We start from the raw sequence: 144,179 nt of genomic DNA on the forward strand, positions 1-144,179 counted from the left end.
GGCTTTCCTTTGTGTTTTGCCTGTATTCTAGTCAATAAAGATAACTGCATTTGGGTCCTCAACCTTCGTCTGCCTTCGCTGCCTCATTCGTAACAAGAATGGACTGGAGTATGTATATGCTGAGCATTATCTCCTCCCTTATAAGGTCCGTCTCTGACTGACTTAAAGGATTTTTTATGCATGCCAGTACATAGAAAAATGCATTCCAACATTCTATCAGCCTGACTGTAGAATGGACTGGAGAATGTATATGCTGAGCATTATCTCCTCCCTTACAAGGTCCGTCTCTGACTGACTTAAAGGATTTTTTATGCATATCAGCACATAGAAAACTCAGTACATAAGATATGTGCTTGTGTTTGTACTATGAGCACCCCACCATGGACCACCTTGGAAGGGCGCTCTATACTATCCCATTATGTAGCTCGCCGTTGGCCGGCTCGTGGAATAATCACTTTGCTTTAAGGCTCAGGCATCTGCCTCTGGCTTTATAGAGCGAAGTCAGCACGCACGGCGTTTTACATGGTGTTCCCATAGCGTAAGCTACTTACGCAATAGGAGAGACCTCTCGATAGGGAAAGACTCGGTTACTAACGTAACCTCGGTTCCCTGAGAGGAGGGAACGAGTATTGCGTAAGCTGCCGTGCTTGTGCTTGGTCAGTTCGCTTCAGTCGATTGAACCTAAAGGAACTCGTATGACGGGGTGCCCATTATATAGCCTGGCTATGCTAATTTCGGCGGGCTCTGAGCGCGCGAACGCGAGGCGCGCGCCCATTGGTCGCGCGTTCAGAGTCACCCCGTCATTGGTTCGAGCAGTTGCCGCAGCACAGCCAATGCCCATTATATAGCCTGGCTATGCTAATTTCGGTGGGCTCTGAGCGCGCGAACGCGAGGCGTGCGCCCATTGGTCGCGCGTTCAGAGTCGCCCCGTCATTGGTTCGAGCAGTTGCCGCAGCACAGCCAATGACCGAGCTGCCTCGCTCATTACTGTCTGCTGTGCAGCTGCAATGCGTTTTACATAAAGACTTCTTTAAAAATATTTCTCGAGAAACGGAGTTTTCCCATAGCGTAAGCTACTTACGCAATACTCGTTCCCTCCTCTCAGGGAACCGAGGTTACGTTAGTAACCGAGTCGTTTTCAGTCTTTATTTCATCTCTCTGGTCAGCTGTATGTATATGTTTGTTTGTTTTTGTCTACTGTCATCATAATTTCACTGCTAATTCTGATAAATAAAATCATTTAATTAATTAAAAATAAATATTTATGTCACAAACTAATTTGGTTACTCTGTGTAAAATCCTAATGAAATTTCTTTAAACATTTTAATTCCACTTTTATAATTTTGTCATTACCTTTCCAAAATCACGGACATCGGAAAGCTCAAAGGCTTCAAACAATTCACTCTTCTTCATCCCAAATGCATCACAGCAAGCAGACAGGAATGTATGGATATTCTTCAAGCAGAGGAACTAAAAGAGCAAATAATGAGATTTTTTTAAGATGGTTGATGATGGATGATCAAGAAAGATTTGTTCCTTACCTATTTTTTATTTATATGTCCTTTAGTTGCCATCATTTTTTTTATTTGATTCTTTGGACTCAAAATATCTAAATGTTTATTTATGTTACACTTGTTTGTATTCACATACTGTTTCTCTGTGTGTGTGTTCCAATTATTACACATTAGTGGACAGAAGCAGTGTTCGAATTGAGGGGGGATTGGGGAGTACAAACCCCCCATAAGCGTAAAGGGACACTAAGGCCAAAATAATGTTACTGGGGGGTCCGCTGGTGTTTTATCAAAACTAAAGAAACGTCCATTTTTCAGGACATTGTATTTTAAAGATAATTTTGTAAAACTCAAAATAACTTTAAAGATCTTTATTGTAAAGGGTTTAAACAATGTTTCCCATGCTTGTTCAATGAACCATAAACAATTAATTGCACCTGTGGAAAGGTCGTTAAGACACTAACAGCTTACAGACGGTAGGCAATTAAGGTCACAGTTATAAAAACTTAGGACACTAAAGAGACATTTTTACTGACTCTGAAAAATACCTGCTCATCTGTGGGAACGTGCCTTAGGTATACTGCATGGAGGCATGAGGACTGCAGATGTCCGTACTGTGAGACGCCTAAGACAGTGCTACAGGGAGACAGAAAGGACAGCTGATTGTCCCCGCAGTGGCAGACCACATGTAACAACACCTGCACAAGATGGGTACATTCGAATATCACACCTGCGGGACAGGTACAGGATGGCCAATACAGCTGCCCGAGTTACACCAGGAATGTACGATCCCTCCATCAGTGCTCAGACTGAACTGAGGGCTTATAGGCCTGTTGTAAGGCAGGTCCTAACCAGACATCACCAGCAACAATGTCGCCAATGGCACAACAAACCCACCTTCGCTGGACCAGACAGGACTGGCAAAAAGTGCTCTTCACTGACGAGTCACGCAATTGTCTCACCAGGGGTGATGGTCGGACTTGCGTTTATCGTCGAAGGAATGAGCGTTACACTGAGGCCTGTACTCTGGAGCGAGATTGATTTGGAGGTGGAGAGTCCATCATGGTCTGGGTTGGTGTGTCACAGCATCATCGGAATGAGCTTGTTGTCATTGCAGGCAATCTCAATGCTGTGCGTTACAGGGAAGACATCCTCCTCCCTCATGTGGAACCCTTCTCGCAGGCTCATCCTGAGTCAGGATTCCTAACATGATCCTCCAGCATGACAATGCCATCAGCCATACTGCTCGTTCTTTGCATGATTTCCTGCAAGACAGGAATGTCAGTTTTGTCAGTGCCATGCTCAACGAAGAGCCCGGATCTCAATCCCATTGAGCAAGTCTGAGACCTGTTGGCTGGGAGGGTGAGGGCTAGGGCCATTCCCCCCAGAAATGTCCGGGAACTTGCAAGTGCCTTGGTGGAAGTGTGGGGAATCATCTCACAGCAAGAACTGGCAAATCTGGTGAAGTCCATGAGGAGGAGATGCACTGCAGTATTTAATGCAGCTTGTGGCCACACCAGATACTGACTGTTACTTTTGATTGTATTTCTGTTAGTCACATGTCAGTGAAACTTGTTCAGTTTATGTCTTAGTTGTTGAATCTTTTTATGTTCATACAAATATTTACACATTAAGTTTGTTGAAAATAAAAGCAGTTGAATGAGAGTTTAGAATACTAGACTAAAATGTTTGCGGTGACACAACGTGAAAGTATATGTCCATTATCTGTCCCAGTTTTCATAAATAATCAAAACCAGTTTTGTACATCACATTCAGGCCTGGGCAGACTGCCTGAGACTTCTCAGTCCTAAACACTTACTTAAACAGCACCAAATCAGACAGGGTATTCATCTGGATGACTTTTGGGTCCCTACCAAGAAATAATGTAGGCCTACATTTCAAAATGTATGTTTCATTAGCTTAGTGTTTACTCAGTTTGTTTTCCTTAACAATGTGGAATGACTGAGTGATGCTGTATACAAAGAGTGCTGTATTTCTACCATTGTGCCCTTTGTAATGAGAAGTCTGTGCTGGCACTGGCACTGAGGTCACATGTACCACTACGGCACTGGCTAGTACTAAGAAACCATAAACCGAATTCAGCATTTCAGAAACTTGATCAGTGAGAGGTGTATCATATGCATAAAATGAAGACTAAAATAAAATGCACTGAAAAGGATTCGGTTCATATAGGCTACAGTACAAGAAATACACGGACAAATCAATGATCTCTTATGAATGTTTTACTAAAATACCAGTAAGTTTTTTTCTACTATCTATAAAGGTTGAATTGTCTTAAAAGAACAGTAAACATGTCTATTGAAGACGCGTTTACCTGTGGTCTGAGATTGATGTCTCTCAGGTTAATGGTGTCGGGTCTCTGATTATTCAGCAGCTGGCACAATAGAACCCCATCTCGAAGTGTTTGCGCTAAATCAAAAACCTGCGCCGATTCCGCCGTGACCCGATGATTGTGGCGCCAAACTTTACAACTGATCGGCCACAAACTGCCTCCAGTACTCCATAGTGTGCGCCTATACAATTTAAATCACCAAATTGTGAAATTATCCTGACACGAAAAATGAACGAACAAAGTAAGAACATCCGAAACAAAGCGCAGACCTTTTAATTAAACTTGGGCAACAGTCTTTATTTCTTCCTCTTCTTTTATTTTAAGTCTGTGTTCTTGGTTGACAAAACTGATTTGTGCGCACTAATTTGGGTTTATCCGGTGGTTTGCTGGAACTATGAAATCCCGTCAACGAAATTACGAATCCTATACTATGCGGCAAATCTTAATCTCATGTATATCAATAAAGTCATGAGGCGTTGCTTTATAATGCGTCTAATGGAGAAGACTTGTCTTATTAATATAAATTAGATATTGATGACGGTACGTTCCGATCTTCCAATGGCTAAGGCCCGTCTCATGAATATTATGCGTCCTTCGCTATAATACATTTGCCCCTCTTTTAGGCTTCCTTTCCCTTTAGTTTGTCACTATCTGATAGGCTCTCATCGCAACTGCAAAAACTCTCATACTGTACATTTTATACCTCATGCCGATTTTCTCTCCTAAATATGTCCCACATTTCCTGACTTTAAAGGCAGTATATATCTATTGTAACAACTGTAAAAAAAATTAAAAAAAGAGAAAGAATTAATAAGAATAATTCTCGAAATGTAATACAAACTACACATAATATAATAATAATAATAATAATTGTATTATTATTATTATTATTATTATTATTATTATTATAAAGGGTAATGAGTGCAAAGCAGTTTCTTAATCTTAGTTTTTAAAGGTGGAAGTGGCTCAAAGAGGACATTCTAGATGGATTAAACAGTTTTTAAAATCGCTCATTCACTAACAAAGATGGATAGACGAGGATTTAGGATCAAATTAATGCAAAATAGTAATAACTGTAAAGGCTCTCTTATCCTTAGCAATGGTGTATATTTTATTTTCATATTAATAACTAACTAAATTGCATCAATATATAAAACAAATTTCTTTAAAACTTAAAACGTATCATGTGTAGTTCGATGAATGAATGAATGAATGAATGAATTAATGAATGAATGAATTAATTAATGAAAGATCCAGTAAGCAAATGAGAAATGTTCAGCTGACTAACGTTACGTAAAGCCAAAACAGCAAGACATTTACCTGGTCCTTTTGTTCAGTTTGTGAAAGACAGTGAATGAAATATAAATATGTAAATACGTAGAGAGAGAGATTATTATTTTGATCATTCCTACAATTCAGTGACTTTTATGTCCCCAGTACAAATTATGAAATTTTTATTGTTTGATTTCACCTGATTACATTTTTAATAGGCTTGATAAAAAATAACAAAGACAAGACTTTTAATAACACTACACATTACTGTGGGCCTAAAAGTAAAATTAAAAATATTTTAAATAATTTTAATTTGTTGCTCTAATGTCATTTCCTCATGTACCAGAGTTTGTGTGTGTGTGTGTGTGTGTGTGTGTGTGTGTGTGTGTGTGTGTGTGTGTGTGTGTGTGTGTGTGTGTGTGTGTGTGTGTGTGTGTGTGTGTGTGTGTGTGTGTGTGCGAAGACCGAGCAGCCTGTGGCAACAGCCGCGGGATATCTCTCCTCTCCATCGCAGGGAAAGTCCTGGCCAAGATCATGCTCAGCAGACTAGTTGAGCACATCTCGGAAGCTGTGCTTCCGGAAACGCAGTGTGGCTTCCGGAAGACCAGATCCATGACAGACATGGCTTTTGTCTTGAGGCAGCTGATAGAGAAGAGCCGAGAACACCACAAAGACCTTTACGTACCGCCAGCACATCATCAACCTTGAGGCCTTCCATATCCGCTGCTTACAGAAGATCCTCAGTTTGTCCTGGGAAGATCGAATTCCCCATACAGTCATCCTCAGCAACACTGACTCAATCTGTATGGAAGCAGCTGTGGCCAAAAAACATCTGCGCTGGATAGGGCACACCATACGCTTGCCTGAACACCGCCTGCCCCGCCAAGTCCTCTACAGTCAACTAATGGGCGCAAAACGGTCCGCTGGAGGGCAAAAGCGGCGCTTTAAGGACTACACCAGAGACATCCTAAAGCGAGCGAACATCCCCCTCACACAGCTTGAATCACTGGCACTCGACAGATCTGCCTGGCAGGTCACCTGTGCCACTGCAGTCTCTCAAATACACCAAACCAACCAAGACCGACGATCCGAGAGGCGCATCAAGAGACACCAGTGGGCGGCTGGTACCCCCCTGGCATCTGGTTTCCCCTGCTCCATCTGCGGACGAGTGTGCGGCTCAAGGATCGGACTCCACGCCCACGAGAAGTGGCACCAGCGACAAGGTCTTTGAACCCACTCCCCTCCCACCCCTACCCCTGGAGCAAGTGTCATCATCGTACACGATGGACAGCTAAGAGTGTGTGTGTGTGTGTATGTGTGTGTGTGTGTGTGTGTGTGTGTGTGTGTGTGCTATGAAATGACATACATACACAGGAGGTAACATCAGCCATTCAGCAAAATCATTTTGAGTTATTCATATGTGGTCAAGCATTTCCACTCCGTTATGGGAACGTATATGGAAAATTCATGTAATTTAAACATTTCTAAATATTTGTTTACAGAAATAAAATCATCAATATAAGTTTACATTTATGCTTGCAAGATATCATTCACAGACATGTAGTGGCAAATTTATCCATTCAATGTCCCCGTCATTTTTTACCCTGACCCTGCTCATTTCACTGGTTGAACATCTTGAGTTTTCAAAGTCATTTAGCTTGACTGGTATGTTATACATTTTTTTAAAATGTTCCTTTAATAATGAAACATACAGATATTTATAAAAATTAGTGTTTAACTTTCCAAAAGTTTCAAGGCCAAAATGTCACCGAATTGTAGTATTTATGCAAATTACAGACCACTGCAAAATTATTTCTCCAGATTTAATATTTATAGTTATGTGTTTGAGTAAAATGAACACTTTTGTTTTATTCTAAAAAGTACTGACAACATTTATCTCAAATTCCTAATAAAAAAAATGTTATTTAAAACATTTATTTGCTGAAAATGACAACTTAACAAATAGTCAAAATCCTGGCACACAAATTCAAGCAGCTCGGCTTTGTTTGATGGCTTGTGGCCATCCATCTTCCTCTTGATCACATTCCAGAAGTTTTCAATGGGGTTGTTCAGGTCTGGATATTGGGCTGGCCATGAAAGTGTCTTGATCCGGTGGTCCTCCATCCACACATTGATTAACCTGGCAGTATGGCATGGAGCATTGTGCTGCTGGAAAAAACAATCCTTAGAGTTGGGGAAAATTCCCAGAGCATAGGAAGCAAGTTTTCTTCCAGGATAATCTTGAATGTGGCCTGATTCATGCATCCTTCACAAAGATGAATCTTTCTGAAGCACCCCCAGATCATCACTGATCCTCCACCAAATTCCACAGTGAATGTGAGACACTGTGGCTTCAAGGCCTCTCCATGTCTCCGTCTAACCAATAGACAACCAGGTTGAGGATCGGTGATGATCTGGTGATTACAATATTTTAATCTGGAATTTGGAAGAAATGTTGTCATTAATTTATAGAATGGATAGAATGGAATATATATACAATATATACAATAAATTATATATAATTTATTTTTGTATTTATTTTTTCATTTTACTCAAACACATAGGCCTACCTATAAATAGTAAATCCAGAAAAAAACGATAATTTTGCAGTGGTGGCTTAATTTAACATTAAATTATATGATATTATAAATTTAAATTATAAATGTTATAATTAACATTTAACATTATGTGCGCATTATTTTAAAAAAATATGACGGTACATGCGCAGTGTCGCGTCATATTGTCACGTGTTTACTTTTGTCCAATCAGCAGCGAGAAAAATCAAGTTCATAACACAAGCGCTTCCACGTAACCTGTCATTGAGTAACTTTGTAAGCTAGACTCTGCTTGAAGAAAATTGGCATTTAAGGTGAGAAAACACTTTCGTTTTTATCAATATAAACTATTAGTTAAAGTTTCAGCTTGGCACGGCGTTGAAAATTACAAATTACACCGCATTGTTTATATTATCTAAGCTAAGAGGTGCACATGCAGTTGTTGTTGTTAGATTTTATATTTATTTTGCGTTGAAGACATGTTGTTATCTTACTCTCACAGATGGCCCTTGCCCTGCCCGACAGGGCTATTGGAGCAATCATTGGCTCAGCTGTTGCCGATGCTGCAGGTTTGTATTAGTTACAACTAGAATAGGAAACAAACGATATGATTCTGAGCTTCTCACAATTTATTATTGATCTCACAGTACATTGCAGAGTCAAAAATTAATGTTACTGTGTATTTACATACGGACTGAGAAATATGAATGAACATGTATAATATGTATAACGTATAATTATTTTGTGGAGATGAATAGTCACACATTGGTAGTGTCATTACTGTTATAACTAATAAAAATAAAACGTATGGTCATTATATAATGTATATATATTTCTTCATGTGTTTTCTTTAATGCAGCGCAACCACTCCACTGGGTCTATGACCTGCAGAAACTGAGTGTGTTACTCTCTGAATCTCCTCAGCCAGAATTCCGTCCAGAGTCTGCCAACCCATTCTACAGGAGGAACACTGGACATCAGAGCTGCTATGGAGATCAAGCATTTGTTCTTCTGGAGTCCCTGTCTGAATGTGGAGGTAGGCAAATTTCTGTAATGTTAGTGAAATTAGTAATTTGGACTGAATGTGAGGATGTCTCATGCTTACATTATTTCACCATAGTGTATTTAAAGGAATAGATCACCCAAAAATGAAAATTCTCTCATCACTTATTCACCCTCATGCCATTGCAGATGTGTATGAGTTTCTTTATTCTGCTTATCACAAACAAAGATTTTTAGAAGAATATCTCCACTCTGTTGATCCTCACAATGCAAGTGAATGGGTATCAAAATTTTGAAGCTCCAAACAAACAAAACAAACAACCGCCATTCGCCACTAAGTGGCGGTGACGTCACCACGACGCTTGTGCCAGGCTATGTGCACGTTTAGGCCACGTGAAGTGTCGAATGCCCGCTGGCAGGAGGTCACGGGACAAATCCAACCGGTGACACGGGTCGAATGACTGAGATGACTGGCTGATGCACCACCTGTGCCCCCTACTGTGCCAACTTGTAGTGCTTTAGCCACCCTGCGCTCTGCTCGTTGTTGTGAGCGTCGCTCCTCTGCCCTCCGTTGTTGTTGGAGGGCGACTGCCTCCAACTGGCCAGCAGCATCCTTCACAAGCCTCCTCCAAAGAGGCTGATCTTGAAACTGCTTGTACCAGTCATCGGCAAGTCCACTCAGCTCCACATCCCCCTGTACCACATCACTCCATCTCTTCTCCAGCCCGTGCTGCGCCCACTTGGCCCCCTCTATCCGGCCGAACAAAAACTGTTTAGGCATGCGGTGGCCGGGCATGCGGGCTACATGACCGAGCCAATGCAACCTTGCCTGCCGGAGGAGCTCACCGATGGGACTTTGTCCACATCTTTCAAAGACTTGTGAGCTCCTCACACAATCCAGCCTGGTTAAACCCAGGATGGATTTTAGGCAGGCCAGCCTAAATGTTTCGAGCCGACGATGATGTTCCATTAGGGGGGTCCACGTTTCGCAAGCATAGAGAAGGGAGGGAATGACCGTGGCCGAGAATACTTGAAGCTTTGTGTGGAGCGACAAACCGGGTAGCTTCCACACAGCGTTACGCAACCGATGATAAAATAATGCTGCTCGACTGATTCGGAGTGAGACCTCTGCTGTCAAACCGGAGCTGGTCATAAGCACACTTCCCAGGTATGGAAAACACTCCACTCTCTCCACAACTGCCCCATCACCAATTGGGAGCTGTGGGGGTGTAGTGTCCGGTGGTACATAATACCCAGGAAGGTGCTAAGTTTTGGTTGGGCTGATGGTAAGGCCCCATCTCTTAGTGGCAAGCTCCAGGTTCATCAGCAGCGCCTCCAACTCCTCCTCTGAGTGAGCAGCAATCACCAGATCATCAGCATACAAAATGTGAAGCTCCAAAAAGCACATAAACACAGCATAAAAGTAATTCATAAGACTCCTGTATTTAAATCAATGTCTTCAGAAGTGATGTGATCAGAAACAATGTATGTGTGGTGAGAAACAGATCTATATTTAGGCCTAAGTCCTTTTTTTTTTTTTTTACTATAAATTCTCCTTCCTGCCCATTAGAGGGCGATATGCATGAAAAATGTGAATCGCGAACAACAAAAGAAGAATAATGTAAAAGTGAAAGTTTTTGATGGTAAAAAAAGGACTTAACTATTGATATCACTCACACTTATTTTACAGTTTCGGGAGATATGGCTTTAACCACTGGAGTCATGTATCTTTATGTGCTTTTTGGAGCTTAAAATTTTGGTACCCATTCACTTGCATTATAAGGACCAACAGAGTCTAGATATTCTTCTAAAAATCTTTGTGTTCTGCAGAAGAAAAAAGTTATACACATCTGGGATGGCTTGAGGGTGAGTAAATGATGAGAGAATTTTCATTTTTGGGTGAAATATCCTTTTAAAGCACTGGAGCAGTGATCATTCAGTTGTTTGTTTGAACAGGTCTAAATGTTGAAGATTTGAAGCAGCGCACCTACAAGTTTTTTGGACCTGGATCTGAGTATGACACACCAGTCAATGATCCTTACAGGGACAAAAGAGGTAGACTAAATGCATTAGAGCAAGAAGTTTAAATTTTTGTTTACATTCCCTGCAAAAAAAAAAAAAAAAAACATAGCTCACACCAACCTGACCAAGATATTAGACCAGAAAATCAGTTCAAACAGTAAAAAAAATTATCATCTTTTCTGCAGGGTTTTCATTATTTACACTTCACAGTATACTGTATATTTCAAGACATGAAATGAAGACAACCTTTACAAATAAAATGTTGATAATAATAATAATTAATAAAGTATAACAATAATAATTAAATGGACATTTAAACCAAACCTGCACATATATCTGTCACTTTGCCTGTCAGCAGATGGTGGGGGTTTGCTTTGTTTTATCTTCCAATGTGTTTTTTCTGAATTATTCATGACAATTTTTTTTCCCAAGCTCCCAGGCCTCAACTTCCCATTGAGGGGCCCTGGAGACATGCAAGCCTTAAGAACTTTATTAAAAATGTGGATGCTGGCAAGGCAGAGACAGGTACTGTCCTTTGAGACATGGTCACTTCTATTGCAGACAAAGACTAAGTGAGATTACTCTCTCCTAAACCATCCTTCCAGTCTTAACCATTATGTGTATCCATTTTTGTCACATGGCCATTTGTTAATGAGTGCTAATTGAATATGTTTTGAGATTTGACCATAGCATTTTTTATTTTTTTTTTACATTTTATGTAATTTAGAGGGGATCAGCAATAATCAAGTATTGTGCTTCTATCCAGGTTGTGAAACTGATAATCAAATTGATGGCGTTGCAAAGCTGGCTCCCATTGTAGCATGTTATGCTGGAAAGCCAGAGATGTTGGAGAGGGTTGAGGAGGCCATCCGTGTCACTCAGAACAACGATATGTGTGTGGCTGTAACTCTTGCTGCTGCTAGGTAAGCGGTGTCTGATTAACAACAAGAAATATGTATATTCATATTCTGTACATATGCAGCTCGACAGCTTCTCAGCATATTGTTTACTTCTGAAACTAAGCCATTTTATTTGGTTTTCAATATTATACATGTTGGTGGCAATTTGAAATGTGTGTGTGAATAAATGGTGGTTGGACTGCAATCTGCTTATCAGAATATGTTGCTCTCTAAGGGAAATTCAGCTACTAAAAGTTGCTCTTTCTTTAGGTTCTTGGAGCATTTCATCCTGAATGGTCCTGATCCTAAAGCAACGGATGCAGTGCTAAAACAGCTCAGTGACCCGAATAGAAAAAACCCTCAGGAACTGGACAAGGCTGTAGTTGGTATAAGCTACTTGAAATTGTCGTTAATATTATGAGTAATGAGAATTTATCACCCCTGGCTCTAGTTCTGGATAATCTTTGTCTGGTATTCATGTCGAACTGTGCATAAATCACAATGTCAGGAAAAATAAGGACATTATATTATTTTTGTACTATGCATTTTCTAATCTAGGGCACATTCACGAAGTAAAGGAAAATCTGAGCAAGAAACCCAAAGAGCTCATTCCTTCTGTGCTCCCAAACACCTGAGGTTAGTGCTTAAGCTAATGTCTTCAGTGAGTGTTGTTCCCTATTCTTTTAGCTCTTTGATCTGACCCACAGATTATAGGCTCATGTCTGTTTTGCTGATGTGAAACATTGTTGCAGTGCTGTTATTATTTTTGAGATCTGTTGTTGTCAACTGGTACCTCAGCAGTTATATTATGTCGATTAGGTTTGCCTGGTGCAATCCAGGCAGCGTGGCATGGGGTTCTGACAGCTAGTGGCTATGAGCAGGCTATCCGGGACACCATGAGCTGTGGGGGATGCACCAGTAGTAGGAGCTCCTTCATTGGGGCCTGCATTGGGGCTCAGGTACTGCATTACCAAAATTACCAAATCTGTTCTATACATACTTCAAAGTTGTCTGTGTGTAGATCAGTGTCAAACTATTTTTGTTTATGCTGTTATCTCATAACACTTATATTTCTCCATGTAATCCATTCCAGTCATTCATCAGACAGGCATGACATACATGGTGGAATGACTGTGCATAATTCCTAATGGTTCACAATATCTAATAATGTGACTATTATTTTCTCAGATTGGACTTGAAGACATCCCAAGTTCATGGAAGAGCAAGACTCTGCGATACACCATTTTGCTCGATCTTGCAAAGAAATTAGTTAGCATCCAGCATGCATAAACTTTGCAAAGCAAACACGTGGATGAATATGAATATGAAATCATACATATTCTCTTGATTTTTGCCTACAGATCATCTTCCATGGCTGTTGTGATTTGATAAGACAATTCATGAAAGTTTTAGCACAAAACAATGTAAGGTTAGAACTTGAAACCCTTCTTCTGTTAAATCATAGCACAGCATGCTGAAAATGACATACATTTTGGCATTAAACAACTGTTTAACTGAGTAAACAAGTTTTTCCACCCTTTTCTGTTGTTGTTGTTGTTGTTGTTGTTGTTATTGTATTAAGTGGTACAGTAAGCTCAACTACTCCACTAGACTACTACCAGACAATTACTAGAGTACCTGTTGTGACTGATGGTGCCATCTAGTGAACATTATAAAAACTGACCTTATTACACCAAACATGCAACTGTTTATCTTATTTGTAAAGTAGGAAACACAAATGGATACAATACCTTTAACATAAAAAAAAAAAAGATTTAATCACAGATGCAATTTCAAATAGGGGATAATATCTATAGGTCAAAAAGACAGCCTACAAGAAATAGTTCACACGAAAATGAATATTCTCTCATCATTTACTCACCGTCCTGCCATCCCAGATGTGTATGCCTTTCTTACTTCTGCTAAACCCCACTGAAGATTTGTAGAAGAATATCTTAGCTCTATAGGTCCCCATACAATGCAAGTGAATTGGTACCAAAATTGTGAAGCTTCAAAAATCACATAAAGCCAGCATAAAAGTAATCCATACATCTCCGGTGGTTTAATCCATTTCTTCAGAAGTGATCAGAAACTACTACAACTATTATAATAAATCTCCACCTTTAAACCAGCCCCAACCAGTAGGCTCACGAAGAATGCAAGTTGGCAAAATCAAAAGAAGATGAATGTGAAAGTGGAGATTAATAGTAAAAAAGGGTTTAAAGATTGATCTGTTTCTCACCCACACCTGTCATAATACTTTGAAGACATAGTTACCTGTTAACCACTAGAGTCATTGCATTGTGAGAACCAACAGAGCTGAAATATTCAGCAAATATAATGTAGAGAATTTACATTTTTGGGATAAAATATTCCTTTAATTTCTTTCTTTAAAATGACAACATTTCAGTTTATTTTACTTATTCACATAATTTCTTACTGCTCTCAATTTAATATTTATAATTTTTTATTATTTTATCAAATATGTTTTATTTAATATTGTAATACATATTGTATTATATTTGTGTTTACTTTGTTAGTTTGTCAGACTAAAATGTGTCTCACTCTGGTCTCACTGTAGTTTTACTTATTTATTTGCTTTCATCCTCTCATAGCAGACTCTTTGCTTTGGCCCAAAATATCAAACCCAAAACCTAATTCTATGATGCACAAAAATGTTGTCCAAAATTTAGAAGTGCATTCCAAACATGCCTATGATGCCCAAAACTGATGTCTTTTTAGTCAGTTGACAAGGAGATTGGCTCACAGCCGCTGACCGTTCTTCACGCTCCCAACAACAGCTGCTGATCAGCGTTAGCAGCTACACTGCTGAAAGATACACCACAACACCTACAGCAGATTGCAAAAACGACAACTTTAGATTTATTTGCCGTTCATTATCATCACAGTCTCGACTTTTACATGGACAACACGCTTATCACGGAAAAGCGAGCTTTATTGTTAAGTGTTTTGGTCGGGAGGACAGAAGCTATAGCAGGCTAATCTGCCTTTGCTAACTGTAGTGGCTTTTAAACATCGGTGTTTTCATAAACGGAGACATGGAGTTTAACGTTAGACGACTGGCAGCAGATGCAGGCACTTTCCTCAGCCGAGCTGTACAGGTATGCCTTTAAATGTATCTAAAGCGCAAAAGACAGGTCGTTTAATCGACCTTGTTTTTGTGAAGTTCGTATTTGTTGACATGGTGAAGTTGTTTGAAGTGTGTAGTGAACACTATTATGAGTGCCGTATGCTAAATATGTCGAATACTTTGCTGTTTATAGCACATTTTATGATAGTACAGTTTACAGATAACATGAGACTTGTAACTAAGTCAAGTGTTAACTATAAATTCAAATTTAGGGAGCATTTGAGTGTAAAATGCTGTATGAGTAGGAAGCTTAGCCGGTTTTGAATCACTAAACTGCAACAAGTCAAATATAAAGTGTCATTGTTGGGGTTGTCACCAAATGTTGCTCAATAACTGTTTGGACTATGTGTTGTAGTTTACAGAGGAGAAATTTGGGCAGGCAGAGAGGACTGAGCTAGATGCCCATCTGGAAACTCTCTTGGGCCGGGCAGAATCCACCAAACAATGGACAGAGAGGATCATGAAACAGACAGAAGTTGTGCTGCAGCCAAACCCTAGTAAGAAGAAATACAGGTGTTCAAACAGAACTGCTTGTCAACCATACAGCTTGTCACTGTAAAATAAATCAATAAAAAACATATTTATTGTTTTGTCAGTACAGAGGAAGTGAACTCAGCAAGTCAGAATGACAGTTTGGTTAGTCAGTGCTGCTACTGCAGTAAACCAGACCTAATGCACAAGAAGAGTGTTAGTTTCCCATCTGTTACATGTAATGGTTGGCAACCTGTCAGGGATTAGTGTCCCAGCCTTAATAATGAGTATTTTTACCTCTGTAGCAAGTAAACCTTGTATTTGTGATCTTGTTTTCTAAAAATAACAAAGGTGTAGAGTTTAGCCCCTATGGCTTTGTCAATTTCTAGACAAATATCACACTGTAATGGCTGTATTCGATGACAACATAATGGGAAAGGCTAATGACAATCACAAGTATCCAAAGTAAATCTTGGTAAGATATGTTTGATATTGCTGCAATAATGTGTGCGTGTGGATGATAGTCCTTGCTTAACTCTTTCCCCGCCTAACACGGAATTTTCCGGGTATCCGTGTTTTAGGTGGTATACGGTAAGGAAGACCCGCACGCATGTTTTGAAAGAGTACGCAACTCTTTGATCAAAGAAACAGACTGTGATCGTCTCAAACGTGAAGTGGAACACCATACTAATACTAAAGCACTTGTTTGATAAAAATGCCTTTTTCTCAGCTTTTTGTCCAAAATGTTGTTTTTGACAAAACCTACCTCTGTTCAAGTGGCAATAAAAAAAGAACAAATGAAGATAAAATAAAATCGTTTTTTTTTTTTGCCTAAAAGCAGAGGCTTTTTTTTTATATATAGCATCTTCATATATTCATGGAAGAAAATATTCTGCGGGCCATAAAGTTTAGCGAAAATCGTCAAAAACCCTGGCGGTGGCTGGCAACTTTTTTTAAATACGCTGGCGGGGAAAGAGTTAATAGGATGCATGTGTTCTCATCTGACTCTCAATGGTCTTAATTTAATTTGTGTGATGTGGTACTGGGTAGATGTCAGGATGGAGGAGTTCCTTTACGAGATGCTGGACAAAAAAGTCCCAACACGTGCTAACAACCACGAGTTGCTGGGGGAGTGCATGATCGACTCAGGGCACGAGTTTGGACCTGGAACAGCATACGGTAGGTTTATTACATATTTTGTGTTGTCCAAATCACAGTTGACCCAGTTTCAATGGCATTATCAGTTGTGTTTATTTTGTGTGAAAACAAACTCAAAGGCATACGCATACACAAAACTGTCTGTTCTGTCATCATGTAGTCACCCTCATGTTGTTCCAAACCCATATGCCTTACTCTTTTCTGTGGGACACAAAAACAGGCAGGATGTAAGCCTCAGGCACCATTCACTGTCATTGTATAAAAAAAAGATGCAATGAAAGTGAATGGTGTCTGAGGTTAACATTCTGATTAACATCTCCTTTTGTGTCTCACAGAAGATAGAAAGTCATACGGGTTTGGTACATCCTGAGGGCGAGGGAATTTTAAATTTTGGGCAAAATTCTTGTTGCAGGGAGTGCTCTCATTAAATGTGGGGAAACTGAGAAGCTGTTAGGCAGTGCAGAGAAAGAATTCATCCAGAGCTCGGCTATCAATTTTCTCACTCCCTTTAGGAACTTCATCGAGGGTGATTTTAAAACCATAGCGGTAAGCATCGCCGTGCTAATGCACATTTCATACTTTTATAAATCAAGTAGCAGTATTGTACCTTTACTGCCCATAGCTGACATCAAAAATCTGGCATTTCTTTACAGAAAGAGCGAAAACTGCTTCAGAATAAGCGCCTGGATCTGGATTCTGCCAAAAACAGGCTGAAGAAAGCTAGAGTGGCTGATGCTCGCTCTGCAGTTAGTATCTCTCTCTCTCTCTCTCTCTCTCTCTCTCTCTCTCACACACACACACACACACTCAGAAGAATTTAATGATTATCAGTTTTTTTTTTCTTCTGTGGAATTTCCAGTTTAACTATACATTAAAATATATATAAGAGAAACTGAAATTATATAAGATGTCCAGTCATCTTTTCCCAAGCAGGCTGCTGGCCACCTTATGCTCATAGCACAGTGTAATTAATACAGGTGATGCTCATGATTCTTTCATTGCAACTGGTCTCTTTGCTAACTACTGTACATTCCTTATGCTTTTGTGTCTCACTGTCTATCTCTCTCTGTCTGCTTGCCTGCCTCAATCTGAAGGAGCTGAATTCAACCCCTCCACTGGGAGAGGAGTATACGGCTCACTTTTCTTACATGCTCAGCTTCTTGCATGTCGGGTGGCTAAAGGTTTGTCTGCTGTGTCTAATGAAGCATCTGCCCTCTCTTGCCCATAACAAATCTGCTATCTTTGTAGAGATTCTGAAAATCATTCACTGGATAGATCATAGTTGTATTGTATTTCTGGCCAAAGTAACAGAGCATAAACAGCTGTTTATTCCACATGTTTTTTGTGTTCATTCACACCCTCAAAAAGTTTATAGTTCAGAAATATTTTAATTTGTGACATATTCTTGACACTATGTAATTTAATTTCTATAACTTTATTGGGGCAGCAGAATGCAGTTCTTGAGTTTGGTGTCTATTTATTTATTTATTATTATTATTATTTTTTTTTTTTATATCTTGCAGAATATGAATTACTATTGGTTGCACTTTATTTTACAATACGTTTACTTTCAGTGTACTTACCCAAGAAAGTACTGAGTAATATTAGGCAATTGTATGTACTTAATATGGGTTAGATTTAGGTTTAGTACCTACAGTAGTTATTACTTTAGTTGTTGTAATTATATAGTAATTAAATGTAAAAAGGTACTGTAAAATAAAGTGCTTCCTCACTATCTGTCTATGTAGTCTCTTATGTGATGTCATGGCATGGTACATTAAATTCACAGTATGGTTTTAAATAAAATATATAGAAAGTAGTAATTAATAAAGAAAATAGATAATATAGACAGTACATTTATATAAATCATCAACAATCATTTCCATCCGCAGAACTGCCGATCTCTGGATGTTTTTGTTTTTGGCACCATTCTGAGTAAATTCTAGAGACTGTTGTGCTTGAAAATCCCAGGAGATCAACAGTTACAGAAATACTCAAACCAGCCCATCTGGCACCAACAATCATGCCACAGTCTAAATCACTGAGATCACAATTTTTCCTATTCTGATGGTTGAAGTGAACTTTAACTGAAGCTCATGACCCGTATCTGAATGATTGTATGCACTGCTGCCACACGATTGGCTGATCAGATAATCGCATGGATTATTGTTGGTGCCAGATGGGCTGGTTTGAGTATTTCTGTGACTGCGGATCTTCTGGGATTTTCACACACAACAGTCTCTAGAATTACTCAGAATGGTGCCAAAAACAAAAAATATCCAGTGAGCGGCAGTTCTGTGAATGGAAATGCCTTGTTGTTGATTAGAGGTCAACAGAGAATGGCCAGACTGATTCGAACTGACAAAGTCTATGTTAACTCAGATAACCACTCTGTACAATCGTGGTGAGAAGTATATCATCTTAGAATGCTATTCTGAGATGCACTGTTTTGGCAGCATGTGGGGGACCTACACAATATTAGGCTGGTAGTTTTAATGTTGTGGCTGATTGGTGTATACACACTGTATATAATCACTCTGATTGGCAATTTTATTATTTAAAAAGTGCATGAAAATGCATTTAAGGACTAGTATAGAATAATGTACAATGCAAAATGATATACCCATGTAAATGTGGTAATTCCAAACTTTTCTGATTAGACAGTTTAGCTCATATTTCAGTGTTTTGCATTATTTTATCTCTTGCTATGACAGTGGATGTTTCAGTCATTTTTTGTGTGCTTCATATGTGTTATTTGTTAGAACTTTACAATAATATTATATTTGTTAACATTAGTTAATGCATCTGTTGACATGAACTAACAGTGAACTATTTTTGATAGTTAAGTCATGAATAAGGTTAATTTAAACATGTATTATTGTTCATAATGCATTATGTAATGTTTATAACTTATACAGCTTTTGATTTAAAAAAAAAAATTACTAAGTTAATTCATGTTAACTATTGTGTTACCATAATTTATTTTAGAAAGTAAACCGCTGCCTCTTTTATACTACTACAGTGAATGTGTTTGTTCATAAGTTGTGACATCATTACCCTCTTATACTGATCCAGACAGTTATGAAAGTTTAGAATTTTTTGTGAGTAGTTATCAGTTTGTTTGATATGGGTGTAGTCTTTGTCCTTTACCTGATGAGTTTGTCATTGTCTCTGAATGCTTGCTAGCTGTGGGCTGAGGAAGTCAAGCAGGTATGTTTTTCCTCCCTCAACTGACCATGTAGAGGAAAACACACCTTTATAAAGCTACCTTGATAATTTTGAACACCCTGCAAGATGTATTGAGAAACAAGGAAGCACTTTATAACATGCAGATCTTACATAAGTCCACCATGGTGAGCTGTAGAGCTGTTTACATTCCCATCTGCACCTACTGTTGCATTTACTTTGTTGCACAGACAGCAGCTCAGGAAATGTGACTGTATAAATGTAGTGATAGGCGTGCATCTCAGTCATATAGTAATTTCCTGAAGAGTGAGAAACCATTGTTTTACCTACAGATTAATGTTGTGACCACCGGAGGGAGCTACAATGTTGTTATTGTTTCCACCTGTCAATGTCACATTTACTGTTGCACAGGAAGTAGATCAGGCAATTCATCCATATTATTCTGAGGCTATGATGGTGATAGGTGTGCATGTCAGTCATAGTAATTTTTATGATTGTGTTTTTCCCTAGGCAGAGACAGAACTGAGGATAGCACAGAGTGAGTTTGACCGGCAAGCTGAGATCACCAAGCTTCTGCTGGAGGGCATCAGCAGCACTCATGTATGTTTCCGTGTGTGTGTGTGTGTGTGTGTATGTATATATGTATGTATATATATATATATTTATACACACACACCATACAGAACCCCCCATAAAATCCATGAAAATTATGCATATTGACTCCGATATGACTGATTGTAAATTATCCCACAAATTACACGGCTACTTGCCAAATAAATAAATGGACATAAAATGTTCATTTGATTTGAAATTATGTCAGAAGCAAAAATATGTAGGCAATTACAGGTACACAGTTTAATGCTCATTTGACTCCAGAATGACCAATCTTATTCAAGGATTATGAAATATAATTGTGTGTAATGTATGTATGTGTTATGATGCCTGTGCTCTTCGTTGTCTAATTAGGCTCATCACCTGCGATGTCTGAACGATTTTGTGGATGCTCAAGCAACTTATTATGCACAGTGTTATCAGTACATGGTCAATCTGCAGAAACAGATGGGAAGGTTGGCTTTGACTTTTGTATATGTTTATGCTGATATTTGTAACATCAATTTGCAATTTTACACTAATTCCTAAATGTTTCGAAATGCATCCACAATGGAAACACATCTGTTCTCCCAGTCAAATTGCAATGTAAGATATTTTTTCCCTCCTTACCGAGTAGGATATTTAAATTTGGTTGTTATATTTAACCCCACCTGTGTAGAAGACTGTTAGTAACCAATCCCTCATTTCCACCAGCTTCCCTTCCACATTCAGCTCTAATAACAATCAGCCGGCCGGGAGCTCCTCTGCCAGTATCTCAGTTCCCACTGTACCTGTGGCCACCTCATTGCCCATTCCTCCCCCCAGTGAGGCCTCACCCACACTCAACGAGCTCCGCAGCACTTCTGGCACACGCGAGGCCCGTGTGCTGTATGACTATGACGCCGCCAGCAGCAGTGAGCTCTCTTTACTTGCTGATGAGGTGAGCTTTAATCATGCCTTTTAAGATTGTCATGAAACAGAGACCTGTGTTCACTCAATGAAAACACATCAAATGAGAATGGTTGGTCATGTATTATTGGTCTTAATGTGTATATCTTTCATTGTCAGGTGATCACAGTGAGCAGTGTGCCAGGCATGGATTCTGATTGGCTGATGGGGCAGAGGGGGAATCATAAAGGCAAAGTGCCGATTACCTACCTGGAGCTGCTCAATTAACATCAGTGAGTTTCAGCTGAATTGTAAAAAAAACACTAGATATCAGTTTGACTACAGTAACACTCCAGATGTGATCAGAGGGTGTTATGCATTTAATGTAGTACAAAGCAATAAAAAGTCTTCTACACTGCCACGTCTTATTGTGTTAAAGCCTCCTCTGCCACTCAAGGGGTTTCATAGTAGCCTTATATAAACTAAAAGCAGTCTGAGATTGCCAACTACTCCGATTTATGTGCCAATGAATTTTTTTTTACTGCTAAACTAATTGATTTTGCTATAATGTTCTATGGTGCTTAAATAAATATTCAAACAAGCAAGTTGCTGGTCAGTTTCATTTTTTTATCCTTTTTTTTGTTGTTGTTATGATTATGTATTTGTTGTTTCATCTCTCGCTCTCTTCATCAAAGACACTTGACATTTAAACACTTGATGAACTTCATTTGCTGACATGAATCTGAACCACTGGGTGGCAGTATTTGCATCCTGTGAAGCTGAAACGTAAACAAACATTGGCTACTACTGTATGCTGTGACCCCAAATGGAATAGTGAAAAATAATGGCCATTATCAAACCGCTTTTTTTCTTTTTTTTTTTTTTTTAAACAGTCCTCTATCTTGGAAAATCAACCTAAAATGACTTTTAGTCATCTCTGCACATAAAAATTGGGATAGGAAATATGTTAACATCAAATAACATTCAGTATTACTATAACATTCAGTATAATACCAGTATTATAACACTTACAAATGCTTTTTATTAACAATTTGTTCTGTGGTCAAAGATAATCATACATATTTGACACAAATGCCAACCATAATCTTTAAATGTAATTACCTATCAGAATGACAGAATATTGAGAATTTTATTTGGGTTGAAAATGTCCTAGTCAAGTTTCACATCAAATTCATGCAACCCTCATCACAATATCTGGGTTACGTTTCGAATGGCACTTCAAAGAGAAGTTCATCACACAGGAGATAATAGGCAGCAGAAACAAATGAGCACATACATGAAACACTCATTTGAAACGGTGAGTACCAGTGGGACTTTGTGTGAGTGTAATTTAGAGAGGCTTTATGAGGAGAAAGTTCAGATAAGTTGCATACACAGACCGACATAGCAACGGACAGCCTTGAAGTTAATACAATAATAAATCTCAACACAGTCTACTTATATATTGTGCGGAACCCTCTTTAACTTTAAACATCATCATGGGCCACACAAAAGTATCAAATTACATACAAAAGCTAGTAGTTGGGCACTGTGGATAGCTGGCTTACACTGAAAATCTGAAAATAAATTAACCAACATATAAGAAGTCCTCTGTTCAAGCAGGGCTCTTTCAGTGAAGCCATTGTAGCATGTCCATATGATGTAGCAGTAGTTGTGATAGTGCTGAAAGAGGAGTTGCAGCTGGAGCTGTTGAGCAAATCATTTATCATTTGTAAATAACATAGCAGGAATGCCCTCCCACAGTGTTCAAAAATGTTTGAGAGTGATGCTGTGATTGTAGCCAACCCATAAAGTGCTTTCGCAATTGGACAAAAATAAAAGTGTTACACTGGGATAGGAACATAAGTTCAGGCACAACCTCAAGTTTATTGGGTCCCTTATTTTTTGAATGGTGTCAAGCGTCCGATGTTGTGCCAGAAATTGGAGGTCTTGCGTTTGGGTTCAGCCAACATGATTACCTGCTGCTGGGGCAGGGAGGTGGGAAGTGTGGGGTGCTTCTGACGCAGCAGGAAGTCATAGTAGGGCCTGGTCACAGCTGCAGGGTGGAAGAGATAAACAAGAGGTCAAGACCCAAAAAACAGGCTACTGTTTTTCTTTTAACATTCTATCTCTTATCGTCTCCTACTAATTTTTTTTTAGAGATATTTCACTGATTAGATAACAAGGTGTAGAATAGATATAAAGACATACAGTAACATTGGGGTTGTATGAAGTCAGTTATCTTCAAGTTCACACAGGTGTCCTTGCGAAGTAACCACAGGTGCAATTCATCACATTATCACTGGACATGTTGCACAGTGTTTGACAAACCGAAACGATCCAAATAATAAGAGTTCATTTTGAACAATATATTGTTTTATATACCAAACAAACTTCTTAGTGTTAAATATTTTAAAAAGTGTATTTATTTCAAATGCAACATGGTTTGATTTATTGCTATATGATGCAAAGACATTCATACATTTTTTAAAGTGTGGCTTAAGTGTCCACAAACTTTTTGGCTAAAGCCAAATTATAAGCTATTTTGATGTTTCAGTTGGTCAGAATTGAGCTGGGATGGTTCTGAGTTTGGCGATGTTATAGAATATTATGCTGAATTGTAATGTTATAATGTGATTAAAAGCATGTTTAGTTGTCTATTATAAGGACAATATGGAGTGCCAGTGAATTATGTACTAATTCTATGTACTAGAACAATCAAGTTAGCTGTAGAAGAGGATAAATCACACTAACACACTCTGGAATTACCCTGGACTACTCAATCGATTCTCTACTCTGAGAGGACACCCGGGATATTGCCCTGCATATGACCCCAGGGGGCACCCTAACCTACCGCCCATGCTTCTGTTTTGGAGCTTCAGGGAGGAGAGGTGAAGTTAAGGTAGCCCTGAGAGCCAGAGGTCCTCGAGGTTCGTAAAAACGTAGGCACTTTGATGTTTCAAAAAATCTACGCAATAAGAAGTGTTTTGAAGGACATTTTTGTCTTCATACACCTAAAGCACATGTTTTCATTCTGAAACAACATTGAAGTTTGTTCAGCTGGATACTAATCATTTATTTTTTGCATTTATATTGACAAACAGTTTTTCTTAGTTGTGAAGGTTAAAATAAGCTTAAAATATTGATGTTAAGTTACATTTACAATTTTAATTCAGATTCATGAACAGATTCATTCGGACTCGACTCGGACTCAGGCTGTTATGGACTCGGTCTCGAGTCCGACTCAGCCCCTTTTGGACACGGACTCGATTGTTTCAAGACGCGGACTTGACTCGACTAAGGTGGACTCGAACCCAAAACTACTATTATCTACAAAGTGTGTCTGTTTTTTTCCTAAGCATATAATAGTATAGAATTTCATTGATAATGAGAAATACAAATGTGTCAAACTCAGCTGAAAGTCACCTTTGGGCTTCCCTGTTGGGTGACTTTTAGATGCATTCAACATGGCCTGCTTCTTTTGGACCTCTGTGATCATAAAACCTGGTTTGAAGAAGAAACCAACATTTATACGCACCTATCATTCTTTATGAATTAAAAAAAATGGCTGACACTTTATAATAACTTCCATATACTAATAGAAATCTATTACTAATTCTGAATATGCAGTATATACAATATATATATATGTATATGTATACGAATCAAAGTTTCATGACATTTCAAACTGTTGGAATATACATTAGCTAATCTTTTATCCAAGTAATAGGTAAAGGATAATGGACAGTCAATCAATCAGTATCACAAAATAAACCCAGACAGGGAGATTAGGATCTCGTATCACCCTGGAAAAGCTTATTGTGGAATAATTACTGGCTGACTTATCCCATTTATTACATGGCTCCCTACCAAATAAAATATTTTATAGATTTTATTAGCATGCAGAATAGCATTAAGCTTCTGCTATGAAACTTGCACAGCTACTGTATGTACAGGTACTACAGATAATTGTTGCCTGGGACAACAGTCAATTATAAAGTTTAACGGTCATTATACAAAAATATTGTGAATGACCAATCAGAGTCAAATATTCCAGAAAGTTGTGAATTATTATTTGTTAATGTCTTTAATTAGAATTAATATAAAATGTTCCCAAAACTTGTGAAAGTAAACCAAACAATTAAAAGATTGATGGGAGGAAATAATGCTATTCCAAAAGTCTAACTAGAGTAGAATGATAATTACCTGTTTCGAGGTCATGCTGAACCTGTTCCCGTTCATCTGCAAAGGCTCGCAGCCAGCGCTGCTTCTGCTCAGGTTTCTTGGCACATATAAGATGGACCTCCTCTCCACCAGCAGAACACAGTTTCAAGGAATTCTTCACACTCACATTAAAGTCTTTATCCTTCCCATCCTCTACATCCACCACTTGCATCTGATCCATGTCTAACCGTCCCTTGTAGTACAGGATATCCCTCCGAAGCAGATCCTGTGGTGCCAGACAGCAAAACAACATATATGAACATCTTAAGTATAAATAAGGTGTAAAATACTGTATAATTAGTAATTCATATTAATATTTGCTGCACAATTACATGGTCACAAAACCAGCTGCCAGATATAATAGAAAAAAAGCTCTCCAAGTAACACTGATATGCCAAAATCAAGTTTAAAGTGATGGATTGACTGACACTGACCTTTTTACAGAAAACCAACTGGTGGTCAAAGAGGAAGAACATTCGCTGCTGGCCTTTGGCTTGTGGCTGGGAGATCTTGGTCAGGTCTCCAGAGAAAATCAGGTCGGAGCTCCTGCTCAAGATGTCTTCACCCTAAAGAGAGGAAATATATAAGCCGGATGTATTCAGTGTAAACTCTATCCATAATGGGGCCTGTACATTACCTCCCAGTCCTCTATGGAGCTCTGCCAATGAGCAATTTTGTCAATGTTCTCAAGACGCCTCTTTCGCTCATTGATCAATCTGGCCACATTCTTCATCGCATTTAAGGCAGCCTCCACATCCTTAAAATCTCTGAAAAGCAAACCATATGAAATTTGATATGTCAGAGAATGGTCCACATTGAGCACGGACCTTCATGGATAACTGCATTGCATCTGGACAAGCTGTTGTAGATCTACTGGATATTGAAGTCTCGTTTACATCGGCTATAAACATCCTATTGTGAACAGGGTCCAAACGTTTATTGATCAGAGGCAGTAACAAATGCATGTGATCACATTCCATTTTTAAACACAAATCCATCCCAGACAACAGAAAAAGATAGTCACAATTGGCCAGAAAAGACATATTGAGACGCATGTTACCATTAGGTGTGAAAGCTATCTGACTTGCCAGACCATTTATGATCGAATCATTGCGATGGATGTTAATACCAGGTGTAAACAGTAAACAGGGCCTAAAAACAAAAATAGTCAGTACCTGTGCTGTGGGTTGGTATACTTCAGCAGTTCAGCTAGCTGTAGAGGGTACTTGCAGATCTTCTGAACAGGAGTAAGCAGGAATCCATCTAGCGAAATGTCAATCATCTTCTGGAGCAAGCGACAGGCCTCAAAGAAGAACACATACTTCTTGATCTTCATCAGTTTGGAAAGCTGCACGCAGGCATTTGGGTGGTTGTTGCAATACTCTGAGTATATCTGGAAGTTTGTTTGCTGGATGGGAAAAGTGGGAGATGAATTTAACAGAGTAAGAATCCTCAGCATATTACAAACCAGGAAGATTGATGCTTTAAAGTCAGCTTACATGCTCTAAGAAGCATGAGCCAATCTCGCTGAGGTGAGGATGGTCTTTGTTAAATTTCTTCTCCAATGCTTTCAGGAACTTCTTTTGGAATCGGTAGAGCTCATCAATGTTTCCAAATATTGTACGCAGTTGCTCCTCGGTAAACATGTCTGTCCGTTTCCGACACTGTTTTATGTAGCCCTGGATGTCATGAAAAATATGTCAAACCCAGCATGCTACAAGCACTGAAAGACTAGACTAGACTAAGATGCATTTTGGTGGTGTGATAAGAACAGAGTCAGTTTAAAAATCAAGTGAATGATCATATCTTGTCTGTCTGAAGCTCTCGTTGGTCAAAGGATGTCTACATGAGTACAGTATAGTACGTGAAATATTCAAAAATTTTGGTTGCATGGTAGAGCATCACCTTAGCAAACCCTTGCTTTTTTCCATACACCTTTGTGACACGCCATCCCCATTGAAATCAATTCAATTCAAAGAATTCAGATGCAAATCAATAGATCCGTTTTTAAGAAACGCTCATTATTTTGATGTAGCCCTTGTGCTGTGAATCAGGTCATTCTCTCAGCTTGTAAACAGAGTGGTGAGTGATTCTATAGACACTTTAATATGATGTAACATGATCAACATACTGAGGTAGAACTAATCGATGTAATTTGGTAAACTGAGAGAGGAACTGACCTCACAGATGTCCTTCAGGTGTTTGATGTAATCCCTCTCTGTACTCATGATCTCATTGATGACGTTGGCCCTCATCTGCTCCTTGCAAGGCAGACCAGGTCCTAGGGGGGTACCCATGCTGGCACCACCCCCCTCTGAGTCCCCATCCAGATGGGCTAAGTACTCCTCCATGGGCTCATCCTGGTTCACCCGTAACTACCAATAGCAGGGATATTAGTTTAGTGCAGTACATCAAAATGTATCATATTTAACTTTAAAACTGAGCAGGACATAAAAAAGAAGTAAATCCTATGTCGATTACATGCCAAATCAGTATCTGGGACTTATTATTTATAATGGCACACATTCACATATATTCATTGTGCAGTTGCTTTCTTCCTGAGGCAGATGCAAAAAGAACATGGGTGTAACAACGAGCCGTCAAGGTAGCATAATGTAATAATGATGACGTAATGTGACTGTAATCTAATCTTCTTTTTATTAAGAGTGGGAAGTCTGTTCTCTTTTACCCGAACGAAGCTGGCGGGGAACCAGCCCTCGCTGTCCAGCACTCGGCCCCACCACCACTCTTTGTTTGTGGCATCCACTACTTCTATGACATCCCCAGCCTTGAAGCCCAGCTCCTGATCATCCATGGTGACGTGGTCCCATAGAGCCTCCGCACACACACTGCCATCACTGATCAGCTATTAAAACACCCATAAATGAAAGCAAAATGAATGATGAAACATTCCCTACAATAACTGATCAAATTAACATGAATCTGTAAAGAACTATGCATGATTAGGCAACATAGCATAAGTAATTAAAGGTTTTATTTGAAAGTGTTATTTCTTTATTTGACATATTTATTTAGTACACTGAATTTATTACACCAGCTCCATACACTGAACAATAATAGGTAGACCAGAGTTTCTTCAGATCAAGGTATGTTGTTAAATTTTTATCAGATCAGGTTGTCACATTTTTAAATATCATAAATTTAAACAATGTATTAATTACAACATTTGTTGGCCAAATGTTTTAAAAATATTTTTGTCCATTACACCATTTGTGCATTTTCCATTTATGTTCTTTAAAAAATAGTTTTGTGCAAAGTAACTGTTTTACTTTAAATTCTGCTCAAAATATTGTAACAGCTGTAGTTTAGCTCTAGATTTAATGAGAGCCATAGATTTTGTTTCGATGGTTGCGATGATTTTGATGGTTTGTTTTGATGGCCCTGGTCTCCCCTATATGACAGGGGTCACAATCTTAGGCATGTGTGCCACCACTGACATGAGGACGAGTTATAGGAATAGTTCACCCAAAAATGAAAATTCTCTCATTATTCACTTATCCCGATGCCATACCAGATATGTATGACTTTTTCAGCAGAACAATTTAAAAAAATTGAAGCTCTGTAGGTCCACATGACTCCAGTCAATCAATTAATGTCTTCTGAAGCAAATCGATCGATTTGCTTCATAAGACATTAATTGATAGACTGGAGTAGTGTGGATTACATTTATTCTGCCTAAATATGTATTTTGGACCATCAAATAACCAGCAGCCTGATGGCACCCATTTACTTACATTATAAGGACATACAGAGCTTCAACATTTTTCTAAAAATCTTAATTTGTATTCTGCTGAAGAAAGAAAGTCTATACACATCTAAGATGGCATCATGGTAAGTGAATAATAAGAGATTTTTGGGTGAACTAATCATTTAACATAGGCTTATAAATGACAAGACCAAGAGAAAAAAATTTAATGTTCATAAATAATTGTATTTACTTGTTTATTTTTGAAATGTCAATTGCATCTTCTTACAGTAATCTTTCTTCATTGTCACACAGCCCTTCTTATTTCATTTTTAGCTCTATGGGAAGTCAAACACTCCAAAAGTGGGACCCAACTGTGCAGCGTGACCCACTGGAGAGCAGATCCATTTACTTGCACAATCGACTGATAGTGTGGCATAGACAGTGTAGCTCGAAACACAAACTGATTCACACTGCATTAACAGTGGGCTGCGCATTCCCACTTGCACTCACAGCGGAGCTGCAGAAGTGATTCACTTTGTTCTGTTCTGCTTTTTTTGCTCTTAAATCAACATCTAAATAAGGGGATGTCACTTCAATATATTATTTAATAAATATTGTATTATTGTATTGTAATATACAGCATAATAGTAGAGATTGATTTGACATAAGCATTTCAGAGGCACAGTTATCACGTAATGATTTACAACCCTATTTTAAATCTTACCACTTAACCAAAACCAAACTGCATTGCATCACTGAAGGAAGCGTTGCCAAATTAAGCCTTTTCTTCTGTCTGTTGTCTGGATTTTCCCTGAGTAGTCATTTTGAAGTTCTGCTTTTGCTGGCAACTACTGATTTGGCAAAGAAAACAAAAAGCAGTGTATTGGATAGCCAGACTATTTAGCTTGGCTATAGAAACAATTAAGTGAAATCCTGGCAAGCTTAGTAGTCTCCATGGAAACATCTCAAATACGCAGCTTAACATGATCTATGATGTGCTGATGTAATAATCCATCGTCTACACAGAATAATAACACACTGTCCACACTTTTACATGCAGTGATGGACTAGAAGGCAAAATTTTCACACCCCCTGAATCGAGAGCCCTGCATTCTCATCACCACAGCTGTGCCTATGTACCCTGTTGCCTAGCGACACGCCCACATACGTTCCCATGTGCCTCCTCTTCACGGCCTGTGAGTTACAGCCTCTTGGTTTGTTCAAACACGCTACCGAAGATAGTCTTAGCATTTATAGTACAAACATGCAACCAAAACTAATGAAAATATGCTAACTGAGAAAGAATAAGGGTTTTCGTGTTTGTAAAACTAGTCTGGCTCTTCTAGAATACAAATGTAGCTGCCACTGCATTAAACACACAGTGCTGCCATTGACAAATGAAACAATTCTGCTGACCCAAGCCATGCAGTTCGAAGGTTGACATCCACATATCCTTCTTATACTGGGCACTTAAACTTCAGTGAGTACATGGTTGACACATGTGTGACGTATTTAACACCAAAACACAATAATAATGCTCTACCGAGCTAGAATCCAGGGCTGTAAGCACCGCAAACCAATATATGTTTCAAACATTACTACATTTGGTCTCCCCAATCCAGAATATGTTGTTACATCCTTGCTTGAAACCCCTCATAGTCGAGTCCACCTGTAATCTGCAGAGTCCTGCAATAAAGCACAGCTTTAATGGCTGGAATGACATATGATTCTGTAAATCCCTCTGGGCAAGTGCACACGTATTCCTGCAGAGTCTGCTATAAAACAAATCCAGACATACAATCCATCAAAACATGCAATGTTCTCACTACTAAGAATAAATCTGTTGACATGTGCATCAACATCAAACCCATGCTAGGATTTATACAAAAAACAACACCTTTTAACTCCCAGAACCAGACACAATATCTTAATATGCCCTCAGATAACTTGAAATAAAAGCCTGACCCCAACCTCCCCCCACAAACCACTCAATAGTCATTTACAGCATTACCACTCTCTGACAGGCTGGTAAATAATTAAAACTGTGCCATCTCAGCATATTACCTCTGCTTGAACACTGCCAACCTCACACACAACAACACATGTACAGTCACACCCATTCCTGATACCTGGACTGTGATGTCTGCACTCTGAAAACCCATCCACGAATAAGAGGGACCAACTTTCTCTCCAACTCCTCCTTGTGTTCCTCTCCACTCCTCCCCTACCCTTGTCCTCTTCACTGCGGCTGCGCCCTACTGGAAGGCCAGCAGGAACATCAGCACTACGTTGATGATGACCAGCAGCATCATGATGACGAACACCACCACCTTCTGGGTCTCTGAGCTGAGGTTACAGCGCAGCAGGAAGTGAGTCAGGCCCTGCCGAGACTCCGTTCGCTGGCCTCCACGAGCCATGGCACCAAAACCCACTTCGACTAGAGGTCTGCGTACAAACTATCGACAGCACACGGTAGATCTGCTCGGTATTCTCTGAGAAGTGCGTCCGGAGGGAGAAACCTCCACGTCCACAGTTACCTGCTCACTTCCTTTTCCCTTCACTTCTCACTCTTTCTCTCTTTCTCTCACACATGTGCTCTCCTCCTCCTCTTCCGTCACTTTCCTCGATTCTCGCCCGTACACTGCTGATGTCAGGAGCAGGGGTGGACGTGTCTCTCTGCCTCCATCTATTCTTCTCCTTTTATGTTTTTTTCTCTCTTGCTTTGATCCTTCCTCCTTCTGTGATGCTCTCGCTTTCTTCTCGTACTGTCCTCCCTTTTGCTGCCTCTCACTCGTTCTCCTCCTCGTCTGCTTAAATACACAGGCGTGTTAATTACCTTGTATCTGACTAACGCACATGAAAACCTTTCTCTTTTTACCCTCACATATGAAAAGGAAAAACAAAAACCTGAGGACCACAAATGGTTGCTGCATCTGTTCTTAGCGGCACTGGCAAAAACCATCCATCCATCTGCCTGAACTGACTTCTGTTTTTCCTCCTGTTTTTTTTTCTCTTATCCTTTTTAGCCAATCAGATGGCAGTGCTGTGGAGTGTATCTAGGATACCAGAGTAGTGGAGGCTGGCCTTAGTGGCAGCAGGAGGGAGACAGCAGTGGGGGGAGGGAGAGAGGCGAGAGAATGCAGCACAATACTATGAGTCTATGCACTCATTGGCTGTGCTGACTAGCTGTCACACACATACTTTCTGCCAAAAAGCAAGCATATCCTTGCCTGTCTCCTCCAGGTAGTGCTACAGTGATGCTAATGCTGCTTGAGATATTAATTAAAGGCTGCGTAAAGTGCCAAACACCTCTTGAGCTTTAATTTCCTGACCCAGGACAGTGTCGGTGAGGTAGGATTAATGCAGTCATTCCCACACGTCTCTTCCCTGTGCATCAATTTGTGCACGACTAATGGAATTAGTGCAGGCCTATGATTCTCTCTGTCTTCTCTCTCTCTCTTGCTCATTCTCTTGCGATCTCAGAGCTCCACTCCCACTGTCACACAGCATGATAGCTGTGTCCTCTGACACAAGCCCTTACTTTCTCCAACACTGAAAGACACCTTTCTCTCTCATCATAATTTTCTGAAGAAAATGTTAGTGGTGCTTGGCTGCGCAAGAGTTACCATCACAATACTATGTAGTGGGTAGTTGCCAGGTTGTTGCTATGAAGTAGCTAGGGTGTTTTGGGTGGTTGCAAAGGTACTGCTTTGTGGATGCTATTGTGTTCTGAGTGGTTTTTTTTTTCCCATTGCAATGAGGTTGATAGGGTGTTCAGGGTGGATGCAAGGGTGTTGATATATGGTTGTTAGTTAGTTATGAGTGTTTTTTATTGCATTGCTATGCAGTTGCTAGGGTGTTCTGTGTAGATGCTGGGGCATTAATATGTGGTTGATAGTGTGTTCATAGTGTCTTTATTGCATTGCTATGTTGTTGCTAGGGTGTTCTGGGTGTCTTTTATCAAATTGCTATGTGGTTGTAAGGGTGTTCTAGGCGGATGCTCATGCATTGCAACTGTACGTGGTTGCCAGTGTGTTTTTGAGTGTTTTTATAATTGTGAAAATCAGGTGGCTAGGATGTTTTGGGCGGTTGCAAAGGCACTGCTATGTGGTCTGGTGTGTTCTGAGTGTTTTTATCATGTTGCTATGTGGTTTCTATGGTGTTAGGTGTGATTATTAGGGTGATTGCAAAGGCACTGCTAGGGTATTCCAGAGACAATTTAGCAGAGATGGGCCACTTCTATTAGAATGAATGAGAGAAATTAGAATGCCCAAGGAGATCGCTCCCAATGGTCAATGGGTGTAGAAAGGAAGTCCCTCCTTACAGGTAAAATATTCTTTAACTGAATTTGTGTTAAAATTCTAAAAGTTTTCCAGGTGACCCTGTACTCAAAAAATCCTTCAAAATATTATCTGAAAAGAAATGACAGCTAATTACATTAAAGGCAGAGCAGTCCAAAATAATAAGTTTCACAGTCAGAGTAATATTACAATGATGACATTTTGGTGATTTCTCACCCTTGAATAAAAACCCATGTGTCAGTCTAGTATGACCTATGCAACACCTTGTGTGTAACACTTGATCACATAGATTTAAAAGAATGAGTGATTATTTGCCAACCACAGGATTCATTTCAAAAATGTATTTTTGTCACATTCTTCCCATTCCGCTTGCCATTGAAGCACAATATATGATACCAGTGTTGTTTGATTTTACTGCTGATTTGAAATATGTTGTTTAAACATAAGCTTGGCAATCAGTTTTTGAGGATTCTGTGTTCTCCTATTCAGGTAGACAGAAGCTGCACTGTCATGACTGGAAATAGCTTCCCAGGAGCATTCCAAAGATGGCTGCCAGTGGACTGACTTGCTAGAAAGACTTTGGGTGTTCTGGATGGATGATAAGGAATTAAAGTAGTTGATAGGGTGTTTTGAGTGGTTGCTAGGACAACTGTAGATGGCTATTAGAGTGTTCTGGGTGGTTGCTTACTGGCCCAAGTCAAAAAGCCCAACCCAAGCCTCTAAAGTATTCTAGTCTCCAGATTTGTCCCAGGTCCCTCCATTAACATAAGTCTATGGGATAATTTCCCATTTTATCGTTTGCCTGAGGAACACTGTAATCATTCCAGTCACTTTGAAATGTAACAGCACATCTCTTCTCAACAAGTTCTGAGAAATCATTCATGTCCATGGCACAAATGTAGGGCTAAGTGGGGTTAGAGTTTCTTTCAAATTACTAACCCTAAGCATGAGCATTAGTAATAGTTATTGTGCCTTGGTGTGTGCCACTATAATATGCAGCTAGTTGCAAGAAATCATTAGTGACAATGCACTTAAATGTGCAACTATGGGATTTCTAAACTTAAGGTGTTTCTTGAAACTGGGCATGAGCCGTATCTTCCAGGTAGAACAATGACACATTATCTGTCCTGCTGTGGCCCCATCGGTCTGTCTCTTGTTAGCCGAATTCCTTATCAGGTCAGTAGAGCTAAAAACAATGACAGCATCAGCACAGAGCTTGTGTGCAGTTCAGTGCACATGGAGTTTCCAGAGGCCTGAGCTTGATTAGATTTTTCTGCTGTTTCTCTCTGAAATACTGAATGCATTTACTGAGTGGCATTCTACAACAATGCCAAACAGCCATAAATCATACTCTGACACCCTGCATATTCTCTAGATAATAGCATCTTCCAACAACATGGATTCATCTCCCATCATATTGAAGATGAGCTGCACTAGGTCATTCAGATCAGGCCTCAGGAGACAAAGAGATGAGTACTAAAATTAAATTAAATTGACTGAAACCAGAGCAAAATATCCTCTCACAGCTACAGTATATTTGAAGATAACAGATAATGGAATACTATTTTCTTGCTCTTTTGAAATAGAGTTCAATGTACTATGTAAACATATGCCAACATACTTGTAAACACTCAAACTCCACTCCCACAAAATCACTCTCCCTAGTCGCAAAGTGTCTAATGGCATCTAAATGAAAACTATTTAGAAATCTCCATGTTGTGATGTCACAAACATGAGTTCAAGCATCAGCCTATGTTTACAAATCAATACCTATTTAGTATTCTCCAACTTGGCCCGTCCAGTCACCGTTAAGTAATAAAGAAGATGTAGGATACAAGCTGGTATTCCTAAACACCAGATAAAACACCAGATGCCCTCAGATCGTTCTGTGCTACTACAAATCCTCCACACTTTGGTGATCAAATGCTGTGTACACTGTTGGATGTTAGTTTGCGGTAAAATCTACCACAGTGCAGGCTTTACAACAGGTCACATCGAGGGTGTTTAGTGGACACAAAGGGGTGCTAATTAGCTACCTTTGAAGCTGGACACCCTTACGTGTGGGTCATGTACCTACCTCATTTATGGCCAGCTGCTCTCCTCCTCCTCCTCCTGGGTGTCCAAAACGGTTGGAAGAGCTCCGAAACTCATTGTACAGCTCATCTTCACTCCCTACATCATTAGCAAGGCCAGACTTATCCAGCGATCCATCAGTAATCACCAACGCTGTAAAGTAAAACACAAAACAGTCTCAATCCTGCCGCATTTAGGGACTGGTGTCTCAATCACATATTATGCTAAAACAAGGCATAATCTGTAGACATACTCGATTCTGATAACAGAGCAACTGATCAGCAGTCAGAGAGATAAATAGCTTTTTTTGCATTAAAACACCATATTTGTGAACATTTATATAGGATTTATTTATTAATATGCAAAAAAAGTAATTACTGTTTATGTGTCGATGACCAATATGACAGTGGTCTTGGGCACATGCAGAATGGGCACAAATGCGGTATAACACATAAAAATATGTACGTTTTGAGTGTGTGTGTTTTTTGTTTTTGTATTTTTGTTACCAACGCCATTGTAGAATTAATCATTGGTCACCCATGATTAATTTATTCCACAAGCAAAAGTCTCTGATAATAGATTACTGAGATAAGGTGAGCAGTATTGGAATAGACATGCGATTTCAACACAGCGGTTCCCATGAGGGGACGACCTGCTCTTTAAAATAAAATAGATCTATGCTACTGCCGATGGATAGTGTAAATAATTGTAATCATATTTGTCAAAATATTATTAACTCTATGTCAAGGCTTGAGATTTAACATATAACTGAGCTCATGATGTTTGGAGGACAAGATTAAAACATTTACCACAGGGAGCCTTACGTTATGCAACCATTTTTCCTAGCCAGAAAATGTAATGACCTCCACTTGTATGGCCACAGTTGATAAGACGATTAGCCCACTAATTAGCGACTGGGATATTTTATTAGCAGCATCTCATTAAAAGTTCCCTGATATATACTCAGAGACAGTGGAACTTGATGCTGTGGATCAAAAGATCACGAAACGCCGATAAAATTAAACTGCCAAACCTGTGCCACATGATTTGACATTCAGGCATACATGCAGCATCACATACTGTCAACATCTGACCTAGAATATTGTTCCTAACTGGAGGTCCCTTTAAAAGTGCTTTTTAGTCAAGTTTGTTTTGTCTGATTTTGTTGAATCAAGATTGAAGCAAGGACTGGACAGTTTCAGTCACATTCCATTCAAAAGACTGACGTAACAGATGTCTGGAAAGAAAAGCAACAGAAAAGCTTGCCTGTTTTAACCAAAGACATCTGTAATACCTGGAGAAAGCTATCTGATAGTATTGCTATTCACATCAGTGGCAGTTGCTTAGCTGCTGCATGATTCTCTGGAAGTCTGCGATTTGAAATCTGACATCTTTGTTCATGGGCACTCAGTGTACACACTACACATTTTTTAGCCAATTGCCTAAGCTACAAATGCCATGTGACTAATCAAACTACAAATGCAGAAAAATGACATCATGACAATGCTGATTGGCTGATGTCACCACAAGAACGAACACAGCCCTAAGCTGTGATGTCACAGACAGTAGATGTAAAAAATATACAGTAAGTTTTTAGGAGGTCTCCAAAACAAACTGAAATATGTCAATGGCAAAACATCAACTATAATCTATTGAAATATTTTTGATTTAAGGCTGGATTACACTGCAAGACTTTAAAATCTGAACATGCATCATACACTTACCAACTTTAAAATATTGCTTACAATTTTACATCAAAATTGGGCATCACACACCAAAAGACAGGGGATCACACACTACCTGACTATCAAGTCAATCCGATCTATTAACAAACTCACACAGAAACAAATGCCCATGACAGATGTAAACAAACATTGATAAAGGAACCTGTTAAGGGAACTACTGTTGTTGCTGCTACTCCGAGTTGCTAAAAAAAATGTGCAAAGAACATTTGGGTGCAGTCTTGAGTGAAAAGATGTGGGCAGTCTAACCTCTATTGATGGCAACGTGAGGTGAGTTTTGTTAAAAGTAAAATGTCACTTGATTATTTGTTTGCCATTTCCATTGGCTACTCACCACATGACTTCAGATTTAAGTCGTGGAGCATCATAAACAACAAGATTTCCCCTGTAGTCATGGATAGACATCTAAAAAATGTCAAAGATGTTTGATATACTCTGACTAGACAGTAAATCTGCTCCCGTGTTTATTATGCCCGGGACATGCATTGCACATAATTAATAACTTGCACTGCTCCAGACAATCAGTTTGGATGTGCAGTTGAGCTGAGTGTGTACCTCTTGAAAATTTTTATATGCCAATTTTAACCACAGAAAGTGGGGAAAAACATTAGTGAATTTTCACCCATTGTACAAATGTCCCTGGGTTTGTTACTGACCGGCAGCAGATGCCCTAAGCCTGCCACCCTAATCCAAGCCTGTAATGCTAACTAGCCTGCCTTAAACAACTTGGGACACCTTACTCCTAGCGTGAAGTTTCAGGAAGTAAAAACAAAAACAGATTATTTAACGCATTAAACTAAAAATATTAATCGCACAAACAAATGTGATACATTTCCCAGCCCTACAAATTTAATCAGAATTCATGACAACTTTTGCCATCAAAGTAGTAGGATGCTTTTAGCCCCCAGAATGGTGTAGTTACAGCATCTACCAGCAGGGGTTAACTGTCCCATAATAAACAGCCAAATCTTGACCCCTTGGTTTCAACACATGCAATGTGTGACAACTTTGTTCTATCTGTCTGGTTTGATGATATTAATAAAAAAAAGGAACTGCTCTGAGGCTCCATGGTAAGTGAATCATTTCTAATTTCTGTTTATCTAAAATTCACTTAAGAGAGTGACCACAACACTTTCCACCACAACTACATACAGTACATAACCAGCATTAATTATTATTTTTTTGTTTGTTTTACAAACCACCTGTTTTAAGACTGTTAGCTCAGAAATTCAAGTGAACTATAACAAGCTAGAAGCAGCTAACTTAAAGTCCATAACTTCCACTTTTTTGACAATATAAGTGCTGCCAAAATGCTCACACTCGCTCCAGTAAAACTCTGTGTGTATTGGCTCCACAGTGGTGCATTAATGGGCCCTTTCGGTGGGTGGTCCAGCCACACAATGTGTTTGGTTTTATTAAAGCACTGGAAAGACTCTCTGCTGCCATAGCTGGCTGGCTTCTACACAAACAGGACTGCCATAATTTATTAGTGTGCAGTAAACCAGTGAGGAACAGCAGACCTGGCCGACACAAGCATCTCGCTTCCTGTCTCTTTCATAATGAATGGATGGGAGAAAATGGAGTTAGTATAATATTTACACCCCTGACTGATCCATTGTTCTAGCAATGGATGAGGGGACTGTTCATGAAAGAGAGGTAAATGAGAACCGCATCTTAAACAGCATCGGGCTTGCTGATGTAATTAATTTGTTAATTAACTATTTCGTTATTTGCAGAAGCTGCATCTAAGGAGGTTCACTTAATGGTGCTGTATGTAATTTCAGTGGCACAAGCAGCACTAATCAGAACTGCAAAAAACTATTACTGTTTTCAAACACTCTTCCCAAATGCTCACCCCATTTTGAATTGGTCAGACAAAAAGAGAGTCCTGCTCCAAACTCACACCATTGGTGGAGCCAATGTTTTTTTATAGTACCATAGATTAACAGGGGTGAATTCACTAAACAGCTGTGCCACTTCTGCACTTATTATTTCAGAAAAAACCTGCATCTAATTCTCTAACCACTAAACAGACACAATAAGAAATCAATGAAATCTTGAGTATTTAATCTTGAGTATTTAATTGAAGTCATTGTCATTCCTTTCTGTGCACCTAGGTCTCCTTTCTTTGTAAATTAGGCTCATAAAAAGTTGTTACATTCAAAAAATTCTGTGCTACTTGCCTGGCGCAATTAACATTACTATTACTGCCCAATGAATGCAGCCAGTAGACAGAATTTTATTTTAAAAATATGCCTGTGTACATTTTCTATCGATCATGACAGTAGTAATTCATCAAATAATGATTAAATGATAGAGAACAGATTTATAACCTGCCAAATATCCCCATGTGCGGTGTAGTTACGCACACTTTCGAGATGTTAAATAGCTGATTCAGGCGGCTGGATAACAGTAGTGGAGTGATGCTGTACAGTACTGGCAGAGTGTGTCAGATTGTGGTGGTCAACTTCATCCTCCTCTATATAGCGCTCAGAACTAGTAACCCGCCATGCAAATCGCATTCAGCACAAATTTTGTAAGTGTGTTTCTGCAGTTGCCTGATCTGCATAATTCGGTGCTTAGTGAATTTCCCCCACATTACACTGTTTTGGAAAATCTACCTGACAAATGGCAATGAAAAATTGCAATTCAAACAGTGAATTGCTCTCATTACAACATGAACTGTCTGTGTGAAAATGTATCTGGTAATCCTGTTCTATGTAGGTTAATTGTGTAAGCCTGAGGATTGATTAGAATGACAGACAGGCAAATCAAATCACCCTTGTTGTTCAGTGTGTGGCCCAAAGCGTAGAAGAGCGACACAGCAGCACGTGTTGACTAGTGCACTTGGCAGGGTTAAGCATTTCCAAAGCCACATGGGCTGATGATATCAAATATATTTCACTCACAGCTCCAGGTCAGACGGTCACAGTGGGGTAACCCAAACAATCCTGTCTAGGACTGCATCCCCAACTGAGTTTATGTGCTCCAGTGACTGTTATGTTTCCTGTTATGTAAGCAGAACCAGGGTGAGGCTTTGTTTTTGTTTCTGAGTCTTTGTTTTGAGGATTTTGCTTGAAGCAGGTATTTGATGGAGAAATTATTCATGAGGTGACTTTTGAGTTTGTAGTTTTTGAAGCTCAGTGAGACCATGAGTACTTCTTATTACTAACCGATGACAATACTGCTTCAGAGTGTATAACAAGCACAAACCCTGAAAAGCACAGTAACAACAGTCTTGCACCTAAGCATGTTAACTCGTGCATGTTATATCTAGTTTACTATGTTAGGGCACCATGAGCACACACACACAGACACACACACATATATCTATATATATATATCCGATTCATGATCAGCTGAGGATAAATTAAGGATCCGATCAAACAGGCAGGACTGTGAATGTGCACTGACCTGCTTCCTTATAAGTCCACATCCACAGATAAAGGCGCCTGACTGCACAAATTCACCTCTGAGCCATGCAAGCGAAGCTTCCACTCAGCCTAATCCATGTGCACAGATTAAGGCACAGAGTTCTAAAATGACACTAACTTCTATTACACCAGTCATAAAAATCCATGAGCACATTCACAAGCAGGGTTACAGTAGGACAATACACTGAATAACCCACTAGTTTGTCAGCTAGCACCTGAATTGAGAATGTGCTATGTACATTATGGCCTTGTCCCAAATGCTGCACTTGACTGGATTTGCAGTCTTGTGGCCTTTGCTTGTGTGTCTGTGAAGACCGTAGGGTTTGTCATACTATGGTTCAAAAGGGTGCTCACATGTACCTCTTTGCCCACACTGGGATTACGTTTTTTTTTAGTAGCCTTTTAAAATTAATACATTTGATATAATTAAGAAACAGGCCCTGCATAACATTGACAATTACCAGATATATTTGGTGGGTGGTGTAGCCATGTTAACTAAAAGGTTGAACGTTTAAACCCTGCAGTGGGTGATTCTTGAGCTATTACCATTGTGCCTTTGAGCAAGATACAACCCAAGGAGGGTTCTATGGGCACTGAACCTACAGCGTAATTTGCCGATGTTGCATTATTGCCATGGAAACAAATGTCACCAGCAACAGCCTACGGCAATAAATACAAATTCTATTTTATATTCATCACACACTTTCTAAAATAGTTGGATCAATGCACCACCATGTCTGTTTGAGATGTGAGATAAAAGACAGAGGGCAGCAGAGTTCTCAAAGCAGGTGAAGTCAATGTAATAGACTTTAAAAAGTTGGTTTAGAATCAGGCTTTGAGTGACACAAGGATCAATGCCAATCTATATGCCCAAAGGTCCCTCTAAACAATTTCATCAACTCTTTTTCACATGACTGACTCTGTTTTAGCAGTATCCTACATTTACTTTGAACATCATACAGCATAAAACAGATCAGATCTATACTGTTTGTTTGAATGATTTTAATATTTCTATTTTATCTTTAAAAACAAAAACAGTGTGGCTAATTAAATGATGAAGAATGAAATTGACATCGAAGGTTCAGCCTTGATTTAATCTTGATATTGCATTTTTAAATTGTATCTTAATTGCCACTTTGTAATTTTTGTATTACCCCTCAGATATTGGAGACAGATTCTGCCAATTTTAAATAAATTATTTAAAGGATAAAAGTGAAAACCTGATTATTTCATTATTAAAAAGTGTCAAATAAAAATGATTTTATTTTAATTTTAATTTTCACTATAACAATGCATCATCCCTTTCAAATAAAAAAAAAATATATATGATTTGATATTTCATTTTCACTACAATCTCAAGAAAAGACTTCAATTTCAAAATGAAAAGGCAAATGTGAACAAGAAATTGCAAATAATTTTTTTTTTATTTTCCTTAATATTCACGCAATAATAGTGACAGAATTTGAATACAAATGCAAAGTTCAGTTTTAATTTTATCTTTTATTTTTAAATTTTTATTATCATTTTCACATTTCAACATGTAAATTCTATGTTAATAAGTGGGTGGTACTCAAGAGAGGATCCTGTAATACAGTGATTCTCACACTAGGGGGCACAGAGAGGTTGCACGGTAGATGTTCATTTTATGTCTCCTTCCGTGAAGTCGAGAATCCATGATACAGCACTTTTTGGGCCTCAAGAGTTGTGATATCAATTTCAAATTAAAAAATACCAAGCAAGCATTACAGAAAAAAGTTTCATCAGCCAGCTGAATAAATGAACATAGTGTTGGAATCACTTCTTTATTTTTCAGGTGTTACAGGTAAAATAAATACGTTAATTCAGTCTAATTGGATTGTTTCCCATCACAGCAAATTAAAACCCCAATATCCCCTCTATCAGTATCAAAACGAGAGAAGAAATAAATGAGTGATTTGTTTTATTGGCATAAGAGCAAGCTTAATAAGTAATATTAACAATAATATTAATATCTTTCCTAACACAGCAAAATGAAAATTAAATGTTTGATCTGCTTGGATCTGGCATATGGCATAACATAAGTGTTCTGCACTGACTGAGAGAGAGCGTCTCAAGCTCATGGAGTGTAACTGATGAATTTATTTTCACCAAAGTCAGTGGTCTCATTTCAATTGGGGTGCTTACTGATATAGGCTAAATATGGATGTAATAACAAAAAAGGGAGTTTCAAACTTGGATGAGCTTTATAGCCAAGTACGCACAAGGAATTTGTCTTGTGACAGCTTCCAGAGCACAAGTTATATGACAAACAACACATTCATAATAGAAATAAAGTAGAGATAAAATATATAGAAATACACAATAAGGCACAGACAGAATAACGTAGAGCTGCACGATTAGTCATTAAAAGATTGTGATCTCGATTCAGACACCCAGGCGATCTCATTTCTAAATGACAACGTATATTCTGCAATGTATATTAACCTTTCTGCGGCATGCATTTGTAAGGCAGTCACATTTAAATTCGAAATTCACTTCAAGTTTTTAAATGTTGATACATTTTATATGGTATCTACAAATCACAGCGCTCCTGCATGAGATGCTGAATAAACTAAAATGCAACAGCCAAAGATGTTTGTCCAGCACAGTGTTTTACAAACTGCAGCCACGATGAGATAGTAGTGTGATATTTTGTACCTTTGAAGGGCACTTCGGGAAGGGGACGCCACAAAAAGTGATTCCAAACAAATTTAAGAAAGTTTATTTTTCACAAAGAGCCCTTTTACAAGACATTTAGGGAAGGGTACATTCAAACTGTAATGCCATGCTCTCATTAGAGAGCCCACATTAAGAGCTTTGTCTTTTGTAGTGAGTAGGGAATAGGGATGATCACTTGTGATAGGAATTTGCCTGCAATCTCTATTCTGTTCAGTATTTTAATATTCTAACCGATGCTGCAAATATACTGGCATTATCAAGATCACAGCCAGCTGCTTTCAAACGCTCACATGCGTGTGTCTGCCCGTGCATTTGTGTCTTGTGATGAATGCAGCGCTCCTGCGCGAGACTCTGCACTGTTTTTAATCATTTATTCAGCTGGCTGATGAAACAAAAATCAGTACTACATTTTTCTGTAATGCTTGCTTGGTATTTTTAAATGTGAAATTGATATCAAAACTCTTGAGGCCCAAAAAGTGCTGTATCATGGATTCTTGGCTTCACGGAAGAACAAATAAAATGAATATCTACCTTGCAACCACTCTGCGCCCCCTAGTGTGAGAAGCACTGTATTACATGATCCTCTCTTGAGTACCACCCACTTGTCATAGAAATTACATTGAAATGTGAAAATGATAATAGAAATCAAAAAATAAAAGATAAAATAAAAAATGTAATTAAAACTGAACTTTTCATTTGAATTCAAATTTTGTCACTATTATTGCGTAAATACTAAAAATAAAAAATTATTTGCAATTTCTTATACAATTACTCTTTTTATTTTAAAATTGGCAGTCTCGTCTCGAGATTGTAGTGAAAATGAAATGTCAAATAATCAATTTTATTTAAGGCAAATGGAGCAGATGGGTGAGATGAGATGTGAGACCAGAGTCAGGTCTGTTTGTCTGTAAATAAACATTGACCTGATGCAGTCAATACACCTGCATCCATACAAAATATCATCATTGTATTATCATGTTCTTTTGGCATGGTACCATGCTAATACCATGGTACCTGGGTGTACAAATAAATACCTTGGTATATGAATATTATGTTAATTCAGTACCATGGAATATAGATAGTTATGCATAATGTGTCAATGAACATCTTTTTAATCAACATTTCAACAATTTATATGAATGTATAGACCATTTCAAGGACTGTTCGTTGGTGACGTCAAGACACAAAAATTTCCTGCTTGTCAAAACAGAGATTATTTAGCAGAGATGGGCCACTTCTATTAAAATTAATGGAAGAAATTGGAATGCCCAATGGCAGCCGAAGGTCAACGAAAAAAATACAGCCTCATCACAGCTGCCTTTAAACACAGAGTGTGCCTCTCCTTGTGAGACCGGTCTCTACATGCCAACGTTTTCGAGATTTTGGTCTTTCCCCATTCAAGTACATAGGAGCTTTTTTTACACAGAAAAATAGCTGCTCAAACTGCCCAAAAGTGTTGCATAATTCCTTTGTTTTTGTTTACATTCTTGAAATGGTCTATAATGAATGTGCAACCTATATTTTAGGTGCTGTGATTGGTTACTTTTGTCACTTCTTTTTTCTCTTTTTAATAAACTTTTTGTCTTCGCTGATTTATTTTAAATGGTTCTGTGGTGTGTTAAATTCATTTTCAGGAGTACAAAAATGTCATGTAGTCTCTTAATTAATAAGTTCATAAAAACAATATGTATATGATTATTAGCTTATGTTTTAGAGTTTCTAAGTTTATATATTTTAAAGAATTTCAAGATATTGCCGTTGTACTGTCCTTTTCTTAAGGATATCTTCAAATGAGCTAATAAAATTAGTTTGAATTTGTGGGTAAAAAAAATGAGGCAAGGGTGATTTTTGGGACTTCAATAAATGTTATAGTTTTAAGTCTGGACTGACAGTGACTATTTAAGAAAAGAACAAGTTAGCTAATCAGTTTGTTGTAGATAAGGGCCCTTAATGAAGAGTTATCCCAAGAGCCTGAGACTAAAGAGAGATAGTGTGTGAGTCACAGATAAGATATGCACTGGAAAACATTCAAACCAGTCTGACATTCCCTGAGTATCAGAGAAAAGACAGCTGGCCTGTGAGGAATCTGCACATCCTCTCAAAGACTATTACATTCACTCCACACCAAAGTCATTGGACAAATAAGTGTGCAGTGGACCTGACACTCAAAATAAGATGATATGAGCAATTTAAATTTATAAATGCATTTGAATTCTTCACAATTAATACATGAATAAGTAAAAACATATATACTGTATACATGTCTATATACTGTCTACATATTTTATGACACTTGTTTTAATTTTTGTTTAATGTCAGTTTTGTCCACAACTTTTATGTTTGGTTCAGATCTGAAGTTATGATCCCAGAAGTCATTCAAAGCTCAAAGCTGAGATTTTGCAGGAATTCGTTTTTTAAGGGGTAACATCACCTTTTACTTTATCTCACTGTAACTGCCTTGACTGGCTTATTGCTTCAAGATTATACAGGAGTGAAGACAGGAGATATTTTATCAATGTTTGAATACACACAGACCTCTGTAACCAGTTTAATGGTTTATATTTTATAAGTACTGAACTTTATATGCAGGTTCTGCACCATAAACAGTGTTCTAAGAGAACATGTCTTTCTTATTGTTGTTTCAGACACTATACACATGCTCACAGTTAATTCAGTATAGCAAACTATGGTAGCTGGAAATGAAGCTCAGATGAGCTCAGAACAAATTTCCTGAACTGTTGAAGCAGCAGACAGGGACCGTGGTAGGGCAAGAAAAAAGCAGGCCATGCCAAGCACAGCTCAGCCTGGGAGTCCCGTTGGTGCCTGTCTGAGAGCAGGCTTGAGGGACTGATAAGCTGTACTTACTACAAACAGGCATATGCCATTTACTGACAAATTAAAGATGCATGATATTCCTAACTTTCAGCCAAAAAGGTATGTGGTGTGCACTTAAGCTGCAAGGATATTTTGATGCAGTCCTGACAGAGTGACGACTGGTGAGGAATTCTGGGTAGAGTGTTGCTCAGACAGTAAACAGAGGGGTGAGGTAAACATGCTTGACGAAGGATCATAATCTGGCTTCTTCTAACTTTTCAGTAGAAAAACAAAGTACCATGAAAGGTAATGGTTGGCTACCATCTAATCAATTACTTATATGATCCTTGTTCTTCCTTGTTCCCATACACATTTCTTATGGTTTGCACCAACACATCATGGCTCCATTTCTGTTCTTGCCCCCTTGTACCGAGCACAGCAGTGGTGTTCCAGAAGTAAAAATCCAAGAAATATATATAAAAAAAATGTTTTAAATTGTATTTGTATTTAAGAGATTGTAAAACAGTCATATACACTTCTGTAGAGGGCATTTAGACAATCCATAAAAACTCAAGTTTGATGCCAGTTTGCCAAATTACTACCCATGAATCCTGAAAAGAGCTCCACCACACAAAGATGTTGCCGTTATCATGGAAACGTAAAACAGTATTTGGGAGTAACTAAATAAATGTAGCGACACTACTAACTTAACTAAATTTTTCAGTAACATGACAGTAGCCCCACTATTTTTACAATACTGTACTGTAGCTTTCCAGTAACTACATTTTTCAACAAGTAGCAATCACATTGTATTGCTAATGCAGTTGCATAGCGAATGCGCGTAACACTGGAGCTCAGCAGTGACCGCTACTCCCATGAAGCATTGCGAATTATGTAATCAAGTCGGTCTCTCTGTATTTTTAAATGAAAATAATGTTTCTATACTTATAAGTAGTGACTTAAAGTCATTTTTTATTTGATTATGTCATTTGTAATGCATCATGGGATGAGTTCATTCTCTCATAAAATTGTCTTCATGCAGTCATTACACAGTCTTGTTTCTTTTCTTTTTTCCTATTTTCATATGATTTTGCTTTGAATCTAAGTTTGTTATATGTGATTAATCACAGAGCTGTTTGGTTTGGTTTGTGGCTTACAACACATGTTTTATATATATATATAGAATATGTTGCTGTTGTACTAATTTATGTGCACTATTACTTCCTGTTTCTTCTCACCCAGTGTTCAGACAGCACATCAACTCTCAATTTTTGACACAGTTGTCTGGTGGAGTCATATCAGAATCATACAAGTCTGTAACTCTTTATCTGTAGACAGCAGATTATTCCTAACTCTGAAAACAGAAAGTTTACAAAATGACCAAAAAAAGGAGTACACAGAATCTCTCTATGAACTCACAGGAAATGGAAATATGCCAGAAGGATTTCACAGCAGTGATTATATCTGCTTCTAACCAGTGACTGAAAAATGGAACTAGGGTGGGAACATGACATCCTGACTGCATAGAAATCTTTTTGAGGAATACGAGTGAGATCACTCACCCATCAATCACTCACACCATTTTACACTTCTGTGTCTTCTCCAAAACATATAACAATACAAAGTATAGCAGCTTCTGTTGAGAATATATAACACTATAATAAAACAGTATTCAGCTATAAAAGGGCTGAATTTGAGCTGTCTGGTTTAACAAAGTGGAATCTGTTTAAGAGCCAAGCTGAGGCACTCACACAATAGCGAGAATTCCTCTGGTTGGCGAAGTGGTACACTGTGGCAGTGTAGGCCTCAGTTCATTGTCGCTGTGGATGTAACTAGCACTGTATGGTCACACTGCAGTGCCATTTCACCCACAGATGAAGCAAAATACCTCACAGAGCTACCAGTAGTTAGAGAGGATACAGCACACAAACAATCGAGTATAGTAATAGGGATGACACAAATCAGATGGAAAAAATTACAGCCTGATGACATAGTTGGCTGATGAAAATTACAGCCTGATGACTTCTTTAAGTTCCATTAAGAATTTGTCATTTTGTAGATGTTTATAAAACCATCAATTTAAGGATGCTTTAAAGAACTCAGGAACTTGATCAGAAGGATCTATAATGTAAAACTAATGTTAAGGCTTAGATCAAGTAGAAAAGGCTTCTAAAGTTCTCAATTGCAGGTTGCCACTTTTTACAGCAAAGGGTGTTGTGGGTGGTTACCAGGGTGTTGCTATGAAGTTCCAACAAAAGCTATTTTTATAGGTTAGATCGAGTAGAAATAGATGTTTGAGGTAACAATTGGGGGCTACCATTTTTCAGTGTATTTTCAGTGCTTGGTTCTCTTGGGATGTTCAATAGTTTATAAAAGTCAACACCTCAACAATTTGCACAATTTGAGGTATCATTTAGGAATGTGCACAGATAGTCACATTCGGTTAACCATTCAACACCTCACTATTCGAATACTAAAATCTCTATTCAGTTATTCTTCACATGAAATAGAGGTCTTCAACACGACCCCAACTTGACAAGTTTCAACAAACCGTCTGGTTTTCCAGCTAGGTTTGGTTCAGTTTTTCAAATATATGGCAAGTTAGCGGCTGTTTAGGCATGCTTTTGTGTGCGTCTGCGCTATTTTATACTGTTAGCGTGCGCTGGACGGACATATTTGACTGTTGCACTAAATCTCGCTGTTCCCTTCCGAGGGAACTCGCACTGCGTCGTTGAAAACGACTCTTTGGGGAACGCTCCTTAGCGTGCGCCTCTGAAGTATGAATGAAACTATTCCAATCTTGATTGGTGTTGCGTCATGACGTAACATGTGACGGCATAACCGGATGCATAAAAGTGACGCCGGCACACATACACATCAGCTTTCGCTCTTCAGCAAGCGCTCTATGTTGAAATTGTTTGTCTTATTTGGTGTTGTTTGTCTGATTTAAAAATATTATGGCCACCGAACAGTTCAAGAAGTGCGTGCACCCCTGCCCTCGTTTCATTACGGGTAGGGACACGCACGCTTTATGTGTGAACTGTTTGGGAGCACAGCACGCACAGGCAGCTCTCGAGGGATCTGCCTGTGAAAGTTGTGAAGCACTACCCATGAGAGTGCTGCGCTCCGGTTGGCGTGCTTCGATGAGCACGGTCAGGCTCGCGTTCCCCACGGTTTTGGTCCCGCGTCTGTTGAGGCAGCGCGGCGATTGAAATCGCGGGGTTCGCAGCGGGATTTTGCAGATGAGAATGAGACTGCTGCGGCACGTTCTCATTCTTCGTTTGAGGATCCCGAGCCTACTGTGAGTGGTGCAGAAGCCCGCGTCGCGGCTTCTTCTGCCCATGATCAGGTCCCCTTGCTTGAGCTCACTGCTTCCGAGGAAGTGGATATGCTCAGCATCGATGCGGACGACCGTGAGCCAAGCACGCCAGTTTTTGGCCAAGCTTATGAGGAGCTGATTGAGGTTGTGACGCGTGCCGTGGCCAGACTGAATATCAGCTGGCCACAAAATGAGCAGGGAACGCAAGTTGAAAGCAAATTAGACGTGCGTTTCCTGCGGCACAGATCACAAACTCAGCGCCGGGGTTTGCCGTTTTTCCCGATCTCCACAAAGATATCTAAAACGAGATCGTGGGGTAAACCGCATTCGTCCCGTATCTCCAGCCCCAGTGTTTGATTACGTTTTGGGGCACGGTATATGGGCTAAAACCCGGCGCTGCCTAGTAAGCCCTGCAGAGATACATCTGCTTTAATAAGTAGGGCTTACATGGCCGCACACAATCGGTGTTGGTTTCCCGCCGTCTCTGACGCTTCGGGCCACATCAATTTCCAGCGAACGCACAGCGAACGTTCGTGTCAAAAAAAAAAAAAAATAAAATAAAAAAACAACAAGCATCAATTGTGGTCACAAGAACCGTATCGACTAAATCCTGCCGGTTTCCTGCTTCAGGAAGTCGGGAACAGTGCTCGAAAAACACCCGAGACCAGCCTCGAGAGGCTGGTTCCCTTAGTTGAAGCTTCAGGAAAGAGGTCCTACCGAGGTGGTAGAACCTCGGAGGGCTGTCCCCCGCTGCAGAGCAACCGAGGTTGCTCTCGCAGCGGAGTCCTCAGGAAATCGGTGTCGGTTCCCGCCGTCTCTGACGCTTCGGGCCACATCAATTTCCAGCGAATGCACACCGTGCCGTTCTTGTCAAAAAATAAAAAACAAGCATCAATGGTGGTCACAGAAACCGTATCGACTAAATCCTGCCGGTCTTTCGCTTCAGGAAGTCGAGAACAGTGCTTGAAAAACACCGAGACCAGCCTCGAGAGGCTGGTTCCCTTAGTGGAAGCTTCGGGAAGAGGTCCTACCGAGGTGGTAGAACCTCGGAGGGCTGTCCCCCGCTGCAGAGCAACCGAGGTTGCTCTCGCAGCGGAGTCCTCAGGAAATCGGTGTCGGTTCCCGCCGTCTCTGACGCTCGGGCCACATCAATTTCCAGCGAACGCACACCGTGCCGTTCGCGTCAAAAAATAAAAAACACACATCAATTGTGGTCACAAGGACTGTATCGACTAAATCCTGCCGGTATCTCGCTTCAGGAAGTCGAGAACAGTGCTCGAAAAACACCGAGACCAGCCTCGAGAGGCTGGTTCCCGTAGTAGATTTTGTAGAGGCATGGAATCATCTTCCCAACATATCTGCATGGGTCCTGCATATAATAAAATCAGGGTACAAACTGCAGTTCGGGCACCGCCCCCCCAAATTCTCTGGGGTGGTGCAGACTACAGTGGTTCCGGAGCAGGCTCAGGTGATGGAACAAGATGTGCAATCTCTGCTGCTGAAGGAGGCCATAGAACGTGTTCCTCATTCAGACAGGGAGTCCGGTCTTTACAGCCGGTACTTTATAGTTCCATAAAAAGGATGGGGGTTTGAGGCCGATTTTAGATCTCAGAGTTTTGAACCGGCCTTTGAGGAGGTTCAGGTTCAAAATGCTTACCATTCCTGTCATCGTGAGTCAGATCAGATCCGAGGACTGGTTTGTCACGATAGATCTAAAAGACGCCTATTTTCATGTACCCATCCTTCCATGTCACAGAAGGTTCCTGAGGTTCGCTTCGGGGCGAAGCTTACCAATATCGGGTTCTTCCGTTCGGCCTAGCACTCTCTCCCCGCACATTCACCAAATGTATGGATGCAGCTCCTGCTCCTCTGAGATTCAGGGCATCCGCATACTGAATTTTATCGACGACTGGCTCATTCTGGCCCAGTCTCGAGAAATGGCGGTTCGGCATCGAGATGTCGTTCTTGGCCACATTCGAAGTTTGGGGTTGAGACTCAACACAAATAGAGTGTGTTACAACCATCCCAGTGCACAACGTTTCTGGGCGTTGTGTGGAACTCTGTTACGATGCAGGCACGCATGTCTCCTGCACGTATCGAGTCCCTTATGGTGATGGTGTCCGGGTTAAAGCTAGGCCAGGCCATCACTGTAAAGCAATTTCAAAGACTGCTGGGCCTCATGGCAGCGGCATCCAACATTGTACCGTTGGGCCTTCTACACATGAGGCCCCTCCAGTGGTGGCTGAAAGCCAAGGGGTTTTCCCCAGCGGGAATCCATTTCAGTATAATCAGAGTAACGCGCAGGTGCCTTCGTTCTCTGCTAATATGGAAGAAACCTTGGTTCCTGTCCCAAGGGCCAGTGTTGGGAGCGTCATGTCGCCGGAAAACCGTTTCGACAGACGCCTCCCTCACTGGCTGGGGCGCGGTCATGGACGGCCGCTTTGCCAGGGGTCTGTGGCAGGACCATCATCATTCTTGGCACATAAACTGTCTAGAGATGTTGGCTGTGTTCAGGGCTCTGAGGAGCTTCCTTCCAGATATCAAAGGTTACCATGTCCTAGTACGTTCGGACAATACATCAGTGGTAGCTTATCTGAACCGACAAGGAGGACTCAGATCGCGCCCTCTGTGCAGACTGGCGCATCAGATAATTCTTTGGTCCTAAGGGAAAATACTGTCTATCAGAGCAATGTATATTCCGGGGTTCAGAATCAGGGAGCAGACATCCTGTTGAGGCAGGGGCTGAGGCCCGGGGAATGGAGACTTCATCCAGAGGTGGTGAAGTTGATATGGGACAAATTTGGACCATCAGAAGTGGATCTGTTCGCGTCTCGAGAGACGTCCCACTGTCCACTTTGGTTCTCCCTCTCACATCCAGCCCCACTGGGGTTGGACGCCATGGTACAGGCTTGGCCGAGGCTTCGCCTGTACGCGTTTCCCCGATCGCTCTGCTCCCGGGAGTCCTGGAAAGGGTCCGCCAAGAGGGCATCAGTCTACTTCTGGTTGCCCCCATGTGGCCGGCCCGAGTATGGTTCTCAGACATAATTTCACTCCTGATAGCTCCGCCATGGCAGATTCCTCTGAGGAGGGATCTGTTGTCTCAGGCGGGGGCACAGTCTTCCACCCTCGTCCAGAGCTGTGGAAACTGTGGGTCTGGCCCCTGAGGGGGTTCAGTACCTAAATGCTGGTCTATCAGCGGGGGTGTTTGAAACCATACTTAGCTCTACGGCTCCGTCTACTAGGAGATTATATGGCCTCAAGTGGAATGTGTTCTCCACTTGGTGTAGAGAACATGAAGTAGATCCAGTTAACTGCCCGGTGGCTTCAGTTCTGGAGTTTCTTCAAGATCGTTTCTCTGTGGTCTCTCCCCTTCCACACTTAAGGTGTACGTGGCTGCCATTTCGGCGTTCCATGCACCACTGAGTGATGGGCCTCTGGGGAGGCACCAGCTGGTCATTCGTTTTCTCCGTGGTACATGGAGGATGAGACCGACAACCAGGTCCAGGGTTCCTGCCTGGGACCTGGCGGTGGTTCTCGAAGGGTTATCCCTGGCCCCCTTCGAACCCCTTCAGTCGGCTTCACCCAAGGACCTGACGTTCAAGATGGCTTTTCTCTTAGCTATTACCTCTCTAAAGAGGGTGGGTGATCTTCAAGCCCTGGCAGTGACGCCAGCTTGCTTGGAGTTTGCCCCTGGCGGAGTTAAAGCCATTTTACACCCGAGACCTGGCTATGTGCCTAAGGTGCCGTCTAACACGGCACGGTCTACGGTCCTGCAGGCTTTTCATCCTCCACCTCATGTGTCGGCAGAAGAAGAGAGGCTCCATTTGCTCTGCCCTGTCAGAGCTTTGAGCGCTTACCTCGAGAGGTCCTCTTCTTGGAGGAGGTCGGACCAACTGTTAGTGTGTTTTGGGTCACCTAAGAAGGGGCTCCCTGCCTCGAAACAAACCATTAGTAATTGGATTGTTCAGGCTATTATCTCGGCCTACAAGGTGCGCAATTTGCCTTCACCTTTGGCCGTGAGGGCTCATTCAACTAGAGGCATGGCGTCCTCTAGGGCTCTCTTATCGGGAGTACCCCTCCAGGAGATCTGTGAGGCAGCCGGTTGGGCTACCCCGCACACTTTCATCAGGTTTTACAGTCTGCACCTCCCTAGTACGCCTGGCGCACGTGTGCTCTCGTCCTAGCTGAGTGCCTGAGTTCAGTTTCACCCTAGGGCAGGCCTTTTTTCGGTGCGTGGCCTAGTGGGCATTCGTTCCCCAAAGAGTCGTTTTCAACGACGCAGTGCGAGTTCCCTCGGAAGGGAACGTCTCGGGTTATGACTATAACCCTTGTTCCCTGAGAAGGGAACGAGACACTGCGTCGTCCTGCCACGCCCCTCAAGGCCTGAGAGCGGCTTGCTTCATCGCTAGGCTAATGTGTATGTGTGCCGGCGTCACTTTTATGCATCCGGTTATGCCGTCACATGTTACGTCATGACGCAACACCAATCAAGATTGGAATAGTTTCATTCATACTTCAGAGGCGCACGCTAAGGAGCGTTCCCCAAAGAGTCGTTTTCAACGACGCAGTGTCTCGTTCCCTTCTCAGGGAACAAGGGTTATAGTCATAACCCGAGACGTTTTCTTCTTTCAGCATCTCGTGTAGGATAGCCACATTTTCAGACACCAAGTAAAGGTAAAAAGACCTTTTTATAAATGCATCTGAAAACATCTGCATTGATTCATTCGTTGTGATCAATTCTGAAGTAGTTCAGGTTGTAAAGAGGAATTAATGTGACTGTTACACCATTAAACATGGTTCCAGGTAGTTTTTCAACAAGCAAAGTTTCAGCATTTGATAAAATGTAAGACAGTGTTTTTTCCTTTTGCTCTGATGTGCATATTTATGTACAATAATTAGACAAGTTCAATGAATGACATTTGATTTAAACCATTTAAAAATCAAAGCACCCCGAAGAGGCTTCGCTGCCTCACAGAAATGTGAACCAGCCCAGGCATGAGAGTTTGATTATTTTTATACACTTTATTTGTTGCAATTCTGAGTAGTTTTGAGGAATTTCATAGCAATAAAATGTATTTATTCCCACGTCACGACGGAAGAAGAAAGATGAACCATTTGTGAAACCTTGAGGTTAAATGTTAAATACACTAACCATGCACATCCTTTGTATCATTAATGTCCATAGCACAAACTATGTAGAATAATTTGTGTCAAATTGTAATACTTGAATTTAGTATTAGCGATACTTGCTTTCACAAGCACCACTAATTAACCCTATAATGCTGTATGTATCAAATATGATACACAAATTTGACAGCTCCTGTCTTATACACCTTTTAAGATGAAAAGGAAAAAATTGTATGGTATGTAAGTTTCACATGTTTATGTCACCATCTATTGGTTATTTGTGAAAAAAGTGGTTTCGATGTTTATATCGATCCATTTAAAATAATGGCGGAAATCTGCAAAAAATTTATTTTAATAAAGTAAAAGTGACAGTAATGATTTGAGTATTTGCTGAATATAAGCAACTTGCACTTGGTTAAAATTGTGGATATTATTTTATTGAAAAAGCTTGTTGTAATTATATGAATCAAATATGATACAATAGGCTTTTGATGTATCTCTAAATCACCATTACATTCCTGCCCTCTATAAAAATACAAATACAAAATTAAATCACAGATCTTTGAAAAATCTGACATACTTTTTACAATATATATTTAAAGTGTTAACTAATACAGTATTTCTGCATATTTTCATATACAGTATGCAGTCTGCTTTGACATTATAAAGAGTTTTTTAAAAGTTAATATAAAATACATATGAAAAAACATTTATTGAAGAAAAGAAATATTTTATTCATATTGTATATGATGTGGTGATTTCAGTCCATATTTATAGACCAAAGAGAAGTTGTTGTCATGGCCAAACTGTCGCATATTTGGTATCTCTGAAAAGCCAAGGGAGTCCTCTGATAATAGCCCAAGATTTACAACTGTAGCATGTATGGGCTAAGAAAAACTGAAATAACAAATGTCCAACACAAAAATGAATTGCTGGGCCTCTAAAATTACCTTTAAGGCCTAATGTATCAAAAATGTATTTTTATATTTTGTCTAATGGTACTAAAAACAGTTTAATGTCAAAATATTAAAATTTTTGGACAATACTTTCATATGTCAGACTTTACAGGGTTAAGAACGTTTGTCCAAAAGACCATACAGCCAACTCAAGAACACATCTATATTGACATTGAAGAATCCTATAAAATGGGTTCTTGATAAGGGTTATTTGCTGAAAATAAAATGCTGCAAAGAACAACTAAAGAACCTTTACTTTGTATGAATATATGGTGAAAACCTGTGGAGACTGCATCCTGATTTGAATATCTATGTAACACTTATGCCAGGTCTTGTTTAACACTATCAATCTCTACACCTTTCTTCTGCAAACCAGAAACCAGAAAAAGATACTGAGGTAAATGGAGGAAGGAGTATTCAGACTTTAAACTGCTGCTTGAAGCAGGCTAGGTGTAGCTGTGCTCTATGCTTGTGGTTTGTTTAAAAAAGGTGTGAATGAAACACCATCTGTCTCATTGCTGTCGGATGTGATAATTCCTAGGGGTAGAACATTTAAACATGCTGCAGACCCTGTTGTTCTGTATTCAAGTTAACTGGATTACCAGCACAATTGTTGGATCATGAAAAGCATAAAGCATAGCTTATTGAGATTAATGCATTTGATCAAATAAAACATTGAATGTCTTACCATTCAATGTGTTGATTAGTAACAATCATAGGAGATTGTATGAGAATTGAGAGAGTGAATACAAGCATTTGTTATCTTAATTAGTTTTTTATCCAATTCCAACGACTTACCCATATATATTTTTAGGTTGGTTTGGTCATTGTATGTAATATTTTTGACTAAAATCAGTTACTTTAGATTTTATCTGCACATGCAGTATATTTTAGTTTAACAGAAAGAAATATTACTGTAAAGCAACGTGCAAACTACATATTTTCAACATTGACTACATACGCTTCCTCCTGCGAACATAGGCGGGGGAGAATAGAAAGTCATTTTTATTTCTAGAGCACCTTTCTAGAACAGACTATATTATGGACATCCATAATATCCATAATATAAAAACAAGGAAGCATAAAAAAACAAAGATAAAACAAACAAATTAAACAAAAGCAATTGTCTAAAAAAAAGTGGGTTTTTAGCTGCATTTAAAAAATGACCATAGAGTCCACAGATGTTAAATCCAAAGGGAGAACATTACACAATTTGGGAGCAACAACCTGAGGAACAGCTAACATGACCTGTTCTGTAGATCTCAGATTCCTGCTGAAGTTACAAGGTTGCAACAACTCTTCTATATAAGCAGGAGGTTGACCATGCAATGCTCTAAACACCATCATACGATTTTTTTATTGAATTCTAAATTTTAATAGGAGATAATGTTAAGAAATTAAAAATGGTGTTACATGTGATCTCATTGATGACTTAAAAGTTTGGCAGCAGCATTTTGAACCACTTGTAATCATTTTTGCATTATGCATTATTAAGACAAGTAAAAAGTGAATTACAATAATCAAGGTAAGAGGAAATGAACGCAAGTATAATCATCTCCATTTCTACTGTGGACACAATTGGCCTTAGTTTAGCAATATTTCTCAACTGACAAAAACAAGTATGCACAAGAGAATTTACATGCTGATCAAGACTCAAGGTCTGTTCCATATAAACACTTACATTTTGAAGGACAGACTTAACAAAATGAGATAAAGGACGAATAGTTTCCATCACCTTTGTGAGAACACCAGCAGGAGCAGAAAAAAGAACTTCTGTTTTTTCGGCATTTAACTGCAAGTAGTTTTCAGCCATCCAATCTTTTATAGAGTTTATGCAATTTAGGAGAATAGACAATTTTGTAATTTCATGTGGCTTAAAATAAATATATAGTTGAATATCATCTGCATAACAGTGATAATGTACTTATTTGTCAAACACATTATTGTCATCGAAAACAGCTGTATGTTGATTAGCAACCTCTTTTTCCAAAACGTTAGCCATAAATGGTAACTTAGAAATAGGCCTATAGTTTTGGGGCAAAGATGGATCAAGATTTGTTTTTTAAAGAAGTGGTTGAACAACAGCTTGTTTGAAATAAATCGGAACTTAACCAGAAATTCGTGAATTTTTAATTATAGAGAGCCCACAGGGACCATTAGAGTCAATTACATTTTTGAACAGAGCAGTGGGTACAACATCAAGTGAACTGGAGGACATTTTCATAGAACTAACCAGTTTGGTAAGATCTTCTAATGTTTTTGGTGAAAAATTCTCCAGGATTATTGCCCTTCATATACAAGGTATTTGAAGGGAATGAGAAGGAATAATGTTATCTCGTATATTGTTTATCTTACTCACGAAAAAATAAAGTACACTGTTGCACTCATCAACTGAAGAGATTTGAACAGCAGGTGCTGGAGGAGAGACAATGTTATTAATGGTGTTGAACATAATTTTGGAATTGCATCTGCTACTAGATATAAGATTGGAGAAGTATTTATTTCTGGCATCCTTAATCATGCAATTGTATTCCATTAAGAGTTCTTTTGAATGCTGATAGTGAACTAGTAAATTAGTAGATTTCCACAAACGCTCAGTTTTATGGCAAATCCTTTTAAAAGAACGAATAATATCTTCCATCCAGGGGGTGGAATTGATTGAAGGAGCTGCTCTAGATTTCATAGGAGCAACTTCGTCCAAGATTGAAAGGTAATTCTCATTAAAAGATTGCACTTGAACATCGACATTTCTATGGGACATAATAACGGTGGTATTTTCAAAAGCAGCAGAACATTTTTCTGCAAAATTGTTATTTAGGATGCGAAAATTAATTACCCAACTACCACATGATGAGTTTAGATTAAAGGGCAGGTCAAATAAGATACAATTATGATCTGAGATACAAAGGTCCTCAGACAAAACAGAGCTGATATGTAAACCAAAACTAAAGACAAGGTCTAGAGTATGCCCTTTTATATAATGGGTTCAGTAACATGTTGAGTTAGATTTAAAGATTCAGAGACATTCATAAAGTTAAATGCTAATTTATCAGAGACTGAATCATCTAAATCACTGAAATCATCTAAAAAAATACTGTTTGGGCCAGGTGGACAGTAAATTAAAACACAGTAAAAAGGATTAGTACGTCCAACTTGTAAAATGTGCACTTCAAAAGAGGATAAAGACCCAACATTTACCATCCAACAAAATAAATGTTTTCTAAATACAGCAGCAAGTCCTTCACCATGGCCTGAGGTTCTAGGCAGGCTAATAAAAGTGTAATCCTTTGGGCATTATTCTAAAAACAGCCTTTTCCACTTCCATGGTTTGAATAATGTTGTTCAATGCAAAAAGTGTTGTTAGTTATTGAACGAGCATTTACCATCTTGAGAGGTATAGTAACAATTCGCAAGGGATTCTGCGAGGAAGCGTACGTAGTTCACGGGCACTCAGTCCGTCGCATGCAAAAACTCTACTTGCCAGTGGGAAAACAGTCTCCACATGCATATCGGGAAAAACAATAGAGGGAGAATCAATCCACGGATAAGCAGGATAAATCAAGGCTAAACTCATCTGCAGTGATCAACGCCGTTTTACAACGACTCCTTCTTCCAGAATAGAAAATCAGCTTCACATGAATTCCAGCCCTTTTCCCTCGCGAACAACTTCGGTGTTAAATACCACCACCAGAATCACAGGCTAATTGTGTTGATGTGGACAGTAAAGGTTGTGGAATATCAGTCCATGGAGGTAGAGCACTATGATCTACCATAGATGATCTTATTTATAAAAGAGTTTGGCGATCATACACCTGAGCAGCAAGACCATCATTAAGAAGCAGCAGAAAAAACAGAACGACACTCAGAACAGGTAACACAAAATGAGGTAGACAGATAGTGGCAGAGGTAGAGCCAAACACAGGTGCCATCTTGCAATATAGTGCAGGATGCACCCCCCCCAACAAACCCCATGAACTTCAGACTTGTTTTCTATCACTTGACCCAGCTCCCAGTGGCCACGATCAGACAAAATACCCACAGAGAAAAGACAAACAACTACGCATCTGCTCTCCTTCCCGAATGGAAACTCAAGGCTTTGATGAAAACGTTTTTGAGAAGAACTGAGACTTTCTAATTCTAGCTCAGAGACAAGTGATGGTGCATTTCACATTCTGAAAGCAGAAGAGATGGGGCTTTGCAGAAGCACGACATGTTGATGGGAGGTTGTGACACATTCTGCGAGACTGTTTCTACTGCAAGCAGCCTATTCTACACTGCATCTGACACCAGCGTTTAAAACCCAGCCCAACATCCGCCTCTCTCATGACAGATTAAAAAGTCAAAAAGCCCCTCATGGCATCAAACATGTCAACGTGCATGAATTAGCATGCTGAAGGGGAAACAAGAAGGTTATGACACATATGGAACATACTGAGCGTACAATGAGATCATGTTTGTACAGTGAAGAATAATTCACAAATAATATACACAAATAACCACTGCACACATAAATCAGTTTAGTTAATGAATGTGCTACTATTGATGACTATTGTACTTGACATGAAATACGTGAAGTTGACATGTCCTGCAGTGTGACATGCTATAGGGTGAATATGGGTAAACTGTCTGGGACAAAGTGTAAAGTTGGACAGAAAGGGATAGTTCACCCAAGAATGAAAATGCTCTCATCATTTACTCACCTTAATGCCATCCAAGATGTCTATGACTTACTTTCTTCTTTAGAACACAAAATATGATTTTTAAAAGAATATTTCAGCTCTGTAGGTCCATACAATTCAAGTGAATGGGTGCCAAAATGTTGACACTCCAAAAAGCACATATAGGCAACATAAAAGTAATCCATATGACTCCAGTGTAGGGCTGGACGATTAATCGAAAAGTAATTGAAACCGAAATTCAGAAGCTCTAACCAAAGTAATTTTCCCATGTCGGTTTTTTAATCCTGTTTCTACTTTCCCCTTAAAAACATACTACCGCGTGTGTAGTCATTTGACTACACCCCGCCCAGTCAGCGGCATTGGAGATACATGGAGGCGAATTCAAACACAGAGTCAACTAAGCAACAGGAGCAGCTTATACCAAAGAAAAACGCAGTGTCTGTCATTTGGACACATGTTGGCTTCAGTAAAGAAGACACCGAACAAAATGAAGTCAAATGTAAACACTGCCGAAAAACCGTTTCAACGACCAAAGGTAATACCACCAATCTGTTTCAACACTTGGAGCACAATCACGTTACCGAATATGAGCAGTGCATGGCTCTAAAAAAGAGAGAGACTGACAAGCGCCCAGTAACAAGTGCCTCCACAAAGCAGGTGTCGATAACATAAGCATTTACAAATGCTACACAATATGAAAAGGATTCAAGAAGATGGAAAGAAATAACTGACGCTATTTGTTACTACATCGTGAAGGATATGGCTCCCATAGCTACAGTGGAGCGCAGTGGGTTTAAACACTTCGTTAAAACTCTCGACAGAAGATACACTGTGCCATCGCGACCATATTTTTCCCAAACTGTGCTGCCCAACATGTACAAAATATGTCGCAAAAAGGTAGCTGTTGAACTGAAGCCTGTCAGTTATTTTCTACTTTTGACATGGGAACATTTAAAATAATTTTATTTACTTTGCAAAAAATGCAAGTTATTTATTTTCTACCTTTTTAGGAAACTTGCTGTTTACATTAAATCTGAAATGTGACCATTTTTCATAATACGTTTTCATTTCAAGCAATGTGTGCTTTGATTTTAATTGTTTGAAATATTCAACCATAAATAAATAACCATAAATAGTTTGTTTCCTTCAATTATTTGAAAATCTCAAAGATAAGAAATGCACTCTTTCATTAGGAAAAAAATATCTCACCTTTAATAGTTGAGCATATTTACAGTACAAACCTTGTCAGTAAACTATGAGTAAAAAAATAATTAAAACAATTATCGTAATCGAGGTAAAATGTTCAATTAATCGAGATTTTCATTTTAGGTCAAATCGTCCAGCCCTACTCCAGTGGTTAAATCAATGTCTTCAGAAGTGATATGATAGGTGTGGGTAAGAAGCAGATCAATATTTATGTCAATTTTGGCAATAAAGTCCTCCCTCCCTGCCCAGTAGGGGGCGGTATGTATGAAGAATGTGAATCACCAAAAACACTAGAAGAAGAATATGAAAGTGGTCTGTTTTCCACCCACACCTATCATATCACTTCTGAAGACATTGATTTAACCACTGGAGTCTTATGGATTACTTTCATTTTTTTACTTACGTGATTTTTGGAGCTTACAAATTTTGGCACACATTCACTTGCATGGTTTGGACAAACAGAGCTGAGATTTTCTTCTCAAAATCTTAATTTATGTTCTGCTGAAGATAGAAAGTCATACACATCTTGGATGGCATGAGGGTGAGTAAATTATGAGAGAATTTAAATGTTTGGGTGAACTATCCCTTTAAGCTTGATTCCCATTATCTCTATATGTATTTCCTTAATTGGTTACAAGTAATTATTAAACTAACGTTTTGGGAAGTAAACAATTAACTTAGAAGTTTGAAGTAAACCTTTATTGGTAATAAAACAGTAAAAGTTGACTCAATGTTTTGAAATGTTACATATAAATATTAATTATGTAAAAGTGTATCAGAAAATGTAAAAAGCGATTACAAAGAATTTCTGGATATTTTTTATAGAATAATTGTTCCTCTGTCCCACTTTACCAAAGGCTTATTGGCAATGGGACAGGGTGATATTGGTGAAGTGGGACAGTATTTCAAGTAATTTAAAGAGAGTTTATTGTTAACTATTAAGCAATAATAATGGTTAAATGGCAGTGTAGCGCAAAATGTATATTTAAGTGTTTTCTTGATCATATTCTAATCTTTATGTCACATGAAAGATGTGAAACACAAATTAATGTAAAAATTGAATTTTTTTGATGATTTGTTTTAGTTGAGCAACTGCATCTTTGTGATGTGGATGTGAACACTTTCAAAGGTTTTATATTAATCTTTGAGCCTATACTGTTGCAAGAAAAAAATATAATATATTCAAATACTAAATTGTGTTTATCTTTTTAGAGGGAATTTTCCTTCCTTTACTAAATGTTTTTTCAATATTCTTTCAAAGCATTACAAATTGTTAATACTCAAGTATATATTAAGTAGAATTAAATAATAGAATTTTCTTATTTAAGTTGATTTAATTTATTTCAATATTTCAAATATGTAAGTTGTTTACAATAAAACTATAGTCAAGAACAGGCCTCTGTCAAGCTTGTTTAAAACATAAGTGTCTTATTTTCCAGTATTAACTGACAAAAATTTGGAATTTGGTCAAACAAGGGTATTTAAAGGCTCTTCTTTACAGTATTTAGTGCTTCTTAATTTTGTTTTATTTTTACTATGGTAGAAGACATCCTGAGCCTTATATACTTTAAAGGTGTAACATGGAAAAGTAAAATTTCCAAAAGTGTTTCAATTTGCCCATATTTACCCTACTCGCTATCTATAACAATTTAAAACAGCTTTTTGTCAATTTTGTTTTAGTTATTATGCATGATTTTATATGACCGTTTTAACTGAGAAACCACATGCAATATTTGTACTTTTCAAAACTCATGCATCACAGCAATGGACTGTTTAAAATTAACTATTCAACTCAACAAAATTACAAAAAAATTTAAAACCTTAAAGGTGCACTAATTTTTACCTAATGAAAAAGTGGAACTCAAAGCTTGACTTCACTGGTTCCTTGTTCGAGACTGAACATTTGAGAATGGTTTGAAGAGTTCCAGATTGGGCTCCAGCACCAGCACAGTGTCAGTGGAAAAGGGCTGAGAGAGTTTACATTTTGGATATCCAGTCTGGCTCGAACCCAAACAATCTCTGTCCGTCTAAGATCAGTCCCTTTGTGAGATGCCAAGGAAGTCCCTTGGATGTTGGGGGTAAATAAACTCTCCTTTGTGGTATTGATTATTTTTAATATTCAGACATATAAATGTTTCCGTTCAGAGTGCTTCTAATGTGTCGTTGCTCTGTTTTTCCCCACTGTTCTATGATAAGCTACAGACAGTGTATGAGTGCTGTAATGAGATCAGTGGACCGTGGTGAGGTGACAGCACTGTTTGAAATGTCTGTAGCTATTGCCCCTGGCTCCCAGTGCACCATTTATTTCCCTCGTTCACAGAAAAGTCACATCCCATCTCACATAGTACAAAGCACAAAAACATCCAAATGACGTGGGTAGCGATGATTGTTTTTGAAATCAGTGCTACCTTGGCTGATGGTCATTGGCTTGTCTGTCACCATGCCAACATTGAGAGAAGATAATGAGAACAAAATACTGCTCAAACTGGCACCTCATCTTAAACCATCTCACTCATTTTGTAAAAAATTACTTGATGGGCATTGATACATGATCAAACTGGTAGTGCAAACACAGAACGAGAGAGGTGATCTATTCTTAGAATGGAAACCTGAAGAACCTGTGTTAATCAATATATCTGCTCTTTTCAATGAGGCAAAAGGGGGTTTTAAAAGGAAACCAGGCAGTGTTGGCTTCCCCCCTGAAATATTTTTTCACAGCTTCTTCTTTCAGGAGCTATGCAGACTGATAGCTCACACACAGTAAGTAAAATCTGAATGAAGACTGACAGTGCAGCAGAGCTGATGTGACATGGCTATATTGTTTAATGCAAGCATTAAGGCTCCCTGTGTTGAAAAAAGCTCATTGCATGTTCATTTTGTTGTACATTAATGGAATATGCGTAGCTGCTGAACGTAGGGAATGCGATCACATCGCTCAGAGCGTACGCTCTTAAGACATCCATCTATATATCCAAAATACACATTTGCACACTTGACAGAGCCTTCCACAACATTACCACTTAACCAATTACGAGCCAGCAGGAACATAGATCAATAGATGACATCCGTGACAGTAATGCAATAACCTAAGCAGGATGCAGACAGTAGAGATAGTGGCACATCTTCATTCAACTGTAAAATATCATCTCTAATCTGGATTACCATATCACCACCAGTAACAGCCTCAAAACTAGCCAGCTTTCAAACTAATCTTGTTTTTTAATCAGCTTCTACTATACATGGGGCATGCAAACAGATGTGAAGCCTATTAGTCTGATTCGGAAAGCAAACTCCTGTTGCTTTGACACACTAAATGCAGGAATGCATGCGTTTACATTTGCACAGATACAGTGGCTCTTTTTGCCAATAAAAGACAATGACTGAAGACAATGCCACCATATAAACCAAAACACTGCAATACAATCAACAAGAGCTGTCACAATAACATCATAGAGTGACAATGTCACCCATTTTATGAGTGTCAACTGGCATGCACATCAGCCCTGCTGAAAAGACCAGCATATGTTGTGTTTTGGATGCTGGTCCCCAATATGGAATTCTGGTGTCTTCACCAGGCTTCTGAACTAGCTTAACAAGCTGGCTTCCAGCTTGCTGGTCTAAGCTGGTCTTCAAAGCAGGGAAGCTCAAAGTTTTGCTCCATTTCCAGCAAATGACAAACTTGACTTCTGATGTTCAAAGGTGGAAAAGTCTTACCATTGGTAGAATGAAGGCTCTCCAGACTCCAGTAATGGGACATGACCCCTCTCACTGCCCTAACCCCTCTGGCCAGTCCCAGCACAGGGCTGCAATCTGAGTCAGAGCCAGGTGACTGCTCCGAGCTCACCCCACTGCTGCTACCGCCGCCACCACTGCAGCCTCCTCCTGCCAAAAGGACACCCACCTCACCGGCACAGTGCTGGGTGCGCATGTGGCCGCACACAGACAGGGAGAAGGGTGGCGTCACTTTGGCAGGTGTTAGGTCCAAACGTGATGTGTGTGAGCGTCCCTAGGCTTGAGTCAACCACCGAGCTCTCGACTGCTCGTAGGGTCTGCAACAAGCCCTCAGCCCTCCTCTCTCATTCCTCATTTGCTCTCCCACTCTTTTACTTTCACTCTTGATTGCACAGCCTCAAAGAGCTTAACATAGACGCCCAGACTCACAATCAGCTTTCTCTCTCTCTCTCTCTCTCTCTCTCTCTCTCTCTCTCTCTCTCGCTCTCACTCTCTCACTTGCACACACACATACAGTCACACGCTGGCATCACTGGGGTCCCCTAAGGGGAGGAGGACTCATATGACTTGCATGGTTCAATGTAAAGCATTAGGCTTGGCACTGAAACAAACTGCCTTTCTCTTCCCCTGCAGTCCCCCCTTGAGTTCCCCTTCCTCCACTGTTAAAGCCAAGCTGTTAGTAAACCAAAAGACAGCGCCTGATGAGAGCACTAGCGATGTCGAGAGTTGCAAACACCTTCTAAGAATTAAACCCCAAATTAGCTAAGATCACACTAATGGTAGATCCAAAAATGTACCCAATTAATCACAACGAAAATGTTTGATGAAACCATACTCTTGCAGCATGCAGGACTGATACTAAAAGAGAGTTTCCACAGAAATTATCATTATCTCTGTAAAATATGAATAGAAAGTAATGTGGTTTGTCTGCTGACTTTTTTCATCAGACTCAAACATAAGAACATTGACTTGCTCTTACCCTTGCAACTGTGATTATATTTTACATAAGAACATTGGAAACTGGATGCAGATCAAAGTTAAAACTCAGGGGAACATTCCTCACATTCTTGTATATGACAGATTTGACCAACCACTGGTTTGGATCACACACACACACACACACACACACACTCTTCAAAATGCAATTACATTATAAAATCCAATAGTCTATAATTGGATAACATAATGATTAGTATGTACACAAATCTCCCACTATTTTAAAAAGTGCAATATGCTTACAACAATTCCATGTTGAAGAAACTCTGCTTAACCCAACAGCCACAAATGAAACAAATAGGTTTGAATGTCTTTTCAATACTTTCACAAACCATACATGCTCTGTTTGAAATCACAAGCTCTTATGGTGGTTCTGATAATGTAAACTCACCCAAAAGGGCAGCTGGTCCATGTGCCTCTTGTGCTTGTAAAGAGCAGCATGTATCAGTGATAGTTTCTCTGATGAAGTGCTCTTTCACTAAAAATACAAAGTAAGACTCAAGTTCTACATAAGCATAACAGCCAGGAATGCTGTACTGGCTTGTCATGCGGTGTACAGAAAGGTTGTAGAGTGGGCATGATGTCAGAAAGGCATAAAATTAGGTCATTGTGTCTTTCTCCTCATAGGAATCCATATTAAATAATGCAAGGCATTTACAGAGGTCCAGCAAAAAGCACAGAGCATGTCATGACAACAAGATATCAATAGTGGGGGGAATATTTTAGAGAACAACAAAAGTAAACAAGATCTGTAGAGGCCTCAGTTTAGATCAGAGAGTGAAAAATGCACATGAAAACATATAGCTGACCCAGGTTTGATCTCATAAAAATGATGTTACTGTGGTGACATTTATTTATTATAATTTTTTTATTACAAGTATTGCAGCAGTTCAGAGGTGAAATATCCACTCAGTGGCGCTAAAAGTCAGTTAAATGTTCTTCCAAACAGATGAGATTTTTAAGATTAGTGCTCTATTGGGTTTTAAATCAATAAAACCTACCTCCCTACCCTAAACCTTAAACCTAAACCTAACTGATGGTGTTGTTAATGTAGTTGGTTATGTAATGCAAACATTAAAATGTGTCAAATTACAAGTCAGGCACTGTGGTAAAAGTGTTCTCATAAGATAGCACTGTGTGAGGAACAGAGCAAAAAGTAAGTGTTTATAAATTAGGGTTGCCACCTGTCACATTTGCCCCGTATTTTAGCGGCAATGAGCTCAGTGGAGACCACTGGACAGTGCTCAAAATTTGGAATTGCTCAAAATGCTTAAGCATCCTGTATTCTCTTGGCAGAAAGTTGACAACCCTTTTATGAACTGAAAATCTGCCATTCTAGTCATGATGTATGTGAAACTAAACAAAATGAATTTTAGTTGTAGCAGCTCTTAAGTTTATTTTGCCTGAACACTGCCGTTGTCACGATGTGGGTAATCAGGAGAAGGCAGACAGAAGGTAGGATCCAAACGCGGCTTTATTGAAACAATAAAATAACAAAACACAGGAACAAAAGAAAGGTCCACAATGGGAAAACAGAGACAGAACCTTGGGAGGACACGGGGACATAACAAGGGGAACAGGAACCACGAACGCGAGAGTAGACACAGGGAACTCGGGCTGGAAACAGGGAGCTAACAATTACATCCATAAACAAACAACGACCGACAGAGACTGAAGAAACAGACAGGGTTTAAATACATGAACAAGGGAAAAGGGGCCAATGAACAAACAGAACTCAAACAAGGTAACAAGGTGATGAACAGAAACCAATGGCAAATTAAAGAGGGCAGGTGAAAACAATGAACACGAACGCTAACAGGGAGACTATGGAGCTACACAAGGGACAAAAGTGAAAACTAAGGAATTATAAAAGTGACAAAAAGTGATAAACAAAGGGCAACGGTGAAACAAGACAATGTAATCCTTACAGAGTCCCCCCTTAAAGGAGCGGATTCCAGATGCTCAAAAGTGACATAACAAAAAACAGGAAGAACAAATGTCCATTGATTGGGGGGGAAGCTTGTGGTGGGCAGACAGACCAAGGGGAGCAACGAGGGGCAGACAGGCAGTCCGGGGGGCAACAAGGGGCAGACAGGGAAAAGGGACCGGTTCGGGGGGCCTGGGAGATGGCCACAGGACAGAGGCCAGTTTGGATGGCCCGGGGGTTGGCCACTTGGCAAGGGCCGGTTCAGGGGACCTGGGAGGTGGCCACAGGACAGGGACAGGTCCCAGAGGCGGAGCTGAGAGGGGCTCTGGAGGCTCAGGAGACGGAGCTGAGGAAGGCTCAGGAGAGGGAGCCGAGGAAGGCCTAGGAGGCGGAGCCGATGATGGCTCGGGAGGCGGAGCCGAGGGAGGCTCGGGAGACAGAGCCGAGGGAGGTAGCGCTGTAGGAGGCTCTAGAGGCGAAGCCCTGGAAGGCTCTGGAGGTGGAGCCGAGGGAGGTGGCGCCATAGGAGGCTCGGGAGGCGGAGCCGTAGGAGGCTCAGGGAGAAGAGTGACATGCGTGGGCTCTGGCTCACTCACAGTGACCTGCGTGGGCTTGGGCTCGCTGACCGTGGCCGGGAGGCGGAAGCCCGTCTTCTTTTCCTCCTCCAGGCGGATGAAGTCGACCGTGCTGGCTCATGGACGACGACAGGCATGGGGGCGAGCTCGCTGACCGGTGGGGCAGGTGGAAGAGGACGAGCCAAGGACGACTGGAGGGTCACCGCCTTGGGAGGAGAGGCAGGATCCTCAACCACACCCACAGTAAACAGCGAGCCGCATGCCAGAAGTGTCTCCTCCATGAACTCGCAGAGCGTCCAGCCACGCGTCGCCGGGGGCAACCGCTCCTGGAGCGAACCGGTCAGGCTAGCCTGGAAGAACACCACCAGGGAGGAGTCAGGAAAGTCGGTGGCGCTCGCTAGGCCCAGGAAGTCCCTAATGTGATCCTCCACCGGGTGGCTTCCTTGCTTCAGGTCCAGGAGGCGGCAGCTTGCCCGGAGAACCGCTGGATCCATTGTTCGGTCGGTCATCTGTCACGATGTGGGTAATCAGGAGAAGGCAGACAGAAGGTAGGATCCAAACGCGGCTTTATTGAAACAATAAAATAACAAAACACAGGAAAGGTCCACAATGGGAAAACAGAGACAGAACCTTGGGAGGACACGGGGACATCAACAAGGGGAACAGGAACCACGAACGAGAGAGTAGACACAGGGAACTCGGGCTGGAAACAGGGAGCTAACAATTACATCCATAAACAAACAACGACCGACAGAGACTGAAGAAACAGACAGGGTTTAAATACATGAACAAGGGAAAAGGGGCCAATGAACAAACAGAACTCAAACAAGGTAACAAGGTGATGAACAGAAACCAATGGCAAATTAAAGAGGGCAGGTGAAAACAATGAACGGAGAACACGAACGCTAACAGGGAGACTATGAAAACTAAGGAATTACAAAAGTGACAAAAAGTGATAAACAAAGGGCAACGGTGAAACAAGATAAGGTAATCCTTACAGCCGTGATATGAGCCACGAAAAATTAATTTTGCAAAAATTCAGGTATAGTAATATAATACTATAAAACAAGGAAGGAAAAAGGCAACTCAAGGTCAGCCAAAGCCTATTAAATGGTTAAAAAATCAGACTATGCTTTATTTAGACATTGAACAAAATTTTCCTAAATGAAAGTCTTCTTTTGAAAGTTTGAGTATGTGAGTGTCTGTTGGGGAAGGGGGAAGGGGGAAGGGGTGGGGGGGGGGGGGGTGGTATAAACCCATGCCAGGTCTACGTAAAAGAGAGAGAGAGCGAACGAGAGAAGGCCTGGCGCCAGTGAGTGGGTGACAAATAATCAGCAGGATTGTTTGGCAGAAAGAGAGAGGATCAGCGCTGGGGGCCCCTGAGCACCACGCATTAATGCACAAAGATGGCCTCTTTGCTCCTGCTATGTTCACACATGGATGAATAAAGCTTCTTCTTAGGAAATCACACATTTCAGATGCCTGTAGGTGGAAGTATTTATTGAACACATTTTTAATATCTCATCACAGATGTTTGCTTTTTTGTTTGCAGCTGTGACAGGCCTCCTCAGATTTGTGTCCAGGTATCTAGACATAAATGAAATCTTTGATAATGAAAGACTATAAATTCAAGTCTCCGGGCTCCAAATGTCACTAACAAACCTATAAATAACTCACCAGGGGTTATCAAAGGTTTAAGAATGAAAGCAACTATTGCCCCCTGCAGGACACTAAAGTACACATGGAAGTAAGGACCTCAAAGATTAAGGATGACAATAAACTTGTTCCCATATTAACAAAAGTTTGTGATGCAGTGGAGCAGTGTATGTCAGGTTCAAAAAGCTTATGTTACTGACCTGAAAATGACACACGGTGAGGCCAGCCCAAGCAGTCCAGGCCTACGGGTGTGCTCTGGGAGAAGAAGTGGTCTTTGGAGATGGAGGGGAACTGCTCAGGATATGTAAGGGAGAGTCTAGTGCGCACCTATGGATGAGAACAGCAATCAGTCCCAGCATATGTTCATAATTAAACATACTGACAATAAAATAAAATAGAAAACACTTTGAAGGGGCTGCTCACACAATGCACATTCTTGAATTAAAAAACAGGTAAAAAGAGTGCAATGTAATTGAGCAGAATACATGTTTATAGATGCATTAAAGGGACAGTTCATCCAACAATTAAAAATAATTGACTCACCCTCATACTGTTCCAAACCCAAATTACTTTCATCCGTGGAACACAAAAAGAGATGTTAGATAAAAAGTTTGCTTTCGTTGCATTTTTTTGTTCCATACATGAAAGTGAATGGTGACTTTAAGCTGTCAGTCCTAAACATTCTGCCTAACTTCTCCTTCGGTGTTCCACATTAGAAAGAAAGTAACACAGGTTTGGAATAACATGACAGCGAATAAATTATGACCATTTTCATTACATCCCTTTAACTCCCATTTACCAATTACTAATGTACACATTAAATACACTCAAGTTGCTTATCCCATCACCAGATTCTTCAGATTGGTCTATTGTTCTAAAAGTTGAAACAGTGTCTTATAAATGTGGCACTCAAGTTCAGAGATTCTGAAAATGCAGCAATACCAAGCAAGATCAAAGATTCTTTGCATGTGTACATAAAACATTAAAAAAATTAAAAACAACACAGACTGTACACAAGAATGTGTCTTGTGTGAAAAGCACCACATGTGTTAACTATTTGTCCCTCTATTAACCAGATTAAAGAAATCTAAAGAGTCTGTGCTGTTCTAAGATTTCCGAGAGACATCTGAGGGGAAAGTGTTTGTCCAGATTTTCAACAAATCAGGCAAAACACAAGAAATGGAAGAGAAGTCTGAAACCCTAAAGACACTACAAGCAGAGTCTGAGAAGACTGAGTCCAGAAGTGTAAAACAGGAAGAATGCAGAAGATGCAGTAGGAGATGCTGATGGCCTGGTGTTGGTCCCTTTTCGATGAGTTCCTTACTTTTTCACGCTTCTCAGATGTCGGGGTTCTAAGCTGGCACAAACTTGTCCGTGCGCTTAGGTTCTTTTTACAGAGGTTCTCTGCATCAGCCAATGTTTCATATGAGCATGAGTGACAATGTTCTTTCCTAGAATTTCTCTTCCTCTCATGGTCAAGTGCCACCTCTCTGATGCCCTGGAGAGGCCCTGTCCAACTGTAGATGTCTGAGGTGGGTCTGGGTGCATTTTTACACTGCTCTCTTTTCTTCACACGAAGCACACATCCATGTCCTTGTCTTCTCTCTGATGACTGAATGGCTGGCTCAACACCATGCTGTACATGCTTAGGGTGCAAATGTAGGAAGTTATACAGATGTCTTTTGAATGAAACTTGCACTGAAGAATGAAGTTTGTCAAATGTTGTTTTTGGTCATGTTATGTTCTAAAAAGTATACATTATCATGATAAAGGTTTAAGCCAAACAGATGGTCAACATGGTATTCACCACCAGATGTCACTGTTTCTGAGAAGTGCAGACATTTCCCTGAAAAAACTATAGCACTAATGCACACTTAACAACCATTATAACCTAGTGGACATAGTGACATGGAGCTAGATTTAGCAAGTAATGTCTTTTTTTTTTTTTTTCTTAATTCTATGCACCTCAACAATCCACTTTTTTCTCTCCTAACACCATGGTCTTAATATCTTCCCAGTTATGTGGATGGCATAAATGCTCTTGAAAGAGTAACATTCACAGACAGAAAACATACCATAAAATATCTTTTATATATATATATATATATATATATATATATATATATATATATATATATATATATATATATATATATATATATATATATATATATACAGTACATATATATATATATATATACAGTACATATACTATATAATAATATCTGTCATTTTACATGGGTAGTTGTCACATAACATGTTTATGGACTTCTTCGTTAATGTCCAGATTTTAGGTTAAAATTAATATGAATATATACAAAATATGTTTATCTTTGGTCTTGTAACTGGTACCATTTTTGATCACCATTTTGCTTTCACTAGTTTATTTTAAATGGTCCAAATAAATTTTTAAGAGAACAAAAATTCCAAGTAGTCTCTCAATTTAAAGTTGTATGCTTATTTAATGGTAATTAAAACAGAATTAGCAAAATTATGATTTAGATGGCGTATACCATGACAAAACACATTAATTTTCCATATCATCTATCCACTTACCTCTGGTTTGTTAATTAGCGATCCTGGCGTCAGGCTGGTCTGAGACTGGCTGTCAGAACTACTATCCTCTATTAAGTATTCAGAATCAAAAGAGTGGGCTGTGGTAAGTTGTGCTATCCTAGGTTTCAGAGACTTCGGCCTTTGAGGTGGGTCAAAGAGACCCTCAACACTCACTCCCTGGCCAAGTGAGCAGAGAGAAGATGCCACGGATCGCGAGGGGTAACGGAAGCTCCTCCGGTGTGTCCACAACCCTGGACTGGGTTTGGGGCTTATGGGCCTTGACGGAGTATCAGTGGCTTCGAAACAGCTCATTGACCTCACCCATGTGGGTGACATCTGATTATCCAGAGTAAGAACAGTGGGGTGTACAGGAGACTGTGACCTATCGTACACATTGCGAACAGCCTCAAAGTTGTCTACCGAGGCCTGGTCAGAGGAAATGGCACTAGGTAGCTCGCCTCCTTCCAGACAATTTTTCTCAAGAGTATGTTCTAACTGGTGAGCAGTTTTCAAGATCAGTGGGTCAGAATGACACATGTTCCTCAAACACTGCTGGGAACTAGGTGAGCTGTGAAGCCTGAACCTGCTCTGAGGTGCATAGTAGGCACAGTCGCTATGGCTCTGGTGTGCGGACATGTCACAGATTGTCTCAGGAACAGACAGAGTTCTTTTGTAAATTTCTGCTTCCTTATAACATTTCATCTTCTTCCAGGACTGCTTGGTTTTCCCTTCCTCTTTCTCCAACTGCAAGATCTGCTCCTGTTTTTCCTTCTCATGAGATCTGGACTCAAACAGGCTAGACAGGGACCTATGAGCCATTGCGAGCTTCATGCGTAAGTTTAAATTGTCAGAACTCTTACATTTCCTTTGCTGTAATTCCTCTGTTACTGGGCAAGCTATACAATTCTCTGTGTCAACATCTTTGTGCTTCTGTTGGATGTTACTGGAGTAATACAAATTTTGGGATTGAGCGTATTTCTCTCTATTACGCAAATTCAGGGCGAAGGCCTGCTCAAAAATATCATCACTGGAGTGGTCAGCGTACTTTATAATGTCTGTACGATGATTTGTACTCTGAGACACCAAGCTCTTGTAGAGAAAAGGATGGGCCTTGTTATGTGTGGGTGACTCACTACACTTCACCTGCTCCTGCTCGTCTCCTTCTTCAGTTAAGTCCTTAACATCTGGATCTACCTTGTTATTGCCCTTATGTTCTCGTTTGGTCTTGCGGAACGAGGGCATTCTAGAGAACACAGAAAACATAGAGCCCTTCCCTGACTGGTTTCTTTTATTTCTCGCAGAACAGCGGAGGCTAGCGGGTGATTGAGTGCTGTCCTCTGTCTCCTCACTGTTGGTACTGGAATCAAGATCTTGTGACACAAAACTAGACACACTGTGGCTATCACAGTTATCAACCCCATTTAATTGAGGTGTCAATGTCTCCTCAACATCTGGCTGATTCATAACAGTACTTGCTTCTTGAACTATGGCTACATTGGCTTTCATCTCCCTTGCAGTTGTGCGTATGGCTGAAATGTTGCTGTCACATGGACTGCAAGGAACAGTGCCATTTGTAATGTCATCACAGGAGCTCCACTCTTCATTGAATCCACCATCTGGTAATGGACTTCCTGTCTGTTGTTCCTCCAATCCATTCTCCATTACGAATGAGCTCTCCAGTGAATGGTCAGACTCCAAAATGGCCTCTAAATTAGTAATGGGCAACATGCGACAACATGCAACAAATGCGCTCTCTGTTGCAGAGTTGTGCAGCTGCAAAGACTGTGTATAAAGAGGTTCTCTACAATCAGATGGTTCACATAATGAGTCTTTAATTTCAGGAGAGCTTGTTTTAAAAGAGGTTTCAAGCCTTCTCTCTGTATTTTCTGATGTATGAGTTTCATCTACCTTGAGCCTAGAGCTGCTCAGTGGTAACATACTTTCCTCTTGGACATGCGCATGCAAATAGAAAACATGTGAAAATTCACAGTTTGCAGAGTCAGCATGTACCATTCCATGGGTGTTATGATGGACATCTGTGTGCGAGGGACTTGAGGTTTGTAACACTGCAATGCTATTCTGACTGGTGGTGTCTGTGTCCTTTAACTGAAATCCTCCTACTGTCTGCTCTCCCTCCACTGCAGACAAGCACTGGCACTTCTTCCCACCACAGCAATCATGGAGCTGCTTTTGTGTAACATCTTTGTGGCTGACGTATGCGCTCATGTCAGGTGGTTTTACAAAATTATCTTTAAAGTCCATTGCAATATTTATTTCAGGTGCTTTAATGGGGGTAGCTGAGCCATTTAAAACAGGAGGTGAACTAAAACAGTCATACTCTTTTAAGTGATCAACCCCTTCTGACACTAAACATTTAGTTATGTTAGTAAATATATTGTGTTTAATTAAAGACCTAGGTAAAGAGCTTCCTACACCTGAGGCACTCTCTTCTAAAGTAATGGTCTTATTGTTATTATTTGTGTCTGAGCTGTACTCTCTCTCTCCTTTTGTCCCCAAAGCCTCATTTTTACTGCTCAGCTGGGAATGATCAAACGGATATAGTATGTTTGTGAGAGGATCAGACTGTGCATTAGACAAAATATCAACATTAAGTTTTGATATGCTGGCTGGCTCAAATGCTTCAAACTTAATCAAATCATTTTGCCTTGTGTGTTTGTTACACAGGTCACTGGGTTGGTGAAACTGTTTAGAGGTTTGTGTATTCTCTTTACATGTGCCAGACATAACATCTACAATGCAATGTGCTACTTGTTTACAGTTAATATGTAGATCATCACTGAGCTCCAAGTAAATGTTTGTTGGGCTAACAGGAGATTTGTCAGAAAAAATCTCAAACAGACCGGCCAGAGACTCAACAGGACTGTCAACAGGACTTCTTGGACACCCATCAACTGCTGATGTCTTTATGTCAGGACACAAAAATGTATTGGGCTTTATATTATTCATGTGTCCCAAACTATCAGAGTAAATTACTGACTGCTCTACTGAGGGAATTATAATAGATTCTTTTGGACACTCTATAAAAATGTCATGTTGCAGGTTATCATCAATGTCATCTTTGTTATCAGCACCTTTAGAGGCAACACAAGCTTGTGCTTCAATAAATTCACCCTGTTTGGTGTAATTAATTTTACTATTAGGGCTGCACTGATAGGTTATGCGAAAATCTGCCTCAGGCTCAAAGTCTTCTAAATATGTTTGCTCACACTTTTGCAAAACATGATTGTCCATGTGACATTTATTAATTGAGTATTCATCTATTTCAGTATCCATTTGTAATACTAAGCCATTTTGGAGGCTGAAATAAGTGCAGTCTGACTGTACAGTTTGGTCATTGATCACATGTTGAAACACTGAATCTGACACTCCTGCAGAAGTTACATAAGGCACATTCGAGGAACCTCTATCAGGTGCATAATGCTCAGTAAGAACAGGTGGGGTTTCATTCAAGTCCTTTTTGAAATACAGAGTGTCGTTCTTTTTTATGGCTAGATCAAGTTCATTGTCATTGTGCGCTGATGACAGCTTTTCAGATATTTTTAAGGATTGGTTGATTTCACAGTCAGTGCAAATGTCCTTGCAGTCATGTTTTAGTTGTTCATTTTCATAAATGTTGCTACCCAGTGAGTGTGACATAAAAACAGAGTCTGACTCAATCATAGCATTCCACTGAGAGTTCATGGAAATTGCCTCCATAAAATCAACTTCTGATTGCCTGTGTTCTAATGGAGCCAGTGACTGGCTGTGTTCTATTAAGCACAGTGATAGACTGTGTTCTTCTGAGGCCTGTGATTGCCTGTATTCCTCTAAGGCCTGTGATTGACAGTGTTGATTTGAGCACATTGATTGACTGTTTTCTTCTGATGCCTCTGATTGGCCATGTTCTATTGAGCACAGTGATTGACTGTGTTCTTCTGAGGCCTTTGATTGCCTGTATTCCTCTAAGGCCTGTGATTGACAGTGTTGATTTGAGCACATTGATTGACTGTTTTCTTCTGATGCCTCTGATTGGCCATGTTCTATTGAGCACAGTGATTGACTGTGTTCTTCTGAGGCCTTTGATTGCCTGTATTCCTCTAAGGCCTGTGATTGACAGTGTTGATTTGAGCACATTGATTGACTGTTTTCTTCTGATGCCTCTGATTGGGCGTGTTCTATTGAGCACAGTGATTGACTGTGTTCTTTTGTGGCCTGTGATTGACTGTGTTCTTCTGAGGCCTGTGATTGACAGTGTTGATTTGAGCACATTGATCGAATGTGTTCTTCTGAGGCCTTTAATTGCCTGTGTTCTATTGAGCACAGTAATTCACTATGTTGTTCTGAGGCCTGTAATTGTTTGAGTTCTTTTGAGCACAGTGATTGACTGTGTTCTATTGAGGCCTGTGATTGACTGTGTTCTATTGAGCAGAGTGACTTAATGTGCTCAAATGTACACAGTAATTGACTATGTTCTTTTGAGCACAGTGATTGATTGTGTTCTAATGAAGCCTGTGATTGGCTGTGTTCTACCAAAGTCTGTGATTGGCTGAATTCTAATGAGGCCTGTGATTGGCTGTGTTCTGTTGAGCAGAGTGATTGACTGTGTTCTTCTGATGCCTGTGATTGGCTGTGTTCTCTTAAGCACAGAGATTGACTGTGTTCAATTGGAGCCTGAGACTGGCTGTGTTCTATTGAGGACAGTGATTGACTGTGATCTTCTGAAGCCTGTGATTGGCTGTGTTCTTCTGTAGTCTGTGATTGGCTGTTTCCTATTGAGCACAGTGATTGACTGTGTCCTTCTGAGGCCTGTGATTGGCTGTGTTCTACTGAAGCTTGTGATTGAATGTGTACTATTGAACACAGTAAATGACTGTGTTCTACTGAAGCTTGTGATTGGCTGTATTCTATTGAGGCCTGTGATTGACTATATTGTTCTGAGGCCTGTGATTCACTAAGTTCTATTGAGCACAGTGATTGACTTAGTTCTACTGAAGCCTGTGACTGAATGTGCTCGATTTTACATAGTAATTGACTTTGCTCTGCTGAAGCCTGTAATTGGCTGTGTTCTATTGAGCACAGTGATTGACTGTGTTCTACTGAATCCTGTGATTGGCTGTATTCTACAGAGACCAGTGACTGACTTTGTTCTTCTGAGGCCTGTGATTCACTAAGTTCTATTGAGCACAGTGATTGACTGTGTTCTACAGAAGCGTGTGATGGAATGTTCTCAATTTTACACAGTGATTGACTGTGTTCAGCTGATGCCTGTGATTGGCTGTGTTCTATCAAAGCCTGTGATTGGCTGTGTTCTATTAAAGCCTGTGATTGGCTGTGTCCTATGGAGACCTGTGATTGACTGTGTTCTGCTGAAGCCTGTGATTTTCTGTGTTCTATTGAGCACAGTGAATGTCTGTGTTCTACTGAAGCCAGTGATTGGATGTGTTCTACCGAATCCTTTGATTGGCTGTTTTCTATTGAGGCCTGTGATTGGCTGTGTTCTGCTGAAGCCTGTGATTGGCTGTGTTCTATTGAGCACATTGAAAGACTGTGTTCTACTGAAGCCTGTGTTTGGCTTTGTTCTATTGAGGCAACTGATTGACTATGTTCATCTGAGGTCTGTGATTGTCTCTGTTCTTTTGAGCACTGTGATTGACTGTGTTCTACTGAAGCCTGTGAATGGCTGTGTTCTATTAAGGCCAGTGATTGACTGTGTTCCACTGAGGGCTTTGAGTGGATGTGCTCGACTGTGGCCTGGGATTGGCTGTGCTCTACTGAGGCCTGTGATTGGCTGGGTTCTAATAAATCCTGTGATTGTCTACACTCTATTGACTCTTTTGTCTCTTCAATAGGCTTCTCAATTGATTTAGATACATTTGTGTCTATAGTACAACGTTGTGATACAATTAAACTCAGCTCATGCTTATGAGTGTTTAACTCGTGCTTGCTGACTGAATTTTCCAGAACTGTTTCATTGTGAATCAACTGCATTTCAGAGTCATTTGTATTGTTATAATTACAATGTAATTCTTTCACATTTGAGGTCACAATTTGTATATGCGACTCTTTATTTGTTGGTTGAGTTTCTGTCATATTTTTTATGATTTGATCGCATTGAGATTTTCCATCAGGGGTGTCTACAAGTTGAAACTTATATTCACTTTCTGTTGATGTCAATGTGTCTTCAGCATTTAGCTCAGAGAGTTTTTGTGATTCTATAGAGTCCACTGATGCCAACAAGGGTGTTTCTTGATTGGACAGATCATTCTGTGAGGAAGGACAAACTACAGGTCCTGCTGGCAAATTACTAAACGTCTCCTCACACTCAGGCACATCCTTAGCATCCTTAGCATCATACATTCCAATACCATCAATTCCCACATTCCTTATCTCCTTACATCCAGTCTGTGTTTGTGATTGCTCTCCATCCACTGTCCTATGGAGACTGTCAAAGACAATGTGATGCCTCTCTGATTCAGAGGGATCTCTTTTTTTGACAAAGGGAGAATGCAAGTCCAGACAACCCCCAGAGCAAGATCCGGTCTTAGAGCTGAGCGGTGTCCTACAGCAGTCCTCATTTTCATTGCTGAGGTCCAAGAAAGTGTCACTGTGCCATCCGTGTGTGTCAATATATTCCTCTGCTGAGTCCTGTGCTGCTTTAGGAATGGGCTCGTACCATTCCTGATGGTCCTGGTGCTCTTCACACTCTTCCTGCTGGGATTCCCCATCTTCCAGACAGCCTGCCTCCTTCTCAGAGTCCTCTATACCAGGGGCCTATGAGGCGAAAGAGAATTAGGTATTATTTTCTTGTTCTTAAAAAGATAGTTGATGATAATTCTAATGAATTGAAAATTGTATCATCATTTCCTCACCTTCATGTCTTTCTAAACCTCTGTGACTTTCTTCGGTGGAACACAAAAGGAGATGTTAGGCAGAAAGAACCAGCCTAGGTCACCAGTCACTTTCATTGTATAGGAAAAATAAATAATGAAAGTGAAGGGACTGAGGATAAAACTCTTCCTAACATCTCTTTTTCTCATAAAAAAAAAGTCATACAGGTTTAGAAAAATATATGGATGAGTAAATTATGACTTCTTTATTTGGGTGAACTATCCTCTTAATAAAGGACACTCTATTTTCCTTCATTATTGACCTGAGGCAGATCATTTATAAATTACATCAGCGGGAGAATTTTAAATAAAAGAGGCAAACAATTTTTGGAGTTATTTTTTATTTATAGATCAGCAAACATTTACAGTCTAAAGAGAAACATATGATTGTGAGGTTAACCATAGAGGTATGATAATTATTCAGTTCTTAAATTCTATCCCCTCTGCATCTGGAACTAATGTGTCACTCAGCCATTAACTCTATTATGTATCTAAATCAGTGTTTCCCAACCACTGTGCTCACATCACACACTAGTGTGATGTGAAAGATTGTCAAGTGTGCTGTGGAAAATTATCAAATTCCACAAAATAAATAAATGCATGAAAAATAAAATCATTATTTCGGGATCCAAACTCCTCACCTTTTGGAGAAATGTGCTGTTTTGAAACCATAATCGGTCACTTTTATTATTGTGAAGAGCAATGATTAATGTGCAAAAGTTACTGATATTTACACGCGTTAAGGGTCTTTCACATGACAAGTTTATGATTCTTATCCTGAAGTAAGAATATTTGTAGCCATGCAAGTTTTAATAAAGGAGAAGATAAGGATGTTATTGAAACTCACTATTATTAGACTATTATTGATGTCTTGAACTCAAAATGATTCACTGACTCACTCATAGCACATAAGACGCTCATTTGTCGCCACCTAGTGACATTTCCAGAATTTTTAGGGAATCATTTAGGGAATCTAGAAATCCGACCGGATACTTTATTAAGGTTTGAAAAAGAGGACAAGCTTTTGTGGCGGCTTATTGTTGTGACATTAATTTAGCAGTAGTTAATTAGTTGTTATAACACCCTGTAACAGCGCATATTCAACCAGAGGCTCCGCTGCTCGCAATCACCAGTAACGTTAGTCTAACAGTTAACAACAACCAAGCGGAAGTGTAGAGCATCCAAGAGGAAGTCTCTCGCTGCAATGGCACCACCCATGGAGAAGTCAGGAAAAAGGTTTTTAACTCGATCTGTCCTCCAGTAACCATTTCTCCAATCTAGCGAGAATATTGTGAAAGCAGACACTTGCCAAAATTAGGCTAGCTCTTTGGGCCTCTAATACGAGCAACTTACAAACGTAATGGTCAACTGATTGGTTGTACTTAAGAATAGTGGAGTCAGCAGGCACAGTACATCTCTAGCTAATCCAGATCGGTCAAGCCACTCCAAACCCTTCACATTAAATGAGAGAAGACACTAAGAGGAACGGCTTAAAGAACAGCAGGTATCAAAGAGGCAAGTACCACAGAAGCAAAAAGGCACTTTCAAGGTGAATGACTAGAATTACGATTTATAATAGTCCTTATCGTTGTTTCTTGTTAGACTGTATGATATGAACACATTGATATCGCCATAGCACACTGTGCGACATTATGTCAGACTGCACGATATACATCATAGCCGACTGTTGTCCCAATCCTCCCTATCAGTGAACGTGACTCAAGTTACGGGAGTGTTGTGGAATAGAAGCGAAACGGCAAAATTTGCCCACCATGGAGGAGCATTTTTTTTCTCTCTCTGAAAGTCAGTACATCAGCATTTCCATTGCTCCAATACCACTCCATCACAAGCATAGGCTAACATTTACTAGAAAGATGGATTTTGTCAAATAGGCCTATAATAAGACAGCTTGATCACAAATACAGAAAATGACAGATGTTGAGAATAAACGTGAGTGCGGGAGGTTGCCTACAGCAATAATGAGCTACCACAAGCAAATATTTATTGTGGAAATAAAAAGACTTGTGATCCGTTCACATTGGAGGAAACAAAAAAGGTGGATTATAGTATGTCTTGCTCCTCGTTTAGATTAGTAACCAATAGGCCACGCAACATTTTGAAAATTCATAAAGGCTGATAATATATCACGCTTGCAAATACCCTATGGATGATGCACTAACATGACATTGATTTCTAGCATTTGCTCATTTGGATTAAAACGTCACATAAATACTTACCAGTATAAATCTTTCTATTTTATTTATAAATAAAATTGGAGTGGTGTGAATCTTAACTAAAGACGTTTACAGACATTTAAAGTAAATTAAATAAAAGCAACTAAAATTAAGTTGTAAACAAAATGCATGATAAAATGTAAAGAAAAAAAAAGAGAAAATGCAATCATTTATTTATTTTCATTTTGTAGCTTAATCTCTGTATTTATTTAATTCCAAGAATAATGCTTTCATACTGCTGACGTGTTACACTTTTCTCCAAGTATTTTCTGCTTATTTATTTATTCAAACTTTTATACAAGAATGAAAAGAAGAAAAAACATTGAAAGTGCTTGAGTAGAGTGATGACTGGGCACAAATGTTGCTATGGTGGTGTAAATGCAGAGCAGGTTTCTTTCCAAGTGAATTGGGGTGAGAGAGATCTCATCTAGTCGTCGTAATAGCATTCACAGTATACGGCTATGATAATAAATTTCAGACACTGCCCAAATTTCGTCGGAGGCTGACGATCATCTCAAAGGATTTTAATCGGCCGTCTGTGAACATGTCACACTGAACGTTGTAAGACTTTGCCCTGCAACGAGATAAATCCTTTAGGATTCCCGAAATTTGTCTTGGCCAAATTTGTCTTTTGACATGGCCAAAATCGTACAGTGTGCACCTGCCTTTAATAAACATACACAGTATTTCCCCTATTTTTTGTTTGCCTTCATAAATCCCAAGACATGGCTGTAGTTTAATTAGTAGGTAGGTAGGTAGTTTTTTAATGAAAGAAATCTGTAAAGAAGACCCAACTTAGTCCCACTGTCAAAATATTTAAATTTAGCCATAAAAAAAATTAGGTGTTAATTTTTTCCACAGATTTTACCATTGTTAATTTCATAATTTTCATCTGCATCCCAACTTCAAAATCAATGTGTACTGTCAAATGTGCATTTCAATGCACGTAACATAATAATATTTGCATGGGTGCTACCCAAGCAGGTGCTGGTGCACATTTTCAATGGGCCCTTTGAAGGCACAAATAAACCATGATGTGGCCCAGGCTGAAATTGAGTTTGACACTGCTGTTTTAATCTATTCTTCGACCAACATGCATTAATACAGGTCCAGCGTTGCGGGCTTGTGGAGGAGTGCACAACAGCACTGCTGCTGAAATAATCCTAGGGGAAAGACTGATACAGCTGACTTGTTTCTTTGTAAACTTGCCATGATAGCAATATATCAATGTCAAAACTGTGACCGAGCACATAGTGGTAAAGGATAAGCTAGAAGTAAATCCTGCCCTCATTGGCAAGTAGAGTGACCTCCGCCAACAACACAACGTCATTCACGCCCCATTCAGAAAACAGAGCTTGTTTTTTTAATTGATTACAGTTGAGTTCCCTAATTGGATTAACGTCTTAACCTTAAGTCACAGACTGGGCAGGAGAAAGGGGGATTGGGTGTGTGTTCAATTGTGTGTTTAAGAAGATTCATGAGGTAAAAATTTGGAATTTGGAAGAGAGAGCCAGAAAAGCACATATGTGCAGACAGGGCTGCTTCTGACACTTGACTCACAACATGATATCATGCCTATAAAAAGCATTCACACCTATTGGACTACATTCATACTTTATTTTCACTGCATGAAACTACAATGTATTTAATTGAGGACATTTGTCACTCTTCTATACTGACTATACACACACAACTATACTGAAAAATGTGACTAAACTGATAATTAAACACCTGCATCACCTCTGAACACACTAACTCACTTCTTCAAGTCACATAGGCTAATAATTAGAGTGTAATTGTTTTCAATTAATATAGTACTCTAAACAAATTCAGGAGAAGCAAGTTAATCCTTTATTTATTTGTTAATTCATATGAACAAGTGAACTTGTGAAATAAGAAACAAAATTGCTTCTCGACTACATTACATTTCATCTAAATACAATTTAACGCAAAAACCAAGCAACATTTCAAGAACATTTTGTTTCGCAAAAAAATACCACTGCATGCATGTAGGCCTATATAGGAACTAAGGAGAGGTCTAGGACAGCTCTAAAGGACAGTGTTGGATTTAATCTGAGGGTAGACACAGAAATCTGCCTAACAAGCCATTTATCTGGGGGTCCGGGGTCATGCTATCCAATGAGATTTGTGTGTGTGTGTGTGTGTGTGTGTGTGTGTGTGTGTGTGTGTGTGTGTGCAAAAACAACACCAAAGTGTTCAATTCTGAATAGAGCAGAACGCAGGTGTATCGAGACAGCGTTTTTATCAGTTGAAGAAATTCTTTTTAACTTGATACAGGGTCTAAAAATGAAGTGCTCCCGTGATTGATGCTAAAAACACAGTGAAATGTGACACTCTTTTCAAAAGACATCTATCTAGTGAATGTTTATAAGGAAAACGACTGAAAAACAGTGCGAGCAGATGCAAAAACATGTTCAGTTTGAACAGCCCCTTGTTCACATGACACAGCACTAGCTGAAGTTTCTCAAAGTTACCTCTCAAAAAGACAGGCTTTTGTTTCAGTTGATTGTTGGTACATTTCCACTGCATCCAGCACTCTCTGAACAGTTCTCTGTATTCCTAAAGCAATTTCAGCGCAATACATTTGAATTCTCATGAGATCATATTGTCTGTAAAGATAATCCCTACAGTAAAATATACAGAAACATGAAATATACAGCAAAAGCCACAATGGCTTAAAACCAACAAAGTTTATGTCCTGAAGTGGTCCAGTCAAATTCCAGTCCTGTAACTTTATTACTATTCCATCCAATTAGATTGCAAAAAAAAAAAATAGCAGAAAGTGGAGTGTTAAAATGGGCAATGCTGATGCACTCCAAGAAACTCACAGATGTAATGAGAATTAAGTTTATGAGTGGCAAAATGTACTGTAATTGGAGTTTTTTAACCTTTAAAAACTTTTCAAACAGATGTGTAGAGAAGGAATGAAGAAATATTTCACTTATGTTTAAACATGTTTATTGTTTGATATATAAAAATGTGGTATAACGTACTTACACAGTGGCGAATTCTCAGGGCCAGCAAAGATTTCTCTACAGGCCTAACATGCCAAATAAATAAATATTTTTAATCTTTTCATACTCAGTCACCTTTTTTTTAATCACTTTCCACTCTTAATTATTCTACAAACAAACAAATGAGAGTCAAACACCTGCTGAGCTTATGGGAGCATTCCAGTTTTGTGTTTTCTTCCGAATATCGGGGAATGGAATGCATTTATGGTCGGAGATATCAAGTAGGAATCCCACATCCAACTTGAATGGAACGCAGCATAACCATGTACACTGACAAAACTTAATTTATTGCAAGCAACATTTAAATAGCAAATATTATTAGATAGATTCTTCCAGGTATTATAGACAAAAATTATGATTTTTGAATGTCTGTTTGGGAGACATTCATTTCACAAAACAGTCAGGCAGCAGTTAAAATTAGACTTGCTTGTGCATTAAGTGTCGTTTCAAGTTCTGGCTTTCGTACGTGGATGTTTTCAAAATGTCAATTGGTATTACTAGTTAGCTGCGACATAATGTATGATGCCCGAAGGCATAGAGTGTCTTATTCATTGTGAAACTGTCTTTCCTTAATGGTATGAATCACACTGAAGGACTAGATTGTAAATGAACGGCCTGCCACTGTACTTACATATGTACTAAACTGCTGTATTCAGGCAACAGTATCAACAAACATAGTAAAATCGTGGACGTGTGCACAATGAAAAAGCAAAGGCTACAAAGGATATAACCCTATATAAGCACACAGTCTTCTTGTAAGTGCACAGTGTTGAGAATTTCAGGGGCTGCTGGGCAAGGCAGGTGTTTGTTCATGCCTCTAGTGCCTGTGAGACTAAAAAAAGCTGGCATCCAAAACTACATCACAATCTGCAGTAGGCTCTTATTTTACACAGCCTTTCAAAAGACAAAAAGGCTGTGTCATTTCTGTTATGAGTACCTCAGTACATACCTGTTTTTTCCTAAACAATAGAGAATAAACAGAAGAGGCTTTAAAGAAATATAGCTAAATATAGCATACAACAAATATTACATTTCATATTATTAAAAAAAAAATACCATCATTATATTATCCTGCTGTTAACCTGTAATAATGTTAATTAGGTCTATACTTCTAGATATATCCTGAAAAAATATTATTAAAATCACTGGCACTGCTTATGTTTGGCAGATCCTGTTGTTCTACATCTCTTAACAGACCTACACACAATGCAGTCTTAAAAAAATTGACATTCTGTTATCATGGAGCACAAAAGTATATGTTAGCCTTAGTCACCATTCGCTGTCAAAGTATGGAAATAAAGATGCATTGAAAGTGCAACATTCTGCCTAACATCTTTTGTAATGAAAGGGAGAAAGAAAGTCATAGGAGCTTGAACAACATGAGGGTGAATAAATGATGACAGAATATTCATTATTGAGTGAAGTATCTCTTTAAAACATTTTCACTGGGACAACATTGTAAAAGAGAGACAAAGAAAAGGGAGAGTAAGAGAGAGAGAGAGCGAGAGAGAGAGATGCACTGAGTACTCATTGTATGAACACTGTATTGTTTCTGCCTTTTGAGCCTTCATGTGATGATGAACTAAGTTGGATATGACTACATGCAACATATGCAGTGAATGATAATATTAATGATCATATTCCACATTTAAACTCACGTTTAGATTCATGGGGAGGCCATTAAAATTCAGACAAAGGTAGTTTAGATTCAGATGAAGGAGATCTGAAGCTCGTGCATTAAAGCGCAGCTGTTATTAATTAGGCCATTGTTGTAAAAATGACACTATCGTTCATTTTTGTTGAAGATATTCAAACGAACAGTGTTATTATAACAGATAAATAGCATAAATAAATAAAAATATATAGAAGTGTATTTTAAACCTTTTAACAACTCAAATATTTCAAATATATTTCTTTCGCTTTCATGGTAATTATGAATTAAAGACATTACAAACAACATCTCTTTTCAAGAGTAAATAAGGCTTGGACTTCATAGTTTTTTGTGCTCATCAACTAAGGACTTGAGATTTCAGAAGACAATGATATTTCCAGTAAGGGAACATAGTGAGCAACGATGCTAGCTGGTTTTACTGTGCATTGTAGGATTTGTTAGGGAGTGAACATTTCAGTGCATTTAAACGATTTTGCCATTGATAGGACTCCCTGATCAGTGCCCTGAATACTGAACTAAATGGCTGATTGTGAGACACCCTTAGTGTAACATTGTAGATACTGGCAAAGTGAAAATCCAAAAACCTGTAGATCCACACATGAACTTGACCTGGCTTGACATAGACTAGATGACATTTCAGTCAATACAAGAAAAAGGACAATGGTAAACATGAGGGCATAAATACATGATATGGGTAACAAGACAGCCAATGAACAGACAGAACTATAAACAAGATAACAAGTCTAATAAACTAAAACCAATGACAAACTAGAACTAATAATGAGTAACAAGACAATGACCAATAACCAATGGGAACAAGACACATGAACATGAAGGGAAACAGGAATCACATAAATAGGGATATAGGAACTAAACATTTCAAAATAAAAGACATGAAATACATTAACACACACATAAACATTACAAATAGATTCATTAGGTGATGGTTAAGATTTAGGTGGAGGTCGTTTAAATTCAGTTGATGGTGTTTAAGATTTAAGTGGGTTAGATTCAGTGGGAGGTGGTTTAGATTTAGGGAGAGCTGGTTTAGATTCAGGAGGAGGTGGCTTCGATTCAGCAGGAAGTGACTTAGGTTTAGATGGAGGTGGGGTAGATTCATAGGGAGGTGGCGTAGATTAAGGAGGAGGTGGCTTTGATTCATCGGGAGGTGGTTTAGATTTAAAGAGAGGTGGGGTAGATTCAGAGGGAGTGGCTTAGATTCCATGGGAGGTGGCTTAGATGCATTGGAAGAAGGGTTACACTCAGTATAGGAGGTGTGGATTGGATTACTCAAGCAACCAAAGTGCTGAAATCAGAAGATTGTGCTGCTCTCTCAAAGTGAGTATGAGCTCATCCCATCAGGGAGGCAAAACACAAAGAGGAAAACACACACACAAACATAGCCAAAGGCATAGCTAAGCACACACAAGCAAGGAAATCACTGTCAGGAGATACACCCACATGCAGAGGGCTATTGAGCAAGATTTTCTATCACGTTGAGAAAGGAGCACAAAACCGTTGACACAATACATAAAGAAAACTTTAAGCATAACTGTTTTTTAGAATTGTGCTGATGTGGCTCTGATAAAGAGTGTTTTGATAATTACACAAATATTTTCAATAAAGCTGTTGTTGTACATTGCAGCATAGAATGATGTAAAATAAAGTGTTGTGTAAATCAGTTGCATATGAAATTTAAGCCACAGGAAAAGGTGAGGATTTTGTATAAACTACACAGCAGGACTTCTCTTATTCCTTAACACAAGGATGGAGGAATGCAGAGGACCCTAACATAGCTAAGGTCAAATAAAGGCCATCAAAATAAAGCACATCTATCCTGTTTCATCTTCTCATGTATCAGACACACATTTGATAAGAATTAAATCCATAATGTATTTTTTTTTTTTATTTGCAGTCATTCAGAGGGTGAAAAAATCCATTCCACCATCGTGGAACAGAAAATGCCAGTGAATAAAACTTGCCGTATGTACTTAAGATCTTTATCATCCTAAGTATGGCAGAGACCTCATTTGTACTGCTGTGCATAGTAAGTGGTTGTGGTGATTTAGAGCAGGTGCACACACAACTCCCCACTGTGCCAATACATTTTTTTAGTCACTGTTACAGGATGTTGCACTAGCTGTTTTATGCATTCTTTGCCTACTGTTTTGTATATTGTCTGTTGTTTGTATATATAGTCAGTATTTATTGTGTGTGCTACTGTGTTCTTATAGCTACATGGTTTTAAAAATGAGACACACACAAAATAAAATTGACTGACCAAATTATCTGACTTCAGATCAGACAAATGGTATTAATGTAGAAAAGAAAACTATTGTAAACAACAAGGGTTGTATTTGCATTGATTGAAAAATTGGGCCTATAGCTGAGCTGAGCTCCTTCATTTCTACCTATTTTCACACATCCCAAGCACTTTATGAATACTGTTGGCTTAATCTAAAGATTATTTTTGACCTTACTTTGGGGACACTTTGACAAGAATGGCCCTTTTGAGCCATTGTAGACTCTGCATCAAAGGCACTTCTAGCAGGGCATTGTACTGGTATTATATCTATTTAGCTTTGAAGTGCAGCCCAAATGTACAATCATGTATACTATGCATATATCTGCAAGTATTAGGCTGGTTGTGCCATGTGCAATGTATTATAACCATTACCTTTACTGTCTTTGGTTTTACTCGATGGCTTAGAACTTCACTCTAGAGCATTCTAATCTTTTCAACTATAATACCATTTATACCAGGTTCTCTTCAAGAAAATTCAACAGAAAACAGAAAGTGCCAAACTAAGCAAGTTGCTTAGGGCCCGCAATCCACCAGGGGGTCCCCACAATGTCATAGACATTATAAGTAGTGTTATGAACAGTTGACGGGGGCCCCCACACACATTTTTGCTTAGGGCACCCAAAAGGCTAAGACTTGCACTTGAGTAATACCAGTAAAGTCTACTCTGATTGCCATGCATCTTGTCTAATTCTGCATGACTTAAATTATCTATTGTATGGAATCCTCAAGCCAAGAAACATGCAAAAAAATAACCCTATAAATCAGATCAGTGTCTTATGCATCACACTTGCATACAGAGCACTGTGCTCTTGTAAATTTTCAGAAGACAGAGAAGGTCAACGCTAGTTGTTGAGATAAGTCCAACTCCAGTGAATATTCCAGTGAAAACAAAGGGTGAGAGTGATAAGGCATGTTCTCCACTCATTCCAATTCCAACGATCTGGAATCTGGCCCAAAGAGTTTCAGTCTGCTTTCATTCTGACATTCATAAAACACAGGGGTGTATCCTCACATATGTGAAATGTACTTGAATTCTAATAATGCATTTAATAATGATAAACACATGCTGTGTTTTAAAAAGCTGGAGAGGAGAGTTTGGGGTGGGTGGGGGGGTTCAACGTCACTGATAACTGCTGCAACGACAACTCATCAAAACATTAAAAATAACAAATTCCAGTGTCAGATCACCACTCAGATGTTGCCTCTGCATTAGACACATCACTGATGCTTAAAGTAGAGAGGACAAAATTAGAAATTACAAAAAATTATGTGTATGGATAAACAGCCTATTACAGTCAATGGATATATAATTTCTGTTTTCATATATCTTTTGTGAATTTCAAGTAGGCCTAAATATTGGAGCCTGATCTTATAAGATACAACTGTGGCAACATTTTTCCAAAATGATATTACATGACTCCAAGTATCGCATCAGTTCTGAGGTACAGTATGTCCACTGTGTGATGCTAAAAGCGAGTAAAGCTCCACTTTGTAGTGTAAAGGGTTAACCCATTAACTAATTAACCAGCATTAACAATTTGTTCGACTAATACTATCGGTTAAAATTAACCGAGAGGTTAGTTCAAGAAACAACAGAGAGCTATCTTTTTATAAAGTTGACTGAGCTCCACTTAGAATGTTAGTAAGATTATTTTTCATCAAAAAGTCTTGTCCATTTTCTTTCCTGTTTTTGGCCCTCTGATTAAAAAGCTCAATTTTCAGGTTGTGTCCCCTTTAAGACTTCAATGCAAATGCCCACTGCTATGATTGGGTAACATATTTGCATATCGTCACCTTCCTAAAAAAAATTTTTTTGGCCTAAATCATCTCCTCATGATATTTGGTTAAGTTTTTTGTGTTTCCTGAAAAACTTGAAAAAATGACTTGGGGCATTATTTTAGGAAGGTGACGATATGAAATAAGTGAAAAAAAAAAAAAGTGTTTTTGTCTTTTTTTTCCATTTAAAATAGTCTAAAAGTCCTTAAAACAAGATCAATTTAATTGAGAAGCAACATGTAAGATATTTAGACTTGCTTTAAGAGAATGTATCTTAAATATACTGTAAGTGTATTTTGTATATTAGTGTATTTTGAGTGCAGTAAAGACAAGATATGCACATATTCAAGATCTATTCTCTAAAAGCAAGTCTAAATATTGTATATGCTGCTTCTCAGGTGAATGCAACTTTTTAAAAGGATTTTTTTGATATTTTAAAATATTTGTATTTTTAATATTGTATTCAACATTCTCAGATAACAATTTTTTCTTCTGCAGTATAGCTGCTAAAGAAACTGTACGTTGTTTTAAAGGAGCTGTAGATATTTAAATTGGAAAACAATCCAAAACAAATCAAAAACATGCTTTGTTGCAGTGTATAATGTGGCAAAGACTTCCCTCTCTCACCTTTCTGTTCACTGTGATCCATCTTTAACTCACAAAAAAATAATTTATCTTATTAATAAAGCTGCATATTGCCAATAAGAAATATAGGATATACACAATAAGAAATGCGCAGTGACATATTATATGATTCAATAAGTCACGAGCAATCATGTTATAATCTAGTTGCATTAAGTGTGCACACTCGAGGGACGAGCGTCCTCGCGACAGAGTGTGCATCAGCTGGGTGCAGTTTCAATCTCTCCCCCTTAGATCGGGACATTCGCGTAACTCATAGAAGAGGCACTGACCGCACAGAGAAATGGCAGTTTAGGTAGTTTAGTAGTTTGTAGTTATTTACATGATCTGCTTCCGTATTATTTAAACTTTAATAAAGCTATAACGCATTAATATAACTGCATTTAAGATGTAAAGTGGGGTGTTTCCTTTAAAGACACTAGACATGCAAGTTTTGCTCCAGCTCCACTTACTCCATAACGAGTGTGCTTCTGTATTTACTTTTATATTTTTATATTATAATTCCCTCATACTTTGCGATCTACATCACCTGAAGCTGTGAAATTTTAGAGTGCATCTGGACTGTGAGCTGTGTAATTCTTCCTCTCCTAAGTCAGGCACGAGCTGCAGTGCTGCTCTCGTGCATCATCATTAGAGTTTAATGTGATCTCACGTTAAATGATATCAAACGACTATTCAACAATGAAAATATTTGTCTGCAATTTTTTATTGTCGACGTTGTCGATAACGTCGACTAATCATTTCAGTCAATATGAAGCAATACAATTAACATGGATTCTCACTTTTAATTTAAGACTCTCTGCCAAGACTGAGTCAAGGTCCAAATATCATGCTTTTGGTGCAAAAATTATAAATATTTAAGTACTTTTTTAAACTCGAAATCATGCTTCCGTTCCCTCAAATATTATCACATTATCTAAAATCCCTCAAGACGCACTGAAGCATGAGCGGCTAAATACACCCTCATCCTAGTGATTTCTGCAAACTATTTGGAATCCCAGATAGGGTCATGGCATGTTGAACCAGTGGACCAAACAACAAGTGGTTTCTTGTCCCTAATGAGGAGGTGATGAGCAGCTTACGCAATGTTCCCCTGCTGAGAGAGTAAGACCTTAAGGCTGTGCTCTGATAATGCTCACTTGGGGGTGTTGAGGATGGAAACAGTGAGATCCAAAAACGCACAGGAGCAAAGTCTTATAAACTCCTCTTGCCCTTTTGGCTGCTCTAATCTGCAGAAACGCCAACCTGTTTACCAAACAGGATCATATTCTATTCTTTATAAATGGTTACAAAACCTAAACAGACACAATCACCAAGACACAAGGGAGCCGTTTTCTCCAAATATGGTTTGCAGGGCAGGGGCAGATAACCATGAACACAAAAATACTTCCACATTACCATGACTGCATGACACAAATGTCTACAGACATACCTCATGTATGAGACAAATGCATCAGACTTTGGGCAAAGGGTTGAGTGTAAGGAGGTCTATAATACCTGGAAAAAGCATTTTGTTATCAGAAAACAACAAAACAGAATTCTGTTACAGAAATGTATGAGCCAATTACCTGAACTGATAATGCCATGGCCCATGTGACACTCTGAAGCCCCAGGTGAAGGTCATCATAAAGCGCAGACTGTCTGATGGCACTACAAGAACGCATACAGTCCCAAACCCTTCACTAGCGACAATCCTGAGCTACTGTATGACGTCAAAGGCAGCAGACATGTCCATTTGATGCTTTTAAGAGCCCTCCAAAATTCATGACCCCTGTGTGACCTTGGTGTTGTTTTCCTCCCCAAAAAATTGCAATAGACAAAATCTCTTGTGAAACTTGTGAAAATTTGATGTGACTTATGGTTATAAAATAATAGTTCACCCAAAAATGACAATTCTCATCATATATAGGGCCCCACTTTTTCAAACAGCCCTCCTAATCATGTCTTCTCTCTTAAGAGTTATTTTTTTTGTTTTTGGCAATTCGCATTCTTCATGTACTGTATATCGCCAACTACTGGGAAAGGGGGAGAATTTATATTAAAAAAAGAACTTAAATATGTGTCGGTTTCTCACCCACACTAATGTTGTTTCTAAAGACATGGATTAAACCACTTGAGTTGTTTGGATCACTTTTATGCAGCCTGTATGTGCTTTTTAAAGTTTCATAGTTGTAGACCCTGTTGACTTGCATTGTATTGACCTAGAGGGCTGAGATATTCTTCTAAAAATCTTTACTTGTTTTACAGAAGAAAGAAATTCATACACATATGAGATTGCATGAGGGGGAGCAAAAGACAAGAGAATTTTCATTTTTGGTTTAACTTTTCCTTTAAGACCATATAACCCATTGAAAGGAGAGCGGTCCATAAAGGTAATGTTTACATTTCCAGAGAACATTCCACTGCCATAATCAATGACAACTTTGTCTTGTGATTAAATATTAAATACATAAGGTAGTTCTGACCCATTCACACACACTTACGTAATTTAACCTGTAGGTTTACTGTTTTAGAAGAAAGGGCTGGGTTTTGACTTTAAGGGCTACTTATCTCTACTTAAAACAAAGTAGCTTGAACTGTGTGTCTTCTTTATTTACATTCCTGTCTTGTTATCTCTCTTGTTCTCTACTTCTGACTGCTGTGGCACTGTCTGTGCTCTGGGGAAATACAAAATAAACCCACACCTATTACCTACTTTTTTCTGAGTGAGACTTTAGGGACACACTGGAAATGTTTCATTGCAGGACATTTTAACAGCATTATAACTTTACATAACATACTATAAATATGTATTTTTTAGCTCCAGACCCTCTCTTGCCTGACCACTATCTATCAGTTCATGCCGTCATGGATTTCATCATTTCATGTGCCAATGCAAATCTATAGCAGATTTATGATAAGCGTCTATAAAAAATTTATGGAATTTAAAAGCAGAAAGCAAAAACAAATTTACTGTCATTTAGTATGTCGTCTGTTTTCAACTGCAGCCAACTTGATCTGAGTTTCCTGCCGTGTGCCACAAGACTCAAATTACTAACTCAATGTTTTGTTTTCTTTAATGAAGCATATAAATCTCTCACTTCCCTCAATGTTTTCTTCAATAATTTTTTCCTGTGTATTTCCCCATCAAGCAGTTTAAGACATCTGATGTCTTGAGTAGCTGAATAGTGCTGTTTCACAGCTCTGGTTTCAGCCGGGGTTGTTGGGATATAAAAGTTCACAGCTGTTTGTGTTCTTAGCATTAAGTTTAGCAGACAGCCAATTGATGAACAATATAAATTTTTTCAATGATACTTTGTCCTTTCACAGCTTAATATGCAGAGACATCTACAAGTAGTTTGGCCTGAGACAGCTGGTATAGACTCCAGCACTCCATGTGACCCTACATATGATAAGTGGCTATAGAAAATTGATGGAATTATAAGTAGCTGAACCACTTGTAGGTTGACTCCCCTGAAAAAGTGAATATTGTGGCTCTATGGCACTTTCAAAACATTGATCTTTTTGTTAGAGAATACCAACCAACCCAACACAGCATGTACAGATAGTAGCAGTTATCCAACCTGACTCCATGCCTAAATTTCTTAAACACCAGCGCGAGAAGCCAGCACATGAAGTCAAAAGAATCTCACTGGAAAAAGCTGAGCTGTGAGGATGCATTTATTCACAATCATAATCTGGTTGCTGTGCATGCCATATTGCTATTGAACAATGCACCACAACAAGAGGTTTTTACACAGGCCCATTCTTCACAACTTCACATATAGTGTCCTATCCATGAGTCAGGTGGTTAGATCTACATGGCACATTTCAACATCCCATTATAACAATGAACTTTTGTAGACTCTGCTTGCTTTCATGTTAGTTTACATTTATGTAGTGGACAATGTGTAAAGTGGTCCCCAATATTTTTTGGACACACTCAGAATCAGGGCTGGATTGGTAATCTGACATATCGTGCATTTTCCTGGTTGGCCGACAGCCTTTAGGGCCAATCAGGTGTGGACTGGACATCGGGAGAACTGGGACTAAGCTGAAATGACATTGAAATGCCGCTGCATTGTGCAGAAAGGGCCACAAAACAGCACCGCGATATGCTGAAGGCAGGGCTGGACTGGTAATCTGGCATAATTAGGGGCAATCAGGGGCAGACTGGCCATCGGGAGAACCGAGTGGGCCGGTGGGTCGACGTGAAACGTGCGGGGAAATGAATGGGCTGCGACAAGCAAAAATAAGCCGTGGCGTTATGCAAAACAGACCACAAAACAGCAGAGTGATATGCAGAAAAGGACAGCGAACATATTTTTATATGATTTTTTCTTAAGTAATAGATGCATTCAGAAATACGAATCACTGGAAGGTGATATATGTAATGTATGGGGAGCTATTTAAGTCTTTCTTACTCTCTCAAAGTTTGGCTCGGAACAAGCTGAAAAACTCCTTGACTTGCTGTGCCAGTGAATTGTTTTTTAAACGGCACCTCCCCAAATCCATGACGACGCTATAAGAGCTGCCAATTCTGCATACCAACTGTGAGTACACACACACAAACACTAATATGTCGACTGGTGAAACTTCACTGACTCACTGAGGGAGTGAGACATATGTGGTGGTAAGAAAGAAATCCGAAGACACAAAAATGCTATTATAGCAACTTGTACGACATTTATCATGAAAAAAAAACCTACTGTGTGTTTTATCCCATGAAACTAAAATCAAAATTGGGCCAACGTAATCTAAATACACTGCATGATTATATAGATGCAAATTCATCAGAGCCTAACATACCTATATCATGTGTTACAACACATTTCAGTCAAAACACCAATACATCTTTGACTGAAGCAAATGTTTCAAATATTTTCCATTGAACTAAACACTGTCCTCTTTCCAAGAAGTGAAGTTACAAGAAAACATATTAAGAGCAGCTTACAAGAAAATGAAATGAATGCCATAAACAGGGTGACAATTTGATCCAAACTAAATCAAAAGTATGGAAAAAAAAGCTGTGGGAACATTACCTCAAAAAAGCTGCGTAGGAAGTATATAACACTCAACATTGTGAGTGTACTGAGGAAGTGACGGCTTCAATCTTCTTTCACTCCCTCTATAACTCCCTCTCTTTCTCTTCTTCTGAATTCATGAGCCCTGTGGAGAGTTTCCCTAGCATTTTGCTGCCGCATGCTTACTTGTTGCTATTTAGGAGAGCTCTAAGACTCATGGCACGGCCAGAGAGAGAGACAGGAGGGTGGGGGTGAAGAAGGGAGACACAGAGAGATAGACAGAGACAGAGTGACAGACTGCCAAGCCATGCCAATGGTTCAAATTTCATAACAATGAGGACTCCACAATTTAACTATGTGAAACTAGGTAAAAATAATCAGGTAAGCCAGTCAACGCCTTTAATCATTTAAAGAACCCATTAAACTAGGAGTTTTGTGATTTTTAGTCTATATCTATTAGCTTTGAACCCATTTACATGCTACTGTATGCCTAAAAGTGGACACAATGAACTTTTAACAGATTTATGCACTTAAAATGTACAGTCTTTTTCGGGAAAACAGACCAATATTTTGACTAAAGTTGCTCTACAAAGATTCCAATCAAATGCTCAAGTATCAAATCTTGTTACGTGGCTGTGATGTAACTAAAGCATATTGACTATTTAAAAAAGATTTAAAAAAAAAAAAAAGGAAACTTACAAACTATTCAATATGTCCCATCCAAACTTCTGTTGACAAGTCTTAATAAAAGTACGAAATGGCTCATACAAAAATGTTCGACTTTTACTCCCATGGATAAAATAAACAAATGAAAGCATCATGTCATTACAATATTTCCTAAGTTAAACTCCTAACACCCTATTTACACCAAATGCAAGCAGCACGGCACAATGCAACAAGGGCAAATCGCTCCTATTTTAATCAATGACTTGGTCCACACACTGGCACTACTCCTGCCAACAAGACAAATTAGGGTTTAGAATGTTAAATTTGATGTGTCCAGTGTAGACAGCCTCAAGCCGCTGCAATGCAACATAGTTCACTTCTGGTGTAGACAGAGTAACTCAAATCGAAACCTAACCATATAGCTGATTTAATTTGGAAAATAATGTTTGTGTACCAAACATCAGAGCATGGAACAAGACAAGGGAAACCTATTACAGGCTATTCCATAGAAAGATGGAATGAGCAACCAAATTTGTCCACTGACAATTTATTTCTTAATTAGAAAGGATAAGAGGTTAGCTCATATTGCATCAATTTGTAATTCTGTTTATTGATTGTTTTGTCTCTATGAGAATGAAAGTCATACCTTTTCGTTCGAGTCAAGTCGTTCGATATTTCATGAATTTCATCTCGTACAAATTATTACGAGTTGTAATGAGACTATGTTGACAATACCATCCTCATCAAGAAGTTTTATGCTGTCTTTTACTCCTGTCTCTACAAACATCTTAAATTATTTAATTATGTGGTGAGGCCTGGTTTAAGGTTAGTGAAGTGTGTGACAGTAACAATATCGGTGTGCAAGGCAGGCTGTGGCGGATTAAAAATGGTGTTGTGAATTGTTTTTTTGGTCAGTATTTTGTTGAAAAGTACATCTGTGTAACACCCAGCATCTTTGCTAACGCTTTAATATTACACCTCCCAGACCAGCAACAGTACCTGTAATGTCTTTCATACAGTATAAACACTGGAAGTTCAAGGCGGAGCAAATCAAATCAAATCACTTTATTGTCACACTACTGTGTACACAAGTGCAACAGTAGGTGAAGGTTTTGTGTTCAGTTCCGAATAACATAGCAGTACCAATTACAATAAACAACATATTTACACAACACAATTTACATAACAAATGTACACATACTTACACAACACAATATACAATGTACAGTAAACAATACACCCAATATAGAATACACATACAATAAAAATAAAAAATAAGGGTAAGGGTATATAAAAATATATACAGTAGTTGAATTGGGGAGAATATATTTGACAGTCCAGTGTGTGATACAAGATGATAAATAATAAAGTGCAGTGCTGATTGTGATAGATCAAGTGTTCAAAAGTCTGATTGCTTGGGGGAAGAAGCTGTCATGTAGTCGGCTGGTGCGGGTCCTGATGCTGCGATACCAGCTGCCTGATGGTAGCAGTGAGAGCAGCCCATGACTCGGGTGGCTGGAGTCTCTGATGATCCTCCGAGCTTTTTTCACACACCGCCTGTTATAGATGTCCTGGAGGGAGGGCTTCGGCACCCCTCCAGGAGAGAGAGAGAGAGAGAGAGAGAGAGAGAGAGAGAGAGAGAAAAAAAAACTTGCTCTGCGCTTTCCCAGACACGCCGTCGCTTGGTCCTCAATCACACTTCCGCCCTCTGCTGGACGATAGCCACTGATCCTCGGGCAGACTGGAGCCAGTCCTCCGGCCCCTGGCAGATGGAATGCCCCTCCACATTTTGGTGGCCAGTAGGGAACTCCTCCGTTCCCCCGGCGGACGGCCGTGGCTGCTCCTTGGGGTGGATGGCAGTGGCGAGTACTCCCCATCCCTCCTCCTTCCCGGGCTTCGTCACCAATGTTACATGGTTCAAATGGGTAAAGGCGGAGGTGGGCATTGGCTGAACAGTCAAAATAATATTTAATTTAAAGACACACATGGCAGCTGCATGAGGCTCTCTCTCTCAAACTTCCACATTCCGCTGCACCTATGCTTTTCCACAGCTGATTAGACAATTGTGGGCCGGGCATGCATAGTCATGAGCCCTCCTCCTCATCAAACACACATACACAAAGATTTATCAACTGATGAACAAAATAACGTATGCTTTCAGGTTCTAACCAGCACACATGTGTGTAACACAGTGGGCATCGCAAAACTCTTAAAGGTCCACGTCCAATTTATGAGTTAAATTACATAACATTTTTCCAGATGGCTACATAACATTAGTATTTTCCACCTTCTTTCTGACCAGTATAATTAAAAGGCTGTTTTGCGGTTCAGTTTCTATAAATGGTCTGGGTGGACTAAGAAATCTGAGATGTGACTGTTACAGTATTTCTTCATAGTACTGTAGATCCAATTCTCACTTGAAAAGAGCAAGTAAAATCCAGTCTTTCAGGATACAGTATGTCCCCTTTAAAGGAAAACTGGGATGAGTGAATAAGGAGAAACATATTTTGGAAAATTTACATAAAGGACAAATTATTTAAAGATACCAAATTACTGCTAAAAAAGATGAAAAGTTTTTACATCCAAGAAGGCGTGCTGAATAATGTCTATGACAAACTTTGTTGGAAAGACAACAGCATCGTGTTGTCGGGTGGGCTAATACAGTTTCAGTGTCAAGATTACAATTGTACTCACATTAATCAGGTTTGGCACCAAAAAAAATAAAAAATTACAGACTGTCAGAAGCTTGTAAATGAGGCAGTACGCTCAAAGGTACACACACTGTACCCTTTACATGTCAATTGGAATGTATTTGTACCTTTTCTTTCCCAAAAGGGTACATATTAGTACCTTAAGGTGAAAAAAATGGTACAGTGGTACTGCCTCAGTGACAAGCTGTTGTATGCCTAATGGTAAAACTTTTGAACAAAAATTTGACAGTGCAGGGTGCCCTCTGCTGTATACAGGTGTAAATACAACTCAGGTCCAGCAAATATTTAGAAATACCTGATAGGGACTGAATTGCAAGTTTCTACCATAATTAATATTCACCAGATATAACCAAAGCAAACAAAAACAAAATATGATTGAATATGAACTGATTGTTTTTTTTAAGACTTGGGGTGTGTGAGTCAAAAATCAGCAGGCAGCAGGGCTGGATTGGTAATCTGGCATACCGGGCTGATCAGGGGCAGACTGGCCATCGGGAGAACCGAAATGGGCCGAATGGACCGCGTTAAGATGAAATGAGCCGCCGCATTATGCAGAACGGGCCACAAAACAGCGCCGTGATATGCCGAAAGGGGCAGCGATATGTAGAAAAGGACAGCGACACCCCCCCTCAAGTCAACAACTTTAGGGCCAGTTTTTAAGGTAAGTTCTATGTTCCAGTTTCTGGCCGATTTCTCATCCCAGTCCAACCCTGGCAGGCAGCTTTGATTTCTCACATCTGTCAACTTAAAAAGGACATGAAGGAAATTTAGGATACATTTAAAATTCTGTATTTGGAAGACACTTGATAATAAAGCAATTGCCATTGCATTTAAACTATGCATTCCCTGAGAATCTAATCCCTGATCTTTCTGTTGCTATGCCCTGCCAGTTGAGCTACAAGATCTAGGCTACCTAGACAAAAAAAAGTTATTAGCGTTATAGAGCCAAAACCACACTATTACAATTCACAACAGCAACAGTTGATCACATCTTTATTCTTTTGTTAAATTATTTGATTCTTAGCATCACACTGAAATCATTCAGCTCTTGCAAATTTACAGAGAACATCTTTTATTCTATGTTTAAACCTTTTTGGCTTCTTTCACATGGTCTGATGTGACCGCAAATCACTGCCTGCTACTCACAACAATGAACAATTCACCCAAACACCTCCACAAGCCTGTCCTCTCCACACATAGACTCTGCTGTTCCCTGGGTGACTGCAGCCTCCCTTGGGGCTATTCAGAGTGTAAACTCCCTCTGGGAGGTAGACGTCCAGGCAGTTGGTTACGGATCAGCAGCTCTAGTGACCAGTACCCCTCTCTTTCCCTCACACTTCTGTCACTAATATAGTTTGACACTGTTTAGTCAGAGTCTTTGGCTGAATGAGGCCCTTGTGAACATAGCCACTGAATGACAGTCATGAATGTGCACATCCACTTCTTGATTTCTCGCACTTCAGCAGATGAAGACTTCCACAGCATGACTGAGATAGGGAGATCTGTCAATCTGCTTTGTGTGGGCTGAGGAGAGGCTTATGATACTCTGATAATGGATATGAACTCTGTCAGGAGGCTTTCGTTGAGACAAAGGGGTAGGAAGGCAGTATGCCGGCAGCCAACACAAAACGCATTATAATTACAAAAGCAGTTGGAGAGCCCTCAGCTACCCCACCTGATTACTCAATAGTGGCCTCTCACCATGTTTTTGACAAGTCGGCATTGCTATAGATACAAAGACCCTCAAGAAAACACACCCCACATTGAAATGTACACAACAACCCTTGCGCATGTTTTTTAAATGGAAGCTATTTGTGAAAAGTCAACATTTATGTAAGCAATACATACTCTGTATAATCAGAATACATATAACACTGTGTCCAAACCAGGCATGATGCAATAAGGTGACAAGAGATAAAAGCTCTCTTCTCTGTAATATTTATTTTTTTGGCCAAACCAAGCGAACGAGCAACCAAGCCCAACCCACTGTGAAATCTCGTTGGATCAAAATCCCACTCATAACTGTATACAGAGTGGAACAGTCGGGTTCTGGAAGGGAAAAAAATAACATTTATTTTTCTAAATGATCAAAAGGGAGGTCGGCATGTTGATACTTCCGGTACCCTAGGATTGGCCACATTATCGTCAACTCACTGACAAGTGTCATCTACTGCCAATAAAAAGGCTACTCTTAAAGAGTTCACTCTTGAGTCCTCTTAAAAAGAACAAAACTCAGACCTTTTTCAATTCAGCCGAAAACAAACAAACAAATAAATGAATAAATAAATAAAACATTGAAACAAAGAGAAAAAAAAAAGACATTGTCTTCTTTACATTGACATTGAATCTGCTCACTGTGTACTTGTTTTGTCCACTTTGTGATAAAGTCTCAGCCCACATTTCTTGGAACCCAGTCAACTTGAATATTATATTATTGTAATTAGAATATTACTTATTTATTAAATTAATTTGTGATCTTTGTTTTACTTTGATTAATTGTGCAGACCAATTTGGAACCAATAAAATGTTTACTGCAAACTTAATTAATTTGGATTTTAGATGTTCCTGTTAGGTTCACAGTCAGTCTTAGGACAGCAACTAACGATTATTCGATTAATCTAATGATTAATAGGATGATTATTCGGCTATTCCGCGATTATTGCAATGATTAATAATTAGCTCTTAACTGATTATTCTGCTTGTGTCCCGACTTAAAAGGTTGTATTAATACATACTATTAATATACATCACCTGAAGCTGTTTGGAAGTTTAGAGTGCATCTGGACTGTGAGCTGTGTAATTCTTCCTCTCCTAAGTCAGGTGCGAGCTGCAGTGCTGCTGCTCTCATCATTAGAGTTTCATATGATCTCATGTTACATTAAATGAGATCAAACGACTATTCAACAATTTTTTTTTTGTTGAAGTTGTAGATAACGTCGACTAATCGTTTCAGCCTTAGTCAGTATGTCATGGTAGTCATGAGAAGGAAATGTATCACCTGTTAGACATGGCAAAAGACAACTTTACATGAGTACCCTGAGGTACTATATAGGGGTCACGAAACCCTGACACACAAGCATGTTTAACATGACCTTTAAACACTGTGTGGCCAATCATATGGAGTGACAACTTGTTTGCTTGGATAATGTTCTCCATTAGAACATGCTGTGTTTGTATGTTTATTTGTTCTGAAAATGCCAGATCCTCTTCAAATTAAAAACAACCTGTTTTGGAGTTAAGGTCTGAAAGGGCATTCAGGCACTCAATCAGCTGAAATCTTTGGCGTAATGCAATTTATTTACAGTATATTGCTTGGTTAGACGTTAATTAAAAGTCGATTAACTTCAGTTGATTGAATTTATTAAAATCCGTACACAATTGTTTAAGTCAAAGTACATGGTTAAATCTTAATGAGAGAAGTTTTATGGTGCGTTTACGTAATGTCAGAATTACGGATTCTTCTCAGAGCTATGTAATTTTTTTATATGGCAACACTGATAATGGCAAAATGGCTTTATTGTTGATAACATCAAAATGCTTAACACTTTGTTAATTCACTTCTATGTTTTTGCTAAATGTTTAAAAACAAAAAAAAATGCTCCAGGCATCAATGGCATTATTGTTGAGGCCACTGCCATATTGGTTCTTTTTAAATGACGCCACGACTGTCAAGTCGGAGCTTTCATAAAATTCCAAGTTTACAACTGGTTCTACGAAGACGTGAGCACTTTTTACAAGTAGGAATCTCATAATTACCGTAATTCCCACATGACACGAATGCACCATAAATTAATCTTTCAATCGATTCACGATGGCCTCATCAGCATAAAGAGCATACCTCAACATTAATTTATTTAACATTCATTAATTTCACCATAGTCCTCCTTTTATTATCAAAAATTTTCAATATCATTGCCTTTCTATCAGTCTTATTGGACTGGGGCATTTTGCTTGCATTATCAAGCTACTGTACTGACCTACATGGCAAACAGACACTCTCAGACACTTTGACATCAACTGCAAAAGCAAACTATTTTGTGCTTGACTGTAAGAAGCATTAATGGAAAACAAAATTGTCATAAACGCAAGACACTAATAAGCCAGAAACTGTAACAGGCTTGGACAGAGAACAAGGAAATACGATGAAACAAGGAAGCCGTTGGTCACTTTACAGCATTTTACAGATGCTGAGCGACTTACAAAAATTGCTTATGTTGCACTGCTAATTACCAAATTAATAAATAAATGTACATTTGTATTACTATTATTATTGTAAGAGACCACAAGCTGATTTGAGAGACATAAAAATATCACAAGTATGCAAGAAAATTGGTTGCCTGGGACAATGGTAAATTGTGCAGTTTAGTGGTCATTAAAATTGTTAAATTTAGCATTATAAAAAATAAGAATAAAGTATTTCAGAGAGCTATGTAATAAGCGTATGCTCAGAGTTTATTGAATGACGTCTAAGGTGGAGTGGAGTGGTGGTGGTGGTGTAGTGGTCTAAGCGCATAACTGGTAATCTGGCAATCAGAAGGACACTGGTTCGAACCCCACAGCCACCACCATTGTGTCCTTGAGCAAGGCACTTAACTCCAGGTTGCTCTAGGGGATTGTCCCTGTAATAAGTGCTCTGTAAGTCGCTTTGGATAAAAGCGTCTGCCAAATGCATAAATGTAAATGTAAATGTAAATGTAAGGTGAAGAGATCAGTGGTTGACAGATCTTGAGCTCAGAATGTGCGTTTCTGTGGCAAGGGATGTTGTTCCCAGTGCCCAGACTACCCAACCCATTACAACAGAACCTCCCAGGACACTGAGCGTGAGAAAGGAGCAGAGACAATGCAACACGCTGCCCATGGCAACTTAAGCACACACAATTAAGTTGTTGGTGCATATTACACAGTGCTGTACAGGCAACAGTGACTCGTTGCGACTGTGAGGGTCAAATCAAAGGCCTTTTATGGAGTGTTCTTCTCAGAAAAATCTGCATTCCCACCTTTAGAGAGAGACCTTTTGCTTCTTTCTCTTATTACTACCATTTGGAAAAGGGAAGACCAATGGTCTCCAGTGATTGTCAGTCAGAGAGCTTGTGAAAACACTGCATTTTTGCAACAGTAATGAAAATAGCATGGATTCTGAAGATCGTTCATCATAAAATGCAGGGTTCCTTTAGCAGACAAGAACTTTAAATCATTCAGAGAATCCAAGACAGATTACACGCCTAAAAACATGTGACCTCAGCACTAAACTTATCACACTCATATGTTGCTAAAATCCCTTATAGCTGTATCCCCAAAACCTAAAGCTGAAATCAAAATTAAATCAGCCCGTACTAGTTAGCATAACATTTGAAGGATGTGACGAGAGCAGGATCAAAGTGCAGCAACTTTAATGATGAATAAATCAAACAAAATACAAGACAAGATAAATGCAGAACAGGGCAAAACTAGGAACCAGGAAATAAGAACAAAACATAAACAAACAGGCTAGAACTCAGAGCACGAACTGGATAAACACACAGATCAACTGACAAACGTTAAACAGAAAATAGGGCAATATATATTCATGGATAAACAAGGTAAATGAAACACATGTGAGAATCAATAGGGAACAGCGGGAAGTGATCAGAGCAGGGGGTTATGGGAAGTGTAGTCTGGGGGGAACAGATGACAGAGGTAAAACACAGGGCAGACAACAGTGAATCGTAATAGTTAGGGAAATGTGTCTGTGCTAAAAAACCTAGATACAGCGCAACGAATTAATCATAACGTAGGTGTCTCGAAATGCCTCAAAATTTTTAAAAGATAAAGTTATTTTTAAATTGACATAGCCTCAAAAACGTGTTGTTCCTTTGCAAGAAGCTAAAAAAGCTAAATGCAGCACCACAATTGAAACAAAGTGCAGGTGTCTCGAGGCACATTTTTAAAAGTGCAAGTTATTTTTACTTGAACCACTTCTTCACAAGATGCTGAAAAAACAGTGAGCCGCAGACAACGGTCAACCACGTCCATCCAGCATGTGTTTATAGAGAAAATCGACTGAAAAACAGAGCAGACACACACAAAAACAAATTTCGTGTGAACCTCAGTGACGTCACTTTTTCCTCGCACCCGCCATATTTGTGACCATCAGCGGGAGAAAAAAATGGTGGTGAATGGAAAAACACTCATGAATCGATATCAAGAGAAACTTTGCTTTTTGATAAAAAATTGCTTTTGATCCATGGCTCCAAGGAAAATTTCATATAGGTCTTTGGCACAAATATTGCCAAATTGGACTTTCGCTGACATTTAAATGTATTTTTAACCATGATTCATCTCTGTACGTGATGAGTCTGATGTATGGCCAGCCTGTACACACCCACTGGTACATCACCGTAAACATCTCTCATTCAGAAGTTACAAATGTTTTTGTGTTGTTTTCTGGTCTGATTTGATCGCAATATTACAAAATGTGTGACGATCTCGTCTGTATGAATGTAAGAGCTTCTTTTAAATCAAGAAGAAGGCTTTTGTCGCATACAACACAGTGCAGCACATTGAAGGTATTTGGAATTTTGGTCACAAACATGGCGGTGTGGTCATACAGTGACGTCACATAAAACAGGTCAATAGAACACAAATTAACAACTTGAAACTTCTGTTAACCAATCAAAACCAAGAATTTAACAATGCTGCTGTGTCATTTCATATAGTTGAGCCATTAGAGGCACAAAAATAATATCTCCATATACTTGTCCACCTGACAAAAAGTTATTCAGGGACAGACTCAGCTATGCAACACTTAAAAGCTAACAGAAATATGTCCGCCCAATTCCCTTACCAGAGAATCTCCACAGAGTGGTGTGGATTGATGCACTGTACTGAAAGGCCAGACATGGAAGGAATCCAATGCAACTAAAGACTTAAAGAGGATACAAATCATTCTAGAGCTTCCCTCAGAAACACTCAGCACTACATACTTAATTTATAGGTACTCTTGCTAAATGTCAAAAGAGACATTAATGCACCATGAAAACACACCATACAGCAAGACATACACTCATGCATATATGCAACATGACCTCTGCATTGCTTAAGATTGTGTACGGTCTTTGTTTATCCATGTTTACATGACTCTGTTCTGGTTTGGTTTCATGGAGCCTAAACATAGCCCAAGAGTTCAACTTTTGGTCTTACATGTTGTTCTTGTTTTTAGTTTGATGTATTTCACCAGCTGTGAGTCGATGTGGCAGTTTGTAAGACCATATTGACCCATGGCTCTGAGATTGTGAAAGCAAAGTTATTGGTGATTTAGAGGCAAAAGTGTTTTGCATCCTACCTCGTGAGAACAGTAAAGGGATAGTTGACCCAAAAAAGGGAATTGTGTCATTATGTAATCATGTTGTTGGAATAACGACAGCCTTGATTACCATTCACTTTCATAGTATTGAAAAAAATATGCAATGAATGTGAATGGAGAGATTAACATTCTTCCTGATATCTCCTTTTGTGTTACAAAACAATAAAGCCATAGAGGTTCAGAACAATATGAACAATATTATTTTCTCCCAATACACTAAATAGTAACAAAAACTACCAAAGCACTTTCCTAAATACTTGTTTGTCATTATGCACTGCAAAATATTCCTGCTCCATGAGATATTTGCATTTTTTTTTTTTAAATATTGCAAATTTATGTTGCTAAAGAAAATCCCTAAAATTAACATGTTTATTTTCAGACAAAATACATATTTATCATTTTCAGATTTGTTTAAGGTAATTAAATCAAACATTTTCAATAACTGTCCAAAAAGGATGGTATTTGGGGTCAAACGCCCCTCTGTTGTAGGGGCCCCTATTAAACTCATTGCTTTTTTAAAGTGAGGTGAATAGATTTGTTATGAAAAATGTTCAAAGTTGGCTCACATTGACTAATCCAATTAGAATAAAGATGAGTTTGTTTATAGAATACATTAGATGTAATAAAATACCAAATGTATTTGAAATTAACAGGAAATGGTTGACTTTTTTCTGTTGTAATTATTTTGAGTAAACATCATCTTAATTTGTTACAAAAAATATATATATTTTGCTGTCTCAAAATGATTTGCATTAGTTGACCAATTTTATACTATCACAATTGCCCCTATATCTATACAATATCACTCTAAACCCCCTAGGGGCCTTTTGCCACAAGTGAGTGAGCTTTTTATCCAAAAAGTTTGTCACTGCTTGAAATAAAAATGCTGTCACTGTTTGAAATGTCATGTCAACAACCCAATAATGAATAATACCTAATTAATTTAATCAAATAGAGAACATATTTCAGATTTAATTATGCATTGCAATATTTAGTGAAGAATCATATTCATATCATTGTCAGGGCAAATATTTTTACCCCTAAACAGATGGCTCTTTCAAAACGCTATCTATCACATCTTTAGTCATAACCACAGTGGAATAGACACTGTTCACAGTCACAATCAGAGTGATGGAGCAACCAGCAGGTGCAGGAAGAGGAATCTGTCCACTGTGGAATGACATTGAGTTCTGTGGAACTCCCACATGTGTTCAGTTCTGGGCAAAGGGCATACATGTGGGCTTTGATGTCCCTCTGCTATCTCTGTCCATAACCCCTTAAACATGCCATTGTGTTAGCGTTCTTTTTGGAAAAATTTATCTAAAAATGAGACTAATCAACTACAATGGTCACCATTTTAAAGGCCATGTGAAATCGCTTGATGAGCACAGTTTTCATTCCTGTACATATTGTTCTCTATTTTCCTGGAAGAGAAAGATTGTACATTTGAAAATGTTGAGTATCTGCTAAAAATTATTTTATGAGTGACCATTACATTTATATAGTGCCTTTCTGACACTACACTCAAAGGGCTTCACACAGTGAACAGTGGACTCTCCAAAACCACCACCAGTGTGCAGCATCCACCTGGAAGCAACAGCAGCCATAGTGCACTCACCACACACCAGCTATTGGTGGAGAGGAGAGAGTGGAGTGATAGAGCCAATTAATGGATGGGGATTATTAGGAAGCCATGACTGATAAGAGCCAATGGGGGAAATTTGGCCAGGACACCAGGGTTACACCCTTACTCTTTTCGAGATGTATCCTAGGATTTTTAATGACCAGAGAGCCAAGACCTCGGTTTAACCTCTCATCCAAAGGACGGTGCCTTTTACAGTATCTTTTACAGTATCGTGACCCCATCACTAAACTGGGGCATTAGGACCTACACAGCTGCTGGACTCCCTAATACCTCTTCCAGCAGCAATCTTAGCTTTCCCAGGAGGTTTCCCATCCAAGTACTGACCAAGCTAAGCACTGCTTAGCTTCAGTAGACAGCCAGTCTTGAGCTACAGGGTTGCTGGCTATTTTACACTTGCTTATACAGTTCATGGCCTCAAGTTAGCTAATTCATGGATTAAAAGCCACAAAACTCTAATTTTGATTTCTTGTCTTTAACACAAGAAACAATAAAGGGATCAAATTTGAAGAAACTTCCAAATCCAATACTTGACGGAACAAAAATGATCAGAAAACACACACTCTGAGTTCAGCCAAAACCGAGCGACCCCAAATAGAACAAAGGAGATGAGAGTGAAACTAGATCCTTTATCACAATGTGTTCCCATGCAGAGGAGAAGCTCTGAGTCAAGATCAGTTTGCATTGCTGGCATTCTCACTGCTCCATTTAAATAAATCTGCTTTGCTCTGAACAAAACAATGAGAGGGGAGAACACGGGGTATCTGTTTCACAAACCCACAAGCCCACAGCACCTGCACCAACAGCTCTGAATAACAAGTGCAATTCTACTAAACAAATTAAGCTCTTTGTGAGCTGTATATTGGAAGCTAAAGTTAATGGAGACTTGTTCCTGCATGCTTTTGTTTCTTTATTGTCAGTCTGTATGTCTGGTAGACCATGGATGATTTGATTACATAACAGGAAGGCAGAGGTGCAGTGAGTGAGTAGAAGGGCACAACTTCTTAGAATCTTGGTGCATTTCTAGCGCTGCCATTGTTGCCAAGGCAGGAGTGTTATTAACTGATTTGGCTATATCACTGATTTGGAAGTTATTCTTGTGGAACATGAGTCAGACAGACATGTCATTATTTGAGGATGACCTCTAGGCTTTCTAGAAAACCTATGTGTCAGTTACCAAAGAGCAAACCAAAAAATAAAAAAAGAGGTGAGAACTGTGCAAATAGTAATTACATAAATATTGAAAAAACACTGGTGTCATGACATGCATTTTTGTTGTTGTTATTGTCTTCCTTGAGGTTGAAATACAATTTTTATAAAGTTTTGTGCACAAAAAACTTAGTGTAGTATTACATGACCTTTTTCTACCCTGCCTTTGTGCCTCTGTCTGAAACGCTCGGTTTTATGTGTACTTCAACTTTAAGACACACCCACTGTTATGAATGGTTAACATCATTGAAAAGCAAACGCCCTCCCATCATTACAAGTGGGGAACTGTGTTTTACAAGAATGATATAATTAAAATTGCAAGCGATTTACAAAATCCCCTAAAAGCACTCAGTGCAGACACATTGTTCAACTGAAATGACAATAGAAAACTGAACAAAATCGTCACACTGTTTTTCCCCAATAATTATCAGGCATACAAGATTTGGTGATAAAATAAAGCCATTTAAACAATAAAAATAGTCGAACACAAGCTGCGAATGTGAAGGGTTTATAAATGTGTAACAAGCTGTAGGGAGAGTGTTATAAGGGACTGTTGGCCCAAAAATTCCCCTGTTTGGTCTCCTAGGTCAGAAAATTTGCTGGCTGGGGAATCTCCCTTGAATAATTCACCGGTCGAACTTGGGAGGGGTCTCCTTTGATAAATTTGCTGCTTAAATACTGGAAAATGGACCTCCCATTTATTTCGGCCAAAATGCTGGACATCATAACTAATACGATACAGATGAGAAAGCATTGTTTTTTGTTGCACTCCGCGTTCTTCTACCATATTTAAATAATTGAATCTCAAATCAATATTATGGTAGGAAGTAACCATGTAATAAGCACGATCCGCTCCCATTCGGAGTCATGATCATAGATTATTTTTTGCGATAAAAACAGCAGACTATGTTTTTATAGTACAATTACCTTTTATAAGTCAAAATATCTAGCAAAATGTGATTCCTCATGTCATGACCCCTTTAAAGGGTCATCACAAGAGAGAAAAAGTGTGTATCTGCGATGAAGTGAATGTTAATCGGTCAAAGGGCCTCTACCAGAGGCGTTTCCAGTATTGAAGGACATCCGGGGCTTAGCCCAGACAATTTTATTTTCACACTAGCAACAACTTCTCTGTAGTCCAAAGCTGGTGAGAGGGTATTCTTTGAGATTTGCTCTGGCTGGGCCTGTTTCTACAGTTCCTAAATCTTCCACTCTAGTACTATCCTCAACATCCTCTCTCCTCCCTGAATCATCTGTGATACAAAAGAACAGATACAGCACATAACTTATTGCAAATCAGCTTCAAACATCTAATTCATCAAGTGCTACATATTTCAAATTGTAGACCAATACCATTGAAGAAAATGTACTGGGAAGAGCAGATCAGTGGGATTGCCCTAAGATCTATCATGATTCTTTAATTGTCATGTACATTACCATAAAGTCGTCACAAAAGAAGAAGAAGAAGAATCCTTTATTGTGGTCACACATTATACACACAGTTTTTTTGCATATATACAGTGAAATTTATTAGTTTTCACATATCCCAGCTAAGCTGGGGTCAGAGTGCAGGGTCAGCCATGATATGGCGCCCCTGGAGCAGATAGGGTTAAGGGCCTTGCTCAAGGGCCCAACAGTGGCATCCTGGTGGTGCTGGGGCTTGAACCCCTGTCCTTCTGGTCAGTAACCCTGAGCCTCAACCACTGAGCCACCATAATATAAAGAGTTATATTATAGTGAGTAAAGTGAGGTAAAAAAATATTGAATATAAATAATTTATATTTTTTGACATAAATAGTCAAAATGATGTATAAGGTCCTGAGTTAAAGCAATACATGAATTACTTTAGTCTAAGTTCATTGACACATGATGGCATCGAACTGTATATAATTCTCATCATCTCTATGAGAATAATTCATCTGTCAAAATCCTTTCATTAGGATCATTGGGATAAACAATGTTTCACTTTTAACTTTCTCTAAAGTAAAGTGACTGATTAATTGTTACCAGTTTCCATGCCTGATTCTGGCACAGCTGCTGCTCCTCAGTCTGTTGCTCATCTTTGCTACCCTCTACAAAACCATTTAATCAAATCAAAGTGTATATTTACTACAAACTAATATCACAAAACAAGTCACACATACATTTTATGCTAATGCTTATTGGTTATCCTTAGCGAAAACAACACCTGATAAACAAGAAAAGTACACTCCGAACGGGACTCGAACCGCGGTCCCAGCATGAAAGGCGAACATGCGCTAACAAGTAGGCTAGAGGCTACAACATGTAATGGCAGTCGGTAGTGGACCTCTTGATGTTTAGCCTACTGTGGGTGAAAGCCAGCTAGATGATGATCTTGAAACTTTAAGGACAAAAACAGATGTCTTTGGAAAAATCCCCAAAGCCTCGTTTGCTTCATTTTTGCTGTCTTTCCTGCTAACTGCTGTTAACTCACCACTAAGTAACGTTAGTTGATGTCAACGACTGTGCAAGCTCCTCCTCTACCTGCTGCATATTCAACAGAGAGGAAGAAACGGAGTCGCCCATAGGCTACCGACAGCAAAGGGACTTATTCTATAGGCTAGATTATGCCTATGTCTATTTTTACAGGCTGTATACAGTATGTGCAAAGCCAAAGCACAATGAAATAAGGCAACTTATGATTTCGGGGGTTTACATAGGCTTTTGTCCGGTTTCATATTTGTCAGTCAACTTTTCAAAATACACTCTAAACATTCGGGGCTACACTCAAAACATTCGGGCCTGAAGCCCTGGCAAAATCGTCTGTCGGCGCCTCTGGCCTCTACAGTTAGGCCAGAAAAATACTATACAAAAGTATGCAAATGTGAAGGTGAATGCTTGGGCAATGCATTGCAAGCTTGCAGCCCCATTCTTGTGATGTGAATAAATACCTCAGTACTCAAGGGGGTGATGTGCTGTTATTCCAGGTATGTTATTATTCAGGCAGGCGAAAGAAGAAAAGACGTCATAGAAAGTGGGTTGCAAGGCCGTTGATTCCATAAGATTGTCATCAAACTATTGCTACTTTTTGATAACATTATTTCACCTTCAAAAGTATGCTGACCGTAGAAGACAGTTTATGCTAATACCCACTATAGAGCACCTTGAACCATCACTGAGAATACAACTTGTACCAACTTGAATACATTTCAATGTTGCTTCTAAAGGTTTATGTATACTGAAATTTACCCAATTCAGCAGAATTACTGACAAGCACCACCCCCTCTCGAACACATGTGAACACATTTCCCAAAAGCACTTTTCTGCGTTGGGCAAAACCAAGAATGTGTGATTCAGGGGTTCCATTTTTACTCCACTGAAGTTTAGGGTTAGGGTTTGGATTAGGCTGTAGAGTTTGGCAAATGTTTTGTGGTTTGAGCTTCAATGTCTGTTGACCTGTTGGGATAGATACAGCATGCACTTGCACGCAAGTGTTCAGTCAGCTCACAGGGTGGGAAAGAGAAAAATTATATCTCAAACGACTGGATTTTTGGAAACAAGACAAGAGGTCTGGAACACTTAAAAAAGTGCTGCTCTCAAGCTTGCATAGTGTTGCAGGACTGCCAATAAGAACATAGGGTCAGAGGACCTATGAAAAGCTTGTATAACTCCAGACAGGGGGCTGAAATATTTGAGATACAAAAGAAAAGCCCAGGAAATGACTTGAATTCTTGACATTAAACCACAATCTGTTCAGACTAGCACCAGATTTTACTTTCTTGCCTGTAGCTATAACTAATAATATAATAACTAATAATATATATATATATATATATATATATATATATATATATATATATATATATATATATATATATATATATATTAGTTATTATAATATATATATTATAATAACTAATATATTATTATTAGTTATTATAAATAATAATATATAACTAATGTCTAATTATATACAGCATTGATGGAAAGACTAATGAGGACACATTGCTCTGGAAAAGAGGTCAAACGGCAATGCAGCTATCCTCACTTCCCATCCATGACACCACCACCAGGGTGAAGGCTCAGAAGAAAGCTTGGCTGCAGCCCCAGGCTTGTGGTCAAGATGCAGATCTGCAAGGAGGGGCAATCCTGAGGTGGCCAATCAGCCTTTTCGGCTTTCTGTACCCACAAAAGAGCTACAAACTTCTGACAATATCATGTTCTAGCTTCTCTATGTGTGTTGTCAAACAAATGAACCAGCATGGACTGGAGAAGCTAAAATACTTTAGCCTCAGATCCTGGATGGGAAAGCATCCACCCTGCAATTTTGAGACAAGTAGAATGCTCGGGCAGGATTTTGGATACATTCGACACTACCATTCTTCTCCAGATTCTACTGAAGCCAGGGCTCAACAGGAAGGATTTCATCTGCTGGTCCATACTTTGGCCTGTAGTAAATATTTTTATGTATTCTGTCAAAATGATACTTTTCACAACATGTAACGTTTTTTTTTTACCAGGTATTTGCAATAACAGCAGGAATTTTTACAGCTATAATCAAATTTATAAATATATTTGATCAATGAACACAAGTGTAGTGACAAGGAAGCAAAGGCCCAATAGGGCAAGCAACAGCTCCGTTAACTATTCCAAAACTCTCTCACACTGGCCTTAGGCCAACAGGTCATCCTTATTTTTGAGCCCTAGAAGCTGTTTCTCCCTGAAATGAATGGTTGACAGTTGGCAACTAGAGGACTAGAGGCTTTTGTGAGCAAACTTTTAAACAAAACCGGATGGACTGCTATTGTAAATCAAGCCCACTCTGGGGCTGTTCTTCTTGTGATGAAAAAATCTGAAGTAGCCGGGGACTGAAGAGCTGGCATGCAGTACAGGGCGAGACTGGAACGTTCCACAATTATTTTCCTCTGGGACAGATGAAATGCATTCATGAGCCCCACACAATACAGAAACAACATCACGCCTTGTTTGTTATTCTGAACCCCAGTCTTGACAGCACATTTATAATTGTCTCTTTGCAAACAAGGAAAGAAAAAATAGATAAAAGATAAGAACACAAACAGCTGTTTCATGATGGGCACTAGCAGCTGCAAGATACTGCTGTACCTGACACTGAAACAAATCCATCAGCATGACCAGTACACATATTTTCCAATGCGGTTCATTTCCCTGCTGAAAAAAACAGCATAGTTGGTCAGCAGCATATGTTGTGTTTCGATTGCAGGTCACCAGTATGGGATGTGTTCTGGTGTTCCAACAAGACGTCTTGACTTACTTAACCAGCAAGACTTCCTTGCTCAACCAGCTTCACCAGCTAAGCTTTGCTGGTGAACAGCATAGCTAGACCAGTATTAAATAAGTTTAACTCTCAAACTATCTGACCATGTCATTAAATGGTTATGCAGTTGTACCTGCTGTGATACTAAATATAAAAACCCATAGTTTGCTATGGCTTGATGGTGGTGACCTTTGCGTCTTTGTTTGACTGCCCTTTAACTCTGAACTCAGTAAGAGTTTAAAATAGCCTGTGACAGGCACATTGTCTTAAACTAAGGGGCAAAATCAGAACATCCCAGCAAGACAAGGTCATATTTCATCCAAAAATCAAACTAAGGGAATTAGACATAGTATTTCTCTTACAGAAAATGTTAGGACAATTAAAATGTCATAATTTACTTTAATGCAAACAATCTCAAGAAATCTTATTGATAAGCAATATTATTTCAATGGTAAATTACATGGTTGTATCTGTTGAACAGTCTTCCTTTTTTTTGTCGATTTAAATAGAATTGAATCATTGCATTACAGTATTTTCTTTAAAAAAAAAAAGTAAAACATCCAAATGCCTTACAATAATGAACATTTTTGAGGAAATGTGCTTGTCATGAAAATAATTTCACAATGTAAAACAAATTTAATGATCCTAAAAATAGGCAGAATTTATTAAATATATATATATATATATATATATATATATATATATATATATATATATATTTACATTTTTTATTAATTATATATATTAAAATATTTTGATGCAGGTGAATCGTGACCTGCATGTTTTCATGCGATTCATGGATTTATTCTGTAACGCTACTTTGAAACCATGTATATTTTGAAAAGCACTAGACAAATAAAAATTACTGGACATTTGTAAATAGTTCAGTTGACTAAACTGGGATTTCATTCTGGGATTAAAGACCACAGGGAAAGACACTTTAAGAGGCTTGAACAATAGAAAACAACCTGAATGCAAAACCAATAGCAAGCTGCTGTACACAAGCACTAATAATGACACATACTGTACATGACTCTCAGAGCTCCAATGTACACATGACATTTCAGATACACATGAGTTCACAACATGAGTCCACAAGGTCAGCTCTGTGTAATGAACTGACTGATGGAATTAATGACATTTTAAGGGAGTAATCCATCCAAATAATAAATACTTTTTAAAACTAATACATTCTTAACTAAACCATGGAAAACTGGAGAAGCACAATAGCAAAAACAGATCTATCTATGATGTACTACATCGTAAAAGTTAAAGAAAATGACAACAATTTTTCCCAAGTCAAAGACACGCTGGCGGCTACATTACAGCGTGGTGTAAAATAACATGACTGAACAAAGCACAACGTGCTGGACTCCTTATACAGGTGCTGTGGCAAACAAAGTGAACACCAATGAGATTTTTAAAAGTATATGAATCAGAGAAACATGTAATTATGATCACCTCATACTCTAAAAGATAACTGAATTGTTTACTAAACTGACTTGTTGTCCACAGCAAGATTTAAATCTATAGAGGAAATAGTTTCTCAGTCATACAGTACCTGTGCCATATCTCTGTGGTCACAGCCTCTGTTTGGCATCCTAACAGACACTCTTCTCAGAAAGCTGATCTGAGTACAGCCAGAATGGATCCCAGAGTCCATACATCGCCTTGACTGCTCCTTAAGCACTGAGACTTAAAGTGCACTCCAGAGCCTGTGCCTCAACCAGTGACACGAAAACAAAGGAGGAGGAAGCCCATCCCAAAACAGAGAGTGAAAGAGGGAGGGAAAAAACAAAATAAGAGAAAAGGCCAGTCAGGACAAACTGATGGCTCTAAGAAATTGAGGTCTTCTGAATATAAAAAGAGAGAGAGAACCAATCAGAGGGGAGAGGGCTCTCCCTCCTTTTAGCCTGAAGGATGCTAATATTTCTCAGCATGGTCTGACAGGTAAAGATGGTGCCCTCCTTTTATTTTCAGTGCAGTACGTTTACATAGCAGCGTATCCTCATATTTAGGCAAGCAAGTGATGTGTTTTAAAGAGATAAAACAGGCCAAGCGGACAATAGAGGAAGGAATTGAAAACCGCTTCTTTCAGACAAAAGTCACTTGACTTGGCTCATTATTTTGAGCAATTATGAGAGGAAGGAAGCATAATTTCCTATTGAAAAGGCCAATTACATTGATCTGATAAGGACTCAACAAAGTCACTATCCATGGGACAGCGTTAATAACTGAAGTCTGCTGGCAAACAACGTATTCCACCTGTGCAGGTTTTAGTACTCCGAGGCGAAAGAAAATATATAAACAGCTTGCAAGGTCAATTCTGGCACACCTCCAACAGTCCTTCGCAAGCAGCAACCACTGCCAAAAAGAGTGTGCATGAGATGCTTTATCCAAAAGGAGGGGATTATGAAAAGAAAAGCAAGCATGTCCAAACCTCTTTGTTTAGTGCATAACGAATACACTTGAATAACTGTCTCTCTCTCTGTTTCAAGTTCTTTCTCTTTCCCACTTACTGCAGCGTGAAGTATGAATCTTTGCGCTAAATACCAACATTATAGTCACAATGAATGCAGCCACCAAATGAAAGGCTATTGTTCAGAACAGACATGTGACTTATTGCAGTGGGTAATCAAAATCAGTTATTCGATGTCGGGCAGGTTGAGGGGGAGTGAGCACAGAGGGAAGTTATCAGTCACAAGCTGAAAGAGGTACACAATGCAAACAGGGTGGTACATGGTAATGAGGAGCTCCTTTCTGATGCCTGACTGATTAACAGACCATGTAAAATGCAACACTGAACTTCAAATGTACGGACAAATCATATTGCCGTTACAGCTAATCCTCAGAGAAAAGAATCGAGTAGCACAGAAACAATACAAGGACTGCCAACTCTCTGTAGCTCCTCTTTTCTCATCAGGCTTTTTTGTTTCCAGTGCGATGAGGTTCCCAGACATTTTTTGTGAATACAGTAGTGTTTAACCCCTGCCATTGTCTAAAGAAATCAAAAGAGAGTAATTATGGAGCTTACATACAAAAGATCTGAAAACTTTATTGATGTCTTTAGCCAGGGTGAAGCTTACCCTGACTGTCCGCGTCTATCATCTGCATGCCACAGGAGAGTTCGCCGCAGCAAAGGTGGCAGTTTATATCCAGTTCTGAGGTTCAGCACTAAGCCAATAAAGATGTGACAGGTTGTTCTTCTGGTCCACCAACTTAAGTTCAAACAGGGCATTAATGGAAAATTTGCGTCTGTGAGCGTTAATGACTACGATGAAGCATTGCTTGCATATTTGTGGTTTATTTGGCATTAAAACTGACACTTACATGTAAATACTTTGTACTCCATACACTATATAAACACAGAGCTTATGCCACCAACAATACACTAAATTGGAACAACAGCCTAAGTCACCTGTGCTAAATGAGGTCGATAGTATGAAGGTAAAATAGTGCCTAAATGATCTGCATGCGCAGAGTGAGATTTGCAAACGTTTTGTAAAGGTATAAATCAAGTTGCAAGCATAAGAAAAAAATTATTAGCAATGCTTTAATGCTTTGCATAAGTGTAAATCATGTGTTGTGAATCTGTCATTTCATATTAACACAAAGTAAATGTGGTCTGCATTCTTCTGGCTTCCATTTTTTCGCACTTAAACTTTTGGCACTGTTTTTGCACCTAAACATAGCCAAAAACATTGCAAACCTACAATCAGCAATATGCAAGCAAAGACATGGTTTACAGAACAGCAAAATTTATTCACTCCATAGAAAGTCTGTAAGTGTAAAATAAACTACTGCAAATGTGTAAATGACTTGTATTTGTGGCATAAATGTTTTCCTGAAATAATCCGATATACACTGTTCCTCTGGGCATCTCTCTTCTCTTAAATATTAAACAGCTTATAAATGTTTATAACATAATTTAATTAATAATACATCATAAATCATAATTTAAACATAATATACAATATTAATACATACACATTCTTTTATTGTGAGAGAAAAGTTGAGCCAACACTGTTTATTTATATAAATATGATTCTCAATCTGGTTTTCAAGTGAAAGGTTTTCTTGTTGTCGTTCATTATTTTAATAATATTTTAATTACTTTATTTTAACATTAGCATGGCGGATGGGCGGATGGACTGGATGGATGGATGGATGGATGGATGGATGGATGGATGGATGGTCTGTGCACTGAAGAATTGCTAGAGTCATTGCAGAGTATGAACAGTGAAAAGGCTCCAGACATTAAAATGAACTTTAAGATATTTATTTGAGGAAGATATATTTATGTCTTTTCAGCAACTGGTGACAAAATTTGATATCCCTCAGAAAAACTTTTTTAGTATCTGCAAATAAGGAGTTTTACCTACTCCCAAATGAAAACTTACGCAGAACCCCCACATTCAACCATAGAAAAACTCACTTTAAAGCACATGAAGGACAGTGGTAATTTATCCTTGTTTTCTAATGTATTTTTAATTATCTCTCCTATCTATCAGTATGGAGGAATGATCTTCAGATAGAAATCTCCAGGGAGGAGTGTGAAGAATCATGTCTTCTAGCTCAAACCCACACCATTAATACCAGGTAAAAAAATACTACAATTCAAATGGCTCTTTAGGTCTTAAATTACACCTGTAAATCTATGCAGGTTTAATCCTACTATTCCTGAATATTGTATAAAATGCAAAGAAGAAATTGGTACCCTTCTTCATTGTATGTGGGAGAGTTGTGAACTTCAAACATTCGGGAAGGTGGTTCTTAAATTGATGAGTGAATTAACTGAAGAGAATTTCCATTTGCAAGCCAAATTATGTTTTCAGCCTTTATACCCTGTAAATTTAGTGATAAATGCAAGAAAACACATGCTAATAGTTTTTAGTTTCCTATAGGACAAAATGGTAATTGCTTTCAAATGGAAATATATTTAAAAGCCCCCCTTTACTCAGTGGGTTAAAGAAATGTCTTGTAATCTTCATTGGAAACATTGGCATATACTGTGTAGTCAGAGGGATAATAGAAGAGTTTAACAAGATATGGACTCACTAATCAAACGGTCTAGATAATGTGGAATGACTGGATTCCGATATGATTGTTTATGTGTATTTTTGTATATATATATATATATATATATATATATATATATATATATATGTGCATTATATATTTTGGTGTGATATAAGGTAATGTATGGTTAAGGTTGAAACTGTATGGCCAGCATTGTCAGTGTTGTGGTTTGATTGAGGAGTCTCCTATTCACAATGTGAAGCACTTTGAGTGTAATGTCATTTAAGCGCTATATAAATGTTATGTTGACATTCCTTAATATTTATAATACAGTATACTGACTTTATATTCATTATATATATATATATAATGTATTTATTAATTTTACATTTTTGGTAAAATATTACATTATTTACCATTGTCAAGGTAACCAGGGTTAGGAAAGACTTAGATGTTCTGTGTGTGTTCAAAATGTTCAAGTGTTTGCATTTTGAAGCCCTCACCCAGTCAATCCAATTAAGGATGTTAAGGAAATGTTAATGTAAAATAATTAATAATTCGTTTTATGCATGTACATTTTTATGGTTTCACACATTAAGAACTTCTGAGAGACACATTTATTACTCACAGGCTAAACACCCAGAAGAAGATTTGACACAGCTGGGTTTATGTAGTTAAACAGGTACAGGCTGAGACATGAAGAGGCAGATTAGAGTTGAGCAGTGGAAAAGTATGAAGTTCTACCAGTATTTATTCTTCTGCAAAATCCCCCTCATCAAAGTCAACAGGTTAAATTATCTTTGCTTTCATGTTGCATTGATTAAATAATGAATTTTATTAAGTGCATGCTTAATTAGTTCATTAAATAATAATCATATGATTACATAAATATATAATTGTATTAATGTGCAGCACTAATTGTCCTATTTTGCTGAATTACAGTCCAAGCACTGCAACTCACACATGACAAAATAAAATGACATTTTGCATAATAAATGCATAATAGAAGCCATTACTCAAAAAGAGCTTAATGGGATAGTTCACCTAAAAATGAAAATTCTATCATGATTTACTCCCTCCTGGCATCCCAGAGTGTATGAATTTCTTTCTTCTGCAGAACACAAATTAAGATTTTTAGAAGAATATTTCAGTTCTGTTGGTCCATACAATGCAAGTGCATGTGTGTCAGGAATAAGCAATGATGCAGAGAATAAGAGAGGCTCCGGACCCAAGTGCACAGTTGTAAAAAATAGGAATTTATTGATACAAAAATAAATAAAAAACAAACCAATTCACCCACAACAGGGAAAACAAGCATAAACCCAGAAGGGGAAAAAAGGCAATCCAGGATGGGGCAGGGGAAACTGGTTGCAGGACCAACCTAAGAATAGGGAATAAACATGAACCAACCAACAGGGACAGACCAACGGGGGCCGACCAAAAGACAAGAATGACTGGATAATACAGGACAGACTGAACACACAATACGAACTGGCACTGGACAGCACACAAAGGGAGACTAAAATAGGGAAGGAAATCAAACAGGTTAATGCAGGGAAGGTGTAACAAATGATAATGGGAAAACAAGGAGACGGAGTATGATGCAAGACAGAGAGACACGTGGCAATACATAAACAAAACAAAGCTGCGTGCTCTCATAAGACAACAAAACACCCAAATGGCATGGGAGCACATCGCCATGCCAAACCGACAGACAAGATGAGAGAATGAGTAGCAATGGCAAACAAAGCGATGCCACGCATACCCACAATAATCAAAGCCTGAGCGAACTTCACAAGGCAAACGCCACGCAAGGGAAATCAACCGAAACCGTGCGCTCACAACAAGACAGAAAATGAAACACAAGACAGACATGGGACGATGATGTCACGGTCCTGCCAGACAAAAATCCAGATTGACAGAGTGACAGGACCGTGACAATGGGTGCATACATTTTGAAGCACGAAAAGCCACATAAAGTAAATTAATCCATATGACTCCAGTGGTTAAAAGTGTTCAGAAGTGATATATAATGATACAAGATTTAAGAACTTTTTTGCCATAAATTCTCCTCCCTGCCCAGTAAGGTGTGATATGCATGAAGAATGTGAATCACCAAAAACAGAAGGAGAAAGTGAAGGAAAAAATGATTAAATATTCTGTTTCTCACCCACACCTATAATATAACTTCAGAAGATATAGATTTAACCACCAGTGTCGTCTGGAGTACTTTTTACCCCAAATTACTTTAAGCTATCATTGATGAACAAAATGTGTCTACACAAAATATTGGCTTTCAGTGGCACCATGAGAGGTTCGGACGTGTGAATAGCAAACGGTGCGCACATTGCTAGTTTTTAATTATTTGTGTGCCATAAACCAGTGAGATTTAGTAGTTTTTAGCAATTTTTGTATCATAAACCATAGTTTTGTAACTGTTCTATGAAGACAATATGTCGAATAATTCAAAACCCTCTGGCTCTGAAGACATTAAAAGACACTTACATGCTCAAGCTGATACCTCTAGACCAGGGACTCAGTTTGGACGGTGCAGCTGGAGAAATTCAGCGTCAACTGTCCAGGACATCGGTGATGCTGACGAAGGTCGTGGCGGACTTGGAGCATCTTGCTGTAATACGTCGATCGATTACAGCCATGGAGACGAAATTCTCTGAGTTGGTTACAAAAATCGGGGACGTTGAGGACTAGATCAATTATCTAGAGTCATCAGAGAGGGAATTAGCAGCTAACCCGCTAACGAACAAGGCAGATTTTCAGTGCATCTGGGAAAAGTTGAAAGACCTTGAGAATCATAATCGGTGAAACAATGTCTGAATTGTTGGAATTCCTGAGAATGAAGAAGGCCGAGTTATGGTGAAATTCCTAGATGAGCTCTTCCCAAGTCTGCTTGACATAACAGGCCATAAGCTAGAAATCGAGCGAGCTCACAGAGTCCCGGCTCGGAGATCCAAGGAGGGAGACAGGCCCGATAAATTATGACCAAATTTCTGAGGTAATTCCGAGGAATCAAGGAAAGCTTTCTTGGAAGAACCACAACATTTTCTTGTTCCCAATTTGACAAGAGAGAAACGTGATCAATACAAGAAATTCAAGAAACTCTTACATCAACAAAAGATCTATTTTTCACTGATGAATCCGGCCAAACTGAGAAAAGATACTAAGGATGGCCGCAAAGTATTTACATGTCCCAAGCAAGCGATGTCTTTACTAAAGTCAATGGGTTGAGTAGGTCATTTTGTGATAATTTCTATGCACCTGAGTGGGCCTTACTCATTGAACATTCTCAACTGAACATTAGCTTGACTGTCCGAGGAAACTGGAGGCCTTTTTTGTTTCTTTTTATGGTGATTACTCCTAGCTGCTGGAGTTTGTTTTGTGGAGGAACACACTTTGCAGCAGTTATGTAGATTAATCTACACGTTCTTTGTACTTATGCCTCCTATTGGCTAGAGTTGGTTTTATAGATTATATTCTGTTGTGAAATTCTGTCTCACAAAATTTGTATAGAAGAACTTGAGGAATCCGATGGAAAAGTTGTCGCAGGGGCTCTCATAGGCGTACATGGACTGTTTGAGTTTAGAGGGATGGAAGCCGGTTGGCGCACATTTTTCTTTTTTCTGTTTTTTTGTTTGGGGGGGGGGGGGGGGAGTTCAGGGTTTGATTGCTACACTAATGTTGGAATGTGGTCTTTATAATTTTATTTTTGACACACAATCAATTTTTTCTAATATGTCAAAATGTCAAATGTTAATATGAGTGGATTGTTTCTCTCGGCGTGGAATTTGAATGGGTTGGGGCACCCCATAAAAATCTTTTATCTTTTTTCTCAAACATAAGAAATATGATGTAGTGTTTCTTCAAGAAACACATCTTTCCCCACATGAAGCTGGAAAATTGTGGAAGATTATAGGGTTGGCATGTTTTCTTTAGTGCTGGCTCAAGTATAAGCAGGGGAGTCATTACACTGATAAGTTAACATCTACAATTCAAATGTAAATAAATTAAAAAGAGTCATTATTGTTTTAGCAGATATTCAGGGGCAAAGGTTCATTTTGGCTAATATATACGCACCTAACACTGATGATCAGGGCTTTTTTAATAGATCTTGCAGAGATGTTGAAAGCCGCTGGCACCCTTCATGATATAATATTGGGAGGAGTCTTTAATATTTTGATGGACTCAGTCCTTGATCATAATGAAGCAAAAGTGTGTAAGACCCCTAAAGCAACAGTGACGCTTCACAGGACGCTTTACATATATTTGGAGACTTTTGAACCCATCTGGTAGGGACTATAAATTTTTTGTCATCAGTCCATAAGATTTATTCTAGAATAGTCTTTTTATATATATATATTATATATATATATATATATATATATATATATATATATATATATATATATATATATATACATATATATACATGTCCCTCTTTTCATCGGTTGTTGATTGTTCAATTGGAAACATTTTAGTCTCAGACTAAATTTTAGTCTCAGAGTCAATTAGTCTAAATCTGAAGCTTTGGATTTCCAGCTGGGTGCCTTCCACTGGCCCAAACAGGGCATTAAGTATTTGGGCATTTTATTAAAAGCAGATTTGTTTGATTTAGTTAGAGTTCATTTTGACCCATGAATATAAATGTTTTCGAGCAATGTGGGCTGGTGGGCTTCATTGCATTTATCTATGATTGGGAAGGTTAATTTTATTAAAATGAATTGTACTCCAAAATTTAACTACTTGTTACAATCTCTCCCTGTAGATGTCCCCCTCTGTTTTTTCAAGCAAATTGATAGCATAGCAAAGTCCTTAATTGGAAATGGTAAATGTCCCAGATTACATTGTAATAAGTTATATAGGCCGATTGACAAAGGTGGGTTAGGCCTACCCAAGAATTTGTTTTATTATTATACATTCGGTCTCAGACATTTGGCTCATTGGTCACTTCCACCTGAGAGAGCCCCTCCCTGGTTTTGTATTGAACAGGAAATTCTTGCCCCTATTTCACCATTGCAAAGCCTTTCTATCAAACTAATCAGAGAAGTTTAGTTACACCCCATTATCTCGCATTTGCACTCGGTATGGACAAAAGTATCCAGATTGTTTAATTTGGACATTTATTTAAATGTTGCCTCAAGCATATGGCTGAACCATAAATTATGACATAGGTCTCCTTTCTGCTGGTCAGAGTGGATTGTGAGGGGGTTACTACACTCTGTGATCTATATGAGAGTTGAGTGTTGAGATCTTTTTAAAATTTGGTTCAACATTTTGTGATTCCCAGATCTCAGTTCTATAGGTATTTACAGCTGCGCCACCAGCTTTGTTTTGTTTTTGGGAGTAGCATAGATTCTATCGGACACCCTCTAGACTGTATAGGCTTGGTCTTAAAGACATACCCACCTGCTGGCCAACCAGAAGACGGAGACACAACTAGGGATGAACCGATGTATTCACCTTGTTGACTGACATCGGCCTATCGGCAAATAAAATGCCATTCACCGATGGCAGTGGCTGATGTTTATCTGTTATTGGACAACAGTTGCCTACACAGCTGCAGTTTCAGAGAAGATACTATAATACCACCCACAGCCACTGGCTGGACATGACTCTGGCATGACGTAAGAGGGCAACGGATGCCGTGCGCATGTGTGGTTGGTTTTCAAATAAGTGCAAGAAAATGCCGGTGGTGTGAGAGTATTGTACTGTCTGGTCTGTGATTTAGTGAAAAATTCTGCTGTATAGCAGGCTAAAAAGGCTCTTGAAAAAGTTATTTTTCACAAAAAGAATCTTTGTTATTTGAAAGAAGGTTATATTAAACATTGTTTCATAAATCTGAATGATTGAATTTGTGCTCATTCAAAGATATTAAAAAACAGCACATTTATTTTTTATAATGAAGATTTCTTTGTTTCACTGGCACAAAAGGGGGATTAAATAACAGCAAAAACAAAATAAAAAATTAAAAGAAAAAAAGAAATCAGCATTGGCCATCAGCCAAATTGTTATTTTAAACATCGGTCTCGGCCCAGAATTTCACAGTCAGTGCATCCCTAGACACAACCCATGTTTTTTGGGGGTGTGGTAAGATACAAGAATTTTGGTTGAAGGTCCAGAATTTCGTGTGTGACGTGTTGGCCACTCAAATTTTGTTTTGCCCAGACTCTGTATTTTGGAAGATGGGGCTGTCATAAATTTGGGGGACAAACACATAAAAAATTGGGTTTTGACCAGTGTTATGATTGGTAGGCAGGTTATTTTAAGGGGATGGAAGTCAGATGGAGTGCACTCATTCCCGTAGTGGTGTGAGGAGATGGGGAAGGTGGCTGCTTTTGAGGAGGGGTCAAGTAGAAGGATGGGGGTTCTGAATTTTTTTGATTGGAAATGAGGTAACTACTGACTCTCGGGCAGGGGCGGTGGAGAGAGTAGTTTAGTTTTAATTATACATACACTATCTTTTTTGTTATTTTTTTTCAGTTTTTTGTGTGTGTGTGTATTCCTATTGTGAGCACAGGGGTGTTCGTTGAGGGTCAGGGTGGGTGATTGGGAGGGGGAGTTAAATGTTAAATGTAGTGGGGGTTAAATGTTAAATGTGATACAATGTATACATTTTGTGTTTTTGTTTTTCTGAATCAATAAAAATGTCAATTGAATTTGTTTTAGCAAATTACATTTTTATGAGTTATAACACTTAAGGCTCTTCATAATTTTGCTGTTAATATAATGCTTGAAATCCATTTTAAATTTAAGCAGAGCCATTTAAATACAGTAAGTGGACTATACTGGCTATGATTCCATGGGTCAAGCTAAAAGTAAATACATGTCAACTGAGGGCAGATCACTCTTATTATGGAAAACATAACTTCAAGAAAGACATACACATATAAATTCCAATCATAATTCCAATTAATTGTGTGTTTCTGATGGTTGGATGATTTAACCTGACCTCAACATGATGATGGTTCAGACTTGGTCAAAGTACAATTCCTATTGAATGAAGAATATTATGCTACAAAATTAAGTAGTGATACAACACAAGTGTGATATGTAAGTGAGCAAGTCTTGCGGCAGGAATCGACAACTTTTGATTTAGGGAAGAGTGGCAAACAATCTGTGACTGGGAAAAATCATTACATGTATTAAGAGATAGCATTGCATAACTGCCATGGAATTAAACCAACATCATATTTTAGCCTGCTCATGCCTGATCTGAGCAAGCAACACAACACACTGCAAATCTTCTATTCTTTGTTTCGTGAGAGTACATCAGCCATCTGCCGACACTAAGCAGCAAAGGATCGCTCAGATCTCAATGCATTGCACAATTCCTTAGCAACGTCCGACAAGTTAAGGCAGATAAGCTTTTGGCAGTATTTATTAGTAGAAGTACAGTACTGTATGTCCTCAAGAAGCATGGATGTTTGCACATCAATGATGATTAAATCAAACTCTTTAGATAAATGACGCTTTGTGAGATTAAATTAAAATGAATGAACCCTGATATTAAATATTCATAATATTAATAAATATTAAAGGAAAATTACTGATCTAAATGTATCATGGATATATTAAATGATAGGCCCACTGAAAAGACCAGCTTAACCATCTTGCAATTCACATGATGTTCTAGGCTGGTTTATGTGGATTAGCTCTGGTTTGGTGCTGGTCAAGCTAGTGGACATGACATACATTTCTCATTCACTAAAAAGAACCGTCTGATCATATTTATTCATTTGGGAGGTAGCTCAATCATTTTCAGGTGGTATGTATTTGTGTAATAAGGGAGGATGTGACTAACACCTTAAATCAAGGTGTGCATAATTATTAGGCGGCTCCATTACCTCAGGTAAAATGGGCCAAAATACTGATTTAACTGACACTGAAAAGTAAAATATTGTAAAATACCTTTCAAAGCGTTTGAAATAGCTCAACTATTGTGGCGTGACCACCGGACAATCAAAGTTTTGTTGCGAATAGTCAACTAGGGGCGCAAAAAACACATGGAGAAGAAAAGACAAAAGACTTGAGAAGAATTAAACGTGAAGCTACCTCGAACCCATTATCCTCCAATGCTACCATATTCCAGAACTGCAACCTACCTGGAGTGTCCAGAAGTACAAGGTGCCAAGTACTCAGAGACATGGCCAAGATCAAGAATGCTGAAACACGACCACCACTGAATATATTCACAAGTTGAAGCGTCAAGATTGGGCAAAGAAATACATGAACACAGATTTTTCAAAGGTTTTATGGACAGATGAAATGAGAGTGACTCTTGATGGAACAGATGAACGGGCCCATGGCTGGATCACTAATGGACACAGGGCACCACTTCGAGTCAGGTGCCAGCAAGGTGGAGGAGGGGTACTGGTATAGGCTGCTATCATTAAGGATGAGGTAGTTGGACCTTTTCGAGTTGAAGATGGACAGAAACTCAACTCTCAAACCTACTGCCAGTTTCTGGAAAGTAGATTCTTCAAGCAGTGGTACAGAAAGAAGTCCTCAGCATTCAAGAAGGCCATGATCTTTATGCAAGACAATGCTCCATCACATGCATCCAAGTACTCCACTGCTTGGCTAGCCAGCAAGGGTCTCAAAGATGCCCCAATAATGACTTGGCCCCCTTCCTCACCTGACTTAAATCCTATTGAGTTCTTGTGGTCCCTTCTCAAACGTGAGATTTACAGTGAGGGAAGACAATACACCTCTTTGAACAGCATTTGGGAGGCTGTAGTTGCTGCTTCAGCGAAAGTTGACTGTGAACAGATCAAGAAATTGACTCCATGGATGGAAGGCTCATGGCAGTTATTGAAAAGAAGGGTGGCTAAATTGGTCACTGAATATTTTTGAAAGTCCCAAAATGCTACTTAATTGTCATTTTGTGTTACTTATTTGTTGCACCTACTCTAAAAATTGAGAACAAACAATTGAGTTGGGAGAAATTATTTTTGTAATTTAGTTGCCTAATAATTGTGCACACTAATAGTTGCCTAATAATTGTGCACACTTATATATTCCACTGCGAAAGACAAAACTCACTTTTTCTTTGTTAAACATTCAGGTTTGAAGTTCAATAACATTTTGAATTGACTGAGAGGATTGTGTTTGTTCAACAATAAAATGAATCCTGAGAAATACAATTTGCCTAATAATTGAGCATGCAGTGTATTTTGTATGAACACCGCTAAGCTTAACTTGCTAAGTTCTATAAATTGTAATAGTGGAATCATTGTAAACATTGGTGTAGCAGATGGTTATATTTGGATATTTGCCTTAGCATATAATATTACACCGATCAGCCAGAGCATTAAAACCACCTGCCTAATATTGTGTAGGTCCCCCTCGTGCCATCAAAACAGCGCCAACCCACATCTCACAAAAGCATTATGAGATAATGTTCTTCTCACCACAATAGTACAGAGCGGTTATCTGAGTTACAGTAGACTTTATCAGTTCAAATCAGTCTGGCCATTCTCTGTTGACCTCTCTCATCAACAAGGGGTTTCCATCAGCAGAACTGACCCTCACTGAATGTTTTTTGTTTTTGGCACCATATTGAGTAAATTCTAGAGATTGTTGTGCATGAAGATCCCAGGAGATCAGCAGTTACAGAAATACTCAAACCAGCACATCTGGCATCAACAATCATCCATGCGATTATCTAATCAGCAAATCATGTGGAAGCAGTGCAGTGCATAAAATCATGCAGATACAGGTCAAGAGCTTAAGTTAATGTTCACATCAACCATCAGAATGGGAAAGAAAATTTGATCTCAGTGATTTGGAGCGTGGCATGATTGTTGGAGCCAGACAGGCTGGTTTGAGTATTTCTGTAACTGCTGATCTCCTAGGATTTTCACACACAACAGTTTCTAGAATTTACTCAGAATGGTGACAAAAATAAAAAATATCAAGTGAGGATGGAAATGCCTTGTTGATAAGTGAAGTCAACAGAGAATGGCCAGACTGGTTCGAACTGGCACTAAGTCTACAGTAACTTAGATAACCGCTCTGTACAGTTGTGGCGAGAAGTATGTCATCTCAGAATGCTATTCTGAAATGCAGGTTGGTGCTGTTTTGGCGGCTCAAGGAGAACTTACACAATATTAGACAGGTGGTTTTAATGTTGTGGCTGAACAGTGTATGTTTAAGTCTGGATTGAGATCCCACCGGTTTACTTAACAAGTAGCTGCGATCTTCAGAACTTAGTGAGTGGCTGGTCAAAAATCCCCATAAAGAACAAAACAATGCACAAAATAAGATGACAACAGTGTAAGGAAAGCTAAAAGTTGGCAAATATAATAACTTACTGAGATCAGCTGCAGAGGACACTGGCGATTCTGTTTATCTTGAGCATGACTGACTGAATTCAATGCCCCGGTTAGATAGTTGGCTGGTCGTGTTCAAGTTACTCTGTCCATTGTCACGTTTGTTTAGGTCCTGCACTCCTTTTAAGTGTTTTACAATTTGTGTAAGATTTGGTCAATTGTCCGATTGAAAGTTAAGCGCATAATTTTGACCTGTATCTTCATCTTCGTAGACCTTTTTTTTTTTCCTCTACAATATCTCTAGTTTATCTAGGATCTCCATAAAGACCATATAGCAAGAAGAGTGCTCGTTTCGTGCACGTTACTTGAATGCTTTTGGTGTCTGATAATTTTGTGGGTTTTTTATTGTTGTTATACATTTACATTTATGCATTTGGCAGACACTTTTATCCAATGCGACTTACAGTGCACTTATTACAGGGACAATCCCCCAAAGCAACCTGCAGTTAAGTGCCTTGCATAAGGACACAATGGTGGTGGCTGTGGGGATCGAACCAGAGACCTTCTGATCAACAGTTATGTGCTTTAGCCCACTACACCACCACCCCTCCATACATAGAGTGAACAAGCACTCTTTGCTGCAGATGGTAGCTACTATTGTTGTTTGGGACAACTTCAACTGTTGACAAAACACTATCCCACCCTCCAGCCCCTGGTGTAATCAGTTCCTGCGTTGAGACCAGCAAGCTTTTGAGGCCGGTGTCAAATCAGGTTTTTGGCACAAGAACGGCCTTTTCTGAGGTGGAAACAAACGGTACAGTTCGAGAATTCACACCAGCCCAGGGACCCACCCCCAAACCATGCCAGTGGAAAAAGGCTAAATAAGGTTTAATATAAACCAAAAAATAAACCATTTATTAAAGTTGGTTCCCAACACTTCCAGCTATGTTGGGTTTATTTTCAGCAGGAAGAGTTCAAACTACCTCACTACAGAAGTGTTTATTAAATGAACTAAATTAAATGTAATGAATGATCATTATTGGATTTAGTCCATGTGGTTTTGCTACCATGTCAATTGGGTGCTTTTTTCTATTGGCTTGAGGCTTCTGTTTTTACAGAATCTTCTATTTACGATACATCTTTACATTTTGCACAATTTATACAATCAGGTTTTGAAAACTCAGTGACTAAAAGGAAAGACTGAACATACCTGAGGAGGAGCTGAGGACAGTCTTAATCTCTAGAGAAAGACAAAAAGAAATACATTAACAAGACTGTTTCAAGGTGCATCCTGAATAAAATACCAACAATTCTTAAGAGAGCACAAGCAAGAAAATCATTTTAGCCTTATGGCAAATTGTTGACGTTATTGCAAACCACAGAAAACTGGTATGGCATAATCATACCAGGCAAGACTACAACACTGGTAAGATATGTTGGGGTTTAAATAGGGTGAGGTCTCTCATAGCCCACACCTTAATGACTTCTTTGGAGAAATATTGTCTCTTAAAAATAAAAAATCTAAAGTCTATACTGTGCACTCTGCTTCAAGTTAATTTTCTAGAGCAATTTATTTTCAGTCATAAATGCCTTAAAATATCTATTTGTTTGATCTACCAGCTAGCCATATGATTTTCTACCATTTTTTAAATCTCCTGCTGGGCTTTACGATCTGTGGGCATTTGTAAACCAATCAAAAAAAATAAACCTTGTCAAGGTTGTGCTCTTTCTTTCAGAATCTGACCTCTGACCTACAGCAACTGGCTCCTTTTCATTGCAAGTTAGACAGATGATGAGTCGAGGTACATTTTTCTATAATCTTTTTTTAAACAGGATTAATTTTTCAAATAGCCTATTCAGCCATTTTAAATCAAATAATTTGGAAAACAATAAAGGATTAGCCCATTGAAAGAAATCTTTAACTGTCATAAGAAATAAAGCCTACTATATAATAATGTATTTTATTTCTTAACTCATCCAACAAACCGCTTTTTGTTGCTGTTGTTTTGGCATGCAGAGGTTCTTGTATAGAATAAAAGATGCTAAAGCCAAGATAAACCCCTAAGAGGTCACAAACCTCTAGAGGTTCCTGTGATTTACAGCTGCCAGATTCATTGGAAAGGTTCAAATAGCAGTTGTTCACAGACTGGTAGTGGGGTTACAGCATGGACTCAGCCAGACATCCATTACAGTCATTTCAGTGTCCTGAGAAACACTCCACTGCTGGAATAGGTTCAAGGTGATGTTTGCATTGTCCCTGTTTCAGTCTTTTTTAATGAATTAAACATTTCACAAAACAAAAAAGGCTTTGGCTAACTGAAAAGTGTTACTTGGCTTAATAATACTTAAGTGGACACAGGGTAATGAAAGATATTTTCTTGCAAAAGCAGATTTAAAAAAGCCCTATTTCCTCTGCTTGCATGTCCGATAATCAAGATGTTGACATTTGTATACATGTGTGACTGATGGTGTGTAAATAATTCACCATTGGAGACCATGCATCTGGTGTATGGGATCAAAATTCCGTCAAAAGCATGAATCAAAAATATATAAACACATTTAAAATATGCTGCAAAAAAAAAAACAACAGAAAAATTAAAGCAAAGTCATCAGAATTGCAAAAAAATCATGTTTTCCTTGGTTATATTACTGTTCCCTGTCTGTCGCCCTCTCGACGTTGTGTCGGAGAAGCGACACTAGGTGTCTCTCTTGAGCGCCAAATATGCCTCTGATCTATGAAAAAAGGCCAATGAGAAGTTGGCAGACAGTATTAGCATACCCCGCCCCCGGACATACCGGTATAAAGGCGAGGAAATACTGTAAGTTCATTCAGAAATTTTTTTCAGAGCCGATGGTTGTGCATGATGTTTGCTATGAGTCACAACTGTTCCTGTATTCCTCTGACACTCTGCATGCTGCTGGATTGACGGCGCATTATAGCGGCTTTCTCCTTCCTTGCACGCAGTACAATTTGCCCCTGGGCGCTTCGACAGCGCAGAGAAAAAACTCTAAGAGTTATTAAAAGAGTGATTTTCTTTAAAAGAGTATATTTCACTAAAAGAGCTATACACAGCGGCGTTGAATGTATTTTTCAGGACGCGTCTTTCTAAAGATGCCTTTCCGCCCCTGTGTAGTTCCTGGATGCGGTAGAGTGCTCTCCGCTTCAGACGGCCACAGGCGTTGTCTCATGTGTCTGGGCAGCGATCACACTGAGGCTGCGTTTGTGGATGGTTCATGCTCTCACTGCGAGGGCATGACCATGGCAACGTTGCGGTCGCGGCTCGCTTTCAATAGAAAGCAAGCCAATCCAGCCACCCCCGTATTTCTCCTTCTTCCCACGGGATTGAGGACGCTGCGGCTGGCACTGGAGGCGATCTGGGGACGGCAGTGGGTGCAGCTCCGCCGGGTACGCCCCCTCGGACCACCCGCCCCCCAGCACGCTTGTTGACTCCCGTCCGTCCTCGAGGCAACAGCGGCTCACCTTACAGCCAGCCTGCCTATCCTCTGGAGCTCAAGATGGATGAGCTCGCCGCTGCATCGGAGAGCATGGTATCTAACGCGGATGACTCCCCTGGGCTGTCGCCTTCGGGCCAGCACGCCCACGCTGAGGCTGATGCTCAGATGACCGGCCCACTTTCCCGGGCCGCCGCCAGCGTGGGCTTGGACTGGAACCCTTCGTCCTCCCCACAGCCATCGCGGTTGGATGACTGGTTCCTGGGGTCTGGGCGGCGCTCACAGCCACGCCCCCCCCCGGTCACATTTTTCCCGGAGGTGCATGATGAGCTGACGTCATTATGGAGCGCACCCCTCTCCACTCGTCACAGAGCCACTCGCTCATCCGCTCTCGCTACCCTCGACGGCAGAGCGGCCCATGGGTACACGGCGATTTGCCCGATGGATAGGGCTGTTGCGCTCCACCTGTGTCCCGGAAACCCTACCACCTGGCGGGGTCGCCCTGTGCTCCCTTCCAAGGCCTGTAGGACAACACCCTCGCTGACCGCGAAGGCCTACAGCACCGCCGGAGATGCCGCTTCCACCCTGCACGCCATGGCCCTCCTGCAAGTCCACCAGGCCAAGGCGCTCAAAGAGCTGCACGTGGGTAGCCCTGATCCCGATGTGCTGCAGGAACTGCGCTCAGCGACCGACCTCGCCCTTAGAGCCATGAAGGTCAAAGCGCAGTCACTCGGGCAGGCGATGGCCACGCTCGTGGTCCAGGAACGTCATCTGTGGCTGAACTTGGTCGAGATGCCTGAGACTCGCTTTCTCGACACCCCAGTCTCCCATTTCGGCCTCTTCGGCGACACCGTCGAGGACTGTTCTCCGCGGTGTAGAAACAACCTGCCCCGCCACAAGTCTGCCGCCATGGGCCATGCCTCGTCTGCTCGCCGAGGGAGTCGTCCTGCGAAGAAACACCAGGCTGCTCCGCCTCAACCTGGGCCCAGCTCTCACCCCACACGTCGAGCGTCCCGCAGGAAGCAGACGCCCCCCCGTCTCACGGACCCCCTCGAGGACCCGGAAGGCTCCCAGGCGCTCCTGAGACGTTCGACCCAGAGCCTGAGATGTTAGCTCTGGAGATGGTAAGACCACTCCTTCCCCCGGCGGAGGGCCGGGAGTAGAATCTTTTGTTGAATTAATTTCAATTGCCGCCCCCCCCAAGACGGGGCTGCGGTACCCAAATTCTCAATAATAGAGCTATTTCCTTTGTCTCTGGGTCACCTGGCCCGCATATGCCATTCTCACGGCACTCTGCCACCAGATCTCAACAGTCCCAGTACGCTGGACGTGGCCTTCAGCCCCACAACTGTTCCCGGCCGGCCGGTTCTGACAAGTTCAGAGGACGCCTACACCAGACCTCCTCCTCAGTCGCTAACCCGCCCCCTGCCGGGTGTGCGGTGCAAGGTAAGTGCTTTGAGACTTTTCTCAGCACTCCATCGGGACGCTCCCTTGCCTCCTGACGCCATACTACCTGCTCCGCCCTGCGGCGAAACCCCGCCGGGTACGTAAAAAATACTCGTCCCTTCGGTGCCCCTAGCACGGAGATTGGATGCGTGGCTTTCACTTCCCAACCCGTCACGCAGGCTGTCCCGGACTATCCGACTCGGTTGCGCAATTCAGTGTGCCAGGCCCCCGCCCCCCTCTGCAGGCATCCGCTTTACTGCAGTACACGGCGAACATGCCAAATCCCTGCGCGCGGAAATCGCTACTCTTTTACTCAAAAACGCGATAGAGCCTGTCTCTCCAACCGAAATGAAGAAGGGTTTCTACAGCCCTTACTTACTGGCGGCGGCTTCCTTGGACTTGCCAGTTTTCAACCGGGCTTTGCTCAAACTCCAGTTCAAAATGCTCACGCAAAAACACATCTTAACTTGCGTCCGGCATCTAGATTGGTTCGCAGCGGTAGACCTGAAGGACGTGTACTTCCACGTCTCAATTCTGCCTCATCAATTCGGGCTCATTCTGGCCCACTCAAGAGAGTTACTATGCGCTCACAGAGACCAGGTGCTCAGGCACCTCAGCCGCTTGGGGCTTCAGGTCAACTGGGAAAAGAGCAAGCTCGACCCGGTTCAGAGCATCTCTTTTCTCGGGATGGAGTTAGACTCAGTCTCTATGTCAGCACGCCTCACTAACGAGTGTACACAGTCGGTGCTGAGATGCCTCGCCAATTTCAGGCCAGGCACGACGGTCATTTTAAAACTCTTGCAGAGGCTCCTGGGGCATATGGCATCCTCCGCGGCGGTCGCGCCGCTGGGGTTGATGCATATGAGACCGCTTCAGCACTGGCTTCAGACTTGAGTCCCGAGACGAGCATGGCGCCGCAGCATGCACCGGGTAACGATCACCCCCGCCTGCCGCCAGAGATTCAAACCCTGGACAGACCTCTGCTTTCTACGGGCAGGAGTACCCTTGCAGCAGGTGTCCCGACGCTTCTTGGTCACAACCGGCACCTGGGTTGGGGTGCCGTATGCAACGGGCACACAGCCATTGGAGAGGGGCCCCGCTGCGCTGGCATATCAATTGCCTAGAGTTGCTGACTGTTTTCTTTGCCCTGTGGAAGTTCCTCCCGTCAGTTCGGGACAAACATGTCCTAGTCAGGTCAGACAGCACCACCGTGGTAGCGTACATAAATCGCCAAGGCAGCGTACGCTCCCGTCACGTCACGACTCGCCCGTCGTCTCCTCCTTTGGACTCAGGTCACTTCAGGGAACGGAGGTTACATATGTAACCTAGACGTTTTTTGTGCTCTGACAATTTAGCTCATATTTTCATTTTCATTTTTTGCACGCTTACACTGTATTTTTCAATATTATATTACTCGTGGTTTATAGACACGCTGCTTGTGTCTATTTTCTGTTGGATTCTGGTACAGCTGGTAAAAACAAGCATCAAACATCCACACCAACCCAGCCTTGTTTTTTTTTTTAGATATGCAGCCAATAACATACAATCAAGGAAGTCTTAACTAATGCCTAATCTAAAGACTCTGCTAACTAAATTCAGCTGACTTGATACATGTGTTAACGGACTATGATAAAGGCCTACTCGGACAACCCATTGTTTCCTAGAGCTGGCAGAAAATACTCAAAACAAGCAGCATATCTATCAACCACAAATAATAAAATATTGAGCAGCATCTGTCGTGGTTGCATTGGAGTGACGTCACCTCCCCTCTTCGAATGGTTGTCTAGATTAGGAGCTGTCGATCAAGAACTAGTTGACCAATGGGGATGCAAAATGCCCCCTGATTTACATGAAACTCTACTCATAAGTTTGGAAAATCAAGCACAGAACTTTGTAACAAAAGCAAACTAAAAACAATCGGAAATCTCAGTATCGGTCGATACCAATCCCGATCCGATACCAGTGTTGTTTTTTTGCATAATCAGTTTAGAAAATCTTTACGTTATTGTATGGAACTAATTGGGGGTACTCTTTAATATGTAAAGAAACACAAACCTCTAACTACACATTGTTTCAATATAAATAAATAGATTATTAAGAAAAACTTAATTGTTAACTAGTTTACTGGATAATGTAGCAGCAAAATTAACAGTAATTCCAGTACAAGTCATCAATAGAAAATATTTTATTTTTGTATCATTAAAATTAAATATTGTTATAATTTGTAAACAAATGATAATAATAATAATAATCTATTACAATAGTAATATATAGTAATATATCTCAATCGTGAACCTTTTGTCACAGATCCACCAGTCGGTCGGGGTCGCTCTCTCTCTCTCTCTCTCTCTCTCTCTCTCCCTCACTGTCCTCATCACACTCCTTTCTTGAGTTCTGATTACACACAGCTGCATATCATTAGTGGCTAATTAAGGACTGCATATATACCCCCGATTTCACACACAATCTTTGTCTGTTCTCATTGATAGTATTTTTGAGACTCCAAACATTTCTACTATGTCAAAAATACTGGTGTCTTCATTATTGCCTGCAAGTATCATAAGGTATTTGTGAGTTATCTGTTCATCGTTATCTGTTCATACCCTGTCTGTATATTACTCACCTATTGTTTGCCACTCTGCTCAACTGGATTTACTCACAATGTTTACATCACTGTTTCAATCATCTGTTCAATAAACCCTGCTACGGAGTTCATATATCTGCCTCCGGGAGTCTCACTGTGACATCTTTTACTTTTAAATCCTCACGCATTTATTTTGACATTCCGAACACTCCAGGAAGCCCTGTAAGTGTGTCTGTTTGTAGAAAAGTTCACAGTAGTTTAATTTGCTTCTTATAACAATAACAAGCTGGAGCTGTACGTGCATTTTATATATTTACTTATTAAACACAGCCTTTTGTGATTCACAGAGCTTATCGCACATCTTCAAGTGGCTTTGAATAAAATGCATGAGTCATATGAACTGCTTTAACTGTGGTTTAATGGTCCTTTTATGACATTTTTTTTAGCTTGACAGTAACGAACATGACTAACACACACTATCGGATTTGAAACTGGCTCGTCAGACCGATTCCTGATCCGTTTAAAAACGTTAGTATAGGAGCCGATATCGATCCAGGTTTCAAATCGGTTCATCCCTACTTTGTTATTTTTTGATCTGCGCTTATAATTTTTTTATTTGCGCTTATTATTTTTTGATTCATGCTTATTATTTTGATTCACTCTTATTATTTTTGGATCCGTGACCGCACTACTTTTGACAGGATTTTGATCCCATAACAGTGTTACCAATCTCCTTGTCAGAAGACTAAAAAATGTATAATAGCTTTAATGCTGTTCAGTAAACAAACAAAATAGTTGTTGTCTTCAAGATTTGATCAGAATGGTTTGCTTTTAATTGAAAATACTAAAGCGATCATTTTAATTGTCTTATATTTGCCCCCCAATATTGTGGAGATAATCATTACTTTTAAAAGACCTCTGTCAAAAAAGTACCAGCCCTTTTAATGCCAGTGTGATGATGATAATGTCACACCTTGTTCATACCATTTTGACTAGGGTAAAAAGGGGTGAGATTGAGGGGAAGGCCGGGATAATTGTTTACTGATGAGTTTAACAGTTCCCCTGGGCTGGAGCAGGTGGTGTGGTCTGCCACTCCACTTAAGGCAGCAACTTTTTGACTGAAGTTCAATCTCCAGAGAACCCTTGCTCTATTTACTTATCTATGTGTTAAGAAGAATTCCTTGTTCAAGCTAACAAAGCAACAGTAAAATACCATTAGAAATAATGCAAGTGTAATATATTTTGACCTATAAAAGTTTCCAATGATGTAAAGAAAGTCTTAACACAATCTTCAGATAAATGATTTCCATGAATGGATACTTTAAAGGGATAGTTCACCCAAAAATGCAAAAATTTTAAATCTCACATCATTTACTCTCCCTCATGCCATCCAAGGTGTAAGACTTCCTTTCTTCTGCTGAACACAATCAAAGATTTTTAGAAGAATATTTCAGCTCTGTAGATCCATACAATGTAAATTAATTGTGAGCAAAGCTTTGAAGCTCAAAAAAGCATATAAATGTAGTATAAAATAATCCCTATGACTCCAGTGGTTTAATAAGTCTTCTGAAGTGATGTCAAGTCAAGTGGTTTTTATTATCGTTTCAACCATATACAGTTAGTACAGTACACAGCAAAACAAGACAACGTTCCTCCAGGACCATGGTGCTACATAAAAACAACAAAGGACCAACACAGGACCACATGAGACTACACAACGAAATAAAATACCTATATAAAATACCTATGTATACCTATATAAAGTGCACGTGCAAACATGTGCAAAAAGTACGGGACAGTACAACAAATTTCTGACAATGAACAGGACAATAGACAAAGTGCCGCGCCGACCAGTACTCAGTAGTGCAAAAAGATGACAGTTTCTAAAAAAAATAAATAAAAAAAAAAACGTAAATCGATCTAATCGAATTTGCATGAGAACAGATCAAAATATAACTCCTTTTTCACTGAACATCTTACGATTGCGGTCTCTAGGCACTCTTTCTAGTGCTTGACGCATGTGCAGTGCGCAACATGGAGCTAGGAAGTGTAATCGAGCTTGAAATCATGATTGCCAAGGAGACTGTTGATGTCAAGATGTCAAGAGTTTATAGTGAAAAAGGAATAACATGTTGGTCTATTCTCACCCAAAACCGATTGGATCGCTTCAGAAGACATTGATTAAACCACAGAAGTCTTATAAATTACTTGTATACTGCCTTTATGTGCTTTCTTTAGCTTAAAATTTTTGGTCACCATTCACTTGCATTGCATGGAGCTACAGCACTGAAAAAAATCTTCATTTGTGATCTGCAGAAGAAAGAAAGTCATACATATCTGTATGGCATGAGGGCGAGTAAATTATGAGAGACTTTTCATTTTTGGGTGAACTTTTCCTTTCAATCCCTCATGGTCAGACGGTGAACCTGACCGACAACTCTGTACTTTATTATTAGAAGTTAGGTTAAAAACGGTTTATTCTTAATTGTTGATGTCTGTCTTACCTGACACAACTTGACAACTGCCCAACAAAATATGTAAGCTGAGAGTGAAAACTTCGCCCTCATGTATCTCTCCGGTAAGCAGGCGAGGTGCATCTGCACCTCATTCAGTACTCCGTCACCACGAGCTTCCAGTTCACTGCTCTGTGTCTCCGTACCGTTCCCGACGTCTTCCATGTTTCCAATGATTTCAACAAGTTATGAAAAAGTCCTTTATAATGGGAAAAAGTTCGCTCTAACTGCATGTGCTTGCTTCATATTGCATAGTTAGTCCTCACAGGCATTGGCTCTTCAAGTGTGTACGCATGGACCAGAGTACAGCTTAATGCAATGGTATATTCCAAGCTCTAGTCAAGTCATCGTTTGACAGCGCAGCGGAATGCATGTGAACACTGCCAAAGGTAGTCCGTACATAACATTAGTGATAGTAGTGCAGTGTTTATTTTACCGCTGTGAGTAGTTTAGCCTATACATATTTTTTCAGCTCCGCGAAATGCCCTCGATGTACTTACATCTGAAGAAGCGACGGTGCACGCTATAAAAAGCAGTGCACATTCCAGTGTCCGAGAGTAAGGAGAGTTTTAGTTCTCAAAGATCCAACCTTACAACCCCATCTTCACTTGACTGCAAGCGGACGACGCAACGCGACAAACATCAAACAAGCAGTTTACAGTGCACGCGCGCAACGCAGAGTTGTGGATGGAATCCTGGCGTCGACATCCAGTCGACCAATCAAATACTTTGTATGCGAGCAGCGCTATGCGTCGCGACAAACTAGAACGCTCTATGGGGGGCCGTTCACACCGAATGTGTCCTTGCTAGATCCAGCGCAACGAATGGAACAGGACTTATGTCTCGTGACGTGTTTTTAAAAGCTGACGTTATTTTAATATGGCACGGCGTCTAAAAACGAGGAGCTCCTGTACGAGACACTGACAAAACAACGAGACGCCCCGAAACGGTCAAAGACGTCCATCTAGCGCATGGTTTCATAGAAAACAATTCAAAACAGCGCAGACGGATGAAAGAAAGAAAAAAATCGATCGGTTTGAATTGCCTCTTGTTGGTGAGGTGCGAGTTAAATGAGGGGAAACCGGTCCTGTGAGCACACTTATCCCTAAAAGGTAACAGGAACTTTCCTGGCAAGTGGTTCACAGTGTCATGGAATATTAAGTCAAAACAACATGTCTGCAATACTATAGGAGTTGCAATATGGGACAAACTCAATCTCTCTGATACATGCATACATACAAATATGCATGATTTTTTCTTAAAGGACAGTCGACGCCAGGCCTGATACAGGGCTCTGTTCAGTCACTCTGTTGTTTGATTTGCCATTGTTCTGCCTATTAAGCAATGTCTGAGCTGCAGTCAATACTGTGCTGACACCTCAACTACTGTCCCGTCTGCGTCTACTTTTGGCTGTGTGTTAAGTGGAACACAATAAAAATAAAAACTATAAATGCACATGGATTCATAAATAGATTTTTATTAATACTCAGTGGCAAAGGCAAGCACTTAAATAGAAATATTGCACAGAATTACAACAATAACTGTCAGCTGCCCTGTCTTAAAGAGACTATAATGGCACTAATAGGTGACAAAATCACCTTCTTAATACTGCATTCCAACACCATATGCACTTTAGTTAACATACTTTACATCATAGATTTTAATATCTATGGTTAACATACAGTAGTGGCTAGCCTTCAAAAGCATGCAACACATGTGCTTATCAAAGAACAAAGAATATTCATGTTGTTACAATATTGTCAGTGGTCTCACATGCTATAATTTGTTTCTTAATGCTTAGATTTTGATTCTAGTTTATCCTGAGAAGTAGACTTTTTTTTTTTTTTTTTTAAGAAATACTGACCAGGAACAATTTCCGAAACTTTTGAAATTATGTGAGAAATTGTAAGCTATCTGAAAAGCTTCTGTTCAATTCTTAAAATGTTTTAATTTCAAGTTCAAGTTTATTTATAAAGCACACTTAAAAACAACAAGTGTTGTAACCAAAGTGCTGTACAATTTTTAACAAACATTAATAACAGAATTAAATAGAACTTATAAAATATTAAAAAAGAACAAATTAATAAAACATTATAAAACCTACACAAAAAACTGTTATAAATCTCGACCAACATTATAGGCTAAAGAGAAAAAATGTGTATTTAATCTAGATTTAAATATAGGCAATGAGGAAGAAGACCTAACAACAAATGGAAGTGTATTCCACAACCTGGGGGCCGCAACCACAAACGCCCGATCACCTTTGGTTTTCAAACGGGAACGAGGAACAGAGAGGAGTAACTGATTTGATGATCGAAGAGACCTAGGTGCCGAATGTAGATGAAGTAAATCGGCAATTTACTGAGGGGCTAAACCATGCAAGGCCTTATAAACATACAGCACAACCTTGAATTTAACTCTGTAACCAATGTAGGGAAGCGAGAACTGGGGTAATATGCTCTCTAATTGTCAAATTAAATTGAAAAATAGCTACTAATTTATTCATAGGATTATCATTGCCTTTATAATTGATACCACAATAGTGCACTACCCTTAAATGTTGAAGTTTATTGTTGAGGTTGATCTCATGGATAACAGGTTAAGGCCCTGAAATATACAGTATAACCCATTAATAGCTGCTAAGATGTTTTTGTGTAGAGATTCTTCTACACTTTTTACAGATACAGATACATTTCCTTTGACTGTGTTCTTTAAAATAAAGACGTTTTGGTTTATTCATATACACATAACAGATAACTGTCTGCTCAAATATAGATGTTTATATATACTGTAGATATATACTGTAGATCATATAAAGGAATGTGTTATGGAAATACTCTACAATATGTAACAAATCCAGATGGACAATTGCCATCCAAGTTGAATTGTCGAGTTAAAGCTGAGTATTTACTGAGTAAAAAATGGACAAATATGAGAAATAAAAGTGCCACCTGCCTGCTTTGTGAGGAGGCCTATATGTATGAATGGGATATTTATTTTGTAGCACTCATCAAGTCTGGTCACATCAGCCAGATCAGAGGCTTTCTTTCAAGGGACTACTTTTCCTCATTCATTCAATGATACACATGACCCATCTCTTGAACATTAATAGCATGAGAAATGAACATGCAAAGTTGATTCCATTGTCATGTCCCAATCCTTCAAATAAATTTATAATTTCCTCTCTAAACTTCAGATCAGAGCTTTTCAAATAGCTTGTCAGATTGTTTAAATACTGTATACAAAACCACCTAAAGTGTCATTTCCGACAATGTACATTAAATTCCAAAAGCTGAACTGCAGTTTCACAAAGTTTTCTCTATTAGAACAGTAGAAATGTAACAGTCAACCGTTTATGTCTACCTTGGACATTAATAAATTGTTACTGTCGTTATTGCACTAGGACAGTATGTCCTGTCATTGATCCTTGGTTTGAAAACACCAGCAGTAAACCTGAAATAAAAATCACTCTGTGGAGAGGAAAACCACTGATATGACAGGTTTCAGACAAATGTCACTTTTCCAACAAACAGATCAACAGACCTGTTGTTGTTCCCGGCTGCAATGTTGCTGAGTTGACAGTAAAATGAGCAAGCATGTCAGCATTCTTGAGGATGAAAGATAGAGACTAAGACAGTTGGTAGAGGGTTCAGCTGCCCTGAGGGCTGAGGTACTGCACAGTAGATTGAAACGAGTTTAAGCCAGCAGGATCCAA

General features: G+C 39.3%; 2 protein-coding genes and 1 pseudogene across 8 annotated transcripts; 2 read left to right on the forward strand and 1 right to left on the reverse strand.

Annotated features, from left to right (window-relative positions):
• Positions 1-7,905: 7,905 nt before the first annotated feature.
• On the forward strand, positions 7,906-13,147 carry LOC127644701 (crystallin J1A-like; annotated as a pseudogene).
• Positions 13,148-14,382: 1,235 nt separating this feature from the next.
• sh3glb1b (SH3-domain GRB2-like endophilin B1b) lies at positions 14,383-21,669 on the forward strand. Of its 3 annotated transcripts, XM_052128021.1 has the most exons (11): positions 14,383-14,736; positions 15,121-15,262; positions 16,287-16,415; positions 16,807-16,940; positions 17,048-17,140; positions 17,489-17,575; positions 19,581-19,604; positions 20,091-20,180; positions 20,547-20,647; positions 20,886-21,111; positions 21,240-21,669. In XM_052128021.1, the coding sequence occupies exons 1-11, from the start codon at positions 14,674-14,676 to the stop codon at positions 21,345-21,347; spliced, it is 1,197 nt and encodes a 398-aa protein (XP_051983981.1). In that variant the 5' UTR covers positions 14,383-14,673; the 3' UTR covers positions 21,348-21,669. The 3 variants fall into 3 exon arrangements, with proteins under 3 accessions (XP_051983981.1, XP_051983982.1, XP_051983983.1); XM_052128022.1 differs by lacking the exon at positions 19,581-19,604; XM_052128023.1 differs by lacking the exons at positions 17,489-17,575; positions 19,581-19,604 and having other exon boundaries at positions 21,240-21,666.
• Positions 21,670-22,106: 437 nt separating this feature from the next.
• On the reverse strand, positions 22,107-116,836 carry LOC127644698 (rho guanine nucleotide exchange factor 4-like). 5 transcript variants are annotated; one of them, XM_052128016.1, is made up of 14 exons: positions 116,725-116,836; positions 72,783-79,553; positions 71,551-71,871; positions 70,427-70,553; positions 35,371-35,519; positions 27,973-28,149; positions 27,464-27,658; positions 26,783-26,962; positions 26,459-26,691; positions 25,921-26,050; positions 25,718-25,849; positions 25,266-25,509; positions 24,486-24,563; positions 22,957-23,115 (listed from the first exon to the last, which is right to left on the reverse strand). In XM_052128016.1, the coding sequence occupies exons 1-14, from the start codon at positions 116,824-116,826 to the stop codon at positions 22,958-22,960; spliced, it is 8,997 nt and encodes a 2,998-aa protein (XP_051983976.1). In that variant the 5' UTR covers positions 116,827-116,836; the 3' UTR covers position 22,957. The 5 variants fall into 5 exon arrangements, with proteins under 5 accessions (XP_051983979.1, XP_051983980.1, XP_051983976.1 ...); XM_052128017.1 differs by lacking the exon at positions 116,725-116,836 and adding an exon at positions 96,355-96,408; XM_052128018.1 differs by lacking the exon at positions 71,551-71,871.
• Positions 116,837-144,179: the final 27,343 nt, after the last annotated feature.

The sequence above is a fragment of the Xyrauchen texanus genome, chromosome 6 (genome assembly GCF_025860055.1).
Source record: "Xyrauchen texanus isolate HMW12.3.18 chromosome 6, RBS_HiC_50CHRs, whole genome shotgun sequence".
Lineage (NCBI taxonomy): Eukaryota > Metazoa > Chordata > Actinopteri > Cypriniformes > Catostomidae > Xyrauchen > Xyrauchen texanus.

Coding starts and splice junctions, on each gene's coding strand:
- sh3glb1b (XM_052128021.1), top strand. CDS start 14,674: ATGGAGTTTAACGTTAGACGACTGGCAGCAGATGCAGGCACTTTCCTC. Junction 16,941..17,047: donor GTGATTTTAAAACCATAGCG/GTAAGCATCGCC, acceptor ATTTCTTTACAG/AAAGAGCGAAAACTGCTTCA. Junction 21,112..21,239: donor TCTCTTTACTTGCTGATGAG/GTGAGCTTTAAT, acceptor TTTCATTGTCAG/GTGATCACAGTGAGCAGTGT.
- LOC127644698 (XM_052128016.1), bottom strand. CDS start 116,826: ATGGACTCTGGGATCCATTCTGGCTGTACTCAGATCAGCTTTCTGAGA. Junction 28,150..35,370: donor AGCAGCTGGCCATAAATGAG/GTAGGTACATGA, acceptor GTGTTTTAATAG/CTGATCAGTGATGGCAGTGT. Junction 27,659..27,972: donor TCCCCGCCAGCTTCGTTCGG/GTAAAAGAGAAC, acceptor TGCTATTGGTAG/TTACGGGTGAACCAGGATGA.